The sequence below is a fragment of the Equus przewalskii genome, chromosome 4, assembly GCF_037783145.1.
Source record: "Equus przewalskii isolate Varuska chromosome 4, EquPr2, whole genome shotgun sequence".
Classification (NCBI taxonomy): Eukaryota; Metazoa; Chordata; class Mammalia; order Perissodactyla; family Equidae; genus Equus; species Equus przewalskii.
Genome location: NC_091834.1, coordinates 24,916,921 through 25,038,816, shown reverse-complemented (window position 1 = coordinate 25,038,816; position 121,896 = coordinate 24,916,921). Strand labels below are relative to the sequence as shown.

The 121,896-nt window shown below is 38.6% G+C and overlaps 1 protein-coding gene and 1 pseudogene across 5 annotated transcripts; both read right to left on the bottom strand.

Annotated features, from left to right (window-relative positions):
* Positions 1 to 719: 719 nt before the first annotated feature.
* Positions 720 to 98,773, bottom strand: LANCL2 (LanC like glutathione S-transferase 2). Of its 5 annotated transcripts, XM_070617279.1 has the most exons (11): positions 97,065 to 97,656; positions 96,646 to 96,801; positions 52,889 to 53,328; positions 51,049 to 51,166; positions 23,973 to 24,180; positions 22,979 to 23,126; positions 21,399 to 21,545; positions 18,748 to 18,930; positions 9,407 to 9,583; positions 6,368 to 6,440; positions 720 to 3,331 (listed from the first exon to the last, which is right to left on the bottom strand). In XM_070617279.1, exons 4-11 carry the CDS (start codon positions 51,107 to 51,109, stop codon positions 3,216 to 3,218), a joined length of 1,113 nt encoding a protein of 370 aa, XP_070473380.1. In that variant the 5' UTR covers positions 51,110 to 51,166; positions 52,889 to 53,328; positions 96,646 to 96,801; positions 97,065 to 97,656; the 3' UTR covers positions 720 to 3,215. The 5 variants fall into 5 exon arrangements, with proteins under 5 accessions (XP_070473380.1, XP_070473381.1, XP_070473379.1 ...); XM_070617280.1 differs by lacking the exon at positions 96,646 to 96,801 and having other exon boundaries at positions 97,435 to 97,656; XM_070617278.1 differs by having other exon boundaries at positions 96,646 to 97,634.
* Positions 98,774 to 101,755: 2,982 nt separating this feature from the next.
* LOC103541946 (CDGSH iron-sulfur domain-containing protein 1 pseudogene) lies at positions 101,756 to 102,016 on the bottom strand (annotated as a pseudogene).
* Between the last annotated feature and the right edge of the window lie 19,880 nt (positions 102,017 to 121,896).

Below are 121,896 nucleotides of genomic sequence, written 5' to 3'. Positions count from 1 at the left end.
GGAATGGAGGAAGGAAAGTCTGTAAAAATGTTTAGGGAACATGGACTTTCAATTTGGATCGCTGCTTTTGTGAATTCAGCAAATGAAGTAACAGATGTGAAACTGCCTTACAAAGTTGAAAGCAATTGCACAATTGCAATGAATAAGGTTAGAGGATCCCTCTTAGCCACAAAGGTGGTTGGGTAGCACAGGTGACAAGGACAGAGGAAGAAGCCTTCATGAGTCCCTGCTCCTCCATTTCCCAGTCTCATGCTCCTTATTAAGTCACAGGGCCTCTCCCAGGTTTCACTTTTCTACCTTGTGTATCCAGAATGGAAGGGAAGAGGTACTGCATGAAGGGTAGAAGTATGACCATGGGCTTCTGGACTGTCCCTCATTCTAGCTGTGACCGTAGGCAAGGCCATCAGTTTTTTCATTTGTAAAACAGTGATAATAACAGTGCCCACCTCCAGCAGTGCTGTCATCACTAAGGACGACAGTGAGTGTGAAGGCCTGTCACACAATGCAAGCTCAATTACCCAGGTTTCAGGTTGGAATTAAAAGAGAATGCATGTGTAGGGACCTAAAGCTATCATTCTAATGAATTACTTATTACATCATAACATGAGCAATGGCAATATTTTTAAGTGAAGAATGAAATCTTCGGAACAGTGACTAATACTCCTAACCAACGTCACTCTCAAAGGCAGAGAAGTGAGAACAAATGAACATCCTACAAGTTATCACCACAAAATTGTCTTTACTAACAAAACCAAAGAACCACACACACTTTTTGTGGACATCAATTTTTTTCCTTTCAAATTTTAAAATGGTATTGTGCATATACATATTTTTAAAATTTAGACACATCTTGGAGGACACAAACAAATCCAAGAAATCATGGTGAGATGTTCTGAGGTCAGAATTCAGACACTTAGAACTATTAAACTGACTTCTGTAGGTCTTCTGTTCTTTGAAGTACATGCCACTTCTCCTCTGCCACAGGGACTGAGAGCTGGAACATTATGTAGTGGACCATGTAACAGACCCTAGGAAGTGAGTTCATATAGAATAACAAAGCTACACATCTGTTAACATCTAGTGGGTAAGTATGAAGGCATCAATCCAGCTGACCTTAAAAAAAAAAACCCTGTAAATAAAATCTCCTCCATTTATTCCACAAGTATTTTATCTTCCCTTTAGTGTGTTAGTCAGAAACAAGCCTAACAAGTATGAAAATACATGGCGAGACACCCAGATAACTAGGAGTCACCCTCACTGTTTCTGGTCTGGAGATATGTGGCCAGAATCAGGGCTTCCATGAGCTGCCTCCCTCTTGCTGAGACAGGCTGTATGGGGGGGCCTCAGGGTGATTCCTGGGCAGGACTCCCGGCTTCCCCTGAGAAATGAGACAGCTTGGGCACAACTTTGAGCCGAAGCCTTGAGGGCAGCCATGGGTGAAGCAGGCAGGAACTCACTATACGCTCTGTCCTGTGTGGTATGGATGAGGTGCATGGGGAGGAGGAAGCAGTGCTGATATCACATGAGCTCTTCTGCCAAACAGACCCCTCAGCTTACTCATGACAGTATATTCCGCCTTCAGGTTAACAAGGGCTGCCTGAGAAGCATATTACTAGGCCCAGAAGTCGGTTAGAATATAACCAAGGGGATTTACACCCACAGAAGTTGTCAACCTACTTGGAAGAAAATAGTCATGGCTTGGAAACAAGCGTATCTGCAATGAAGAGTTTCATGAGGCATCACTTAGAAACTGAAGGTCATATGTTAGGGTGTCAGCCCCCAAAATCCTAAGAACTGCATGCATGAAGGATATTTGTCTTCCATGTTGATGTTCTTCTTTCTCCCTTATCAAAGAAGTGGAAACAAGGGCTAACAAATGTCTAGACTGTCCCTTGCAAACAAGGACCAGACATCAGAGAGACCTATCCTGTCTTTTATAACCCAGGCCTTAGCTCATAAGATAGACACACGTAAAAGTCCTAGACCACTGGTAATGTGATGACAAAGCTCTTTTAAAAACTTATGCCAATCTACATTAACGCCCATATTTTAAATAAAAAACGTCAGACAGAGAATACCACGATTTTCTTGGTTAGAAGATTATGTTTCCCATATGGACAAATGCAAACTAGTACTTTTATGCTTAATACATTTCACCAAATGTGAGACTTTATCACCCAAATAGTGGACAAAAAAATAACCCCAAATTTATACTTTTGATAACTTACTAAATTTTGAAATAAGTTTAATTGCAGAGACATGGGAACAGTTGAATCTTTCTGCTTATCAGGTATCTGGAATTGCAGCCACTGAACTTATAATAATAAGCTGGGATGTTGATAAAACTGAGGCTCAGCCTGTTTTAATAATGTAGATAGACTCTAGAATTGCCAACGCATGGTCACTGCTACTTGATTTACAATGTGGTCATGAAAAGCCTTCCCTGGGGTGTTGTCCTGCTGTCATGAAGTCCACTCCCTGGGCACTGCTGCTGTGGACTGCAAAGAGCCTTCGGAACTTCACACCAAGTGCCTGATTCCTCTGCTGAGAGTGGCTGCAATGCACCCTCTGTGGCTTTGTAAAAGCACTAAGGTGAACGCAAGACACAGAGGGAGCATTCAACTTCCTTGTGGAAAGGCTTACCCCCTCAACCATTCCAGTAAAACCCCCTCTTATCTGTTGTGTTTCTTTTCAATTTTTGGAGTGGTCTTTCCCTCTTGCTCATCTGAAAGGTTCCCACAGAAAATGCTGAAAAAGCATTATCAGTAGGATATCACCCTAGAGCACCTTTCTGATACAGAAGAGACACCACCCAACTATTCACTGTGTGTCAATATCAAAGCCATCCCACTTTAGATACTATATACAGAGAAGAGGCTGTGCCATGCTCTCAGGCATGGTCAGCTCCAGGCTCACAGAAAGAGGAGAGTTTTCCGTTTAGAACAACTTACCCCTACAGACAACAAGTACCAAGAAACATGCAACACTACACTGAACTGGATGTGAAGAATTCATATTTTACACCAGTGAGGGGAACACTGTCACACAACGCTGATGGGATGGTTTCTGTCACTCATGCTCTAACTTGAGGGTCTTGGCAACACAAGTGGGCCTGTGACGGTGTCTACTTCTCCTTTTTTCCCCCTTTCAGGATTCACAGTTGGTTCTGTGTCACGCACTAAGCAATCTGGTGTCTTTTGGTCCAAACAGGTGTCTTAGTAGTCTTTTTGCACCTTTTTGTCTCTCTGTGAAGAGCCAAGTTCAAACGCTGGAAACCGTGATGTCTCCGGAACGAGGACGTCAGAGAGAAAGTGAATCGCGCCAGCCATGCCTGCAATGTAAAATGTGGATCCTGTTAAGACAGACAGGAGGGGCAAGTCTGACACACAGTGATCTGTAATCATTTCCTTTACTGGGGCTGTAAGCATGTGGGAAACAGTGTTCAGGACTTTAAAGACGATTTTATAAAAAAAGGAAAGAAATCCTTACATTAGCACCCAGCAGGTAATGATATCAGTTTTTGTACAATCCTATTTTTAAAAAATTGGTTTCTGGGCTTTAATCTTGTATCTTGAAACTTTAAGATGATCTCACAGAATCATGAGATCAAACTACCAAAATTTATGGGTGCTGCTATTATGATATTTCAACATACAAAACTTCCTCTCTCAGAGCTTTTATATTCTTATTCCAAACAAAAAGTTGCATTTTATAGCTTCTTTAAGTTTTAAGAATATTATTTTAAAACAAACTTTATTTGCTTTGGTCAAAATCCCACCCAAAATCACTGCAGGAACCAAGCAGGTTCTTGCTTGAGGACATCCAGAGGCTCTTGAGGAGGGGGTGAGGGTGGGGCGAGGGAAGCCACCAGCCACTCCAGCCTCCAGGACTCTACCTCCCTCTCCAATCAGCACAATTCCTCCCCTGTTGGGTGTCTGTCATTTGTAGTTTTTCTTTTGATGTAAAATTTACATACAATGACACGCACAGGTCTTCGGTGTACTTAACTGAGTTGTGACAAAGGCACACACCCTGTATAAACCACACCCTGTCAAGCGATGGACTACCTCTATCATCTCCCCGAGGAAGTCCCTGTGGATCCCTCTCCAGTCTGTCTTGCCATCATCCCCACCACAGATTAGTGTTGCCTGTTTCAGAAAGTCATAGGAACGGAACCACATAGTACATAACCTGTTGTGTCTGGCTTCTTCCCTCAATGTTTTTGTGATGTTCATGTTTTGTGTGTGTCGGTACCTGTTTTGCTACATTTGGGTTGCTCCCAGCCTTCCCTATAAGTTCATGTTTGAAGAAAGGGTTCCAGCAGCTTATTTAAAAACTCTGAAAACCAGTGACCAATTAGAACCCATTAGAGATAGGCAGTGACCCTGTAGTTTCAGGAAGGGCCCTAGAGAAGGCCATGCCGAAATGACCCCTGAGTTTTTGTTTGGTGGGATGGGACAGCAGGTTCACCTGGTTGGAGCACTTGGGCAGGAGAGAGCTCTTGCAGGAGGTGTCACAGGTGTCAGCAACCCTGCCTACCTAGTGGCCTCCACATGGACATTCAGTATAACTACTCTCCACCAGCCTACAAGAATCCAGTTAGTGCGTACTAACAGCCCTTGCGAGGCACAGGGAAACAAATGAATCTAATGACTTCCCAGTCTTTAGGGAGCTGTACATTCAAAGATTTTTACCTAGTGGGGCTTTGAAGTTGCCATTATAAACTAGAATTTTTGAATGAACTCGATTTAGAGTTCAGGTATTACTCTGGTACATCTGATGCAAACACATTGCATTTTTATGATATAAAAGTCTAAAATTTTTATTCTGAGAAATATTTTTTCATTATGATTTCTTTGAATATTAGAAAGATCTTATTCTGCGAAAGATAATGACAAATGCTCTATTTTCTGCCTATATTTCGATTATGTGATTAAAAAATAAATTAAGAAATAAAACAGGGCATATCACTACAGAAAATTCAGACATCAAAAGGGTAATAAAGCAATACTACCACAGCTTTACACACATAAATTTGACACCACAGGTAAAATGGAGCAATATCTCGAAAATACAAACTACAAAACTCACCGAATATGAAATAGATAACTTGAACAGCCCTATAAACTATTAAACAAATTGAACTTATAATTCTAAAACTCCCAAACAAGAAATCCAGAAGCTTTCACTGGAGAATTCTACCAAACATTTAAATTAGAATTAACACCAATTATTCCACCAATTAATGCACAATCTGTTACAGAAAACAGAAAAGGAGAGGATATTTCTCAGTACAGTTTATTAGTTCAGTATTACCCTGACACCAAAACCAAAGATAGTACAAAAAAGAAAAACTAAAGGCCAGTATTCCTCATGAACACAGATGCAAAAATCCTGAGCAAAATATGGGTCAATACAATTCTGCAACGTTTAAAAAGAATTGTAAACTATGACCAAGTCAGATTTATTCTAGAGATGCAAGGCTGGCTTAATATTTGAAAATCAACCAATGTAACCCACAATATTAATAGCCTAGAGAAGAAAAAAGATCATATGATCTTATCAACTGATACAGAAAAGCATTTGACTAAATTAAACACCCATCTACTATTTGATATTTAAAAAAACATTCAATCATTTATTCTTTCTGAAGTTTATTTTGGAATTAGTATCAGATGTGGCTCTAAAGTAATTAAAAGTTATCATCAATTTATCCTAACATCATTCAACCTTTGCCCTTTGATTTTTGTGGCCTATGTTACAAATTATCCAGTTCATACACACACACACACACACATATAAACACATAATATAAAAAATACATGAGTCTCTTTGCAGGACTTCTATTTTGTTTTCCTGAATTATATTCTATATATTGTGCCTGCAGCAGACTGTAAATGTTGTATTTGCTGTCTTCAATATTCTCTTGTTTTTTAACTATTAACATTTCTAGTTACTAACATTAGTTATACCTCTTTCCCTAACTTAAATAATTAAATATATTTAAATAAATTACTAGGTTTCCTGTGAACAGATCACAGGAAAAACACAAGATTACAGATGAAATGCAGAGGAGTAAACTTGTTATTTCTTCTGTTTACCGGGCTGCAAACATTCTATGCTCTGTCTGCGTATATATTTCACAAAAGATCTAAAAACACTTGGAAGACATTCACAGGAGCACAAAATAGGTAAGGTAAAGAAACGATACAATTTTCAGCAGCAAATGACTTTGCTCACAGCTTTTTGAGAATTGTGGAGTTACAACTCTAGGAAGAGTGAATGTAACACTGCTAGTCCCAAGAGACAGGAGCACCAGATCCACTCACTCAGATATTTACACTTGGACTCGTTTCCTCAGTCTTACCTTCAAAAAGAGAATAGGGTCTGTCAGGAATGCGGCACCCATGTGCTCCATATTCTAGACACCACTCTGCAAACTAAGAAAAAAGGTATTTATTTTTAAGAGTGGAGATTTGACTCGGTGAAAAGGCAACAAATAAGACACTGCAATGATGTCGCTAAGAATCAGAGAAAGAAGATTCTGGGCAGTAGAGAAATTAGGAGAGCGGGCTCTGGGAGGGACTCCAGCCACCCCTTCTCAGCTGGGAGAAGCCTGGCAAGTTATGTCACTTCTCTATGCCTGCTTCCTCACCTGTAAGGCGATACCTACCTCAGAAGGTTGTAGGGAAGACTGAAGTAGAAAACAAACAACCACCACCTTCTGTCTTTTCTAGGCACCTGCCTCCTCCTGCCTTTACAGGTGATCATTCCTGAAGTAACTTGAAACACTTGCTCTATCCAGATTAAAAACCCTGGCTCTGAAACTGCATTCAGAATCAGCTACTGGCTTCCCTGGCTGCTTCTCTGGCCTTACCTGGAAACCACTCAGCTTCATCTGGTCCCAGCCATTCTTAGTCCCACTCCTGGGAAACTCAACCTGCACTTTGTTGCTCTCTCGCCACAGCTCCCTGTCTACTCCACTGCCTGGAGCACTGCTGCCTGACCACCTTCTTCATCTTTAAAACTCCTCCCTCAGCTCTCAGCAGTTTCCCTTGAGCTCCCTGACCCTTCCTTCTTAAGCCTCATCAATGGGATTTTTATATCATTATAACTTTCTCTTTTTTGCTTAAGCTAACTTAATTTCCTTGTCATTTGTATACAAAGAATCATAAGTAATAAACAAAGAATATCAAATTCAGCACATATAAAATAAAACTTATTTTGCTTTCTACCCTCCAAATCTGCTCCCTCTCTTAGCGTGTCTGATGTATCATCTATCTAGTTTCCCTAGTCAGATGATAGGAAGACATTCAGATATTTCCATCTTTTCCACATTGAAAAAAACCCCAATAAATTCTGTGGGCTCAACATCCTAAGTGTTTCTAAATCTCTCCTCTTTACTATCACAGCCAATGCTTTGGTTCACAACTCAACATTTCTTGTGTTAATTATTAAATAACAATTTGAGGAAACCTAACCTCACTCTCATTCTTTCCCGTGACCCGGCACTGTTTCTAATGGGGAGTCTGGCCACGGCTTACATACCCCTCCAGATCAGCACTCACATGGGCTGGTTATGAGAACCACCTGTGGAGCCCGGCCCCTCACTGACGTGGTCTGGGGTGGCTCCAAGCTCTCTTTGAAAGTTTTCCCGTGGTTCTAAGGTGTAACCAGGTTGAAAACTCCTGACTACAGAAAAGGACTAACCTCCTTTGGCCTCTGCCCACCTGTCTGACTTCACCTTTTGACCTCTGCTCTATCCCAACACTGAGGTATACAGTTTCAGGATCATGGAGCTGTTCCATGCCTCTGTGGCTGTGCAGGAACTATCCTCCTATCAGGAATGTGCTCCCCCTCCCCAGGCCACCTCTTCCTGTCCACCTGAAAAACTCTTCATCTTTAAAAAATTAGCTGTGTCTCACCCTCCAAAAGTCTTTCCCAATTCCTCAGATTTACTGAACCATCTACTCTGATGATTATTAACAAATTGGGCTGCTCCTCACCTCTCTATCTTCTGCTCTGCTCCGGCCACATGAACTTCATACGGTCTGCCTGGGTGCCTCACACCTCCAGGCCTTGGGACAAGTAGTTTCTTCTCCTTTTAACAGTTTTACTCATCCCTCTCTGCTAAATTTCTAGCTATCCTTTAGGTCTTGGCCTAAATGTCATCTGAACCCCCTAAAACGTCCAGGTTAGGCATCTGCTCTCTTCTGCATGTGCCTCTTTGTGAGTTTGGGTACTACAGCAGGCATGTGTCTCAGGGGTCTATTCCCTTAGACAGGGAAGGGGTCTCTTATATTCGGGTTGAGAAAAGGTTTCATAATAGTAACAGATGTTCACTGTCCAGAAAATATAAAGAATAAGTCACCAATAATGCCTCCATTATCAAGAGTCATTGTAAACATTTTGGAGTATTTTCTTTCAACCTTTTTTCCATATCTATAAAACTATATTTTGTGAAATGTGTATAGTAAAAAATTCACTAGAAAACATTTACTGAGTCTTGCTTTGTGCCATTCATTTTCACACATTCAATACACATTTATTATTATTCCACTTGGTGCCAGCACTGGTGTAGGGTAGTGACCTAGACAAATAAGATCATGGAGCTTATATTCTACTGGTGCAACATACTCAAGAAACAAGCAGAAATACAAGTTGAATGACTGATTCTTTTACTTGGGAGATCTCAGAGGCCCTAAGAACATCATATAAGCTGAGACTGGAATGGTGAGGATTGCCATACAAATTTCAGGGGAAGGGCATTCTTGACGGATGAAACAGCTAATAAAAGGTTCAAAGAGGACAGTGTGGCATGCTCCACCCTGTGGAGAGGTGGGGGCAGCATGGCTGTAGCATGGAATGTGGTGGGCTCAAAAGAGGGATATGACGAAGTGATGCAGGGGGAGAAACAGGGGAAGGCCAAAGCATACAGGGCTCTGTAAACTCGGGGGAGGACTGTGGGTTTTGTTCACAGTGCAATGGGAAACCATTGAATTTTAAGTAGGGGCAATTATAGATCATCTGCACATTATCTCAGATCATTCTTCTTGGAACAAGAAGAGATGGGTAGTATTTCCCCCCTATTTTTACAGATGAAGAAACTGAGGCTTGAAGGAAAAACATACCCAGAGTCATAAAGCTAATAAATGGCACAGAGGAATTCTAATGAGGTAGTGTGACTCCAGAACTTGTGTCCTCAGAACTCATTTCCATTTCAAAGCCCCATTTTATAGGCAGGATCACTGTGGCACAGAGAAACTAGGGACAAGGCTGCGCCAAAAGAAACAGAAGAAACTGCACAGTTGGGAGAAACAGGTTAGGAGAAGGAAAGAAGCTGTACTTTTGGACTTTGTGAATGTTCTGGAGTGTTCAGCAGTTGTCTGGATAGAAGTGTCCTTACCTTACAAGCTCGGTAGAGGTACTTTCTATCCTGCGTGAGATGGTAAAGGGACAAGAAAGAGTAGCCATTTCCGGAAGTCCCATGGCAGATCCCATAGCCCTTCCGTAGCAAACCTCGCTGCCAAATCACATCACTGCACTCCATGGCATCTTTCAAGTACTTCTCCTCCTTAAAAACCTAGATGATGAACAACAAGGCAGAGTTAAAAAGATGTTTTCAATAAAGAGTTAGCAAAGTATTTTTCCTTGCTGGTTAGAAAATTGCATGGCATTAGGAAACCTGAAATGCACTGGGGATAAAAAACAAACAGACACACAAGCAACCCCACACTGGAGTACCTTACAATCTCAATCTGTCCATCTATTCCCCTGTCCTTCTAGTTCACAGTTTTACAAAAGTAACTCTAAAACTTAGTTCAAAAAATTAAAATGAAAGCTACCAGATCTCTTTGGTAAGATGTCTTGTCACAAAGAAACCACTCTGTGCTTCCTGGAGCACACACCCTGTAGCTCTAAAACTTCTGCTCATGTAGGAGGCAGCTGAGGGAATGATGATTCCACGATGTCCTGTCATCTAGGTCAAGAATACTCCATGTCCCAGGTCAGCCACATGTCAACAAGACCTCAAGATCTGGCACCCATCACAAGGAGGCCTGCGCAGAGCTTTCCACAATCCCAGGAGTAGGCAGGCTGGGTTGCAGAATTTAATGGCACCGTCTCCATCAAGTGGTTGGTATGCAGGTGCAGGGAAGGCAAATGCCTGGCAAGAGGAAGCTGTCTGTTTTGCCTCCCTACATTCCCTTTTAAATATTCTTCTCACGTTTCATTTATTTTGTTTCTCTGGTCCTTTCCTCAGAATCTGTTATTAGTAATCTTCACCTGTTTAACTCATTCCAACCTAGTGCAAATGAGTTTTAGACAATAAATTAGAGTCAAAAAGGTCATGAGAGATGATGTCCTTGGGGATGACAAATAGGACTCATCTTCTTGTGTCCAATATGTAGTGATCTTCTGGGCACCCAGTTGAGAAGGCTCTGAAGCTGAAGGAACAAAAAAAAAAGGCTGAACTATGATCAGTGTCTGTAGTGGGCGAAAAAGAGGCATATTTGCATTTCAGCCACTCTCCCGATGTACAATCTACTCAGTGTCAGAAGCAAGACTGAGTTATGAAAGCAACTGAAATGTGGGCTCTGGGTCAGACTGCCTCAGTTTGAATCTCATTCTGTCACCTTTTAACAGTGTGGTTTTAGATAAGTGACTTAATATCTTCCATCTTAGCTTTCTCAACTATAAAAGGATACTAGTTCTTCATCTCAGTGGCTAGTGGGGGTTAAAATAAGATAATACACAAGAAGATCTTAGCACAGTGCCTGGCACACAGTAAGTGCTAAGTACTCTTCAGCATCATTAACTCTTATTCTTTCCATGTTATCATGCCAGCAAAAATACTTTACCCTGTCATTTGCATCTTAAGCCTCTTAAAATGAGCTATAAAGGGAAACACCTTTTCTTATCCTGAAGAAATACTTGGTCAAAGCTAATAGGTGAAAAGCGATTGTTTTAGTGGCTGTGTCCTGAAATCATACTGAGAGGAAGGTCAGGCCTAAAGACACCTGATTTGCTGTTTTCTAGTGGTAGCCCAGGCATATGTGAGTGTTGAAAGGGAAACCAATGAGATTCCCTTCCTGCTGTCCCTGTTCGCCCTGTAAGACTGAGGCTGTTAGAGGTGTGCCCATAAGGCCACCTTGTTTTACCTGCACCAGTAGCACTTCCACCCCACCCCCACTACCATCATATATATGCATGCTCTGAGTGTGGGGCTACTTTTAATAGTGAGACATTTGAGAATTTAAAGATTATGGGAAAAAGCTCCAAGATTTAATCACAGGTTTGTCTTCTCCACATTGTAGCAATTATAACTTGGCCAGAAAATCTGTTTGTTTATCCATAATACTTCTCTCAAATGGTAAATTTCCCAGGGAAGTGTCATGACAAACAGTTTGGAGAGAGAGTGCAGATGAAAACATAAAGGATCTGGAATCAGAAGACTGGGTTGGATTCCCTCTTCCACAACTACTAACCGTGTGACTTTGAGTACGTCACTGTGACTTCTCTGAACCTATCTGCTCATGTTACAAAATGGACTAATGCTGAGATGACTCAAAGGTTGAAAACAGACAAGGATTTTAGACAGTTATTAAACATCTTTAAGAATGAAAAGGAAACTATACTGATAATCTGATAATCAATGCACAGTTTGGAACTCTCAGAGGAAATGGCAGTATGAAAAAGAAACAGGTATTCTGGAAATGGAAAAACATCAATAGGTGAAATAAAAAATTTATTGGGTAGGTTTAATAGCAGACCAGACATAAGAGAAGAAATCATTAGTGAATATGAAGCTGGATAAATAGAAATTATCCAATCTGAATTACAGAAAAGAAAAATAAAAGTTTCAGAGGCTTGTTAGAAAATAAAGGTCAAATATTTACCAAATGTAGTGAAAGGTACAATTATAAGTTTAAGAGGCTTAAGGGATTTCAAGCAGGATAAATATAAATGGATACACATAGGTACTGACAAATAAAAATGGTAAGCAATAGGATATATTGGAGTATATGAGGAAGCCATTTGGTATAAACCTAATTCGGCCTGACTTTCTTTTTTCCAAAAGGGCCTGACTGTGGCTATTGAGCACGCATTGCATATCTGCTTAGACATTTCCTATGGCCAGAACAAAGGCCCTTGAGATAAAGGTGCAACTTCCCCCCACATTAGCATTTCCTTAGGGATAAGCATTTTTCCTTAGGCTAGGAACTGATTGCTGCACTCCCCTCTGACCACCCAGCTCACCTGTGACCACTCAGCTGGAGACAACACACTGCCACCCTGCTGTGTTCACTGAGACAGAAGACCTACCTGCTGTTTCCATCAATTGCTGTGCCGACAGAGCAGTCTCGCAACTATTGTAAAAGGGACATTTCAATCCTATGTGAAACATCCTCTCTGGGGGTATATAACCACTCTGTGCACCCCACTTCTTTGGTGCCCTTTCTTCCTTCAGGAAGAAAGGCCCCAGGTTATAATCCTCAAATTTAAGCTCAGAATAAACTCACCCAAATTTTCATTTATAGATTGGTTATGGATTATTTTCATTGACAGTACATAAAAAAGAACTGAAAACCAAAAATTAAGAGGAAATCTTGAAAGCTTCCAGAAAAAAACACACTACATATAAGAGAACAGGATAAAGAATAACTAACTGCTCATCAGAAACAAGGGAGGCCAGAAAGAAATGGAACAGTATCTTTAAAGGACTGAAAGGGAAACAAGACTGTCAATCTAGAATTCTATATCCAGCAAAAATATCTTTAAAGAATGAGGTGCAATAAAGACAAGTTTAAGATAAATGAAAGTTAATTTGTTGTCACCCAACCTGGACCAGAAAAAATGCTAAAGGAAGTTTTTCAGACTGATAGGAATAATACCAACCAGAAATCTGATCTTCAGGAAGAAATAAAGAACACTGAATGGGAAATACATAAATAAATATCAAAAACCAATGTTCTGTTTGTCTTAATTTCTTTAAAATACACAGGACTATTTAAAAAGCAAAAATGATAACATTATATTGGGGTTTTATAAGATTTGTTGACATGTATGAGATATAGTGTAAAGAACTGGGCTAAAAGGAACTATACACTTACTACTTTCTTATATTTTATGTAAAGTGGTATAATGTTAACTCTACATAGATTGTGAAAAGTTAAGAATGTATATTGCAATCCCTATAGCAACCACTGGAAAAAAAATGTACAAATAGATACAGTTAAAGAGTCAATGGAGAAATTAAAATGGAATTCTAGAAAAATATTCAATTAATCTCTCCTACCTCCCTAAAATGACAAGAAAGGAAAACAGAGGAGGAAAAAAATCCCAAAACGAAGCCATAAGAAGCCAAATGGAAAAATGGCAGAGCTAAAGCCACTCATACAAATAATTACATTAACTATATATGAGCTAAACATTCCAAATTAAAGGCTGAGAGTGTCAGACTGGATTGTTAAGACAAGTCCCAACCATAAAGAGACACACTGTAAATATAAAGACATCTATATAAAACTATAAAATTCTGCTGACAGAAATGAAAGAAAATGTAAATAAATGGAGAGGTATACCATATTTGTGGATAAAAGGCTTAATATTAAGACGTCAATTCTACTAAAGTTGACATATAGATTCAATACAATCTCACTCACAATCCCAACAGGACTCTCTTGTAGAAGTTGACAAACTGATTCTAAAATTTACATGGAAATGCAAAGAACCTAGAATATTCAAAGCAATTCTGAAAAAGAACAAAGTTGGAAGTCCTAAACTACTTGACTTCAAAACTTACAAAAGCTAGAGTAATCAAAATAAAATAGTGCCATGATGATAGAAAAACATGCTAAAGTAAGAGAACATTTTTTCTTTTTTTTAAAAGATTGGTCCTGAGCTAACATCTGTTGCTAATCTTTTTTTTCCTTCTTCTTCTCCCCAAAGCCCCCCAGCACAGACTTGTATACTCTAGTTGTAGGTTCTTCTAGTTGTGGCATGTGGGATGCCACCTCAACATGGTTTGACGAGCAGTGCCAGATCCACGCCCAGGATCTGAAGTGGTGAAACCCTGGGCCGCCTAAGTGGAGATGAACTTAACCACTCGGCCACAGGGCCAGCCCCAGGTCATCTGATTTTTGACAAAGGCATCAAATCAATCAAATGGGGTAAATAAAAGTCCTTCTAACAAATGATGTGGGAACAATGAGATATCTCTATGGTTGAAAAAAAGAACCTCACTCCTTACCTCATGTAGCAACAAACCTCAGTTTGAGACAGATCATAGTTCTACTAAGTGTAAAATCTAAATCCATGAAGCTTGTAGGAGAATATTATCTGTATAACCTGAGGGTAAGTAAAATTTCTTAGATAAGATACAGAAAGTAATTAACCCTTTTAAAAACTGATAAAATAGGGGCCGGACCCGAGGCCGAGTGGTTAAGTTTACGTGCTCCACTTTGGAGGCCCAAGGTTTTGCTGGTTTGGATCCTGGGCGTGGACATGGCACCACTCATCAGGCCATGTTGAGGCGGCATCCCACAGCTAGAAGGACCCACAACTAAAGGATACAACTACATACTGGGGGGGATTTGGGGAGAAAAAAAGAAAAAAAAAAGAAGATTGGCAACAGTTGTTAGCTCAGGTGCCAAGCTTTAAAAAAAAAAAAAAACTGATAAAATAGACTTTATGAGAATTAAAAACTCTATTCATCAAAAGATACCATAAAGAATGAGATTAGGCCAGCCACAGACTGGGAGAAATTATTTGCAAAACATACAACTGCTAATACCAGAACACATGAAGAATTCTTACAACTCAGTAATAAAAACAAACAAAAAAGCATAAAACAATGTGAGTAAAAGATATGAACAGTTGACAAAGGAAAACAGAAAAATGACGCATAAACACAAGCAAAACTACTACCAGCATTAATCACCAGGCAGATGCAAATTAAAACCATGATGAAATACCCACCAGAATAAAATTAAAAAGACTTTTAACACCAAGTGTTGGCAAAGATGCAGAGCAACCAGAACTCTCGTAACTTGTTGATGAAACGTAAAATGGTACAACCACTCTGAGAAAAGGTCTGTCAGTTTCTTACAAAACTAAATATACACCTACCCTCTGATGCAGCAATTCCATTCCTAGGTATTGGCCCAAAAGAAATAAAAACATATGTCTACAAAAACACCTGTGTAAGAATGTTCATAGCAGCTTAGTCATAATAGTAAAAAACCAGAAACAACTGAGAAACAAGTGGATAAACTGTGGTTTAGTTATATAAATGATGCTTAGTCTTAGAAAGGAATAAGAATACTTAGGAAGAAGGAATGAAAATACAGTTTGAAATATTCTCTCCAGGCGATTCTGACACATACCCCTAGAAAGACATGCCATGTTTCAAATAACCAACTCACAAATGAGCTTTTGGAACATAATTTATATGAAAATATTTTCTGACGTGCAGTCAAAAGTTGACCACCAGGACGCATTTCTAACAGCTCTGTTCTGAGATCTTCAGAGTAGGCTTGTGGGTGCACTAGGGGGATGGGATGGCTGTTTCAGACATTGAAAATGCACAGAATCAAAGGACTACATTGATAGCATGTTGGGAGGACTTATATGGTTTTCTTGGGCAGCATATTTACCTTTCTAAATACAATTTCATTTGATCACTGTTAGCATTTGTTTATAGTGGCTGAATCTATGCAAACTGCTAATGCCCTAGGGCCCAAATGTGTGGTTAGAGGAAGGCAGAATGTGTGTGTCACCACTACCTATAATTTATTGTCAGATAATCAAGAGCTGATTGTAACTACCCATCAAAATACCTTCCAGCTATGGGGTCCACAAGTGTAATTTGTTAGAAAATCATTTGCATTTAACAAAATTCTTAATATAGTACAGAATATTGTTAAAATCTTGACATTTTTGGGGGGCTTGCCCCGTGACGCAGCGGTTAAGTTCCCACGTTCTGCTTCAGAGGCCTAGGGTTTGCTAGTTCAGATCCTGGGTGCAGACCTATGCACCACTTGTCAAGCCACACCGTGGCAGCATTCCACATAAAATAGAGGAAGATGGACATGGATGTTAGCTCAGGGCCAGTCTTCCTCAGCAAAAAGAGGAGGATTGGCAGCAGATGTTAGCACAGGGCTAATCTTCCTCAAAAAAACCTTAACATATTCCCCAAGACCATCTGAAACACTATATAATTTTAAGTTAACAAATAATACATGTTCATACAAAGAAGAGTATTCTGAACACTGATACATGATTAGCATCTACAGGAAAGGAAAACAAATTTAGTGAATCTGGACTCAATTTATAGTTTTATTTGTGAAAGATATCACTATTTTTTTCAAATACTTGAAAACCTTATGCCTTCATAAGCATTCCTGAAGAACTTATGACTTGGTATGCCAGCATGAGAAACGAAAGCTTGTTATTACATAAAATTTAAATACTTCCTAACTTTAAAACATAGCTTCGATGAATGCAGACCCTCTTAAGTTGAGTGAACAATAACAAGAGAATATAGTCTAGAGCTGTGTTTCTCTAGCTTTGCACCTCCACCCCCAGCCCTGCCCCCTGCCCTGGCCAAACACAAATTCCACACTCCACTCACTGACTTAGATACTTTGACGACATACTTTTACTTCCAATTGTAAAACTATATATGCTTTTTAAAATTACCATTGATGCCTTCTGCCCCAAAGGATTCTGATATTCCTTCCCTTCTTCATGTTTGAGAATCTTGACGTAAACAGAATTAAATTTTAGTGATTAAGTATGGGATGTTAATGTCTTTGGCTCCATGCTTTCTAGAAGAGAGAAATTTCTGTTTTGGAATCAGCTGGGCAGGGAAAGGCATTATATGGTATTGTGAGCAGAAGCCCTGGAGGCAGTAGCGGTCTGACACATCTGTGACCCTGTCAGCAGCAGAGCTTTGACAGCAGTAGTGGAAACAGATGGAGGCGACTGTCGACAGGGCTAATGGAAATAGACCTGCCCAGGATGAAGGGCTCCTGATCACCTGCTTACTGACCACAAGGCTCAGCTGCTAGAGTGGGGGTGTGGGCTGGGGAGAAGACCCCCAAAAGCCAACTACCCCCATTATCAGCCACCAGGAATGCTCAGCTCTATAGCTGATCCTCTTTAAAGTGAGAGGGGAAAAGGAGTCTGACAAGCAGAAGCTTTGACTTTTCAGCAAAGTCACACCTGTTTTGAACATCAAAGGGTCCTTAGTTTGTACTGCCAATAGTATGTTCAGATATTATGGTTGGATATTTATAATATTACAGACTTATGTCTATGTCACTGAAGCTACAACAATCGTTCTAAAGCTCAAAAAAGGGTAAGCAGTGATTCAAACAGAATTCTGTTTTAAGTTAAAAGCTGAGGTAGTGTTAAGAAGGTGAATCACTAAGTTCTTCTGATTTTCCAAAGAGTGCTTTGCTCTCACCAAATATCATAACTTTCTGAGCGATTTTCTTGATGCTCATACCTGACTTTTATATTATTCGAATATTTTTGGTTCTATTGTTGTAGAAGAACTAAAAAAATTTTGAGAAATTAGCCTAAATCATGAGATAATTCCCCACAATTTAAAAAATAATTTACTATAGTCAGTCACAAAGAGAAAATAAAAGTGATTCATGGATGTTCTTTTGTTATTTTCAGGTAGAATCTGAATTCTGCTCCATTAAGTCCATCTATTTCTGCAAAACTAAGAGACTTTGCCAAAACACCTCTCCTTGTGGTTACAGTTGTATACTTTGATATATGAGCAACAATCTCTAACATCAAATATTACAAATAAAGATGCATTAGGGGCCGGCCAGGTGGCACAGTGGTTAAGTTCGCACATTCTGCTTTGGTGGCCCGGGGTTTGCTGGTTCGGATCCTGGGTGTGGACCTACACACCACTTGTCAAGCCGTACTGTGGCAGGCATCTGATATATAAAGTAGAAGATGATGGGCACAGATGTTAGCTCAGGGCCAGTCTTCCTTAGGAAAAAAGAGGAGGACTGGCAGCAGATGTTAGCTCAGAGCTAACCTTCCTCAAAAAAACCAAAAACTAAAAACCAAAAAAAAAGATGCATTAAAAGAAAAATAGAATTACAAAAGAAGCATTGTTTGCTTTCAACTTACATAACAAATCTTAGTCCAGGAGAGAAATCAACAGTATTCTTAATATTGAGCCCAAATCTATCTAGAGTCTACTAGAATCAGTTAGTGAAGGCAGTGCCTATTTTCCTGTAATACCCTGTATGTGTAAAAATTTGAATGCCACACCTATCTCTTGGGAATAATTTTATAACAATTTTAAACACAAATTCAAAAGCTTTTGAATAATAATAATGATAATCCAGCAATAAAGGCTTATTTAAGCAAGAAAATAAAATGATATCAAGTCAAACAAAAAAGCATTTTGGTTCTAATACTGCCAACTGCCTTAATGAAGACTCATTAGAATAAAAATCATTACTCTGCTGTCAGCTAGGTTTTCTTTTACATAGAACATAACCCTTTTAAACACACACACATACACTTATAGCACTAACTACAGTGGTGATGAATAGTGAAATAATGAGAATTTCTATTTATTTTGTAAAACCATTAATTCTAAAAGGTTTTTAGTTTGCAATCAAGTATGTTTGCCAAAATCAAACCAAAACTTGGTGGTGAAAACGACATCTCTGAACATGGGATGCCTGTGATCCACACTGAAGTACTGACCTTGTAAGCTTGCATAAGCATGTGGATGACACCCGGGGCACCATGGCACCAATGGACCAATCGATCTGTTTCATTGCTTAATGATGAAGGATAATTCCCAGATCGGAATCTTTTGTGGCGCATATAATCAATACTAGGTTTCACCATTTCTGTTAAGATTTCTTGGTCCACTTTTGCTGCTGGCTTTAAACAAACAAATAAAAATAAAACATTTCATTAATTTTTCCAAAACCTCTGTATTGTGGCTAATATAATAAAGCATCAATTACTAGAATATTGAGCACATGAAACTAGAATTAATTCAATTATCTAGTTATTAAAGACCCAGAAGACCTTTTTTTGGTTTCAACTCTTTCAATGTTGCAGACGAAGTCCAAAGGCCATGATGTGCTGGAGAAGTCCCTCTTGCTCAGGAGAGGCCTTCAACTGATTGGACAAGTGGACAAAGCCCACCCATATTATGGACGGCAAATTGTGTTACTAAAAGTCTACCCATTTAAATGTAAATCTCACCCAAACTACCTTCACAGAAACATCTATAATAATGTTTGACTAAATATCTGGGCACTGTGGCCCTGCATGTTAACACATAACATTAACTATCACAGATAGCTAGCTAACTTTTTTAAATGGGGAGTTTCAAATGCCTACATACCTTTAAATCTTTTATCTGAGCTGTTTCTCCAAAACAAGAGACTTCAATCCCCTATCTGAAGTGGAGGTGGCAACGCTGCTTGGGTTGAGAGAAAACTGGTGGTGCATGAGGCTGGTTGTGGTAGCAGGGAGGTCTCACCATTTACCATGTGGACATTCATGCAAACCCTAGTTCTATGCTTCAGTTCCACTGTCCTCTACACCTGGCTTTCTTGAGTTAAAACCGCTGGTTTAATTCCTCCAGACCATTTCCTTTTGTCTCCAGCAGGAGTTAGGGGAGGAATAGTCAGTCACTTCACTGTGCAGGGTGGACTTACTAACAGCAGTACAACTGATCTGGTAAAGATTTTCTAGCAAGCCCTCCTGCTGCCCAGACCTCACCCCTATATGAACACATGTCTGGCAGCACCTTCAATAGTACATGGCACTTTAAATTCCTGCCTTCCAGTGTTTTGCAGGACAAACTGGCTTGCTGCTTATTGGCAACCTCCTCTTCAGGCATCGATGTGTGATCTTCCTCTGCCATTCTTTCATCTATTCTCAGTCTAAATATTTGTAGAATGGGGCTCCAGATGTCTCCTAGTTTCATCAAAAAAGTTGGGTTTCTGTTTTTTTTCTTTGTTGTTGTTTTTTCTCCCCAAAGCCCCAATACATGGTTGCATATTTTAGTTCTAAGTCCTTCTAGTTCTTCTATGTGAGCCACTGCCACAACATGGCTACTGACAGACGAGTGGTGCGGTTCCACACCCAGGAACTGAACCCAGGCTGCCGAAGTGCAGCATACTGAACTTAAACCACAACGCCATCAGGGCTAGTTCTCTTTTCTTTGCTGTTTTGAGGTGATTTTCAAGAGAAGAATTGTCTTTATTCTGCCATCAGGAAAGTAGAGTTGTTTTTAAGTGATATTTTACGTTTCTGTGTATATTGTTCTGACAGCCTTTCAAATGAAACCATACCATGGGACTTGGAGGAGCTGCACTGCTGCACCGTCACACTGCTGCTCTATTGCTCTGCCAGACTGGCAGCAGACACAGGACAGGGAAGAACTGTGCACAACTGCTCTTGTGAGCCAGCTCTAGCATACCACTGCTTAGTGATCATCAAAAGAAAACTGACATCAACTTCCAAATAGAAGCCTTACTAAATAGGTTTCCATGTTTTTCACTTTAAAAGCAGATAAGGGGAAAACTTCATGATTTGTGTTTCTCTCAAGGAAACCCCTCATATTTAACAAAATTAACCTAAACCTCTAAATCTAAATTAGGTTATTTTTATTGGCGTGGTTCTCATATGATTATGTTTCCCTTAAGGGTATTATCACTTAAAAAAAAAAGGGTCAAAAGTCACTGTTAAAACATTTTTCTTGGAAAAATACACACAATCTACCAACTGTACAGAACAACAGGGCCATTTTTAAATGAGACATGGAACTCTGGTTATTTTAGAAACGTGTGTCTCCACTACAGTTATACACTGCATAATGACGTTTCAGTCAACAATGGACCACATGTACGATGATAGTCCCATAAGATCAGCACCATATAGCCTAGGTGTGTAGTAGGCTATACCATCTAGGTTTGTGTAAGTATACTCTATGATGTTCAAACAACAACAAAATCGCTTAATGACACATTTCTCAGAATATACTCCCATCGTTAAGCAACACATGACTGTATAAAGAAAATTCACAAAGTAGAATATATACATGTTTCCCCCTATTAAAACAGTAACTACTTCAATCAGCAGGAGGACATGGACAGAAGAAAAGTGGGGGCACCAGACAGCTAATGTGGTATAAAACTGCATACAGAATGTGCTATCAGCAGTTCACTGCTTGGGTTCATAACGCAGCACTGAAGTATCCATGATTCAAAGTAGGATCCTTATTTTATTTCAGCCTGCTTGGTTTGTGCTAAAATTTCAGTTCCCCTTTCCTATTTGATCTAATATTTTATAATGTGGTCACCATGTTAGTATTTCACAGTATTCTTACCTACCTGCATTAACATGTAGTAGATTCCAGCCATGCCATGGGCTGCTCCAACATACTGCTTCCTGTGCCACTGATATAAGAGGGGACAGCGCTCAGTCTTCTTTTCTTCCCTTGACAAGATCTTGCCCGATTCAATAATAGCACTGACTACCTACAGAGATAATGAGACAGCAGAAGTCTGAAAAACTTACCTTTATTGTTTTAGTCTAATCAACACTAACAAATGTCTTCATGTGTGTGTGTGTGTGTGTGTGTGTGTAGACAGATGACAGATAATCTAAAAATCTTTAAGCAGTTAGTGGCTAACACTGTTATCTTTATTTTATAAATTAATACAGGCAGAGAGAAATCAGAAGATAATCTCAGAGTAGAAAAGGACATTATGAAGCTGAACCAAGAAGTGAAAAATTCTTTGTATGAACAGTTTACAAGAATCTAGAAAAAAATTCCTATAAAAACCATCCTACTTAGTTGCTTTGTAGCTGCAATGTTTTCCCCAAAAGACTGGCAGGTACATCTTCCAGGAAAGGCTGGAGGAATAGGCTTTATTTACAAAATGCTAATGAAATGAGGTCTGTTGTGGTGTGCAGGACTTTAGTTAGACTGAAAGAAGAATTTCATATCTGGAATGGCTAAGTGGCAAAGACACCAATTGTTCCTCATATCTACTCTCCCCTCATACTTTTGGTAACAGTGTTCCAAATTTTAGCAGGGTATCCAGCTACAGACAGCTGCACACAGTCATTTAATTAAGTTTTGGAAGTGAGATGTGAACAGAAGTGAGGTGGGCAACTTCTAGTTCTTGGCCTTAAAAAGGAAGCTGCTTATCTTCCACTTCCTCACCAGACTCCAGGGTTGGACATGTTCAACTAGCTTTGGTCACGCAGATAAGGGCAAGCCCCTAGGATATGGCAGAACAAGACAGAAGAACCTGGGTCCCTACCTGCCTGGATTGCCTACTAGTTCAGACATTTCATGAAAGAGAAATGAACATTCTTTTTTTTTAAGGTGATTCTTTTTTTTTGTTCTTTTTTTAAAGACTTTATTTTCCTTTTTCTCCCCAAAGCTCCCCAGTACATAGTTGCGTATTTTTAGTTGTGGGTCCTTCTAGTTGTGGCATGTGGGATGCTGCCTCAGCATGGCTTGATGAGTGGTGCCATGTCTGTGCCCAGGATCTGAACCAGCTAAACCCTGGGTCACCAAAACGGAGTGCGCAAACTTAACCACTTGGCCATGGGGCCAGCCACATACCATCCTGAACACACCCGATCTTATCTGATCTGGAAAGCTAAGCAGGGTTGAGCCTGGTGAGTACTTGGATGGGAAACATTCTGTCTTTTTGAATTTGCTTTTGTTTGGTTCCAGTAAAAATAAATGAATTAATATAGAACTAAGAGAAGTACAGCTTTTTAAAAAACATTCCTAGAAAGGAAAACAGGAGCCATTTATTAAATTAATGAGATGCTTTAAGAAATTACTACTATCTAGAAGCAGAGTCTAGCCACCACTATGACTCAATGCTACAGATAGGATCTAACAGTAGAGATGAGAGGAGACCCATAGTCATCAGTAATCCCACAATACCTCTTTAATAGCCGACTCACACACAGTTCCTGGACCGATCTCCGTGTTCAGGTAGAGCAAGGCATACAGATAACCTGCCCGTCCGTAAAGCAGCTCATCGGGAAGGTCTGAATCTCGGCAGACAATGGTTCTCTGGAGCTGCAAAAGTCTACCCAACAAGAAAACTTCTGTTTTCCCAGAGAACGTCTAAAATCTCTCTTCCTGAAACAGTAACTCCATCACTTTATGAATTACTTGTTATTTATTTTTAATTTAAAACTGATTTTATAAAATACAAAAAAAAACCGAGAAAACAACAAAAACTTCATTAATTTTTCTCACAGATGTCAAAATTAATAACAAAACATCTTTCTGTTAAAAATTTCTATCTTTATTTTTATTCTAAATCATGTAAGAGAAGATATTCAATTTTGAAATCCAAAATTAGAAGAAAGTGATTTACAATCTAAATGAAAATGGTACTAAAATGTAGACAATGCTTGGGAATTAGCTTGATCATTCCACCCTTCAACAAACATTAAGGGACTAGCAAGTACCAGGCCCTGGGAGTGAGCCCTGATTCCTGTTTCTTCAAGAAAGAATCTAAACCAGTAAGTGCAATAAAAGTTTGCACTCTTAACTGTTCCATAATTAGCACATTTAATCAGTTACTTAAAGGTTGAACCTAAGAATAACTTAGTTACAGTAAATCTAAGGCAGATACGCTAATTTTCATGCATTGAAGGCAATCAAAAATTACTTAGGAAAAATGATTAACACAAAGAAACACATTTTTCACTCCCCACAAAATTAAGGCAAACACATGCCTGGATAGAAAGGGAGCAGATGATACCACCATTATGCTCAAAATTCATATACAAACCTCTTCACTTCTTGGAGAGATCTGTTTGCAACAGTAGATGAATTAAAAAATTATTTCCTTTTTGAATATCTTTCTACAGCAAGACCTTCAACTGAGAATTTGGAGAAAATATTTCCAGTTTTAAAAACTCACTTTGTGATGCATTCCTGGGACTCAGAATCACTTTTGAGTTTATGATAGACCACAGCTCCTACGGCAAGGGGCCCAGCATCTCCACAGAGGAAGGTGACCCTGCGGCCATTCAGATTCCGAAGTGTCCTCTTTATGTAATCCAGGGATCGGAGCAGGTAGGTCTGGTCACATGTGACCCGATACAACTGCAGGTACAGAAGGGCTATGCCTGGAATAATTCCCCCACCCCAAAAGAAAAACATCATTACCTTTCCTTTTTACCTTTAAGACATTATTTTATGATTATACGAAAACCTTCTTCTACATAAACCCTATGTTTCTGAAGGGGAAACATCAAACTACCTATGACACATTTCTTAAAAATGGGGGCAAAAGAGAATTCAGGGTAGAATAAACTTAAAATGAGTTTAAATATATTGTCTTGCTAATTGTTCTGACACAATGATTCAATATCTCCTAGACAAGGGAAGATATACGACTTCTCACTCATTCCCATTTAATTTGAATTCATTTCAAGGTTTTATTCATTCTTCTTTGTATCTTAAGCAAACTTGGATCCTTCTCTTTTTACTTCTCATATAATCATTTCCTCTTATCTTATTGCAAATTAAATGATGACTTTTCTGAATTTTATGCCTTCTTCATTCCAATTTTTCCATTTCTCATAATTTTTCAATTTTCTTTAGTAATCAATCCATCCAAATGACCAACCAACCAGTGAGTCAACTCACCATCTGTGGAACAGCCACGTGACACAGAGTAAGTTAATGAACATAGAAGATATAGTTTATCACCTATCCAACTTTCCTATTTTAGATTAAAGAACAGATCCAGATATTCAAGTGAACCAGAAAAGGGTCTTTTCCTGAAAATCTGTGGAGGCTTCTGAAATCTACAGGCTTCTGAAAGAAGCATGCTATAATTCCTGGGTTCAAGAGGTCAATATGACAGCTAAGTAAAAAATGAATCTGCATAAATACATACTTAATAAAGTATAGTATAGGGAAAGGTATTGAAAGAAATGATAGAATGGTGAAAAGACCAAAAAAAAGCACATTTATTAATGTTTGAATTGAGGTTTTCTAATATTCTGGTCTTTGTCTAATATCCTATTCTCACTTTTACTATTTTTCATTTTGCTTCTTAAATTTCCCAAACTATGCAGCGTCTTCTCTCTTTAATTCTCCTATTTAGAGTATTCCATCTCCCTTTCAAGTTAATTCTTAACACCTATATATATATATATATTTTTTAAGATTTTATTTTTTCCTTTTTCTCCCCAAAGCCCCCCGGTACATAGTTGTGTATTCTTCATTGTGGGTTCCTCTAGTTGTGGCATGTGGGACGCTGCCTCAGCGTGGTCTGACGAGCAGTGCCATGTCCGCGCCCAGGATTCGAACCGACGAAACACTGGGCAGCCTGCAGCAGAGCGCGCGAACTTAACCACTCGGCCACGGGGCCAGCCCCAACACCTATATTTTTTTTGAGAAGTCCTTCTTTTGTTATTGTCCATTTCTTCAAAGACGTTGAGTCAAACAGATGTAAAAGTAGCATATTTGTAAGCCCTGAAAAAAAATCCTTCCATATGATTCATTTATGATCTCAAGTGTTTTCTATATTCAAAAACTTTAAATTGTAAACATATAGAAAACAAGTTAAAGTTAAATATCTACAAATTTCAAACATAATAATCACTGTAAAAAGTTTATAAATAAGTACTTCATGATTGACTTCGAAACCCCTAAAAATAGGATGATGATCTGGTCAACCTGTGAACCTAAAAACTTACAGTTATATATATTCAATGTCTAAGTATTTTAACGTAAATGATGACAGGTAAAGTATATTTTTGAAAGAAAGGTCATCATGACGTTCTGCCCCTGAATACTTCAGTATGAAAATCTAAAATATATGAACACTTTCCTATAAGCCAAAATAGCATTATAACTATCAAAATTAATAATTATAAGTGAGACTGAGCTGAGGTACGTTTTGGGTAAATCTTGATCAGTTTTTGTACCAGTATTATCTTTGCTTCATAAAATAATGGGAAGTATCCTCATTTTCCTATCCTCTGAAATAGTTTAAAAGTAGCACTGGGATTTCCTGTTTTGTTTTTTTAATGGTCTCTTTATATTAGTTTATTGTTTGTTTTTTCCCAGTATTATTGAGGTATAACTGACAAAACTGTATATATTTAAAGTGTATAACAGGATGATCTGGTATATTTAAACACTGAAAAGAATACCACAATGAGAGCAGCTCACATAGAAGACCTAGAACAACTATGTACTGGGGCTTTGGGGAGGAAAAATAAAAAAGAAGAAGATTGGTAACAGATGTTAGCTCAGGGGGACTCTTTCCCAGCACAAGAAAAAAACCCAAAAAAATTGATTTAAGAATAGCACAATGGGGTTAATTAATACATCTATCACTTTACATCTACTCTCTTAGCAAATTTCAAGTATACAATACAATATTAGGAATTATGGTCAGCATTCTGTACGTTAAATCTACAGAACCTGTATGTCCTATAATTGAAGGCGTGTACCCTTTGATGAGCACCTCCCCATTTCCCCCACTCCACAATCCCTGGTAATCACCATTCTACTCTTTACGAGTTCGATTTTTTTTTTTTTAGATTCCATATCTATGTGAGATCATACAGTATTTGTCTTTCTCTGTCTGGTTTATGTCACTTAGCATAACGTCCTCTGGGACCATCCGTGTTGTGGCAAAAGAGAGGACTTTGTTCTTTCTCATGGCTGAAATACGCAGCTGTATACACACATATAAATGTATCTATATGTGTGTATCTATATGTATATACATATATACACATCTATGTGTGTGTGTGTATATACACCCCATATCATCTTTATCCATTCAACCATCTATGGACACAGGTTATTTCCTTACCTTGGCTATTGTGAATAATGCCACAATGAACATGGGAGTGCAAATACCTCTTCAAGATATTGATTTCGTTTCCTTTGGCTACATACAGAAGAGAGATTGCTGGATCATAAATGGTAGCTCTACTTTTAATTTTTGAGGACCCTCTAAACTGTTTTCCATAATGGCTATACCAATTTACCTTCCCATTAACAGTGCACAAGGGTTCCCTTTTCTCCACATCCTCTCCAACACCTATCTTCTCTTTTTGATAAAAGCCACCCTAACAGGTGTGATATGTCAGTGTGGTTTTAACTTGCATTTCCCTGATAATTAGTGACATTGAGCACTTTTTCACGCACCTGTAAGCTAGTTGTATGCCTTCTTTGGAAAAATGTCCACCCAGATGCTTTGCCCATTTTTAAATTGTATTATTTATTTTTTGCTATTGAGTTGTATAAGTTCTTCATACATTTTGCATACCGACCCCTTAGCAGATACATGGTTTGCAAATATTTTCTCCCATTCTCTAAGTTGCCTTTCCATTTTGTTGATTGTTTTCCTCGCAGTACAGAAACGTCAGTTTGATGTAGTCCCACCTGTTTATTTTTGCTTTTGTTGCCTGAGCTTTATGTGTCACAGCCAAAAAATCATTGCCAAGACCCATGTCAAGTAGCTCTTTCTCTATGTTTTCTTCTGGGAGTTTTATGGTTTCAAGTCTCACATTTAAGTCTTTTATCCACTTTGAGCTAATTTTTTAGAGTAGTCGAAGATAGGGATCCAGTTTCATTCTTTTGCATGTAGATATTTAGTTTCCCCAACACTATTTATTGGAGAGATGATCTTTTCCCATTGTAGGTTCTTGGTGCCTTTGTCAAGGGTTAATTAACCATTCGTGCATGGGTTTATTTCTAGGCTCTCTATTCTGTTCCATTGGTCTATGTGCCTGTTTTTATGCCAGCACCATACTGCTTTGATTACTACATCTTTGTAATATACTTTGAAATTAGTAAGCATGATGGCTCCAGCTTTGTTCTTCTCAAAACTTCTTTGGCTATTCTGGGTCTTTTGTAGTTCCATATGAACTTTAGAATTTTCTTCTGTTTCTGTGAAAAATACTATTAGAATTTTTATAGAGTTTGCATTGAATTTGTAGATCAGTTAGGATAATAGGGACATTTTAACAATATTAACTTTCAGTCCATGAACATGAGAGGTTTTTCCATTTATCTGCATCTTCTTCAATTCCTTTCATCAATGTCTTCTAATTTTCAGTGTACAGGTCTTCTGCGTACTTTTTAAAATTTATCCCTGAGGATTTTTTTATGCTCTTGCAAATGGAATTCTTTCCTTAATTTCTTTCTCCAATAGAAATGCAATGGATTTTTTGTATACTGAGTTTGAATCCTGCAACTTTACTGAATTTATTTATCAGTTCAAACAATTTTTTGGTAGAATCTTTAGAGTTTTCTATATATAAGATCACGTCATCTGCAAACAGATACAATTTCACTTCCTTTCTGACTTGGATACCATTTATTCCTTTTTCTTGCCTAATTGCTCTGACTAGGATTTTCAGTACAACGTTGAATAGAAGTGGCAAAACTGGGCACCCCTTCCTTGTTTCTGATCTTAGAGGAAAGGCTGAATATAACGTTAGCTGAGTAGAGTATCATTAAGCATGATGTTAGCTGTGGGCTATCAGATATTACCCTTTATTATGTTGAGGTACATTCCTTCTATACTGAATTTGTTGAGTCTTTATTATGAAAACACGTTGAAGGGGCTGGCCTGGTGGCGTAGTGGTTAAGTTCACGTGTTCCGCTTTGGTGGTCAGGGGTTCGCAAGTTTGGATCATGGACGAGGACCTAGCACTGCTTGTCAAGCCACGCTGTGGTGGCATCCCACATAAAATAGAGAAAGAATGGCACAGATGTTAGCTCAGCAACAATCTTCCTCAAGCAAAAAGAAGAAGATTGGCAACAGATGTTAGCTCAGGCCAATCTTCTTTACCAAAAAAAAAAAAAAAAAAACAGATGTTGAATATGCTTTCTCTGCATCTATTGCGATAGTCATATAGTTTTTATCCTTCATTATGTTAATGTTGTAAATCACATTTATTGCTTTGCATATGTTAGACCACTCGTGTATCCCAGGAACAAATCCCACTTGATTGTGGCATATGATCCTTTTAGGGTGCTGTTGAATTTGTTTTGCTAGTATTTGGTTGAGGATTTTTGCATCAATGTTCATTGGGTATATCAGCCTGTCATTTTCTTTTCTGTTAGTATCATTGTCTGACTTTGGCGTGAGGGTATGTTGGTCTCATAAATCAGTTTAGAAGTGTTCTCTTCAAATAAATCTTTTTGAAGAGTTTGAGAAGGATTGGTATTTAACTTTTCTTTAAGTGTCTGACAGAATTCTCCAGTAAGTTCATCAGGTCCTGGGCTTTTCTTCATTGCTGGGAGGTTTTTGATTACTGATTCCATCTCCATACTCATATTGTTCTGTTCAGATTTTCTATTTCTTCATGACTCAGTCTTGGTAGGTTGTCTGTTTCTAGGAATTTATCCATTTCTCCTAGGATATCCAATTTATCGGCTTATAATTGTTCATAGTAGCGTCATGATCCTTTGTATTCCTGTGTATCAGCTGTAATGTCTCCTCTTTTATTTCAGATTTTATTTATTTGAATCTTCTATTTTCTCAGCTAGTCTTGGTAAAGATTTGTCAATTTTGTCTGTCTATTCAAAAAAACAACTCAGTTTTGTTGATCTTTTCCATTGATCTTCTGGTTTCTATTTCATTTATTTCTGTTGTAATCTTTGTTATCTCCTTCCTTCTGCTATCTTTGGGCTTAATTTGTTCTTGCTTTTCTAGTTCCTTGAGGTGTAAAGCTACGTTGTTTATTTGAGATCTTTCTTCTCTCTTAATGTAGTTGTTTATCGTGATATACTTCCCTATTAGAACTGCTTTTGCTGCATCCTGTAAGTTTTGGTATGTTGTGTTTCCATTTTCATGTGTTTCAAGATACTTTTTTTTTTTTTATTAATGTTATAATAGATTACAACCTTGTGAGATTTCAGTTGTACATTTTTGTTAGTCATGTTGTGGGTACACCACTTCCCCCTCTGTGCCCTCCCCCCACCCCCTCTTTTCCCTGGTAACCACCGATCAGATCTCCTTATCAATATACTAAATTCCACCTATGAGTGGAGTCATATAGAGTTCGTCTTTCTCTGACTGGCTTATTTCGCTTAACATAATACCCTCGAGGTCCATCCACGTTGCTGTGAATGGGCCAATTTTGTCTCTTTTTATGGCTGAGTAGTATTCCATTGTGTATATATACCACATCTTCTTTATCCAATCATCAGTTTCTGGGCATGTAGGCTGGTTCCATGTCTTGGCTATTGTAAATAATGCTGCGATGAACATAGGGGTGCATGGGACTCTTGAGATTTCTGATATCAGGTTCTTAGGGTAGATACCCAGTAATGGGATGGCTGGGTCATAGGGTATTTCTATTTTTAACTTTTTGAGAAATCTCCATACTGTTTTCCATAGTGGCTGTACCAGTTTGCATTCCCACCAACAGTGTATGAGGGTTCCTTTTTCTCCACAACCTCTCCAACATTTGTCACTCTTGGTTTTGGATGTTTTTGCCAATCTAACGGGTGTAAGGTGATATCTTAGTGTAGTTTTGATTTGCATTTCCCTGATGATTAGCGATGATGAACATCTTTTCATGTGTCTATTGGCCATATTCATATCTTCTTTTGAGAAATGTCTGTTCATGTCCTCTGCCCATTTTTTGATCGGGTTGTTTGTTTTTTTGTTGTTAAGCAGTGTGAGTTCTTTGTATATTATGGAGATTAACCCTTTGTTGGATAAGTGGCTTGTGAATATTTTTTCCCAATTAGTGAGCTGTTTTTTTGTTTCAATCCTGTTTTCCCTTGCCTTGAAAAAGCTCTTTAGTCTGATGAAGTCCCATTTGTTTATTCTTTCTATTGTTTCCCTCAACTGAGGAGTTACAGTGTCCGAAAAGATTCTTTTGAAACTGATGTCAAAGAGTGTACTGCCTATATTCTCTTCCAAAAGACTTATTGTCTCAGGCCTAATCTTTAGGTCTTTGATCCATTTTGAGTTTATTTTGGTGTTTGGTGAAAAAGACTGGTCAATTTTCAATCTTTTGCATGTGGCTGTCCAGTTTTCCCAGCACCATTTGTTGAAGAGACCCTCTTTTCTCCATTGTAGGCCCTCTGCTCCTTTGTCGAAGATTAGCTGTCCATAGATGTGTGGTTTTATCTCTGGGCTTTCAATTCTGTTCCATTGATCTGTGGACCTGTTTTTGTACCAGTACCATGCTGTTTTGATCACTGTAGCTTTGTAGTATGTTTTGAAATCGGGGATTGTGATTCCGCTGGCTTTGTTTTTCTTGCTCAGGATTGCTTTAGCAATTCCGGTCTTTTGTTGCCCCATATGAATTTTAGGATTGTTTGTTCAATATCTGTGAAGAATGTTCTTGGGATTCTGATTGGGATAGCATTGAATCTGTATATTGCTTTAGGTAGTATGGACATTTTAACTATGTTTATTCTTCCAATCCATGTGCAAGGAATGTCTTTCCATCTCTTTATGTCATCGTCAATTTCTTTCAAGAAAGTCTTGTAGTTTTCATTGTATAGATCCTTCACTTCCTTGGTTAAGTTTATCCCAAGGTATTTTATTCTTTTCGTTGTGATTGTGAATGGGATTGAGTTCTTGAGTTCTTTTTCTGTTAGTTCATTGTTAGTGTATAGAAATGCTACTGATTTATGCACGTTAATTTTATACCCTGCTACTTTGCTGTAGTTGTTGATTATTTCTAATAGTTTTTCTGTGGATTCTTTGGGGTTTTCTATATATAAGATCATGTCGTCTGCAAACAACGAGAGTTTTACTTCTTCGTTACCTATTTGGATTCCTTTTATTTCTTTTTCCTGCCGAATTGCTCTGGCCAGCACCTCCAGTACTATGTTGAATAGGAGTGGTGAAAGTGGGCACCCTTGTCTTGTTCCTGTCCTCAGAGGGATGGCTTTCAGTTTTTGTCCATTGAGTATGATGTTGGCTGTGGGTCTATCATATATGGCCTTTATTATGTTGAGGTACTTTCCTTCTATACCCATTTTACTGAGGGTTTTTATCATAAATGGGTGTTGGATCTTGTTGAATGCTTTCTCTGCATCTATTGAGATGATCATGTGGTTTTTGGTTTTCATTTTGTTGATGTAGTGTATCACGTTGATTGACTTGCGGATGTTGAACCATCCCTGTGTCCCTGGTATAAATCCCACTTGATCATGGTGTATAATCTTTTTGATGTATTGCTGTAATCAGTTTGCCAAAATTTTGTTGAGGATTTTTGCATCTGTGTTCATCAGTGATATCGGCCTGTAGTTCTCCTTCTTTGTGTTGTCCTTGTCAGGTTTGGGGATCAGGGTGATGTTGGCTTCATAGAATGTGTTAGGGAGTTCTCCATCTTTCTCAATTTTCTGGAACAGTTTGAGGAGAATAGGTATTAAGTCTTCTTTGAATGTTTGGTAGAATTCTCCAGAGAAGCCGTCTGGTCCTGGACTCTTATTTTTGGGGAGGTTTTTGATTACCGTTTCTATTTCCTTACTTGTGATTGGCCTATTCAGATTCTCCATTTCTTCCTGATTCAGTTTGGGGAGAGTGTAGGAGTCTAGGAATTTGTCCATTTCTTCCAGGTTGTTCAATTTGTTGGCATATAGTTTTTCATAGTATTCTCTTATGATCTCTTGTATTTCATTGGTATCTGTTGTGATTTCTCCTCTGTCATTCCTAATTTTATTAATTTGCGATTTCTCTCTTCTTTTCTTGGTGAGTCTGGCTAGGGGTTTGTCAATTTTGTTAATTCTTTCGAAGAACCAACTCTTTGTTTCATTGATCCTTTCTATTGTCTTTTTTGTTTCAATATCGCTTATTTCTGCTCTTATTTTTATTATTTCCCTCCTTCTACTGACTCTGGGCTTTGTTTGTTCTTCTTTTTCTAGTTCTGTTAGGTGTCGTTTGAGGTTGCTTATGTGAGCTTTTTCTTGTTTAGTGAGGTGGGCCTGTATTGCGATGAATTTCCCTCTTAGGACTGCTTTTGCTGCATCCCAAATGTTTTGGTATGTCGTGTTCTCATTTTCATTAGTCTCCAGATAAAATTTGATTTCTTCTTTAATTTCTTCAATGATCCATTGTTTGTTGAGAAGCGTGTTGTTTAGTCTCCACATTTTTGCACCTTTCTCTGCTTTTTTCTTGTAGTTGATTTCTAGTTTCATAGCATTATGATCAGAAAAGATGCTTGATATTATTTCAACTCTTTGTATTTATTGATGTTTGCTTTGGTTCCCAAAATACGGTCAATCCTTGAGAATGTTCCACGTGCACTTGAGAAGAATGTGTAACCTGCTGTTTTTGGATGAAGTGTTCTATATATATCTATTAAGTCCATCTGGTCTAATTTTTCATTTAATTCTATTATTTCCTTGTTGATTTTCTGTCTGGATGTTCTGTCCATTGGTGTTAATGGTGTGTTGAGGTCCCCTACTATTATTGTATTGTTGTTGATGTCTTCTTTTAGTTCTATTAAGAGTTGCTTTACAAATTTTGGTGCTCCTGTGTTGGGTGCATATATATTTATAAGTGTTATGTCTTCTTGGTGGAGAGTCCCTTTTATCATTATATACTGTCCCTCTTTATCTTTCTTTATCTGTTTTGCTTTGAAATCTACCTTGTCTGATATTAGTATAGCGACACCTGCTTTCTTTTGTTCATTATTAGCTTGGAGTATTGTTCTCCATCCCTTCACTCTGAGTCTGTGTTTGTCTTTGGGGCTGAGGTGTGTTTCCTGGAGGCAGCATATTGTTGGATCTTGTTCTTTGATCCATCCTGCCACTCTGTGTCTTTTGATTGGGGAGTTCAATCCGTTTACATTTAGAGTGATTATTGAGATGTGGGAGCCTACCACTACCATTTTGTGTCTTGTTTTCCGCTTTTCTTCAGTTTCCTTTGTTTCTCGTCCCATGGTTTAATCTGTTCTGATGTAGAGCTGCTACTCTCTGTTGTTGTCCTTCTACTTATCTCCTCTGCTCTTGGTTTTGTAGGCCCTTTCCTTTTTTGGATTTTTCAGGAGTGAGGGTTTTCCTGAGGATTTCCTGAAGAGGAGGTTTTGTGGCAATGAACCCCCTTAATTTTTGTCTATCTGCGAAAGTTTTTATTTCTCCATCGTATTTGAAGGATATTTTCGCTGGGTAGAGAATTCTCGGCTGTAGATTTTTGTCCTTCAGATTTTTGAATATATCATTCCACTCTCTTCTAGCCTGTAAAGTTTCTGCTGAGAAATCTGCTGATAGCCTGATGGGGGTTCCTTTGTAGGTTAGTTTCTTTTGCCTGGCTGTCCTTAGTATTTTCTCCTTGTCGTTGACTTTTGCTAGCTTCACTACTATATGGCGTGGAGTTGGTCTTCTTGCATTGATAAAGTTTGGAGATCTATTGGCTTCTGTCACCTGAAGATCCATCTCCCTCACCAGATTTGGGAAGTTCTCAGCCATTATTTCTTTGAATAGGCTTTCTGCCCCTTTCTCCTTCTCTTCTCCCTCTGGTATACCTATAATCCTTACGTTGCATCTCCTAATTGTATCTGATAATTCTCGGAGAGTTTCTTCATTTCTTTTTAGTCTTGCTTCTCTCTCCTCCTCTGCCTGCAGCAATTCTATATTGCCATCTTCCAAATTGCTAATTCTTTCCTCCATATTATCGGCCCTACTGTTCAGAGCATCTAGATTTTTCTTAATCTCCTCTATTGTGTTCTTCATTTCCAATATTTCTGTTTGGTTCTTCTTTATCGTATCAAACTCTTTTGTGACATAGCTCCTGAACTCGTTGAGTTGACGGTCAGAACTCTCTCTTAACTCATTGAGAATTTTAATGATGGCTGTTTTGAAGTCATCATCATTTAGGTTATATATCTCATTTTCTTTGGGATTGTTTTCTGTGTATTTGTTACTTTCTTTCTGTTCTGGAGATTTAATGTATTTTTTCATATTGCTTGATGTTGTTGATTTGTGCCTCCGCATGGAGATAGAGTTTAGTTGCTCCTTTCACTTGTTTCAGCTGCTGCGGTGGGGGAGCAGCTGTTTATACTGCACCAACCAGGAACCCTGTCCGCAGTTGCTAACTGGGCCTGGGCCCCTCCTCGTAGCCACAGTGGCCCTTTGGATTCCCTCCTCTGCTGTGGGGGCCATCACAGGGGGGCTTCAGGCTGCTGGTGCCTACTGTTGCAGCCCACCTAGATGTGCTCTCTCCTTGGGGTCTGCAACGGTGTTATGGGCTTTTCCAGCGGCCAGGGGTGGGATCACTTATATTTGTCGCTCCGTTGCTGTCGGCACCCACAAAATCTCACTTGTCCTCTATGGGTCACAGGAGAGCTATTGGCATCTTCTACAGTCTGTGGTTAGTTCACCTAGCTATGCTGCTTTTGCCCTGGTGTCTTCCAGCCTTGTGGCTGGTGGCTGGGTGCCTTCTACTGGTGCTGTGCAGAGGCTTTCCCTAAGGCTGCTGTGAGCCTGTAGGGTTTCCCCCTAGGCTATGAAGCTGGGTCTCTGGAACTCCCCCCAGCCCCAATCCTCTCCAAGATCTCCGGCTATCCCTAGTCCCACGGGGCGGGCAACGGCAGCTGGGGGTCACCCCGCCCTCTGGGATTCTCTCCAGGCCTCTCCTGGAGCCGTGATTGCTCGGCGTGGCCCCTCTGCTAATGGCAGACAGAGAGTTTTGTCTGCTGCCCGGGCGGAACTCCGGCGCTTCCCGTCCGGGTCGCAGAGCCGGCCTTTGAAACTTCCCCCAGCCCCGGTCCTCTCCGAGATCTCCGGCAATCCCTAGTCCCACGGGGCGGGCAATGGCAGCTGGGGGTCGCCCCGCCCTCTGGGATTCTCTCCGGGCCTCTCCCGGAGCCGTGAATGCTCGGCGTGGCCCCTCCGCTAATGGCAGACAGAGAGTTTTGTCTGCTGCCCGGGCGGAACTCCCGCGCTTCCCCTCCGGGTCGCAGAACCGGCCTTTGAAAGTTCCCCCAGCCCCGGTCCTCTCCGAGATCTCCGGCAATCCCTAGTCCCACGGGGCGGGCAACGGCAGCTGGGAGACCTCCGTACCCTCAGCGACTCTCTCTGGGACCCTCCAGGTGCCGCGAACACCAGGCGGGGTCTCCCCGCCAATGGCAGGGAGAGACTCTCCCCGCGGGCTCAGGTGTGCAACTCCAAAGTTTCCCTCTGCGTTTAGGAGTAATTGCGGGGGGTTTAGGTAGGGTTCTGGTCACCTGTTTCCACCGTCGCTCCTCTGTTGTGTGCTCGCTCCTGCCCTAGATGTGTGTAGATCCTCTGGGGGCGTCCGTTGGAAGAAAGCCGCTTGCGGGTACTAGGCTGCTCGTCGGGGTTGGAGAGTTTTCACCTATTTCCACATTCTCCCGGAGGAAAGTCCGTCCGCCTTCCGATGTATAGTCGCGTGGGTCTCTCAGACGTCCTGAGATGCTGTCTGGATATCCTTTGTCAAGCGATAAGTGTCCAAATAATTGTAGACTTGAAGGGGGAGAGACAAAGAGGACTACTCACGGCGCCATCTTGGATCTCCTCCTCTCAAGATACTTTTTGATTTCCCTTTTGATTTCTTCTTTGATCCACTGGTTGTTCTAAACCTTTCTGTCTACTCCACATATTTGTGAGTTTTCCAGTTTTTCTACTATTACTGATTTCTAGTTTCATACTATTGTGGTAGGAAAAGACACTTGATATAACGTCTATCTTCTTGAATTTGTTGAGACTTTTCTTGAGCCCTAACATATCATCTATCCTGGAGAATGTTCTGTGTGCATCTGAGAAGAACGTGTATTCTGCTACTGTTGGATGGAATGTTCTGTTAGGTCCATTTGGTCTAAAAGTATAGTTCAAGTCCAATGATCTATCCATTGCTGAGAGAGAAATATTGAAATCCCCTATTATTATTGTAGTATTGTCTATTTTTTCCCTATAGATCTGTTAGTATTTGCTCAATATATTTAGGTGATCTGATATTTGGTGCATATATAATTGTTACATCCTCTTGATGAATTGACTCCTTTACCATTATATAATGACCTTCTTTGTCTCTTGTTAAAGTTTTCAAAGTTAAAGTCTATTTATTCTGGCATAAGTATACCTACCCTTGTTCTAGTGTGTTTTTTATTTGTATGGAATATCTTTTTCTACCACTTCAACTTTCAGCCTATGTCTATAAAGCTGACATGAGTCTCTTGTAGGCAGCATATAGTTAGGTCTTAGTTCTTTTTTATCCATCCATTAAATTTTTTATCTATGTCTTCTTGATCTGAGAATTTAATCTATTTACATTTAAAGTAATTACAGATAAGGAAGGACTTGCTGATGTCATGTGATTAATTTTATGGTTGTTTTCTAGTTCCTTTCTTCCTCTCTTGCTGTCCTTGTGATTTGATGATTTTTCCATGTTGGTATGCTTTGATTCTTTTTTTTTAATGTTTGTGTATCTACTATAGGTTTTTGCTTTGTGGATACCATGAGGCTTACATAAAATATCTGATAGTTATAACACTCTATTTTAAGTTGATACCAAGTTAACTTAAATCTCACACAAAAACTCTAGCCTTTAACTCCCAACATTTTATGTTTCTGATGTCACAATTTACATATTTTACATTGTGTATCCATTAAAAGATTATTGTAGGCAAAGTTATTTTTAATGCTTCTGTCCTTTAACCTTTGTAGTAGAGTTAAATGATTTACACATAACAATATTACATTATTTTACTTAAAATAAAATCTTAATTTTACTACACACTTGCCTATAATAGTGCTTTATGTTTCCACATTACTAACTAGCATCCTTGCATTTCAGCTTGAAGAACTCATTTCAGCATTTCTTGTAAGGCAGGTCTACTGGTGGTGAACTCCCTTGGATTTGTTTGCATGTGGAAGTCTTTCTCTCTCCTTTATTTCTGGAGGACAGCTTTGCCAGGTATAGTATTTGGGGTTGGCTCTTTTCTCTTTAAGTACTCTCAACATATCAACCCACTCTCTCCTGACCTGTAAGTTTCTGCTGAGAAATCCACTGATAGCTTTATGAGGGCTCCCTTGTATGTTAGGAGTTTTTTGTCTCTTGCTACCTTCAAAATTCTGTCTTTGATTTTACAGTTTTATTATAATGTGTGTTGATGAAGTCCTCTTTGGGTTGAATCTTTATGAGGAATTACGGGCTTCATGAACTTTGATGTTTATATCTCTCTCCAGATTTGTAAAACAAGTGTTCTACCTCTTCTTCCTTCTGGGACTCCTGTAATCGTCAACTGTTTTGCTTGATGATATCCTATAATTTATATAGGCTTTCTTGACTCTTTTTTTCATTCTTTTTTTCTTTTTTCCTCCTCTGACTGGATAATTTCAAATGACCTGTCTTCAAGTTCACAGGTTCTTTTTTCTGCTTGATTTACTCTGATATTGATGCTCTCTATTGTATTTTTCACTTCATTCATTGTATTTTTAGCTCCAGAATTCTTGTTTTTCTTTTTATTATTAGTATCTCCCCATTAAACTTCTCATTTTGTTTATGTATCATTTTTCTGATTTCACTGAAATGTCTTTCTGTGTTTTCCTGTAGCTCACTGAGCTTCTTCAAAACAACTAATTTGAATTCTTGATCAGGCAAATCATAGACGTCCATTTCTTTGGAGGTGGTTACTGGAAAATTATTTTGTTCCTTTGGTAGTGTTATGTTTGCTTTATTTTCCATGTTCCTTGAAGACTTGTGTTTTGAAGAAGCACTCACCTCCTCCAGTCTTTACCAATTGCCTTGGGAAAGAAACACCTTCTGTCAGCCCTACTACGGATTCTGAAGCTTTCTCAAACATTCTCTAGGAATACATCTGCTCCACATTTCCTGTTCCCTCTTAGGGGGTAATTCTTAAGATGGTATGCCTTCACCTGATTCCATGAAGCCAGGATGAGTGCTAACAGCCTCTTGTTTGCTTTCCCTAGGGCAGTGCTGAATGCTCAAGTTTGTGTGCTTTCTCCAAATTTTGCAAGGTTGAGCTGAAATTCTGCCCATGCTCACTGTCTGCAAAGGCTTGCACTCACTGCCCTCAGAGGTACACAGATGGAGCCAATCATGGGGTGGGGTGGCGTGAGAGTGAGGAGCACGGAATGTCAGAGGTGTCCATGGACCAGCTGGGGGAATTCACAGGTGAGGTGTCCCCAGCACTCTCATAGGCAGCTTCCTGATGGAGTCTGTGAAGTGGTTAATAGGATCTGTATCCCTTTGATGAGTTCTGAGCCCTGGCTATCTTCCCAGCCTCTCCTTGCCCCTCAGTTATACAGATCACCGCAGCATTCCGGAAAGGGCAAAAAAGAAGTGGGTATCTTTGGCAGTGCCCTGCATAAGTAGGGAATCAGGCACTCACTCATATGCTCTCACTTTCACCCATGGGAGAAACTTCAGGCTGAGGAAGTTTGGCACTGAGCTGTGCCACCTTGGGAGTGGGGTGACAGAGGCAAGGTGACACTGATCTTACTCTCTTCAGGGTAAGTCCAGTCTCAAATTTTTTTGCTCCAATGGTGTGCTGGAACTTCTCTGCTGGACTCCTGGTTCCCACAAAGGTATTTTCATCTGTGTGTGATTGTCAAAATCAGTGGTCTTTGGGGTAAGACAGAAAACTCCTTTTCCACCTTTGGCTGCTGTCACTCTCCTTGGGATTTCCTGTTCTTTAAAAGTTTGGTAGGGCCAGCCCAGTGGCATAGTGGTTAAGTTCATACTCTCCATTTTGATGGCCTGGGGTTCATGGTCTCAGATCCCAGGCACAGACACATGCACCACTCATCAAGCCATGCTGCAGCAGTGTCCCACATACAAAATGGGGGAAGACTGGCACAAAAGTTAGCTCAGGGACATTCTTCCTCAAGCAAAAGAAAGTTTGGTAGAATTTTCCAGTGAAATTTTTTGGGTAGACCTTTGACAACATTCTCAAGTTTTTATTTATAAACTTGTCTATTTATAAGGAACTCACATGACTGAACAAAAAAACAGAAAGCCTGATCAAAAACAGGCAGGAGATATGAATAGACATTTTTCCAAAGAAGATATACAGATGGCCAATAAACACATGAAAAGATGTTCAACATCACTAATATCAGGAAATTGCAAATCAAAAGTACACTAAGATACCACCTTCTGCCTGTTAAAATGGCTATAATCACTAAGACTAAAAATAACAAATGTTGGAGAGGGTGTGGAGAGACGGGAACCCTTATACACTGCTGGTAGGAATGCAAACTCGTTCAGCCACTACGGAAAATAGTATGAAGATTCCTCAAAAAACTAAAAATAGAATATCATATGACCCAGCTATCCCACTACTGGGTATCTACGCAAACTACTTGAAATCAACAATCAAAGTAACACAGGTACCCCTATGTTCATGGCAGCACTATTCACCATAGCCAAGACATGGAAACTATCTGAGTGCCCATCAACTGATGATTGGATAAAGAAGATGTGGTATATATATATATATATATATATATATATGCAATGGAATACTACTCAGCCAGAGAAAAGACAAATTTGTCCCATTTGCAACAACATGGAAAGCCCTGGAGGGAATTATGCTTAGCAAAATATGTCAGACTGAGAAAGACAAACATCAGATGATTTCACTCATATGTGGAACATAAACAAGTACATGGACAAAGAAAACACTTCAGTGGTTACCAGGGGAAGGGGGGTGGGGGGGGGGTGGGCATAGGGGGTGAACAGGAGCACCTATGTGGTGACAGACAAGAAATAATGGACAACTGAAATTTCAGAATGATGTAAACGATTATGAACTCAAATAAAAACAAAACTTCTCTATTTCAACATTCTCTCTCTTCTAGGGTCAGACTTGGTAGATTATATACTTGAGGAGAATTATCCATTTCATTTATATTGTGAAATAAATTTATATAGAGTGAAAAGCAGTCATGTGATTTCTAGAATTTCCTGTTTCAATGGTTTCCCCATTTCATTTATTATGTTTTTGTCCTTTCTTCTCCTATTTGCACACTTTTCTTTAAATCTTAATTCCATAATTAAATATAATCAATGTCACTATAAGCTTATGGCCACATTTTCTCAATCATATCTTGGCTAGTCCTCTAGTACTGGAGGTGGCAAAGTTTTTTCTGTAAATGGCCAGACAGTAAATTTTATATTAGGCTTTGAGGGCCACATTCAGTCTCTGTTACATATTCTTCTGTTTGTTTATTTCAAAATTCTAAAAAATATAAAAACCATTCTTATCTCATGGCCTGTTGAAAAACAGGCTGTGTCCCAGCTATGGCTCATGGGCCATCATCTGTCAACTCCTGCACTAGTAGAGTCCCCAGGAATGCCCTTGAGAACAATATTTCCTAGGTTCTTGTTTTATCTTTTGTTATATCTTGTATGCCTGAAGGACAAAAACTTAGGTGGATTTAAAATCTTTTCTTCATAAATTCTTTCCTTCAATATTTTGTAGTGTACTGGTCAACTTTTAAATGCAGCTACTGAGAGGTTTGACACCAATGTGATTTTTCTCCCTGTTATAAATGACTTGATCTTTTGCTAGAGTGATCACCAACCAGACAATCTTGGTTTGTCTAGGATGTGAGATTTTCAGTACTAAACCAGGACACTTCTGGAAAACTATGATGGTTGGTCACTGTAGTTTTTACCTGGTTGTACAAAAGATTCCTCTTCTTTAATTAGGATCCTTAAAACCATCTTCAGAATATCTGTCTAGCTATTACTCTTACTAGATTAATTTTCCCAGGTACACAGTAGGTTCTTTCAAAATGTATATCCAGGTACATTTATTGAATTATAGTAGTAAACATCTGTTCTGTTCAATTGTTCTGTTTTCCTTTTTTGGACACTCTATTCACATATTGGATTTGCCTTTCCCTCTCTCCTATATCTATCATCTTCCCTTCAATTATGTTATCTTTTTAAATTAATGAACTCTATATTCTAAAGCCATTTTGGGTTCATAGAAAAACAGCAGAAAGTACAGAGTTCCCATATACCTCCTATCCCTACATATGCAAAACCTCCCCCACTATTGACATCCCACACCACCGTGATACACTTATTACAATTGGTGAACCTACCTTGACACATCATTTTCATCCAAAGCCCATAGTTTATATTATAGTTCACTCTTAGTGTTATACATTCTATGGATTTTGACAAATATGATGACATGTATCCACTGGTGAAGTATCATATAGAATAGTTTCCATTGGCTTAAAAATTCTCTCTGCTACACCTATTCATCTGTCCTTCACTCCTAACTGTTTGAAACCACTAATATTTCTACTATCTCCATAGTTTTTCCTTTTCCAGACTGTCATATAATTGAAATCATACAGTATATAGCCAGATTGTCTTCTTTCACTTAGAAATATACATTTAAGTTTCCTCTATGTCTTTTAATGGCACATTTCCTTTTATTGCTGAATAATATTCCTTGTTTGGATGTATAATTTATTTATCCTTTCTCCTACTGAAGGACATCTTGGTTACTTCAACTTTTGGCAACTATAAATAAAGGCTGCTATAAACAATTGTGTGCAGGTTTTTGTGTGGGCATAAGTTTTCAATTCATTTGGGTAAATACCAATGACCATGACTGCTGGAACATATGATAAGAGTATGTTTAGTTTTGTAAAAAGCTGCCAACTGTCTTCCAAAGTGGCTGTATCATTTTGCATTTTCATCAACAATGAATGAGCGTTCTGGTTACTCCACATCCTCACCAGCATTTGCTGTTGTCAGTGTTTTGGATTTTGGCAGTTTCTTAATGACATATGATGTTGAATATCTTTTCATAGGTTTACTTGCCATCTGTATATCTTCTTTAGTGAAGTATCTGTACATGCATTTAGCTCACTTTGTAATAGGGTTGTTCATTTTCCCATTTTTGAATTTTAAGAGTTCTTTCTATATGTTGTATAAAAGCCCTTTATCAGATATGTCTTTTGCAATGATTTTCTCCTAGTCTGTGGCTTGTCTTCTTATTCTCTTGATATTGTCTTTCACAGAGTTTTTAATTTTAACAAAACCTGGATTATCATTTATTTCTTTTATGGATCATGCCTTTGGTGTTGTGTGTAAATGTCATTGCAATACTCAAGGCCACATAGGTTTTCTCCTATGTTATTTTCTATGAATTTTATTTTGTGTTTTACATTTAGGTCTATGATCCATTTTGAGTTAAGTCTTTTGAAAGGTGTCTAGATTTATTTATATTTTTTGCATGCAGATGCCCAGTTGTTCCAGCAACATTTGTTAAAATGATTATTATAAGCTTTATAGTAAGTCTTTGTCAGGTAGTGTCAGTCCTCCAACTTTGCTCTTTTCCTTCAATATTGAGTTGGCTAGTCTGGCTCTTTTTCCTCTCCACATAAACTTTAGAATTAGGTTGTCCGTATCCATAAAATGACTTCTTAGAATTTTAACTGGCATTGCACTGAATCTATAGATCAAGTTGGGAAGAACTGACACCTTGACAATATTGAGTCTTCCTATCCATGAACATGGAATATCTATTTATTTAGTTCTCTCCTGATATGTCCCATTCAAAGTTTTATAGATTAACTCACATAGATTCTCTTCACAATTTGTTAGATTTACATGTAAGTATTTCATTTCTGAGGGGTGCTAATGTAAATGATAAGGTTTTTAACTTTAAATTCCACTTAGTCATTGCTGATATATAGGAAAGTGATTGACTTTTGTACATTAACGTTATATTCTGTAATCTTGCTATAACAGCTTATTAGTTTCAGGAGGGTTTCTTTTGTTGATTCTTTCTGATTTTCTACATAGATGATCATGTCATCTGCGAAGAGAGTTTTAGTTCTTCCTTTTCAATCTGTATTCCTTTTATTTCCTTTTCTCGTCTTACTGCATTAGCTAGGATTTCCAGTACAATGTTGAAAACAGTAGTAAGAAGGAATATCCTTGCCTTGTTGCTGATCTTAGCAAGAAAGCTTCAAGTGTCTTACCATTAAATATGATATTAGCTGTAGGCTTTTTGTGGATATTCTTTATCAAGTTGCGGAAGTTCCCCTCTATTGCTATTTGCTGAGAGTTTTTATTACAAACAATTGGATTTTCTCAAACGCTTTTGCTGTATCTACTGATATGATGATGTGGTTTTTCCTATTTAATCCAAGTCCACTTTCAAATAACACTGTACCAATTCATGGGTAGATCAAGTATCTTATAATAACAAAATATTCCTAATTCCTCTCTCTCATCCCTTATACCTTGCTGTCATTTATTATACTTACATAATGTACACATATAAGCATACATATAAACCATATGTATATAAGTATACATAACCAAATACACTGCTATTATTTGGAACATATATTCTGATCTGTTAGGTCAATTAAGAATAAGAAAAATAAGTTCTTATTTTACCTTCACTTATTTATTCTCCAATGTTCTTCCTTTCTTTATGTAGATCTAAATGTCTAACTTGTATCATTTTCCTTCTCAAAAGAACTTCTTTTAACATTTCTTGCAAGTACAGGCAACAGATTCCCTTGATTTTTGTTGTCTGAGAAAGTTTTTATTTCTCTTTCTCTTTTTTTTTTTGCTGAGTGTCCAATCTTAAAAACTAGGCCACTGGGGCTGGCCCTCTCCTTTTTAAGGATAATTTTGCAGGGTACAGAATTCTAGGTTGGTAGTTTTTTTCTCTCTCAATATTTTACTTCATTCCACTTTCGTCTTACTTGCACAGTTGCTAAAGAGAAGTCTGATGTAATTCTGATCTTTGTTCCTCTCTAAGTAGGGGTTTTTGTTTATTTATTTATTTATTTCTGGTGAGAAAGATTTGCCCTGAGCTAACATCTGTGCCAATTTTCCTCTATTTTTTGTGTGTGGGATGCCCCCACAGAATGGCTGACAAGTGGATTATGTTTGCACCCAGGATCTGAACCTGCAAAACCAAAGTGGAGCACATGGAACTTTAACCATTCAGCCACAGGGCTGGCTCCAGTAGAGTGGTTTTTTCCCTCTGTCTCTTTCAAGATTTTCTCTTTATGTTTGGTTTTATGAAGTTTGAATATGATATGCCTAGGTGCAGCTTTCTGGGGTTTTTTAGCATTTATCCTCTTTGATATTTTTAATTTCCTGGATCTGTAGTTTGGTGTATGATATTAGTTTGGGGAAATTCTCAGTCATTACTGCTACAAATATTGTTCCTGCCCCTTCCTCTGTTTTTTCTCCTCTGGTATTCCCATTTTATGTATGTTACACCTTTTGTCATTGCTCCACACTTCTTGAATATTCTGTTCTTCTTTTTCAGGGTTCTTTTTTCAATTTGCTTTTCAGTTTTAGAAGTTTCTATTGTCATATTCTCAAGCTCAGTGATTCTTTCCTTAGCTCTGTCTAGTCAAGTAATAAGCCCATCAAAGGAATTCTTCATTTCTGTGACAGTATATTTGATTCCTAGCATTTCTGTTCGATTCTTTCTTAGAATTTCCACCTCTTTATGTATATTATCCATGTGTTCTTGCATGTTGCCTACTACTTTCATTAAAGTTCTTATCATATTATCATAGTATTTTCAAATTCCTAGTTAGGTAACTCCAACATTCCTGCCATACCTGATTCTGGTTCTAAGTTTGTTTAGTATCTTCAAATTGCCTTTTAGTTTTTTTGCCTTTTAGTTATGCCTTGTAATTTTTTATTGAAAGCTGGACATGATATACTAAGAAAAGAATCTTCAGTAAAAAGTCCTTTAAGAACATAGTGGTAAGGAGTCAGGGAGTGGAAGCATACTATGGTTCTATGATTAGGTCTCAGTCTTTTCTTGAGCCTGTGCCCTTGGACCATGAACTTCACCAATGTTTCTCAAGTATTTTTCCCCTCTTAGGTTGCATAGGATGGCTAGAGAGGAATTTCCTTTCTCCCATGTGGAAATGAGTATTCCTTTCTCCCATGTGGAAAGGCTAAAGGGAGCTAGAGTTGAGCTTTTCCCTTTTCCCACATAGAAGGCTAGAGGAGGTTGGAGTTAGGTATTTCCCTACCCTCAGGTAGGTTAGGCTCTGATAAAACTCCAGTAAGTTAGGCTCTGGTAAAATAGTTCCTCCTGAGGCCCAACAATGTTAAAAAGAACAGAATGCTCTGGAAAATTTCAAAATAATTGCTTTTCCCCTCACTTGCCAGAAGCATGAGGGGATTTTACTCCAGTACTCACAGTAAAGACATGCGAGAACTCTTGGAGTTAAACCTCTTAATACTGTGCAAGCCTCCCTGTGACTGGGTCCCCCTGGAGGTTTTTTTTTTTTTACCATGAACAATTTATTTCAGTAACTATCTTAAATGAGAAATAACTATAGTTAAATTTTAACAAAAAAGTTTAATATCTATTTTTTTTTCCAGTTACTGTGCTAGACATTGTAGATTCTAACATGGGTAAAACAACCGTCCTACTTTTCAAAATAGTAGTAATTGTAAGAATAACAGTTATTTTTATTTTATTTTAATTGAAGTATAATTGACATGTAACAGTATACTAGTTTCAGGTGTACAACATAATGATTCAATATCTGTATATAATGCAAAATGAGCACCAAAATAATGATTACCATCACCTTACATAATTACTAAAAATTTTTTTCTTGTGATGAGAACTTTTAAAATTTACTCTCTCAGAAACTTTCAAACATGCAACGTAGTATTATTAACCATAGTCATCATGTTGTACATTACATCCCCATGACTTATTTATTTTATAACTGAAAGATTGGACCTTTTGACCCCCTTCACCTATTTCTCTCATCCCCCTACCTCCTTGCTTCCAGAAACCACCAGTCTGTTTTCTGTATGTATGAGGTGTTTTTGGTTTTTTTTCTTTTAGATTCCCCATGGAAGTGAGATCTTAAGATATGTGTCTTTCTCTGTCTGACTTATTTCACTTAGCATAATGCTCTTGAGGTACTTCCATGTTGTCACAAATGGCAAGATTTCAGTCTTTTTTATGGCTGAGTAATATTCCATTGTATATGTATAACTATCACATTTTCTTTATCCATCTATCCAGCAGTGGACACTTACGTTGTTTCCATATCTGAGCTATTGTAAATAATGCTGCAATGAACATGGGGGTGCATACATCTTTTTGTTAGTGTTTTCATTTTCTTTGGATAAATATCCAGAAATGGAGTTGCTAGATCATATGGTAGTTCCATTTTTAATTTTTTTGAGGAACTTCTATACCGTTTTCCAAGTGGCTATACCAATTTACATTTGCACCAACAGTGCACAAGTCTTCCCTTTTCTCCACATCCTCACCAACACTTATTATTTCTTGTCTTTTTGATGATAGCCATTCTGACAGGTTTGAGGTGACATCTCATTGTGGGATTTTTTTTCTGCTTTTTCTCCCCAAATCCCCCCCAGTATATAATTGTATATTTTAGTTGTGGGTCCTTCTAGTTGTGGTATGCAGGATGCCTCCTCAACGTGGCTTGATGAGTGATGCCATGTCCACACCCAGGATCTGAACCAGCGAAACCCTGGGCTGCCGCAGCGGAGGACGTGAACTTAACCACTTGGCCACGGGGCCGGCCCCTCATTGTGTTTTTGATTTGCATTTCCCTGATGATTAATAATGTTGAGCACTTTTTCATGTGTCTGTTGCCCATCTGTATATCTTCTCTGGAAAAATGTATATTCAGTTCCTCTGCCCATTATTTAATCCAGATTTTTTTTTTTGCTATTGAGTTATATGAGTTCTTTGTACATTCTGGATATTAACTTCTTATCAGATATATGATTTGCAAATATTTTCTCCCATTCACTAGGTTAGCTTTTCATTTTGTTGATGGTTTCCTTTGCTGTGCAGAAGCTTTTTAGTTTGATGTAGTCCCACTTGCTTATTTTTGCCTTTGCTTTTGATGTCAGAGTCAAAAATTCATCAAGGAACTTACTGTCAAGGAGCTCACTACCCATGTTCCAGGAGTTTTATGGTTTCAGGTCTTATGTTTGAGTCTTCTATCTCTTTTCAGTTAATTTTTGTGTATGGTGTAAGATAGTGGTCTAGTTTCATTCTTTTGCATGTGGCTCTCCAGTTTACCCAGCAACATTTATTGAAGAGATTGTCCCCTCCCCATTATATAGTCTTGGCTCCTTGGTCATAAATTAATTGACCATATATGCATGGGTTTATTTCTGTGCTCTCTATTCTGTTCCACTGACCTATGTGTCTGTTTTTATGTCAATACCATAGTGTTTTCATTACTAAAGCTGTGTAACATAGTTTGAAATCTGAGAGCATGATGCTTCCAGCTTTATTCTTTCTCAAAATTGCTTCAACTATTTAGGGTCCCCTAGAGTTTTTTTTAACTCTCAGATTTGTCCACACTGAGCCTCTTGCAACTCATCAATTACGGTTTAGGTTTCTTATCCCCACACTGGTTCCCACGGAGGTTTCTCTTGTGGGTCTCTGCTCTGGTAAATTGTGATTTCTCTGAATCTGCCAGTCTTATCTCCCAATATTGGGTGTAGCTGTTTGCCCTGTGACCTCACTTCTCTGATGAATCTAAGAAGAGCTGTTGATTTCTCAGTTTGTTCAGTTTTTTGCTTTATAGGATGGAGTGGTGACTTCTAAATTTTTTACATGCCAGACAGGAAACTGGAGTTCTCTTTTCAATTTATCTTTGTTACTTTTTTCCCTTTTTATGGTTTGCTGTGCTTTCTGTGCTGCCAGTTCTTTCTTCAATTCCTTGTAATTTAGTCTTCTTTTCTGAAATGATTTTGTCTTTTCCTTCACTTTCTTTTCTTATGTCTGTCAATTCTTATTTCACATCATCTTATTGTCTTGCCACCTCTTCTCTGAGTTCTTTTATTTCTGCTTCATGAACTTATTGGTTAATTAAGTTACCAAATTAATGTTGAAAATACTGCAACTTCTCTCCACATTGTAGTGGCATTTTCCTGGTGTGTTTTTCTTCTAACAAAAAATTTTGATTTTTCATTTTTTCCCCTAACATTATGTATACAATTGCTAAATTTTTTTTTAAATTTTAATTGGATGAATTTTTCTAGATCAACTATTAATAGGAAGATTCTCCGGAAGAAGAAAATGGTTAGGGTAGCTCTCTCAGTTTTCCTCTTCTTATTAAGCAATCAATAGTTTATTCAATATATGGTGACTTTTGGTAACCAGATTTCTTTTGATTCTCATATTCTTTCTTGTTTTAGAAGGGCTCCTTTCATTGCTATTTCCCTCCTTCCTTATCTACACCATCAGCCAGTGCTACCAGGGATGCAGCTTCTGCCTTGTAAATTAATCCCCTCTCTTTTTGACTAGTGCTTTTTTTTTAAGTCTATAACCTCTGTTGCCTGTATATTCTCCATATCTTTTTGTTTTGTCTCTCCTAGTTTTACCTGCCCACTTTGCACTCAGACATGCCCTCAAAAGTTTCCCCTCAGGGTGTGGCTCACTCCTCGGAATAATTATTTGTTCATTTGGGAGGGCAGAAATGGCAGGATAGAGTTTGCTACCCCTGGACCCTTTGGATTCCCTCACCTGCTACACCACCATGGCTTTCCACACTCGTGGATGCTGTTTGTCTTTCACCTACCATTATTTGTGTTTTCTCTATCTCACAATTTGCCTAAAGGGATAAGTTGTGTGTACTTCATTCATTCTTCTTCATATATTATACAGTTTTAGGAGAAAAGATAGGGACATATGGGTCTAAGCAGATTCCATAACACAATCTGAACCCCAAAACCCTGAATGATATTTTAAACCATTCAAAGCAAGTACCTCCATGATGGCTCTATCACTGATTCCAAAAGATGACAAAAAATGGGGGTTTTTAAGAAATACCGATTCTTGGAATCCTCCCCAGAGTTCTTGATATAATTGTTCTGGGGTGGAGACTGATAATCTTTGTTTATTATAAAGCTCTCTGGATGATTCTGATGCACAGCCAACTTGGGACCTAACAATCATGAAGTGAAAAACCTTTTTTCAACAACAAGAAAAAATGCTGTAAATAAAGACTTTTTAGGGGAAACCTGTGCCACTAATAACTACGTTATTTTTCCTTTCAAAATATCCTTATTCTTTGTATTTTACATCAAGTTAGCCAAAATTACCTAATTTTACATTTAGCATAAATTTCTTTGACTCTGTACGTGAACTAGCTCCATGTCTGTCTGGGTTTAAAAGTTTGAAAAATATTATATTCATAATAGGCAAATAAAATAAAGCACCATAGAAATTAATATAAAGAAAAACACAAAATGATCAGGGCCATCATGTTTGGTTGTGCACTGCAAAACCAGGTATCGGTTTATGGTGACTCTAACATGTATACTTGTGTCTATGCTGTGCATTGATTGAACTATAAAAATTTAGCAAGAAAAGGCTATAAATTTATATGCAAACTGTCATTAGCAATAATCATACTGCACTCTAATCCCTCGGAACAAGGTCTGTCTTTTATTTCCTTTATATTATTCAAATAACTAGTACAATGTTCTGAATACATGGTATTATAATAAGAATGTAAACATTAGTTAAGGTAAGCTAATTTTGAAATTAAGTCTTTTGATGGGAAGGGTATTACTGGTTGCTTGTTTGTTATCAAAATCAAAATAGACATCTTTATGCATACAAATGAGTTAAATGAGTACAAGCAATAGGTTAAACAGTTTCTGTGTAACAGACCAGAGAAAGCACACAACTACAACTTGTCACAAAGATCAAAGCAACAAAAGTAAACAAAGAATCTGACCCTAGGGCAAGTCTGTTCTTATTACCCATCTTCATTGACAGCCATATATTAAGTCAAATAAACAATGTTATAAAAATATGACATACTACATATTAAAGTTCAAACTTCAGGCAGGAAGAATTTCTTTAGAAATAAAATTCCAAAGCATCTCATCAATGAAGACAGTTGAAGGCTTCATTTAAAAGGCACAAAACTTTACCATCATAAACGAAAAAAAACTTTCAAAGCCAAGTCTTATATATCATAATCCAAAAATAAAACATACCAGTTAGTTATGCCCATATTCTCACCTGTCCAACCAGTATAAGCAGAGCAATCATGCGGATCAGCTGTCTTCAGCCCTTCTTCCATTTGCTGTAGAAGATCTTTGATTTTGCTCTGGATTCGCCTTGTGAAATTATGAATGATCTGAGAACCAAAAGGAGACATAAATTTAAATTGCACAAGACTAGGACAATATTGTAATAAATATTTTAGCTAACAGCTTAAGTTATAAGAGCATAACAGACAGAAATTATATTACCTGGCCGATTTCAAGGTTTCATTGGTTGGAGTCTACCTTGGCTTTTATAAAGTATGTTTTAAATGAGATAATGCCCTATATGAACTATAAGTCATAAGTGGGATCACAAAAAATAAGTTGCAGAAACCAAGGAAAAAAACTAGAAAAGAAAAAAAAGATACATTTGACTATACAAACATTTTAACTTCTATAAGTTAAAGAACATAAGAAAGATGGTTTACAAGTTAATGACCTGGGGGAAATATTTGCAATGTAAGACATTATAAATTTTTTAAAAGACTCTAACACTACAGAAATAGACCTAAAATGATCAATGTACTTCATAAAAAGAAATAAATCAAATGACAAGCATATGGAAAAATGTTCAATCACTTAGCAATTAGTGAAATGCAGATAAGTACAAGTACCATGATTTGTCTATCAGATTAACAAGTAAAAAAAATTTTTAAAAAATATTAAGTCCCAAAGCTGCTAAGAGCTAAGGAAACAGTTGTTCTTATTCACTGCTGGTGGTCTTTCTCATGGGAAATTTTGCAATGTTTTTAAACATGTAGTTGATAGCATTGTTCAGATTTTTCTGCCTTGGCTGATTTTTGAAAACTCTAGTTGCTATATCAATTGCTGAGCAGTATTAAAATCCTGACTATGATTGTAAAATTATGTATCTCTTTAATTGGGTTTTTTTTTTTTGCTTTTGTGTATTTTGAAATTGTTATTAGACACAGACAAATTTACGACTGATATGTCTTTGTGGTGAACTGATTCATTATCATAATGAAATTCTCTCTGTAGAATTATAGAGAAAATGTTCTCATGTTACTGTACAGGTAGGGCTTTCAGGGCAAATTTTACTGAAATTTGGGATTCTAGACTAAAAGCAAAACCTAGGAATTAAGTTACAATTGTATACATTGGGAGAACTCCAGAGAGGTTTACTTAATTCTAGAGGTACGTGTTTACCTCTAGAAAAGGGGGATGAGGCCCTAGAACAAGGAGACATTTCACAATTGTAACACGAATGGGCTTATCTTTTTCATAGAGAGATTTATTTATATTTCAAAGACTTACAATCAGATATTTCCAATGAAACTCTCTCAGAAGGGGAAAGGGAGATAGCTGCCTCTTTCCTGTTTATAAAAAGCACAGAAATCATATTTTTATTCATTCCTTGCCTACAATATGGACCTTGTATATGTAGAACAGTTGACCTGCTTTCATTGCATTGCCCCAAAGGTAACACCTAAGACACAGGGAATCACTCACTGGTTATCTTCTGTCTGGTAAATAATAAGAAATCTCTCATCCAGAAATCTCTTGTGAACATTCAGGAAAAAGTTAATAAGGATAAATATTAATAACCTAAACCAGACTGATGTCAACATCATGGCAGCATAAGAAGTTCCTCGTTTCTGTGCAGCCCTTAAAACAACAAAATTAGGCATCCATCCACAAACAGAAGTGCCTTTGGGTGAGTTGTAGAATGCAGCAACTTACACCAAGGGACCCATGTTGAGTCTAGCCCACCAGCGCAGCAAATAATAGGCAAATGGATTTCAGTACCACCTATGGAACCTAAAGAAGACAGTGAACTGTTTTTGGCCTCTCACCTGTGGTCCAGGGGTGCCTGCAGAACAGTGACTTGGGCAGTCACCTTTAGATGAGAGAGCTTTTGTGGAAGTTCAGATGTCCAGAGAAGAAATTTCAACACTCCACAGAATTTAAAAACAAAACAAAACAAACACGAGTTCGGCTGCACTGAAGTACTTAAATGGAACAGGTTTTCTTTGTCGACGTTACTCCTTCCCCAGGGTAGCACAGCTTAGGGCTAAATAGATGGCCCAGGACTTCTCCCACAGGGGAAAGGGAGAGAAGGTGAGTGAATTCCCAGTCTCCAAATCTGTGCTGAAGAGACTCACTTCTCTCAAATGGCATCCAGAGCATTAAAGAGGGCACTTTGTGACTGAAGAGCAATTTGGGAAAGTGGCATAAAGGACCCCCAGAGGTCACTCATTAAAAAGATGCAGTTCCAGCTGATGCATTCTGGACTCTATCAGATACATGAAAAATCAAGGAAACATGACATCAGCAAAAGATCACAATAATCTTCCAGAAACTGAACCCAAAGACATGAAAATCTATGACTCACCCAATAAAGAATTCAAAATAGCTGTTTTAAGGAAAATCAATGAGCTACCAAAAAACACAGCAAGACAACTGATGAAATCAGGAAAACAATAAATTATCAAAATGAGAAATTCAACAAAGAGATAGAAATAACAAAAAAGAATGGAAGAGCAATTCCGGAGGTAAAGAATTCAATGATTGAAGTGAAAACTGCAATAGAGAGCATCAAAAACAGAGTAGACCAAATGGAAGATAGAATCAGTGATATAAAGGATAGGAACTTTGAAATAACTGACTCTGAGGAGAAAAAAGAGAAAAGAGTGAAAAAAGCCTACAGTATCTATAAGACATTTTCAACAAAACCCCAACAATATCCAAATCATCAGAATTCCAGAAGGAGAAGAGAGGGAGAAGAGAGCAGAAAGTTTATTTAAAGAAATAACAGCTGAGAACTTCCCAAACCTGAAAACAGATTTGGACATCCAAGTTCACAAAGCTAATAGATTATCCCATTATTTCAATCTAAAATGACTTCCCCAACACATATTATAATAAAACTATCAAAAATTGTACGCAAAGAGAGAAACCAAAAGGCAGCAAGAGAAAAGAACATTGTAACCTACAAAGGAACACTCAAAGGGATATCAGCAAATCTGTCAGCAGAAATCTTACATTTCAGGAAAGTTTGATGATATTTTTAAAGTGCTGAAAGAAAAAAAATGCCAACCAAGAATACACTGTCTGGTAAAGTTATCCTTCAGGAATGAAGGAGAAATAAAGACTTTCTCAGACAAACAAGAGCTAACGAAATTATCACCACTACAACTACCTAACAAGAAATGCTGAAAGGAGTTCTTTAAGCTGAAATGAAGGAAGCTAACTAGTAACACGAAAACATGTGAAAATATAAAACACACTGATAAAGACAAATATGTAGTCAAAATCAGAAAACTCTAACACTGTAACACCATGGTGTGTTAACCACTTAAGTCTAGCATAAAGGTTAGAACAAAAGCATCAAAAATAACTATAGCCACTATAATTTGTTAATGAATACACAATACAAAAAGAGGCAAATGGTGACAAAACAACATAAAAAGGTAGAGGTTTTGTAAGTGACGGAAGTTAACCTTTAGCATAAAATAGACTCCTTTACCTATAAGATATTTTATGTAAGTCTCATGGTAACCACAAAGCAAAAAATTAAAGTAGACTCACAAAAAATAAAGATTAGGGAATCAGAACATCCATTGATGGGAAACCACTAATTCACAAAAGAATGCAGCAAGAGAGTCAAAAAGGAACAAGGAAACTACAAAACAGGTGAAAAGCAATGCAAAACATGGCACTAGGAAGTGCTTACCTATCCATAATTATAGTCACGTATTGCTTAATGACAAGGACACAGTCTGAGAAATGCATTGTTAGGTGATTTCATCATTGTGTGAAAGTCATAGTGTGCTTAAATCAAGCACAAAAGAAAATGATGCAATCAAGAGATGCAGGAAACATGAGATGTATAAGGCTGCTGCTGGCGTAACACGGCATACTGCTTTCCAGTAAACTTTTTTATAAGTAGAAAGAGTATACTCTAAAATAATGGTAAAAAGTATAGTATAGTAAATATATGAACCAGTACTACAGTCATTTATTATCAAGCATTATGTACTATATATGATTTATCTGCTATACTTTTATATCACTGGCAGCTCAGTAGGTTTATTTACACCAGCATCACCACAAACATGTGAGTAATGCATTGTGCTACGTTATGATGCCCATGACATCACTAGGTGATAGAAATTTTTCAGCTCCATTATAATCTTATGGGACCATCATCATATATGCATTCTCTCAGTGATTGAAATGTCATTATGCAGTGCACAACTCTAAATGTAAGTGGATGGAGCTCTCCAATCAAAATGCACAGAGTGGCTAGATGGATCAAAAAACAAGGCCCAACTATATACTGCCTACAAGAGACTCACTTCATCTTTAAGGACAGACATAGGCTCAATGTGAAGGGATGAAAAAAGATAGTCCATGAAGTGGAAACCAAAAGAAAGCAGAAGCAGCTATACTTATATCAGAAAAAAAGAGACTTTAAGTAAAAAACAGTAACATGAGACAAGATGATTATAGAAAGATAAGAGGTCAACTCTGCAAGAAGACATAACAATTACATAGGCACTCAACATAAGACCACTTAAATATATTAAGCAAATGATAATTGAGCTGAAGGAAGAAACAGACAATACAGCAATAGTAAGAGACTTTAATACCCAACTTTCAACAATGGATAGATGATCCTGAGAGAAAATCAACAAGGAGACATTGGACTTTAGCCAGACATTAGACCAAATGGATGTAACAGACATATATGAGACATTCCATAGAACAAAAACAGAATGTACATTCTTCCCAAGTACACAGGGAACATTCTCAGGGATAGATCATATGATAGACCACAAAACAAATCTTACCAAATTTAAGAAGATTGAAGTCACTTTTGTTGATAATGTTGTCAAATTGATTTCAACCCCTAGCAACCCTGTATACAGCAGAGTGAAACCCTGCCCAGTCCATTTGAATCATTCTCTTATCTTTCAGCAATATATCAGACAATGCTCTACTGCTATTCATAGGATTTTCATGGCTAAATTTTGGTGGCCAGGTCCTTCTTCCTAGTGTGTTTTATTCTGGAAGCTCTGCTGAAATCTGTCACCAAAGGCGACCTTGCTGATATTTGAAATATGGGTGGCATAGCTTTCAGCATCACAGCATCATACCAAGTAACTTTTCTGACAATGGTATGAAACTGGAAATAAACAATAAGAAGAAAACAGGAAAATCTACATATGTGTGGAAATTAAACAACACACTCCTGAACAACCAAGGGTAAAAGAAGAAATCAAAACAGAAATAAAAAAACACCTTGGAACAAATAAAAACTGAAACACAACATATCAAAATTTATGGGATATTGTAAAAGCAGTTCTAAGAGAAATGTTTACAGCAATAAACGCCTATACTGAGGAAAAAGAAAGATCTTAAATGAACAACCTAAATTTATATCTCAAGGAATAAGAAGAAATAAGCCCAAAGTTAGCAGAAGAAAAGAAATAACAATAATCAAAGCAGAAATAAATGAAACAGAAACCAGAGAAATAATAGAAATGATCAACAAAACTAAGAGCTGATTTTTTAAAAGCATAAAAAATATGACACACCTCTAGCTAGACTAAGAAAAAAAGAAAGGAGATTCAAATAAAAATAGAAATGAAAGAGGACATATTACAAGTGATACTAAAGACATACAAAGAATCACGTGAGGCTACTATGAACAATATTATGTCAACAAAATGCGTAACCTAGAAGAAATGTATAAATGCCTTGAAACATACAACTAACCAGGGCTGAATAAGGAAGAAAGAGAAAATATGAACAGATCAATAAGGGATAAGGAGATTGAATGAGTAATCAAAAACCTCCCAAAAAATAAAACCCCAGATGACATGGTTTCACTGGTAAATTCTACTAAACATTTAAATAAAAATTAACACCAAGACTTTTAAATTCTTCCAGAGAAGTGAAGAGGGAACATTCCCAAAAGTGTTATGCAAGACCAGCATTATCTTGATATCAAAGCCAGATAAGGATACTACAATAAAAGAAAACTACATACCAATATTCCTGATGAATATAGATGCAAAAATTCTCAATAAAATATTTAAAAATGAATTCAAAAACACACTAAAAGGCTCTTACACCATGATCCACTGGGATTTACCCTGGGATGCAACCATGGTTCAACATACACAAATCAACACATGTGATACACCACATTAATAAAATGAAAGATAAAAATCATAGGATCCCCTCAATAGATACAGAAAAAAACCTTTGACAAAATACATCTTTTCATGATAAAACTCAAAAAACTGGGTAAGAAGGAACATACTTTAACATAATAAAGACCACATACAACATGGCTACAGCCAACATCACACTCAATGGTAAAAGGTTGAAAGCTTTTTCTTGAAGATCAGGACCAAGACAAGAGGATGCACTCTAATTACTCTTATTCAACATAGTATTCAAGGTCCTAGCTAGAGCAATCAGGCAAGATAAATAAAAGGCATTCAAATGAGAATGGAAGAAGTAAAACTGTCTATATCTGCAGATGATATGATCTTATATAGAGAAGACCCAGCAAAAATCTGTCAGAACTAATCAACAAATTCAGTAAAGTTGCAGTATATAAAATTAACATATGGAAATCAGTTGCATTTCTACATACTAGAAACAAAATATCTGAAAAAGAAATGGAGAAAAAAAATCCCATTCACGATAGCATTAAAAGCAACAAAATATTTAGAAATAAATTCTACCAAGGAGGTGAAAGACCTGTACAGTGAAAACTATAAGACTCTGATGAAATAAAGTGAAGAAGGCACAAACAAATGGAAAGATATCCCAAGTTCATGGATAAGAAGAATTAATATTATTAAACGTCCATACTACCCAAAGCCATCTATAGACTCAATGCAATCCCTATCAAAATTCCAATGGCATTTTTCATAGAAATTAAGAAAAAAAATCCTAAAGTTTGTATGGCACCTCTGAAGACCCCAAATAGTGAAAGCAATCCTCAGAAAGAAAGCATCACATTTCCTGATTTTAAAATAAACTACAAAGCTACAGTAATCAAAACAGTATGGTACTGGTGTAAAAACACATGCAGACCAGTGAAACAAAATCAAGAGCCCAGAAATAAAGCCCTACAGGCCTGGCCAAGTAATATTTTATGAAGGTGTCAAAAATACCCAATGTGGAAAAGATAGTCTCTTCAATAAATGCTGTGGAGAAAACTGGATAACCAAAGGTAGAAAAATTAAACTGGACCCATAACTTACACCACTCTCAAAAATTAAATGGATTGAAGATTTAAAGAAAAGACCTGAGGAGCTGGCCCTATGGCCAAGTGGTTAAGTTCGCCTTGCTGGATCAGATCCTGGGCACAGAACTAGCACTGCTCATCAAGCCATGATGAGGCAGCGTCCCACAAGCAGAGCCAGAAGGACCTCCAACTAGAATACACAACTATGTCCAGGGGGGCTTTGGGGAGGAGAAAAAGAAGAAAAGAAAAAAGAAGATTGGCAAGAGATGTTAACTCAGGTGCCAATCTTAAAAAAAAAAAAAATAAGACCTAAAAGCATAATACTCCCAAAAGAAAATATAGGGAAGAGAGTCTTTGACAATGGTGTTAAGGAAGAATTTTTTAGATATGACACCAAAGGCACAAGCAACAAAGACAAAAGTACAAAGTGGGACTACATCCAACTAAAAAGCTTCTGTAGAGCAAAAGAAACAATCAACAAAATGAAAAGGCAACCAATGGACTGGGAGAATATGTTTGCAAACTATGTATCTGACAAAGAACTAATACCTAAAATATATAAGGAACTCATACAACTCAATGATAGTACAAGAAACACAAATAATCCAATTTAAAAAATGGGCAAAACAACTGAACTTGTTTTGAAGAAGACATAAATGGATAACAGGTAGATAAAAAGGTGCTCAACATCATTAATCATCAGGGACACCCAAATTAAAACCACAATGAGGTATCACCTCATACCTGTTAGAATGGCTATTATCAAAAGGTGAGTGTTGGCGTAGATGTGACCCTCGTACACTGTTGGTGGGTATGTGAATTGGTATAGCCACTATGGAAAACAGTATGGAGATTCTTCAAGAAAGTAAAAATAGAATTACCACATAATCCAGTAATCCCACTTCTGGGTATATATCCAAAGGAAATGAAAACAGGATATTGAAGAGATATTTGCACCCCAATTTTTATCACAGCATTATTCACAATAGCCAAGATATGGAAACAACCGAAGTGCCCATCAACTGATGAATGAATAAAGAAATTGTGAGAGATACAAATATACATATACATATACGGAATATTATACAGCCACGAAAAAGAACAAAATCCTGTCATTTTCTACAACATGGTTAGTCCTACAGGACATTATGCTAAGTGAAATATCAAACAGAGAAAGACAAATACTGTATTATAGCACTTATATGTGGAATCTAAAAAAGCCAACTGTAGAAACAGAGAGCTGAAGGATGCTTACCAGGAAGGGAGGCATGGAGGAAATGGGGAGATGTTGGTCAAAAAAGTACAAACTTTGGAGTGACATCAGCATCATGGTGGAGTGAACTTGCCCAGGACTTTCTCCCCTCCAACATACCAGGAAAAGGGGGATTCATACTCCAACAGAGAACATCCTTACACAACATAAAAACATTGGAGAGAGATACAGCCATACAATGGAGGGTGGAGAGGCTGGAGCCCCCTTTGGAGGAGCTGGAATAGGGTAAGAGAGAACTTCACTCCCTCTGCTAAAGACTGCAATCCATGACTGAGGGAGGCTTGTGAGGGAAGGAATGGGGGAGGAGAAGTTTATTTGTGGGAACATCAAGGACCCCCAAGGGCCACTGCAGCCTAGAGGGAAGACCTCTATGTGGGGAGAGCTTTTGCAGAGTGTGACCGCATCAAGCCAACACCCCAGGAGACCAGATAGCCAGAGCAGAGCAAGAAAGCCTGGAGCGCATGCAGTAGAAATCACCCCTCCCCCCACCTGCCCCATGCCTGCTGCCTGGGATCTCAGCTGAAGGCAGAGGGCTCAGAACACCAGGCTCTTGACCCCAACCCAGTAGTGACAGGTGTTAACTGCAACCAAATAATATCAGGATGTGTAAGACCCAAACCACCTCCTCTAGCAATATCAAAAATTACATCAAATCTCCAGACCAAAGAAAAAACGACAAGTACCCAGAATTCAGTCCTGAGGACAGAGAAATATGTAATCTAAATGATAATGAATTCAAAATAGCTATCATCAAAAAACTCAATGAGATAAAAGAGAATATAGAGAAACAATTCAGTGAGTTCAGGAGCTACTTCACAAAAGACATTGAAACTATAAAGAAGAATCAATCAGAAATATTAGAGATAAAAGACACAATGGAAGAGATAAAACAAAATACAGAGTCCCTGAACACTGAAGTGGACTTCATTGAGGACCATATCAGCATAATCAAAGATAGACATGTTGAAATGCTCCAAACAGAGGAGGAGAGAAAATTAAGACTAAAAAGAAATGAGGAAACTCTCTGAGAAATATTCCACTCAATTAGGAAATGCAACATAAGAATTATAAGTATTCCAGGAAAAGAAGAGAAGAATGGAGCAGAAAGCTTGTACAAAGAAATAATAGCAGAGAACTTCCCAAACCTAGGGAAAGAGAGAGAAATCTGTGTGGAAGAGGCTTCCAGATCTCCTAGATAAAAAGATCTACTGCAAGGCATATAGTAGTAAAACAGGCAAAAATGAATGGCAAAGAACGGCAACAAGGCAGAAGAAGATAACCTACAAGGCAAAAGGCTTTCAGTGGATTTCTCTGCAGAAAACTTACAGGCTAAGAGAGAATGGAATGACATATTCAAATCTTTAAAAGACAAAAAATTTCAGCCAAAAATACTCCATCCAGCAAAAATAGCCTTCAGATATGAGGGAGAAATAAAAACTTTCCCAGACAAGCAAAAGCTAAAGAAGTTTGTAGCCACAAGACACCCCCCCACAAGACTTCCTCAAGAAGGCCTTCATACCTAAAAAAAAAAAAGGTGGGGGGGGGGGAGAAAAGGGTCACAAAACACAGAGAAAGGAGATAGACAAGTACACAGAATCAGAATAGGATAGCAAATATTCAAGTGTAGCATTAAGCTAAAGGGAAGGAAAACACCAAAAGCAAAGATAATCCTGTCATTTTAACCACAAACACACAACACAAGATGGAATAAGATGGAGAAAAACAACTTAGGACAGGAGAAGGAAAGGGACTGAATCAGTTTAAAGAAATAAGAGACCATCAGAAAATGGACTATCTTATACACGAGATTGTGAATACAAACCTCAGGGTAACCATTAAACAAAAAAGCACAACAGAGACACAAATAATAAATAAGGAGAAAACAAAGAAACACATCATAAAAAACTACATAATTCAATGGGTAGACCAAAACACACAGGATGAGCAGCAAAGGAAATGCAGGAAAACTGGAAAACGAGTAATAAAATGACAGCATTAAGGCCTCACACATCAGTAATCACCCTAAATGTAAATGGAGTGAATGCTCCAATAAAAAGACACAGAAGGATAAAAAGATGGATTAAAGAACAAGACCCAACAATACGCTGCCTCCAGGAAACACATCTCAGCTCCAATGACAAAGACAGGCTCAGAGGGAAGGGATGGAAGATGATACTCCAAGCTAATGGCAAACAAAAGAAAGCAGGTGTAGGGGCTGGCCCCGTGGCCGAGTGGTTAAGTTCGCGCGCTCCGCTGCAGGTGGCCCAGTGTTTTGTTGGTTCGAATCCTGGGCGCGGACATGGCACTGCTCATCAAACCACGCTGAGGCAGCGTCCCACATACCACAACTAGAAGGACCCACAACAAAGAATATACAACTATGTACCGGGGGGCTTTGGGGAGAAAAAGGGAAAAAATAAAATCTTTAAAAAAAAAAAAAAAAAAAAAAAAAGAAAGCAGGTGTTGGAATACTTATATCAGAAAAAGTAGGCTTCAAGATAAGACACATAAAGAGAGACAAAGATGGGTAGTATATAACGATCAAAGGGACACTCCATCTAGAAGAAATAACTCTTATAAATATCTATGCACCCAACCCAGGAGCACCAAAGTTCATAAAGCAACTATTAACAAACCTAAAAGGAGATATTAATAATAACACAATAAAAGTAGGGGACCTCAACTCTCTGCTCACATCAATGGATAGATCATCCAGACAGAAAATCAACAAGGAAACGGTGGAATTAAATGAAAAGCTAAAACAGTTGGATTTAATAGACATATATAGAACACTCCATCCAAAAACAGCGGAATACACACTCTTCTGAAGTGGGCAGAGAACACTCTCAAGGATAGACCATATGTTGGGAAACAAGGTAAGCCTCAATGAATTTAAGAAAATTGAGATAATAACAACCATCTTTTCCCATCACAATGCTATAATGCTAGAAATTAATTATAAGAAAAAAACTTAGGGACAAAGATGTGGAGACTAAACAACATGCTATTGAACAAGCAATGGATCATTGAAAAAATTAAGGAGAAATCAAAAAATATCTGGAGACAAATGAAAATGAAAACATACCATACCAACTGATATGAGAGTCAGCTAAAGCTATATTAAGAAGGAAATTGATCGCAATACATGCACCCCTTAACACACAAGAAAAATCCCAAATAAGCAATCTCAAATTACATCTAACTGAATTACAAAAAGAAGAACAAACAAAGCCCACAGTCAGCAGAAGAAGAGAAATACTAAAAATAAGAGCAGAAATAAATGCTATTGACCAAAAAGGCAGTAGAAAGATCAATGAAACAAAGAGCTGGTTCTTTGAGAAGATAAATAAAATTGACTAACCCCTAGACAGACTTACAAAGAAAAAAAGAGAGAGAGCTCAGATAAACAAAATCAGAATTGAAAGAGAAGTAACAACAGACACTACAGACATACAACGGATTATAAGAAAATAGTACGAAAAATTATGCACAAAGAAAATAGATAATCTAGAGGAAATGGATAAATTCTTAGACTCTTTCAACCTCCCAAAGCTAAATCAGGAAGAAACAGACAATCTGAAGAGACCAATCACAAGGAAAGAGATTGAAACAGTAATCAAAAGCATCCCAAAGAATGAAACCCCAGGACCAGATGGCTTCCCTGGGGAATTCTACCAAATTTTCAGACAGGATTTACTACCTATCCTTTTCAAGCTATTCCAAAAAATTTAGGGAAGATGGAACACTGCCTAACACATTTTACGAGGTCAACCTCATTCTGATACCAAAGCCTGACAAGGACAACACAAAAAAGGAAAACTACATGGCAATATCGCTGATGAGCATAGATGCAAAAGTCCTCAACAAAATTTTGGCAACTCAAATTCAGCAATACATCAAAAGGATCATATATCATGATCAAGTGGGATTCATACCAGGGGCACAGGGATGCTTCAACATCCGCAAATCAATCAACATGATCCTCCTTGCATATAAATCTTTATGCAAATTTTGAATACTCCTTAGTTCTTAAAAGGAGTCTCACTTTAACAAAGGAAGGTTAAAAGTGAATATTCACAAGGTACTTCATACATATTGCTTGAAAGGCTACACTAATTTCACATCTTGACCAGAATTTACAATCCTTGAATGCTTACCAATAATGAATACTCTATTACTTTTTTCTGATCTCGTCTTATATTTACTTTTCAGTTAGGGGATTTGCCTTTTCCTGTTGAGTAAACTCTTTGTGTTTCACAGTTATAGTGTAGAGAGTAGTTTTCCTACTTTATTTACTTAAAAGTTTACCTTATGGAATTTTTGGATGTACAAAAGTTGATGACTGCTTTTTGAGAACAATTTGTAATTCTACTATGTACCTACAAAACAGAGTCAATCTTGGAAAGATCTTCAATATGGCAAGAATGAGCCACTCTCATCCTATACTGGACCACTCCAAGCTCCAAACCTAGTGATGTGTCTCACCTAACAACATCTAGTTTACCAAAAGGTCATTTACAACTTGGTATGAATTTAAGCCAATGTTCTACATCTCAAGAGGCACTCAGATTTTAACCTTTGTGTCTAGTTAAGCACTGTGTCTTGTTAAAGAAATTTTAGGCATTGAGGAATAAGGCAGAAGAGATAAAATCAATTCTGCAACTCTTTATTAAACACCCATAAGATGAAAGTCACTAAATTAACCAAGCATCAATCGCCTGTGTGTAAGGACAGCTGTGTGAATATGCTACACTGCAAATCTTACTATTTTAAAAATTTATTGATGAAAATGTACGCCTTATTTAATTTAAAAGAGTATGAAAAGGACTTTGTGCTTATGTACAGCTGAGACTTGGAGATCAAATGACTGGCTCAGATTCTTGAGTGGGTGTTTAGTGTGACTAAAATTAAAACACAGAATGACCCCCTACAAATTCAATGCTTAGTGAAGGAACTGGTACTTTCAAAAAGCTTTGGAACATTAAGAAAAGACATAAGAGCCAAAATAAAGTAAAAAGAAAGCAGCCAGAGAATTTTCCAAAATTTAACTGAAGCAGGGGTGTGGTTGAGTATGAATGTAACTGCAGATTTAATGGAATTCTTGATTTTCCTTTATTTTCTGTATTTCAGAGTCTGCATATTTGTTTGTAATATCTTATTAATGCATGAGGATTTTATTTCATGCGGTTGATAGGCTATTTTGTTTTCACAATCTTTATGTTGAAACTTCTTTCCACGTAATCAAAGGTATACACAGACACACGTATATATAATTTATTTTTGAGTTAGGCTCTTTAGTCAAGATGGCTTGGTTTATACTTGGATTCTATAGTTAATGTTCCCTGCATGCTAAGCAGTTTACTAAACACAGAAATCTGAGGTTGCAGATTTGCTTCCCTCCATCATAGGCCATCATGGAATGTATAACATCACACTGCTTGTCTCTTTCTCCAAACTATTGGCTTTTATTTGAAGTCACTTGTATTTCACAGAGGACTCAAAGATCTTATCGAGAAGTTGGAAACTGGAATTGAGAGAAACTGAAATGGGGATTTGGAGAGAAGGCAAAAAATAAACAAGATAAAATCAGGTTTTATGGAAACCCACTTTGTTTTAGGAGAACAATGGAGGAAGGCCCCTGTAATGCTGAGGAGAAATCAAGACATGAAGGGGTCAAACACAATGTTCATCTAGCCACTAGGTGTTCAGAGTATGGCTACTGAAGAGAGTGACTTTCACATTTTAGCATTGAGACTGAGACGGCTTCTTAGAGGGGCCAATAGGCTTGGATAGGACTCATGTCTGACATACAGCAATTAAAGAGTACACGCTCTTTAAAAAAAAAAAAAAACAGATCTGATAGCAGCATTGGGCAAGACACTCTTTGTGAGTGGAAAGTATTACAGTTATAGAAATCCTACCTGAGAGTGGAACAAGGTAAAGAATGAAAGATGAGAGAAAAACAGAAGGATTATTGTTGGAAACGCTATTACATTCAGCCTGGATTAATGAGTGATATGAATGATTTTTTTTTTTCCAACAAAGACCAAAAAAAAAAAAAATGCATAGGGGCAAGATTTAGTAGACAAAGGAAAGCCAAATATTTGCTGTGGACTATTTGCTAATCATACTCATCATTCTATTTTTTTGTTCGTTTGTTTTTACCCCAACTACCTTTAACACTCCCTTACAAATACCTTCACTTCCTTACCCTGCTTGCCTGGATTTGTTTGGGTAAACACACAGCTGCATTGGCTGGAATCCATGACCACAAGTGTAAAAGGGGCATTCCATCCTCCTTGTCAATACTCTTCCCTCATCCTAAAATCAGGAGGTGTAAATTTGTTCTGCAGTTTTGTTATTAATTTTCAAGATTGTTTCGACTATCCTGGGACCTTTTCATTTCAATGTCAATTATAGGAGCAGACATCAGGATTTTGATAGGGATTACATTAAATCTGCAGATCAGTTTGGGGAGTATTGCCATCTTATTATTAAGTCCATGACCATGGGTTGTCTTTCCATTTATTTAGGGGTTCTTTCATTCCTTTCACCAATATTTTGGAATTTTCAGACTGTAAGTGTTATACTTCTTTTGTTCAATTTATTCCTAAGTATTTTATTCTTTGTGATATTATTGTAAATGGAATTATTTCCTTAATTTTATTTTTAGATTGTTCATTTCAAGTAAATAAAAATACGTTTGTGTATATTGACCTTGTATTGTGCAACATTGCTGAACTTGTTTATTACTTCTAATAGTTTTTTTTAATGGTTTCCTTAGGATTTTCTATATATAAGATCATGCCATCTGGAAATAGAGATAGTTTAACTTCTTGATTTCTAATCTGTATACTCTTTATTCCATTTTCTTGCCTAACTGCCCTGGCTAGAATCTCTACTACAATGTTGACTAGAAGTGATGAGGGCAGACATTCTTGTCTTGTTCTGGATCTAAGCTGTTTTTTAAGTTTGGTGAAATCCTAGCTCTTTGTCTTTTTAGGTGATCCAACCACACCTTCATGAAATGCTCACCTGAGTCAGATGCAACAATATTCTAGAAGAAGGATTCTTACCATTATAGTTGGTATTGACAACCAGAATCCTCAGAACTAGTGGATGAACATGGTACCATTAAGGGATCAAGACTCAGGCCCTAGTCACAACAGGCTACAATAGATACTAAATTATTATATCCTGTTCATGAATGTTTAGATAGTGTCTCTAGAACATTTGAATCGAAGCACATATCTTTATTTTCACTGATTTCATCAATTTCCACTCATTTCACCAGTGAAAACCTATTTATAACATTCATTATGCTAATCAGCCAAAGATTTGGGGTTGGTTAGAAATAATGATAGCTGAAGCATTTGTAGTAGTAACGTTTGGACGATTTGTTGTTAGTGCCATCAAGTCAATTCCGAATCTTAGCGGCCCTCTGTACAGCAGAGCAGAAGCCAGCCTGGTCTTTTTATGTCATCCTCTCATCATATGGTGCTATATCACACAATGCTCTGCTGCTATTCATAGGGTTTTCATGGCCAATGTTTTTGGAAGTGGGTGCCCAGGTCCTTTTTCCTAGTCTGCTTAGTCTAGAATCTCCACTGAAACCTGTCCACTTGGGATTACCCCGCTGATATTTGAAATATCGGTGGCATAGCTTTCAGCATCATAGCAACAAGCAGCCATCACAAGATGACAACCAACAGATGGGTGGTGTGGTTTCCTGATTGGGAAACAAACCTGGGATGCAGAGGTGAAAGCATTGAATCTTAATCACTAGACCACCAGGGCTATCTGGAAGGTAGATTTTCTGATATAATGTTATTCAAACACCCTGTAAAGTTAAATTCTGAATAAGAACAACCAACTGTCCCAAGAGTGTAGCTTACATTAACGCATGTGTGGGTGCACAACCATATACACACATTCACACACATTATAGCACAGTCAATGCTGAAATATTTTAAAACAGGTTACAGACATCATATCAATGTCAAAAATGCATTCCTTTATTAATGTGGCTGATACAGAACTCATGATTCCTTATTAAAGATGCTTCTCCATGGAATTTCCCATCTCGTTAAATTATACCATAAACAATACAATCCATACACATGCTTAAGCCAAAATCTAGGTGTTAGCCTTCATTTCTCCCTTATTACAATCTATCCATTAGCAAGTCATTTTGATTCTACCTCTAACTTATATCTTAAAGCCATCTTATTTTCTTCTCCATTATCACCACCTTAGTCTAAACCACTAGATTTATGTGTATTAAAGAAAAAATGATGTGGCAAGGAATCTAACGCCGGTTCCTAGTAGTCATTGTTCTTTTCTAGATTTGAGAGCCAGCCTCCTAACGGGTGTTCTGGCTTTTTCTCCACCATCCCTTTCTCCTACCCAACTTGACTCCACTCTTAGAAAAGCAGCCAGAGAAATCCTTTAAAAATGTAAATTAGATTATGTCACTTTCCTTATTGAAACCACCCAAAGTCTTTCAATCATATTCAGAATGATTTCCAGACTTCTTACTCTGGACATGAAGACTCCATGGTCTGGCTCCTAATTAATTCTTTGATCTCATTTCAAATAACCTCTACCCTGCCTATTGTGCTTCAGCCGCATGTGCCAATTTTTCGGTCCTTGAAAATGACAAACTTATTCTGTCCTTGGGGCTTCTGTGGTGGCTGTCTGGCTGGCTGTTCTGTCCAGACGCCTCTTTCCCTGATCATAACAGACAGCCGTCTGTTTCTTATCATTCAGATCTCAGCCTAAATGTCAGCTTCTCAGAGAAGCCTCCCTGACTATGCATTCTGACTTGGATCCACCTTGTCATGTTCTACCACATCTGCCTATTTAACTGTCTGTATTGCACATGTTTAGGTGCAGGTGTCATCTCCTCCTAGATAGGATATACACCCATTGACAGCAGAAATCTTGTTTATGTTATGTACCTTTATATCTCTACCATGGAGAACAGTGCCTGGTACCTAGAGGTGCTCAATAAATGTTTGTTGAATGAATGTAAAGGTGGAAATTTCAGAACAGAGCCTGATCTTTTGATAAGAGGATGATCAAAATTATTCTGCTTCAATGGAATGTTTGGTATCAAATACCGTCTAAATAAATGAGTTATAATCTGGTGGCTCAACAGTTCCTTAGGGACAAGAGTTAATTGTATGATACTTGTTGTAACAGGGTATAATCAGGATCCACTTTAAAAGCACTGTGTGCATTATTTGTTTAATTTGTGCATCAATGAATGGTTTACATCCTAATTGACTTGAGTAGTCCTGGAACTCAATTGTTTAACTTTCCTACAGTGTCTGATCCATCAATTAACCACCCTCTGCACATGAGGCTCTTGGCCATGTTTTTTTTTTTAACTTTTTATTAAAATTATGATAGTTTACAACCTTGTGAAATTTCAGTTGTACATTACTGTTACTCATGTTGTAGGTGCACCACTTCACCCTTTGTGCCCTCCCCCCACCCCCCTTTCCCCTAGTAACCACCAATCAGTTCTCTTTGTCTCTATGTTTAACTTCCACCTATGAGTGGAGTCATACAGAGTTCACCTTTCTCTATCTGGCTTATTTCACTTAACATGATACCTTCAAGGTCCATCCATGTTGTTGTGAATGGGACAATTTTATCTTTTTTATGGCTGAGTAGTATTCCCTTGTGTATATATACCACATCTTCTTTATCCAATCATCTGTTGATGGGCACTTAGGTTGCTTCCACGTCTTGGCTATTGTAAATAATGCGGCAAAGAACACAGGGGTGCATGGGACTTTTGGAATTGTTGATTTAAAGTTCTTTGGATAGATACCCAGTAGTGGGATGTCTGGGTCATAAGGTATTTCTATTTTTAATTGTTTAAGAAATCTCCATACTGTTTTTCACAGTGGCTGTACTAGTTTGCATTCCCACCAACAGTGTATGAGGGTTCCTTTTTCTCCACAACCTCTCCAACATTTGTCACTTTTTGTTTTGGTTATTTTTGCCATTCTAACAGGTGTAAGGTTGATATCTTAGTGTAGTTTTGATTTGCATTTCCCTGATGATTAGTGATGGTGAGCATCTTTTCATGTGTCTATTGTCTTCGCCATGTTTTTAACAGAATCAGAATCCCTTGTGATACCCCAGTAAAGAAACTCATCAATATCCCTGATTCAATAAAACAAAAAAATTCATATTGTCTAAGACAAGAAGTCTCAGGTGCTAGACTCTTTAATGGCTAATCTTTTTGTATTAATTTTTCCCATAAAAAGGAAAATTGCCTCAAGTTGCAATTAGTGAGAGGTGGGGAACTGTAGTGACAGAGACAGGGAACAGAGGACGACTGCACCTGTGGAGAGTGCCCACTGAGTAATAGCTTGAGGTATTAACTGGTTCTATGTTACTTTCTTCTTCTTTACTCCTTCTATGAGTACATCATTTAAGGCCCAGAAATATGAGTCTGGATTAACCCCAGGAGAGACTGATCAGTTCAAAGCTAGAATCAAAGCAACGCAGTGTTGGTAAATGTTCAAGAAACAGCTCTCTAGAAAAAGCCCAGATTTGTGGTGTTTGCTGTTTTCTGTAATCTAAAGAACCCCAGGATGACTGATTTCAAGCTACCGATGAGGCTTCACTGAATGTGGAGTTAGGAAGAAATGCTAGTAACTGGTTTTCATAAGCTAGTATGAGCTGGCTCCAGCATGCCACTGAATCACATGTACAAATTCTCAGGTTCAAGTTCATACAGTTTGATCCAGGTAAAAGACAGAAAATATTTGATAATAGATACAATGAGGCTAATCAGTTTTCCGTCCCATCCCAAGGCATTAAAAAAAAACTTTAAAATCTCATCAAGATGGCAGTGTGGGCAGACTCTGAACTCACCTCCTCCCACGAATACAACTATGTTACAGCTATTCTTGGAAAAAATTACTCTGGAGGAAGAACTAAAATCTAGATAAAAAGAACCCCTACAACAAGGGACAATCCTGACTGAGGCAGAAGCAGCAGAAAGTTCTTCTGGAGAGGAAAAAGCCACCTTTGTGAGCAGCAGAGCTTCATAGCCAGCCGGAGAGTAGGCACCATAAGGTGTGCAGCCTTCCCTGGAGAAGTGGGGACCTGAGCAGGGGCACATTACCACTATAAGCATCCTTCAGACTCAGCACAACTGAGACAAGTGTCATACAATCTGGCTTTGCTGGCTGCTAACTACAACGGGGAATACCCTCAGAAAAGCTATCAACATAAGTGGAATAAAGCCAGCTCTTAAAGGGTCAACACACAAATTCACAAGTCTCATAAAGCAACCTAAAATCACCAGAAAGAAAGGTATGTGGTCCTTTGGTGAAAAGAGACTCACCTGGTAGGCTCTGGGTGCATCTCAGTGAGAGGTGAGACCTCTCTGGAGACTGAGACATTGGTGGTGGACATTTTTGTGACCTAATACAGGTGTGCTGACACAGACCATGGCAAACATGATTTGAGTTCTTCCCCTGGCTTGCTAGTCCATGGGTCTGCCACACCCATTAAAGCACAGATTTAATCCAGTTCAGCCAGAACAGGGAGCCCACCTTCGGGACTGGCCACACTCAACAGCAAGCACTCAGGCTTCTTGTCGGCCTGCACAAACTGGGTGCCTGAACCCTCTACAGGCAGACGAGTGTGTCTCCCTCTGTGGGGCAGAGCCTGTGTAAGGACTAGGTGAAGTGTGGGAGGTGTTGGTGGATAGGTGGGAGCCTCTGCAGTGGGGAGACTGGGTCCACTCCAGGGGGTCAGGTAGTGTGCAAAGGCCAGGACTGTGTTGATGGTGTGTGGGGAACTGCTCGAGGTAGGGTTCATCAGTGGCAGAAGACCTGTATTTCACAAACAGCCACCAAAGGGTTTGTCCCACCTTGCAAAGCCTGAAATAATTGGGTGCTTTCATGCCTGGGGCCAGCCCCACTCAGCTGAAATCGTAAGGGAGCTGAAAACAGTCCTGCAGGCCTGAGGCCTACGCCAACTGTAAGCCCCTGAGCCTAGTAACTAGCTGCACGTGGTGCCTACTCATTTAACAGGAAAACTGAAACAGGAGTGTGCTGAGACCTTGCAGCCAACAGTGCTGGGGCTGCCCAAACCCAATTTACAAAGAGCCAGCCACAGAAGGAAAGACTAGACTCCCTGCATACTTGCAGTAAGAGCAACCCTGCTGAAGCAGAAAGACACAAGTAGCCCAAAAAGAGATCATTCCTTGATCATTTGGACTGGGGACGAGAGGGAATCACACTGCTGAGCCTCAAAAGGCATCTCTTACATAAGGCTACCTCTCCAAGAAGAGGAGACATAGCTGACTCACCTAAGACATAGATATAAGCAGAGAGAAGCAGGTATAATGAGGAAGAGGAATACATTCCAAGCAAGGAAACAAGACAAGACCCCAGAAAAAGAACTAAATGAAACAGAAGTTAGCAATCTACCTGACAAAGAGTTCAAACAATAACTCATAAGAATGCTCCCTGATGTTGGGAGAAGACTGGATGAACAGTGAGAACGTCAACAAAGAATAGGAAAATGTAAAAAAAGGACCAATCAGAAATGAAGAATATGATACTGGAAATGAAAAATTCACCAGAGGGACTCAACAGAAGAGTACATGACACAGAAGAACAGACCAGCGAGCTGGAAGAAAGACTAGAGAAAATAACCCAAGCTGAAAAAACAAAAGAAAAATGAATTAGACAGAATGAGAAAAGTCTAAGGGAACTCTGGAACAATATCAAGCACACTAAAATTTGTATTATAGGTGTTCCAGAAGGAGAAGAGAAAGACAAAGGGGCAGAGAATCTATTTGAAGAAGTAATAGCTGAAAACTTTCCTAACCTAAGGAAGGAAACAGACATCCAAGTACAGAAAGCACAGAGAATACCAAACAAGATGAACACCAAGAGGCCCACACCAAGACACATTACAATTAAAACATCTAAAATTAAAGATAAAGAAAGAATCCTAAAAGCAACAAGAGAAAGGCAACAAGTGACATACAAAGGAAAGCCCATAAGGCTATTGGCAGACTTCCCAGCCTAACCCCTACAGGCTAGAAGAGAGTGGCATGACATATTTAAATGCTGAAAGGTAAAAATCTACAGTCAAGAATACTCTATTGAGCAAGGTTATCACTCAGAATTGAAGGATAGATAAAGAGCTTCCACGATGAGCAAACTTAAAGGAGTTTAACACCAAGAAACCAGTTCTACAAGAAATGCTGAAGTAACTTATCTTGGGAGGAGAAGACCACAAATAGGAATAAGAAAACTATCAAAAAATAAATAAATAAACCAGGGAATAAAATCACTGGTAAATGCAAAAATACAGTAAATGTGGCAGGTCCACCACCTATGAAGATGATATACAGGTTAAAAGAAAAAAGTACTAAAATTACCTATTACAGTGATAAGTGGGTAACGGATAGACACACACAAAACAAGAGATTAGATATGATTTCAAAAACATAAAATGTGGGAGGAGGGGAGTAAAACAGCAGAGCTTTTAGAAAAAGGTCAAGCTAAAGAGAATAACTCAATATAGATCACTATATACATAGAATATTATATAGAAACCTCATGGTAATCACAAACTAGAAACCTGTAATAAGTAAAGAAATAAGAGGAAATAAATCAAGCATATTACTAAAGAAAGCCATCAAACCACAAGGGAAGAGAGCAAGAGAAGAAGAAAGGAACAGAAAAGAACTACTAAAACACCCAGGAAAAAAAAGAAACAAAATGGCAATAACTACATTTTTATCAAGACCTACTTTAAATGTCAATGGACTAAATGCTCGAATCAAAAGACTTAGGGTGGCCAACTGCATAAAAAAACAAGACCCATATGTATGCTGCATACAAGAGACACACTTCAGATCTAAAGACACTCACAAAATGAAAGGATGGAAAAAGATACTCCATGCAAATGGCAAAGAAAAGAAAGCAGGGGTAGCAACACTTATATCACAGAAAAATAGACTTTAAAACAAAAAGTGTAACAAGACACAAAGAAGGGCACTACATAGTGATAAAGGGAACAATCCAACAAGAAGACATAACGCTTATAAATATCTATGCACCAAACATAGGAGCACCTAAATATACAAAGCAACTATTAACAGACATAAAAAGAGAAATAAACAGTATCACAATAATACTAGGGTACTTTAACACTCCACTTACATCAATGGATAGATCATCCAAACAGAAGATCAACAAAGAAACACTGGCCTAAACATCACATTACATCAGATGGACTTAGTAGATTTATATTGAACATTCCATTCAAAAACCCCAGAATACACATTCTTTTCAAATGCACATGGAAAATTCTCCAGGAACAATGACATATTAGGCCACAGAACAACTCTTAATAGATTTAAGAAGATCGAAACAATACCAAGCATCTTTTCTGAGCACAAAAGTATAAAACTAGAAAACAACTACAGGAAGAAAATCAGAAAAGCCAAAAAAATGTGGAGATTAAACAAAATGCCACTGAACAACGATTAGGTCAATGAAGAAATCAAAGGAGAAATCAAAAACTATCTAGAGCCAAATGAAAATGAAAATACAACATGCCAAAATCTATGGGATACAGCAAAAGTGGCTCTAAGAGGAAAGTTTATAGCAATTCAGACCTACCTCAACAAACAAGAAAAATTCCAAATAAACAATCTAATAACAGATCTAAAGGACCTGGAAAAAGAACAACCAACCAAGCCCAAAATCAGCAGAAGGAGGAAATAATAAAAATCAGAGCAGAATTAAACGACATACAGACTTAAAAAACCAATAGATAAAATTAATGAAACCAAGAGCTTGTTCTTTGAAAAATAAACAAAATTGACAAACCCTTAGCTACACTCACCAAGAAAAAAAGAGAAGGCTCAAATAAAATCAGAAATGAAAGAGAGATTACAACAGACACCTCAGAAATACAAAAGGTTTTAAGAGAATACTATCAAAAGCTATACACCAACAAATTGGATAAACTAGAAGAAATGGAAAAATTCTTAGAAACATACAACCTTTCAAAACTGGACCAAGAAGTAGAAAATTTGAATAAGCCAATCACCAGTAAGCAGATTGAAACAGCAATCCAAAACCTCCCAAAAACTAAAAGTCCAGGACCAGATGGCTTCCCTCATGAAATCGACCAAACATTCAAAGAAGACTTAATACCTATCCTTCTCAAACTTTTCCAAAAAACTGAAGAGGAGGGAAGGCTTCCTAACTCGTTCTACGAAGGCAACATTATCCTGATACCAAACCCAGACAAGGACAACACAAAAATAGAAAATTACAGGCCAAAATCACTGATGCACATCAATGCCAAAATCCTCAACACAACACTAGCAAGTCAAACACAACAATACATTAAAAAGATCATACATCATGATCAAGTGTGTTTTATTCCAAGGATGCAGCAATGGTTCAACGTCCGCAAATGAATCAACATGATACACCACATTAAAAAAAATGAAGAATAAAAATCACATGATCATCTCAATAGATGCAGAGAAAGCATTTGACAAGATACAGCATCCACTTATGATAAAAACTCTAAATAAAATGGGTATAGAAGGAAAATACCTCAACATAATAAATGCCATATATGACAAACCCACAGCTAATATCATTCTCAACAGAGAAAAACTGAAAGCTATCCCTCTAAGAACAGGAAGCAGACAACGATGCCCACTGTCACCAGTCTTATTTAACACAGTATTGGAAGTCCTAGCCAGAGTAATCAGGCAAGAAAAAGAAATGAAAGGGATCCAAATTGGAAAAGAAGAAGTGAAACTGTCACTATATGCAGATGACATGACTTTATATATAGAAAACCCTAAAGAATCCACTAAAAAACTTTTACAAATAATAAATGAATATAGTCAAGTCACAGGATACAAAATCAACATGCAAAAATCAGTTGCATTTTTATACACTAACAACAAAGCAGCAGGAAGAGAAATTAAGAATACAATCCCACATATTTTTATTCTTTTTGCAACAGAAAGAATAAAATACCAAGGAACAAAATTAACCAAAGAGGTGAAAGATCTGTACACAGAAAATTATAAAACATTGTTGAAAGAAATTGAATAAGACACAAAGAAATGGAAAGATATTCCACGCTCTTGGATTGGAAGAATTAACATAGTTAAAATGTCGATACTTCATAAAGCAGTCTTAGATTCAATGCAATCCTTATCAAATTTCCAACAACATTTTTCACAGAAATAGAAAAAGAATCCTAAAATGTATATGGAACAAAAGACCCCAAATAGCCAAAGGAATCCTGAAGAAAAAGAACAAAGCTGGAGGTATCACGCTCCCTGATTTCAAAATATACTACAAAGCTATAGTAACCAAAACAGCACGGTACTGGCACAAAAATAGGCACACAGATCAATGGAACAGGATCAAGAGCCCAGAAATAAACCCACACATATACGGACAGCTAATTTTTGACAAAGGAGACAAGAGCATACAACGGAGAAAGGAAAGTCTCTTCTATAAACAGTGTTGGGGAAACTGGACAGCCACATGTAAAAGAATGAAAATAAACCATCATCTTCCACCATGCACAAAAATCAACTCAAAATGGATTAAAGACTTGAATGTAAGACCTGAAACCATGATACTTCTAGAAGAAAACATAGGCAGCACACTCTTTGACACTGGTCTTAGTAGCATACTTTCAAGTACCCTGTCTGACCAGGCAAGGGAAACCAAAAAAAAAAAAAAACAAAACAAATGGGACTACATCAAACTAAAAAGCTTCTGCACAGTAAATGAAACCATCAACGAAACGAAAAGACAACCTAACAACTGGGAGAAGATATTTGCAAACCATATATCGGATAAGAGGTGAATATCCAAAATATACAAAGAACTCATACATCTCAACAACAAAAAACCCAACAACCCAATTAAAAAGTGGGCAAAAGATATGAAGAGATTTCTCCAAAGAAGATATACAGACAGCCAACAGGTACATGAAAACGTGTTCAACATCATTAACTATCAGAGAAATGCAAATCAAAACTACAATGAGATATTACCTCACTCCGGTCAGATTGGTTATAATTAACAAGACAGGAAAGAACAAGTGTTGTAGAGGATGTGGGGAGAAGGGAACCCTCGTAGACTGCTGGTGGGAGTGTAAACTGGTGCAGCCACTATGGAAAATAATATGCAGTTTCCTCAGAAAATTAAGAATAGATCTACCAGCTATTCCACTGCTGCGTATTTATCCAAAGAACCTGAAAATACAAATGCATAAAGATACATGCACCCCTATGTTCATCACAGCCTTGTTCACAATAGCCAAGACTTGGAAGCAACCTAGGTGCCCATCAAGGGACAAATGGATAAAGATGTGGTATATATACACAACGGAATACTACTCAGCCATAAGAAATGATGAAATTCAGACATTTGTGACAACATGGATGTACCTTTAGGGGATTATGCTCAGTGAGATAAGTCAGAGGGAAAAAGTCAAATAGCATACAATCTCCCTCATAAGTAGAAGATAAAAACAATGACAAACACACACATAGCAACAGAGATTGGATTGGTGGTTACCAGTGGGGAAGGAGGGAGGGAGAAGGGTGAAAGTGGTGATTAGGCACAAGTGTGGTGATGGATTATAATTAGTCTTTGGGTGGTGAATATGATGTCATCTACACAGAACTTGAAATATATTATGATGCACATCTGAAAGCTACATAACGTTATAATCCAATGTTACTGCTATAAAAACAAAAATTAATTTAAAAAAATTTTAAAATAAATAAATTTATTAAACAATGTTGATCCTTTCTTTGGGAATACATCTTGTGTAATAATCTACTTTACTTCAGAGAAGTAATCATATTTAATGAGTTAATAAAATTTAAATATAGAAAAAAAAAGACAAATTCATCCCATTTGCAACAACATGGTAAGACCTGGAGGGAATTACGTTAAGCAAAACAAGCCAGACTGAGAAAGACAAACACCAGATGATTTCACTCATATGTGGAATATGAACAAACACATGGACAAAGAACAGAGTTCAGTGGTTACCAGGGGAAAGGGGGTGGGTGGTGGGCACAGGGGGTGAAGGGGAGCACTTATCAAGAAATAATGTACAAATGAAATCTCACACTGATGTAAACTATTATGAACTCAATAAAAACAAAAAAGTACAAACTTCCAAGTAGAAGATGAAGAAGTTCTGGATATCTAATGCACAGCACTGTAATTATAGATAACGATACCATACTATATATTTGAAGGTGGCTAAGAGAGTAAATCTTAAATGTTCTCACCACAAAAAAGAAATGGTAATTACGTGATGTGAGGGAGGTGTTAACTAACATTATAGTGGTAATCATACTGCAATATATAAAAGTATCAAATCAACAGATTGCACACCTTAAAGTTACACACTGTTATACGTCAATTATATCTCAATAAAACTGGGGGAAAAAATCTGGTGGCCTCTTTATCTTCTTGTCATAGAAATCCATTTTATATATTAATATAGTCAGTTCAGCTTTCTTATGCTTACTGTTTGCTTACCCTTACTTTTGTCATCCATTTACTATCAACCTCTCTGCCTTTATATGTAAAGTGCATGGCTTGTACAGCATAGTCAGGTCTTTTTTGTTGTTGTTGATCCATTCTGATAGTATTTTACTTGGAGCATTTACTTCACTGATTGTGTGCGTGTGTGTGGGAGGAAGATCGGCTCCAAGCTAACATCTGTTGCCAGTCTTCCTCTTTTTGCTTGAGGAAGACTGCAGCTGAACTAACATCTGTGCCCAACTTCCTCCAGTATATGTGGGATGCCCGCCACAGCATGGTTTGTTGAGCAGTGCTAGGCCTGCGCCTGGGAATTGAACCTGCAAACCCAGGGCCACCAAAGCAGAGCACAGGAATTTAACCACTATAGCACTGGGCCAGTCCCAAATTCACTGATTTTTTTTAATGTAATTATTTACACAGTTGAGACTGGAGCTATCATTTTATTATATGTTTTCTACTTGCCTGCTCTACCTGCACTTCTGTCACCCCTTTCCTGACCTTTCCCTCACCTTTCTGGGTTATTTAAATATATTTTAGAACTGCATTTTAATTTTCCTGCTGAGCTTTTAGCTCTATTTCTTTGCTTTTTAGTGGTTGCTCTAGAGAATACAATATATCCATAACTTTTCACAATTCACTTGCAATAAATAATGTACCATTTCATGTAAAATGTAGAAACTTTGAAACCATATAGGTTTATATCCCACTACATCTTTTCTGTTACAGTTGGTATATGTACTATATCTACATAAGAAATAAATCCTACAAGATAATGCTGTAACTTCTGCTTAGAACAATCACGTTTTGTAAACAAATTGAAAGGTAAAAAGCATTCTTAGCATTCATTCTTAGTGTCTGAGTTTCCATTAGGTATCACCTTCCTTAACATTTCTTGTACTGCTGGGCTGCTATGACAAAGTCTCAGGGGTTTTTTTGTACTTTCATACATTGTTCCACTCTCCTCTGGTTTCCTAGATTTCTAGTGAGCAATCAGCCATTAACCAGATTCCCTATATAAAACGTGGGTTTTTCCCCCCACTCCATTTAAGATTTCCTCTTTATCTTTTCCTTGATATGGGCTTTTTTGTGTTTATTTATTAGTGTTGGGTATCTTGTATCTGTAAATTTCTTTTTTTTTTTTAAAGATTTTATTTTTCCTTTTTCTCCCCAAAGCCCCCCAAGTACATAGTTGCGTATTTTTAGTTGTGGGTCCTTCCAGTTGTGGCACATGGGATGCCGCCTCAGCATGGCCTGATGAGCAGTGTCATGTCTATGCCCAGGATCCGAACCGGCAAAACCCTGGGCCGCTGAAGCAGAGCGGGCAAACTTAACCACTCAGCCACGGGGCCAGCCCCTGTAAATTTCTATCTTTCATCAAATTTGTAAAATTTTCAACTGCTACTTCAGTTGAAATACTTTTTTCTGATCCATTCTTTCTACTGTCCTTCTATGATTCCAATTACATATATGCTGAATGGTTCAATATAATCTAACAGGTCCCTGAAGTCCTGTTCCTTCTTTTCCCTTCAATCTTTTTCTTCTATTTTCTACACTGGACAATTTCTATTGATTTATTTTCAAGTTCACTCACTCTCTTTCCTTTGTCATCTCCATTTACCTGCTCATTCCATCCAGTAACTTTTTAATTTCAGATATTGTATTCATCAGTTCAAGAATTTCCTTATAGTTCTTTTCTTATGGTTTCTATTTTCCTGTTGAGATTTCCTAGTTTTTCATTCATTTAAAGCATATTTTGTTCTATTTCATTGAAGACAGTCAAAACAGTTACTCTAAAAACTTTGTCTGTTAGTTTAACTACGTGGTTGACCAGATAATGGTTTAGAGTTGGACTCAGTTAATCTTCTTTTCTCTTGAGAATGTTTCTATTTTCTTGGTTCTTTGCATGAGAGGTAATTTACTATTGCATCTGAAATGTTAATCTGTACACTGTTCTCTTGCCTATATTGAACTGAAAATTCAGTTTCTTGGGCACCAGCTCTGGTTTCAGTTCAGATCTTTTGTCTTTAGCTGAGCTTCTCTGAGGATGTTTCAGGCCTGGATAGTTCAAATTTTGGTTACACATACATTTAGACTAAATTTGGGTATCCTTTCTATTGGTCATCCCTCTCCCCTGGTCTTTAGCAGTCATGGTTACCCAGTCTCATTTTCTGGTTCTCCTGAAAATGTCTTTTTCCCACAGGCACTCCCTGCTGCCAGTGTGTGCACTGTGTAAATGACACTTAGCTCCAGGATATAAGACATGGAGATGGGAACCAACTTCACATAGCTCCCCTCTCCAAATCAGATACTCTAATCACAAAATACAAAATACAAAAGTATATACAAGCATATACTAGAGAATCTGGACATAATACAAAAAGCAACTACACTCTAGCCTGCTTACTCTCCAGTGCCTTTGAGTAGTTGCTTTTTACATCTAAGTTCTATACCTGTTTTGTACAGACAGTCCTCCATAAAGATCTTATCTCATCATTACTATAAGTTACTTAAAATTGCTTAACTTAAAGTTAAAAAAAATACAGTTTTTCCACCTCCTTGTGCACCTCAGCTTCATATAACACCTTTACCCTCCTCACACACATTTTTAAACTACTGTAAGTAATATTTGAGCATTCAGAGATGGGCATATCCATTTTAAGACCAACCAATTACTCCCAAGAGGATTTAAATGTAGGTATTTACAAATATATATTTCTACTATAATATGGGTATTGAATATGATTTTCCCCCTAAACATTATATTTATCACTTGCCCAAGCTTAAAATGGCCAGGCTGGACAATGGACTCTATTGTGACTAAAACATAGCATCAGCTTTCCAAACTGTATTTTTTTATTAAATGTTATTCAAAGCAATAAGTAAATTATAATAATTCCAATTCAACCATGCCAGTAGAATACATTCCCTCATGGAAAAGTAGAGATGTATGCAAGAGCAACTTTATGAAAATCTTTATAAATATGCTTACTTAATAAGATGATAAACATAGCATACCAATGAATGCAATGTCAATATTTCACCCATCTCAGACGTGATATAATGAGTACTATACAAATAGATTTTTACTACCAATCTTTGCTTTCGAGCAATGCTTTCTAGATTTGTCATTCCCAATTTTGATCTTGTGCTTGTAAATGTATTTCACTTTACTGCTGTTAATGAATGTGCCAAAAAGAATAATTGTCTGATTCTCCATCCAACTGTTTAATGACTTTTTGACTCCAAGTTAGTAACTTAAGCCTCCTGAGTCATGCCTTTTGGTTTCTACCACTAATCAAAGAGATGCACAAGAATTTGATTGAGAAGAAAAAAATTAGAGTATTACCTCTTGAATACCTGGTGTGGCACAGCCCATAAGGTGGTACCTAGCCTACATCTATTCCTGCCACCCTTCTTATTATCAGAATTCTGATTATATTCAGAGGAACAATGCACCCAGCCCAAGAAGAGCTACTTGCTTTCCCAGAGTCCCTATGAGCACAGGTGGCCACATGATACAGTTCTGACCAATGAGACATAAGTGCAAATCTTCTAGGAGCTCTTAGAAGGTTCTTATCTTCTTGATAAAAGAGAACGAGAAAGCTGGCACTCCCCTCTTCTTTCTCCCTTCTCCCTGCTATAAAATTTGACATGAAGTTTGAAGCTGTAGCAGCCACCTTGTACGATAACACAAAAAACATGAGAGAAAGACCAAAATAACTACAGAAATCCTGGCCTTGATCTTGTTGAAATGAATCAACATCAACAGCTGCCTATTTCTTTTCTTTTTCTTTTTTTCTTAAAGATTGGCACTTGAGCTAACATCTGTTGCCAATCCTTTTTCTTCTTCTTCTTCCTCTCCCCAAAGCCCCACAGCCCCACCCCCCGCCCAGTACATAGTTGTATATTCTAGTTGTGAGTGCCTCTGGTTGTGCTATGTGGGATGCCGCCTCAGCATGGCCTGATGAGCGGTGCCATGTCCACATCCAGGATCCGAACCCGTGAAACTCCAGGCTGCCAAAGCGGAGTGTGCGAACTTAACCACTCAGTCACAGAGCCAGCCCCAACAGCTGCCTATTTCTATACTTCTTCTTCTATGGGGGAAATAATCTGATTAAAATACTTCCAAGCTGAGTTTTCCACTTATTATAGTTGAATGCAGGTGTAACTCACATTTATATACAGTCTTAGCCCTGTCATGATAACCTTATCCCAAAGCACATGGTTTATTCCTTATAAACGCCACTGGAATATAGGTCTAAGGCTTATGATTACTTACCCTAATTCCTGTTAATATTTGCCAAAATTCCATGTAAAAGTAATTTCTCTGCCCTTTGCTTTAAGGTATCTTTCCTAGTTCCTCATTTTCACTCTCTCATAAAAGACATTTCTAGTTTGTTTCTATTGGAACCAAAGCCTAATGAACAAAGAAGAAAATTTACTATGCTGTTATTCTGTTAGTATTTAATGGAGATTGCTGTACCAGGAGAATCTCTAACTGGCTTATCTCATTTAATGATGGTGTAGGGGAGGAAGACATATTCTCTCCCCTCTGGGTCCTTATGGCTGGGCTACGAATTAAACTGACATGAGACAGAATAACAGGAGAAAATCAAACATAGCTTTATAACACGTATACATGGGAGACACTCAGGAAAACTGAGCAACTCACCAAGATGGCAGAAGCTCTCATCTTAAATACCATCTTCATCTAAAGACAAAGGAGGGTGTTGTGGGTAGTGATTTGGGACTTCAAGGGGGTGGAAGGCAATTTACATGGAGATGAAATATAAATGGGCCAGCTACAGACAATGTGACCTGAGAGACGTTTTACATTACACTACAGTTATCTTACAGCATTAGGTCCTTCATGGAACAGGCCCTTCTATTTGAAATTCTTTTAGGCAGTTGCAGGGGAGGTCAAAGTTTCTTTCAGAGTTCTTAAAAATAATCAAGCCAAAGAGACACATTTAGGGGTAGCCAACTCTGATCCCCTACAATGGTATGATTATTAAGATAATTAAGAATTGACACTGGCCCTGATATCGGTTCTCCTAACCCCAGAACATATCAGGTTAAAACCAAGGCATTCATCCCCTTTCCTTGCTTGCTTCTTGGCTTCCTGGCACCAAATTCCACTATCCACCATGGAGGCAGACAATGAAGGACACCCACCTGAGGATTCCCTTATCTCACCATCCTCCTCCATACAAACAGCCTCACAAGGCCAGACATAGGCTGGTGGGAAAGTGCCAACCAACAAGGCCACAGGCTCCCCCTCCCTACAAGCAGCTGTATTCCTTGCAACCTTTAAAACCCCTTGCCTCCCACCTTTCTGGGAGATAAGATGAATTTCAGGGCTCACTCTAGTCTCCCAGCTGGCGTCACTGGAAATAAAAACCCTTTCCTTGCCATAAGCTTGGTGTTCCAGTTTTGATTGGGCCCCTCTTGTGTGGTGGATAAAGAACCTATGATTGTATGTGGTAACACAATTACTGAAGCCTACTACATGCCTGGCACTAAGTGCTTTACATGATATTTCAATTAATCTTGACATCACCAAACAAGTCTTCATTTTTTAGGTGAGAAAACTGAGGCTTACCCAAGGTCACCTGACAACCAGACTGTTGGAACTCTGACTAGACTGTCTAATCCCAAAGTTACTGGGCTTCCCCAAGCTATATGCTTACTGTGAAAATCTTTGCTTGATTCTGTATTTACAGCTTACTTTTAGATTTTCAGAAGATTTACAAGCTTCACTCAATCACACCATATGAATACAATACATATCTGCCACATGGCACAGAAACAGCAGCAGTTAATTTTAGAGGTTTTAACTCTGACTCAAAGATTGATTTTTATTTTATTTTACTTTTTTGCTGAGGAAGATGTGCCCCAAGCTAACATCTGTGCCAGTCTTCTTCCATTTTGTATGTGGGTTGCTGCCATAGCATGGCCGCCACCAAGTGGTCTACATCCACGACCAGGAACTGAACCTGGGCCCCTGAAGCGGAACACACTGAACTTAACCACTAGGCCACAGGGCCAGCCCCAGAGATTGATTTTTAGCAATTACACTGCATTTAGAAAGAAAATGTTCTTTTCCTACATACTAGGTAATTTTTCAAAAGAAGGATGCCCAAAAGTGTTATAAAGCAAAATTATATTGGAGTAGGTACTAATCACTATAAACCTCCTTATAAGGCATCACTGCACCCATTATTCCAAATGATGTACAATGCATGCTTATGGGAAAACTTATTTTTCTTTTTCACAATGTTTTTCATGGTAATAAACCTTGGAATCAGGATGAGAGAGCTTTTTTCAAAGAGAGGAGAGAATGAGACAGGTAGACATAAATACATTGGGTGTTATTTAAGTATACAGATTACCCCAATTATGTGCTTGAAAAAGACTTCAGGAAATTAAATTCCTCTTTAGTCAGGATATTTTTTCCATGTACTTCACGAGAATAATTAAGGGGAATAATTTCTTTCCTAATTTGTGACTTCCTAAAACATGAACATATGCACATATTCTGCACCTCTGCCTCCACTCATGATTTTATACCAGGTGTGGATTCAGGTCAGCATGTTCATAGGCTATTTTCTGTGTTGCATTTGGAAAAAATAAAAAGTAGATATAAATTTTATAAATATTACAAGTTATTAGAATAGATCAACATTTTTTTAAAAAACTGTTACTGAAGATAAATGTCCAAATTTTCCTTACCTTGGTATAAAGCTTAGCAATCATTAATAGGTATATTAACAACTAAACATACAAGGAAATAGCCAGCATTATATATATTTCTGTAACTTTCAGGTAATTATGAAACAGTTAAGGAAAAAAATGTGTATCATAAGCAAATTTTGAGTCTAGTATTAGATTATTTTATTCAGTTAATTCTTTTCAAAAACAAATAATTGTTGCTCTCCATGTGCCAGGAACTGTTATTGGGACAAAAAGTTGAATAAGATCAAGTCCCACCCTCAAAAGTTCTTGGTCTAATGAGAAAAACATAAACATAATTATGCCACCACATAATAAATGCCTAAGTAACAATGTACAATATGGCATATGCGGGTAAAGGTGTATGTATACAGAGACTGACATATGAAGATTTCAGACATGTCTACAGCCTGGAATTGCTAGGAAAAAGGTACATCTTGGAAAACGAACTTGCAGAAGGCATTCAGGAATTTACTGGGGTTGTTCTCAAATCCTTGCTTCTGGAGGCACACAAGTATGTAGCCAGAGCATTCAGAAGGGTGAAGAGGAAATGGGAAGGCATTAATAACCACTGTGAGGCTGGAACAAGGCTTCTTGTAGGACTGAAGAGACCTTTCTTTGCTTAGGGAGTATCATCACTTAGTGGAGTAGAAGGCCATGAAAGCTTGTTCCTCCAAGGGGAAAAGTGCTGCTGAATATGCTTTGCATAGCTGTCTGTGTGTAGGAAGTCGTATCCTAAACTCCATTAAAAGAATGTGCATCCTCTGTCTAAGTCTGTTGGTGCCCCCTTCCATCAGTCATTGTCACTGTCATCATGACAACCCCATGGCAAAGGTGCAATTATTATCCCCATTTTACAGATGACAAATACAAGGCACAGGGAGAGAGGTAAAGTAACTTGCCGAAAGTGATACAAACAGTAAGTGGGAGAACTGGAGTCTGTACCCGGGCAGCCAGTTTCGGACTCCAAGCTTTTAACCAACATGCTAAGGACTCTTATAGTAGGCACAACAGCCCCTAAAGACGTCCACGTCCTAATTCCTGGAACCTGAAATTGGTACAGATCTTAAAATCAGAGATTATACTGGATTATTTAAGTGGGGCCAATCTCATTACAGGAGCCTTTAAAAGCAGAGATAAGAGGGTGGCAGAAGTTGAAGTCAGAGAGATTTGAAGTGTGAGAGAGACCTGACTTGCTGTTGCTGGAGGGGCCACATAGAAAGCATGAAAAAGAATCAGGCAGCATCTAGGAGCAAAGAGCAGCCCCTAGCTGACAGCAGTAAGGAAATAGGGAGCACAGCGCTACAACCACAAGGAAATGAATTCAGCTGAAAGCTAAATGAGACTGGAAACAGTTTCATCCCCAGAGCCCTGCTGACACATTAATTTTGGCCTTGTAAAACTCTAAGCAGCTGAACCAGAGGAGCCACACTGTACCCAGACTTCTGACTTACACAACTGTGAGAAAATAAACAGGTGCAGTTTTAAGACACTAAATTTGTGGTAATTTTTTATGGTAGCAATAGAAAACTAATACAACTTTCTTATTTAGCCCTTCAAATGGCTTGGGACTGGACAAGTAGTGAAGTCTTCCTGGACAACTCTGAGAAAGCTTCACGAAGAAAGCAGCATCTAACATGAGTCTCCTAGAAGGACTAGGAGTTGGCCACGTGAAAAATAGAGGGGAAGGTATTCTATGCTGAGGTACAGAGGATATAAAAAAGGCATTATGTGAAACACATGGTATTTCCTAAAGGAACAAGGAGTCCTATCTGAAAAGTAAGAAATATGCATCATTCTTTCTGAAATACTTATTGTGTTTCTGTATTTTTTGATGAAAATTGTGTTTGAGGAAATACACCTGCAAAATATAAAAATACAGAAATCTTAAAGACTGACAAGTTCAAAAATATCATAATCTTAACTTCAAATAGGAGAGAGTAGAAAGTCTCAAAATAGGTGTTTAACATGCACATATCAATAACTCCAAAAAAACTAAAGGTAAGTTTTGAACAGTTATGCATGAATCAAAGTTCTGAGTATGAATAAGACCTTAAATGCACCAGGAGAGCTTACGAATAAAATCATTCACTACATTCCTCATATATGTAGGCACCTGAAACTTCATCTAATTTAACTAATAATTAAACTTCAACTAATTTAATCTTGATAATCTTATAGTATTATCACCCCCACGTTATAAATGAAGAAATGAAGCTAACAATGACTTGCCTTAATTTTAAAGATTTCATTTTTTTACTTTTTCTCCCAAAGCCCCCAGGTACATAGTTGTGCATTTTTTAGTTGTGGGTCCTTCTAGTTGTGGCATGTGGGATGCCACCTCAGCATGGTTTAATAAGCGGTGCCATGTCCACGCCCAGGATTCAAACCGATGAAACCCTGGGCCGCCAAAGCAGAGCACGTGAACTTAACCACTCGGCCATGGAGCTGGCCCCCCCTAAATTTTAAACATAATAAAAATAGCTTTTTGACCCACATTTTGTATGCGCAATGATATACAGAAAGCATACACACCAGTATATACGCAAATGTATATACACCAGTAACTCTTTCTTAGGAAAGGTGTTAACAAACCTTTTTCTTTGGGGGTAAGGTTTGATCTAAGTGCATTTCATAATCTCAAAACTCCTAGGCTAACAATCTCTTGTGAGATGCTCTGTGATGGTTTACACATATGAAGGAGGTGGGCTTGGTTTTCTGACACTCCACTTGCAAACAAAAATGAATACGCAAAAGTACCCCAATCATTACCTCAAAGTAAATTACTAAAGGAGAAAAGGAAATAAAAGCTGTATCTTTTGACAGTAAAGAATTAGATGGTGGTGGAACATCTACCTTCACTAGCAGTATTTTCAAGAAACAGAGGAAGCATCCTTACCTGAACTGAATGTGTCAACGATATGCTGTTTGTTTAGATGTTTGAAATAGTTCATTCTTTGAAAAATAGGCATGTATTTACGTAATCATGTCTGTTTCTGTTTTATTTCAAACTCAGTAATATAACAGACAATAGTCTAGATTACGTATCCTAAACATACAATCTATCTAATTTTGATGTATCTATTTTGTGTCATAAAAATTAATTGATAATCTGCTATGCATACACTCTACCAGATATAAATCATAATCACAAGGAAGTTCATAAGTTCAATAAAGAACCAAGGACAACTGCTAAGTGAGGGCATATTAATTCACTGGTCACAAGGGCTCAAAACATACATAATTATACCTAAAGGAATGATAAGAAGCCCACAGGAAGAGTGGGACTTTGTGGTCAAATTATATTTATTTACAGAAGGCTCTCAGTGAAAAGTGAGGTTTCATTTTGATTAAACAATTGCTGCATGGTGTTAACTAAACTCTATAGACTAGAGAAACATTTTCTGAAAAGGAAAATCAGTTTGTTCTGTCCAATTCCATTTAAGCAAAAGTTGCTCAAAACTTACTCTGGCCCTAGCAGGCTTCTAGCTGCCCTACAGAGTACACTCCTCACCCAGGATCCCCACAAAGTACACAGTCCCTGTCTTACATTAGCTTTGAATATTGTCTAGGAACCAACATAACATTCTAGATACAGAATAGAAATTTTTCTTTTTTTGCTAAGGAAGACTCATCCTGAGGTAACATCTGTGCCAATCTTCTTCTATTTTGTATGTAGGACACCACCACAGCATGGCTGACAAGGGATGTAGGTCCAAACCCATGAACCTGGGCTGCCAAAGCCATGGGGCTGGCCCCCAGAAGAAAATTTTTAAAAATAAAATTATGTTATTAAATAATAGATAAAAATGATTCTAGTAAAACAATAAAAGATTTTTACTTCAATATATTTATTCATTCATTCAACATTCACTGAGTATTGATAAATAAACGACAAGCAATAGGATATACTGGAGTATATGAGGAAGCCATTTAGGTTAAAACTAATTCAGCCTCGCCTTATTTTTCCAAAAGAGCCTGATGTGGCCTGCTGGGCATATACTGTATATCTGCTTTAAGTATTTATTATGTCCCAAAGACAAGAACAATGCCCTTAAAGATAAGGATGTAACTTCCCCCACATTGGCATTTCTTTAAGGATGAGCATCTCTCCCTAAACTAAGGGATTAATTGCTGTGCCAGCAAAGCAATCTACTGACTATTGTAAAAGGGACATTCCAATCATATGTGACGCACGCTCTTTGATGGTATATAAGCAGTCTGTACACTCCACTTCTTGGGAGTGTTCCCTTCCTTTGTGAAAGGACTCTCCCAGGCTACACAGTCCTCAGGGTTGGCTCATAATAAACTCAATCCAATTTTGACTTATACATTGTTTATGGATTATTTGTGCTGACATTTCCTACTGTGTTTCCAGCTCAGTATCAAGTGCGGGCATATTTAAATAATAACAATAATTCAAGCATATACAGGAAAAGATTCCTGTTCTCAAAGAGCAAAGTTAAGTGGAGAAGAGAAACACTAATGAGCTACAGCAGGCCCTAGGTAATCATGAATTAAACCTTCAGAGCTCCTGTTTAAGGTTTCAAGCATAAGCATGTGATTCTGAAGATCTACATCACGATATACAACAATTTTCAATTTTGTTCAGGCCCAAATGTGAAGAGCATGAGCTGACCGAATTGTGAGCTGAGTTTAGCTGACTTGCCAACATCCACATCTCCAAGTGGTTGTTATTCCTTTTTCATCTTCATCACCATCAGCAGGCATGTTAGTATCTCCATTTCAGAGATGATGAGAGTGAGGAAAATATGTGGTATAGGATTTAGAAATCCGGGAACTGTTGGCAATCTGAGAACATACACATATGACTATTGTATTTCCAACTATATTTTACTCAGAAAGAAAAGGGATAAGAATAAGCATTTCTTTGAGAAGGAGAAAGTCAAGAGTATGCAATGTTTTTTCTATTCCAATGAAGAAATAAACTTTTAAGAAATTCTTCATTATCACATTTTATATTATAATATAAGGAAGGTACTATTATTATCCATTTGAGAAGGGAGAAAACCAAGGTTCTGTTGATGAAAATAATCCATAACCAATCTATAAATGAAAATTTAGGAGAGTTTCTTCTGAGGTAAAATGTGAGGACCATGGCCCAGGGCCTTTCTTCCTAAAGGAAGAAAGGGCACCAAAGAAGTGGGGTGTACAGAGTGGGTATATACCCCCAAAGAGGACGTTTCATATATGATTGAAATGTCCCTTTCACAATAGTCACGAGACTGCTCTGTCAGCACAGAGATTGATGGACACAGCAGGTAGGTCTGCTGTCTCAGTGGACTCAGCAACATGGCAGGTCTGTTGTCTCAAGCTGGGTGGTCACAGGCAAGTGAAGCAATCAGTTCTTAGCCTAAGGAAAGATGCTTATCCTTAAGGAAATGCCAATGTGGGGGGCAGTTGCACCTTTATCTTAAGGCCATTTGTTCTTACCATAGTAAATGTCTAAAGCAGATATACAACGTGTGCTCAACGGCCATGTCAGGCCCTTTTGGAAAAACAAAGTCAGGCCAAATTAGGTTTACACCAAATGGCTTCCTCATATACTCCAATATATCCTATTGCTTGCCATTTCTATTTGTCAGTTCAATGGGGTTAAATAACTTGCCCAAAGTCTATAGCTAATAGGTGACAGAAAAGTAGGAGTCAAACACAGTTTATCCAAGTTCTTAAGTGCTCTATACTCCACAGTTTATTTCCAATAAATGGGAAATGTTAACTTATAATATTTTGTAGTCTCCCCTGCATAATCTTCCCATTACAATTCTATGTCAATCTTTCCACATCAGGAATTGAAAATTGTCTAGAGGTTAAATTCACATTAAAAGAAAATTCAACAAAGCTACAAGCACTGCTCCTCCAATATAATGGGCAAATGAATCCTCTGGCCTGGGGATCTGGTTAAATGTAGATTCTGGTTCATTAGCTCTAGGGTGGAATTTCTAGGGTGCATTTCTAACAAGCTTTCAGGAAACGCTGATGTTTTTGGTTCGCAAATCTCACTTTGAGGAGAAAGGTTGTAAAGTATATTCCCTCCCTCACTCACATTTTAGTTCATTTTGATGAGGAAAAAAGAATAATATTTCTCTGGGCAACTGAGAAGTTCTGTTTTCATGATAGATTAAGATAACCAAATTTTGGAGTGAAAAAGAATACATTTCTAAATAAAAATATGGAAAATTAAAGAATTATAAAATAAAGCATTTCCACAGTTTAAGATTATGCAAAATTATAGAGACCAAGTGAAAGTTTTCTTTATCTTCATTTTTCTGTGGAAAAAGTTTTCAAATCCTTAGGACTCATTGAGTCCTTCAGAATTGGCTCCAATCTACCTTTTCAGCCTCATTACTATCCAATGTCATTCAGGCTCCCTCTTCTCCAGTCAAATTTTACTTCTTGCCATTCTCTTAACATAGTATCTCTTAAGTCCTTGCTCATCAGTTCTCTCTCTTAGCCTGGCAAATCCCACTGTTAATTAAACTAGGAGGCTATCAGACTGAGTGGCTCTAATGTCATGGCAGCCTATATAAGCAAACCAAAATCTAAGCCTGTAATGCCTCAAAGTTATGAAATCAAAACACTGAGGACAGGCAATCACAAACAGCCAACTAGGCTTTAAGCTATAGCCAATCAAATAACTTCCTTTCTTTGCTTCCGCACTTTCTCTATGTAAGTCATTCCCCTGGCTCCTGTCTCCAGAGAGCTCCTAACCACTTCCAGTTTGGTGCTGCCTGAATTGAATTGATTTGTGCTTAAACAAACTCTTAAATTTTTAATATGCCTCAGTTTATCTTTTAACACCACTTAATCCTTAAAGGGCCACAAAAATGTCATGTTATCTGAAAAGCCTTCCCTGATGACTGTAAGGAAAGAAAAATAATTTTCCTTTTACCTTATAATTTCTTGGCTGAGACCCCTCCTAACCACCTCCACCCCTCCCCCCCAATAATAAAACACAGATTAACAAGAGAAAGATAAACAAGAAGTTTATTAACACGTATACCTCCTGTGTATACATAGGAGATACCGAGGAAAACTGAGTAACTTCCCAATACTGCCCAAGCCACCACCTTAAATACCATCTTCAGCTAAAGACAAAAGAAAGATGTTGAGAGGCAGGTGAGAGAGGCCAGTTATGGGAGCTTACTAGGAAAAGCAGAGTAAAAAAGGGTACGGTTTTTAAGCAGATTTAAGTCCACGCCTTCTGCATCGGTAAGAGTTTCTGGACATTCAGTCATCTTTCTTTTCCTGGTACAGACAGGGAGACATTTACAAATGGAGACTTCCTTTATAAACGTAAATGTCTCTTACAAAAGAGTAACTTCTATTCTGTTTTCTGAGATTCTCTTGTGTCTGCAGTTTCTCAAAAATAATCAGTTCAAAATAATTCTTATATCAAAGTGGCATATTTGGGGGCAGCACATTCTGCTACTCTTCATGCCAGTAGACAAAATTAATCTCTCTTCTTTCTTCTCTTGTGCCCCCATTACAAACTTTATATATTCTCACTTACTATAACACTCATTGCATATTCTAGATGGTGCATCTCCAGCAAGTTCCACTGCTGCAGCATCACCGCAACTTCTCTGTCACCCAGTGAACTATGGCCATGCCCTCCCCAACAAATTGGAAATCTCAGCCCTAGCTACAGGGCTGTAAACTTCCTGCTTTTTATGTTCTTGTGTAATCCCTCCCTTTGAGTGTGGGTTAGAATGATTGTCTTGCTTCTAATGAATAGAATATGGCAGAGGTGATGGTATGTCACCTCTGAGAATACATAATAAATGAAGACAGCTTCCATTTTCAGTGCTCTAGCACACTCTCCCTTTGATCACTCATTCTAGAGGATGCTGGCTGCCATGTCATAGGCAGCCTATGGCAAGGCCCACGTGGTAAGAAAGTGAAGCCTCTAACCAACAGCTAGTAAGGCCTGCCAATGGCTGTGTGAGTGAGCTTGGAAGCAGCCTCTCTAGCTCCAGCTGAGTCTTCAGATGACTGCAGCCTTGTGAGGGACCCTGAGCCAGAACCATTTAGCTAACCTGCAACTGGATTCTTGACCCTTAGAAACTATGTGAGATAATACACATTTATTAAGCTACTAAGTTTTGGAATAATTTACTACACGGCAACAGACAGCTAATAACAGAGGCCTCTTCCTTGAATGCCCTCTCAGCCCTAGGAGTAGCCGGCTTCTTACACCTGCTAGTCCCATATTCTTTGGAGTTTGCTTTATTTTTTATGAGACAATCTCTCATTACTCCAGTCTTGTTACGGTTAGTAATAGCTCTTTATATTAAGCTTTCTCTATCAAATTACTGTGTGTCTGACTGGATCCTGATGATACACCAGATAAAGCTGATGCTGGTGGTCAGAGAAGCACACTTTTAAGAACCACTGGCTTAGATTAATTATGATTCAGTCCCCAGAGCTGGGTTCACTTTGCCTGAAGTCCATGGCCACCACAAAATCAAGTAAAAAGAAGGGAAGAAACGGCTGTTAGATAAGTAGCCAACAGTATCTACTTCAGATACCTTCCATAACTAAAAAAACTGCTACTACGTTGGTTCACTGCTTTTCATAATATTTGGACCAATGTTGTTAAAAAGTTTACAAAAGCCTACTTATGAAAACATGATCCAGAGGAGACTTGAGCTGATTTTAGAATTGGAAGAGAATTTATTGATTCACTGATTACACCACACATATACACAGCTAACCTAAAATGAGATTCAGTAAATGACTTAAAGGATACTTTGTAATAAAGTTTTATTGTGTTGGTAAATTTTCTGTAATCTCTTCTCACCGACAGCACACCTCACCAAGAAAAACTTATCCCTCTATGCCTAAATTAGAGATTTACAAATTGCCCTCCCTATTAGTTTCCTAGGGGTGCCAAAAGAAACTGAGTGGCTTAAACAAACAGGAATTTATAGTCTCACAGTTCTGGAGGCCATAAATCCAAAATCAAGTCGTTGGCAGGGCCATGCACCCTCTGAAACCAGTAGGGGAGAATCCTTCCTTACCTCTTCTAGCTTCTAGTGTTTGCTGGCAATCCTTGGCATTCCTTGGCCTGTAGAACCATCACTCTACTCTCTGCCTCCATCATCACATGCCATCTTCTTTCTCCCTGTGCATTTCTTTCTCTCTTCTCTTCTTATAAGGATACCAATTATAAGGGATGAAGGGCCTACCCTACTCCAGGATGATCTTAACTAATTACATCTACCATAACCTTATTTCCAAATAAGGTCACATTCTGAAGTTCCAGTGATTACGACTTCAACATATCTTTTTGGGAGACACAATTCAACCCATAACATCCTCATTTTCATGAAACTTCATGTCTATCAAAACAAATGGTTAATTGGATATCTTCTATCTTAAATACAATTTAACATAATATTTTAAGAATTAAAAAATGTAATAATCTGCCAATTGTAAAGTATCTATACAGAAGACAGCGGAACTTAATATTTATTTTCTCTTATGACTTTCCTATAACTAAGAAGCATTCTTTCCATCTTTTTTTTTTTGTTTTGGTAAGGAAGATTAGCCCTGAGCTAACATCTGCACCAATCTTCCTCTATTTTTTGTCTGCGGGATGCCTCTACAGCATGGCTGGTGGGTGGAGTAGGTCTGCACCGGATCCAAAGCTGCCAACCCTGACGGCGGAAGTGAAAAACGTGGAACTTTAACCACTTAGCCACCAGGCTGGCCCCTTTTTCCACCTTTTAAAATCACAATCCCTCTCCCTTTAATGTGCTCTCATTTTCATGTTCAAGAACACCACAATTTCCATTTCCCCTTTCTTTAGCATATCCACTAATCACAACCACTGGCATGGGTCCCCACTCCCACTATTTTGTTTAACTGCATACAGATATCACAAGCCCCACTAGTTATTTGTGGTTTAATTTTCTGTTACATAAGTCAGTTTGGTATATAATTGAGGTCAAAAATCACATTTACCAGATAAAAAGGGTAAAAAGAAAAACATGTAATTTCAGAACCAGTGTTTATTCTCCATGAGGTAGAAAATGAAACAACTATTTCCATCTCTTTGTTGTTCTCACGGAGACTCAAATAGTGGTCAGGAGTTTGATTATATGAGATGGCCACTGATAATAAGCATGAAGGATGGATTTTTTCTTAACGCTTGCCAAAGATTTATTATAAAAATAATATAAAAAACGTGAACAAGGAGCCAGCCCGGCGGCACAGTGGTTAAGTTCGCACATTCTGCTTCGGCAGCCCCGGTTCAAATCCCAAGTGTGTACCTACGCACTGCCTGCCAAGCCACGCTGTGGCAGGCATCCCACATATAAAGTAGAGGAAAATGGGCATGGATATTAGCTCAGGGCCAGTCTTCCTCAAAGAAAAAAAAAAACGTGAATGAACACTAAGTCACAAATATAACAGATATGTATGTGAAAACAGGAGAAATCTAGAGAAAAATCAATATTGAAATATGAATTCTAAACCATAAGACTTGAATTTCCAGGGGGAAAAAAAGAGGCTGACATTTATCGGGGGTCTACTAGGTACCATATTAGGCAGTTTGCCAGGCAATTTATACACTTTAATTCAATCAATCAGTGACATCCCTGTGAGTTAGGAATTATTCCGTTTTTAACCACATTTAAGGAAAGGGAGATTTAGAGGAGACACTTGCCTCAGATTCCATATTCAGACCAATGGCTCTTTCAAAACTGTCTTCTTAGTTCTGACGAACTTACACCTTTTGGAACACAAAATACACGGGGAGCCAGGGAGGGAAGTGGGACTTGGAACGCCGAGATCGGTGGAAAAACAACCACCTATGATGTGGATTAAGGCTGCCCCAGCCAGAGAAGCCCAAGGTGACCTGGCCTACATGCCAAACTATATGACCCAGTGGACTTTTTTTATGGTGTGAATTAGGGCTGCCCCAGGGAGAGAAGCCCAGGGCATCCTCACCTAGATACCGATCTATATGGCCAGATTCGTATCTAAAGTTATATGACCGCACAATAACCAGACCCCATCTGCACTGAAATCATTTAATGACTTTTTACATCATCTTTTCTTTTCTCCAGTAAAAATAAGTCACGTACCCATGCCTTATAAAATTAGCCCTAACCCTCAACTCGGGGCAGCAGCAGGAGCTCTGACTGCCTGTGGGTCTTGTCCCCACACACTAGCTCTGCCTGCCCATGGGACCTGTCCCCATGCCAGCGGGGGCAGCAGCAGGAGCTCTGACTGCCCGTGGGTCTTGTCCCCACACACCAGCTCTGCCTGCCCATGGGTCCTGTCCCCATGCCAGCGGGGGCAGCAGCAGGAGCTCTGACTGCCCGTGGGTCCTGTCCCCACGCACCAGCTCTGCCTGCCCATGGGTCCTGTCCCCATGCCAGTGGGGGCAGCAGCAGCGGCAGCAGCAGGAGCTCTGCCTGCCCATGGGTCCTGTCCCCATGCTATTCCACACTATTCTCTAAATAAAAGAGCACTACTGCCAAATCTTGAGAGTCTAAGAAATCTTTCTTTCGACTCCTCGGCTCACCGACCCCGCATCACCTAGGCGGTAGATGTATGGTTTTACCAAACATGAAAACAGTTATGTTGATGTTCACGTCCTCCTTTATTTCCACTTTTCCCTACCAAGTTAACGTTTGTTCAGATTTCGCCCTTCCGACTCCTGGGCACACAGACAGATGACCAACGGCTTACCAACAATGCTTTGTTGTTCCCGTGCAGCTTTGTTGTTCCCGTGCCTGCCCTAAATTCCTAGGGCAGGGGCCCAGGGGATAAGATCGGCCCCAGGAAAACTATGAAAAGGTCGTCCATGGGTACGTATGCAGCTCCAGATGTGGGGCGTGCTCAGGGCTGACAAAAATGGCAAGTAATAGGATATGTTGGAATATATGAGGAAGCCATTTGGTGTAAACCTAATTCGGCCTGACCTTGTCTTTCCATAAGGGCCTGACCGAGGCCATTGAGCATGCATTGTATATCTGCTTTAGAGATTCCCTATGGCAAGAGCAAAGGCCCTTGAGATAAAGGTGCAACTTCCCTCCCCCTCCCACTGTTGGCGTCTCCTTAAGGATTAAGTATCTTTCCTTAGGCTAGAAGCTGATTGCTGCGCTCACCTGTGACCGCCCAGCTGGAGACAACAGACTTGCCTCCTGCTCCGCCCACCAAGATAGCAGACCCACGACCTGCTGTGTCCATCAAGTGCTATGCCGACAGGGCAATCTTGTGACTATTGTGGGAGGGACATTTCAATCACTTGTGAAACACCTTCTTTGAGGGTATATAACCACCCTTATACCCCCACTTCTTTGGAGTGCTCTGTTCCTTTGTGGAAAGACTCTCCCGGGTTATAATCCTCAGATTTAAGCTCAGAATAAACTCACTCAAATTTTCATTTATAGATTGGTTATGGATTATTTTCGTCGACAGGGCTCTCATAAATACACCTCCCCACCGACCGCCAGCGGAGCCGGACAGTCACCCTACCTGGCAAAAATAGAGCGCTGCGTCACTATGTTTCAGAGGGAGGAGGGGCTAGGGGGCGCCCACCCAGAGAGGAGAGGCTAACTGAAAAGAAGGGGACAGCCCTCGGATGGCCTGCCTGGGACGAATACACCTCGCGCAACCCGAAGACGCGCAGAGGTCTCCCCAAGTAATCAGCGACCGCCACGAGGCCTGGACCCAGCGCGGCGCGCGCACGGTAACGTCATCGCGCCGCGGGGCGGGCCGGCGGACGCAACCGCGGACGGGTGGACGCTACCACCGCCGGCGCTCCCCCCGTGGCGCGGCCTGAGGCCTGGCCTACTCACCTTCCCGTCGTTGTGAAAAGGGAGGCCGGGCTCGTCAGCGGCGGGCAGGGGGCGAGCACACCCTGCCTCCTCGGTCGCTCCAGCGCCGAATACCGCTGAGGCGGCGGCTTCGTAGTCCGGGAAGGGATTGGCAAACGCCCGCTCTTCCATTTCTGCGTCCCCGCCCAGATGCAGCTTCAGTCTCTTCGACATGGTCTCGCCCATCTCGGCCGCGCGCCGTGCCCTGCTGGGCCGGCGGTACGGCGCGCGGGCGGGGACAAACCTCCTGTGCGGCGTTCACACTCGTTGCTGTGCCGCCGCCTCTCTCGGGACCCGGCGCGGACAGGCTAGGACTTTCTTTACGAAGCGGGGCTTCAGTGCGGGCGGGAGCGTCGCAGCGGGGTTCTGGTACATCTGGCCTTGGCGGGTGCGCTCCACGCGGTGTCCCCGCCCGTCCAGACCCCGCCGAGCCGCCGAGCCCCGGGCAGGAGCGGCGGGCTCCGGGAGCGTTCGGCCGCGCCTTCCGCGCGCTAGGCGGCCCAGAGCGGGCTCTCGGGCCCCGCGCCGCCCCTTGCCGCTGCCGCTCCCCCGCGGGACCTGGAGCGGGACCGGCCCGCAGAGCCCGTCCGCGGCCGCGCGCACCGCAGGGCCGGAGCCGGGTCTCGATGCGCTCCCGCGGCCCCCGCACCCGGCCCCTCCGCTGGCCGAGCCCCTTCCACGATTTTTTAAAGAAAACCGAACGATCGCGTGGGGCACGTTCCCACGGGGAAACCTGTGGAGAGGAATCCGCTGTCAGTCAAGGTGTGCGCGGCTTGCAGACCCTGGAGAGCGCGTCCCCGGCTGCTCCATCGTTAGTCTGCATGGTCACCAGCCGCGCCGCCGTGTCCTCGGCCCCGGTGCGCTAGCCACAGGGACAGCAGCAGCTCTTTGATATTAAGGGAAAAAATCACTTCTAAAGAAAAGAATTTCAAAACAGCCTAAAACACTGCAAGGATAATGTCTCCCGTGCGGAGGGGGGGAAACTGTCCCTCCTATTCATCACCGTTCGGAGGGGGTGTCTGGAGGAGGAGCCACAGGCCTTTTTTTTTTCTTTTGATTTTTTTTTCAGTCCCTTTATTTTGAATAAACTGATATGTTTGGTAACAAGAGATAATGTGAAAGCATACTCAGTTATCTAAATATTTAATTGACTAGAAAGATTCTTCCAATATTAATTTAATTGCCCAGGAACATAACATGTATAATAAAAAGACACAAGCAAGTAAATCTTTGCATTTATATAATCACGATATGCGTACCTTCACACTCTTTGTTCTTACTGTTTCTTAATTATTTGGATCCAAATAGATGTAATGATTTCTCCTTAAGGAAAATTTATTTCAGTTTTTTTCCATTTAAATTTTGATTGAATGCCAGATGGTACTAGGTGATGACAAACTGGAGATTCAAAAGATAATTTCTGGCCTCAGGATTCCAACTTAGTGGGTCAGAAAGGAAAGAGTTTCAGCATAGTGGAATAGGAATAGTTTCCTGGAACCAAGCAAGGTATACATTAGTGTCACATAAGAAGTGACATGATGAAGGAACACAGTACAGCAAAGGAAAGGATCAACCTTCCTGCTTCTTGTCTGGCTTCCCAATCCTGTCTGTCTTATGGTCTCCTCCAGCTGCACAAGGCTGTACACGTTAAACACCCCGACTGAGAGGATGACCTGGGAAATTACAGTGTAGGAGAAAATAACTTTCAAGGGGTTACTTGGCATAACTATCCTCAGAGTTCAAGGAAACACAGCTGATATAAGAGGACGTCTGGTACAGCAGCATCCGTTGAGGACATGCTTCATTTTCTGCTTCATTCCCAGGTGCCCCGGAGTGCCGGCTGGGGAGTCATCTTTCTCCCACTCTCAGTGAGGGACATTTCCTCGCTGCTCCCAAATTTCCATGCCTTCATGGTATAGGAAATTCGGTCCCTTAACTACTGATGCTCACCTGCCTTAAAAGCCATCCCTCTCCTATCTCAGGGACTTCACTAGGCAAAATAACCCACAGCAGATGTTCCGCCAAAGCCCGAGTTGTTTAGACTGACACTACAGGCAAGTGCTGCAGAAACATCCACTGCTGGCTTTGCTATGTTAAGTCGGGTGACCTTTGATCTCTCTCAACCATGGTGTGAAGTGAAGATAGTTTTTCTCATTCTTCTTAAAATCTGGTGGATACCTGTGGACAACTGTTGGCAAGAATACAAACTTGTCCTAAGAACAACCAATATTTTCGAAGACTAAAAAATATAAACACCATTTAAGGAATTGTGTTTTCCTAAATGCTGGCAGATCTGCAGGTCCCCTGCCCTCAGTGAAGATTTCACTTAGACTGTTTTCCACGGCAGTAACAGTTCTTTCTTCACTCTCCTTTCTTCAGGAGGCTTTTTAATGTAGAAGGCATGAGGATCCATTCTACTGCCCTTTCAAATCTTGGGACCATCTTTCTCTGGTGGCCACTCTTTAGTGGTACAAGAACTTAGCCAGTGCCTGGAAATTACAAATTTTTATTTACTTTAGGCCAAACCAGATTCTTAGATAGGGCATCCTTCCCTACTCATATATGCAAGTAAGAGGGGACAGTACAAGGAATAAATATATCTCCACCCAAAACAAATCCCTGGGAGTGGTGAGGACAATTGACCTCTCAATTTGACAGTTGACAATTGACCTCTCCTTTCTTTTTGTTTTTAATTAATTTATTTTGCTGAAGTCATATTGGTTTATAATGTTATATAAATTTCAGGTGTACATTATATTTTAACGTCTGTATAGACTGCATCGTGTTCACCAAAAGTCGAGTTGCCATCTGTCACCCTAAATGTGCCCTTTTTCGCCCTCCTCCCACCCCCATCCCCTCTGGTAACCGCCTCTCCTTTCTGTTAAAGGAATCTAACTGGGAGAGGGCATCATCTGTGTTCAGCTGGCTAAAACCTAGGGCACCACTCAAGGATGGAAACTCTGGAAGGGCCCAGGGAGTGAGACTTCTCCTGTGGGAGGCCAGTTTTCCTGAGAGCGTGAGTAGAGCAGCAGACTGAGAAACTTAATAGGTAGCATGCATGTTGGCAGGGGAGTCAGGTAGAGGAGCATCTATTGAAAATACATGATGCTTTGAGGTTTTGTTCGCTTTTTGATTAAATATTTCTCTTTTTATTATATCTATTCTTCACATGTGTGTCATCTGACAGGCTTTAAATTTGCCTGTGTCCCTCGGCTACTGAGTGAGTCCTCTAGTCCAATCTGTGCTAGCCAGAGCTGCCAGGCCTCCTTTATGATGGACTTTCCTTTGGGTGGTACAAGAGGAAGTTCCAGTAGGCAGACCACCAAACTCCCTTCCTCTTACGCTGCCGTTCCCTTCTGAGATTGCCATATACTTTGTCCATCCATCTGGGGGAGTCCAGGTTGTTGGGAAAGAAACAGGCTAGCCCAGTGGTACAGGGGAGGGGTTTGCTTCAACCTCTTTCTCTGTTGATACATAAGATGGTTTCTTCCAGCTGCAAGCCATATGCAGATAATGTGTATGCTATACAGCCCTGATTTTAAGACAAATTTGATCCCTTAAGCCAGCAGTTCTCAAAGTATGATCAGGGATCCTTTGGGGAAGCTGTGAGGCCAAAGTTGTTTTTCTTTTTTTTTATTTTGAGAATAATTTAATACATTAACTTAAACATACAAAATATATTCTAACGTCATTATTTTAAATGTAAAGAAATGGATCCTTACAAGACCAGAATAACCCCCAGGTCATGAGGGTGGTTTCCCCTTTTTACTTTTTTCCTTCATTTAAGCAAATGTGCACCATGATGATTCAACAGGTAAGGCAAATGCTGTGACTATGAAAGCTGTAGTTTGCAATATACCACATCTAGAACCCAGAGGATGTACATTAGGCAGAAGTGGTAGTCATTCTAATTAAACAATCAGGTAACATCATGACATTGGTGTGCAGGACCAAAAGTGTCCATTTAAATTTCTTTTCTCTTAATGATCAGAGGTCCCATGTTGCCTCATCTCTTTGTTGTATTTTGTGTGAAATCCATCACTGAATGGGAACTTTTTGGACCTCCAACAATGACAGTACACATTGGGGTTGTCTTTCTGCATGTGAAGTTTTACTGTAGATTTCCTGCGATGATCTTTAACATAAAATCTTTTGTAAGCTTGATAAGCAATTGCAGCTGTCCCAGCAGCAATGGTAACTGCTGAGATCCTTTCAACTGGTAATCTGGAGGTCAGACCCATTGCTTGCAAGGCATATGCACAGGACACTGAGTACAAGAGGGCTTGCGTAGACAGCTGGAGTCAAGGTGCACGAGGAGTGATTATTTGCCTTTTTCTCATGAGTGTATAGTGGGATTTCCCAAAGGCAACATGATATATGATGTCATAGCAGATTAAATAAAGGAGGAGATGAGAGAGTTCAGCTGTCTTTTATTAGCCAAGTGTAAAGAGAGTTGCAAAAATATAAAAAAATGCCATTTTTCTGACAGATATTATTTTCGTTTTGAAAATAGTTATCTTTCATAAAAATATGTTGTTTATGTTAACCTGTAGAATGTAACTTATGTTAATATGGTGACAAATTAATAAATATTTAAAATTTTTCATTTTTAATTTCTAATTTGATACATATTGATAGATATTACCCATACAAAAATTATTTGGGGTTGTCAATCATTTTTAAGAGTGTAAAAGGATTTTAAGACCAAAATTTTGAGAACCACTCCCTTCAACAAGCTGTTCCATCAGGAACATTTCATTTCAGAGATATGGAAAATTCAAAGCAGTCCAGTATATAGGTGAATACTGCAAAGTGTACCTACAAAGAGCACCTGCCTCACCTGCTTATGCTTCCTCGTTCCTGTGTCTTTTTTACTAGGTCTCCCTGGACAGCTTATGTACTTTGATGTCATTTGTATAATTTTTTGCTTTGAAGGACTCAATTTATGATGGTAAGTGATGATCAAAGAAAGGCTAGCCATCTATTCAAATATGTAAAAGCAAAATTCAGAAATCCTGACCCAAATTTTGTGTCTAGTCATGGATGCTTCAGTAGATTTAATGCTTATGCCAAAACTTAGAGTGTAAGCTGGATGCTAGTGCTTATATGATAGTTGTAGAAACTAGAAGCATTTTAGATTTTAACCAAGTTGTCTTCTGTAAGCATACCCAGGAAGAAGCGATGGCAGATGAGAGAGCATCTTATTCTGGTCTTGTCCCTGGGGTAGCTCTCAGTCCCCATTCTCTGTGGCAGTGCACCTGGTTGCTGAGGACAGGGCCACTGCTCTCACAGGACTTGTGATAGGGACACTTAAGTGGCTCTTAGCAGAAAGGAGCGTGGTTATCCTCGAAAGTCTCTGAGTCAAAACAGTCAATTTCGTAATCTCCCATACTCTCTTTCTACGCAGGAAAAAAGTCTATCATGACTGCCCACAATATCTAGTTGTAGGAATCAGTGGGGGCATTTGACTTGCTCTAGACTAGCAGACAGATAAGAAGGCAAAAAGAACGCAGAAGTTAGTGTTAGATCACAGGAAAGGTTACAAAGGAGCAGGAGTCATCCCTGAGGTTGGAGCACAGGCTCTGCAGAACTCGTCCTGGGCCCCACACCTCAAGAAGACTGTGTGGACTGTGAGCTCAGGACCTAAGTGGGATGAGGAGCTGAACCTAAAACACTGTGCTGTGATGAAATACTGGTAATTGGACTTCCTATGGGAGACTTAGACCAGAGGCTGTGGCGACATCGCTGTGTCGCATATGGGTGGTATGTCTCTGTACTCAGCACAGTATCCTCTGCTGTCCTTCCTTCTCCCGGCCTTAGGAGAAAGACCAGACTGAGAGCAGTAAGCTCTCAGGCCAAGCTCTTGCATGCCCCAAAATAAAAGACATGAAGATTTACTCAGACAGGAAATTCGAAATACGGTAGAGATCTCACTGCTGGGGTTCAGCCATCTCTGAGAAGCTCTGGGGATTTGCAGGCAGCCCCCAAACAGGTCTATTTGCAAGGAGTTTTCCTTCTCTTTACCCTCTGAGAGCCAGGTACAGCCATCTAGCCAGGAACGAAGCCTCAGTTGTTTGCAGACATGCTGTGATCCTGAGAACAATGTGGGGTTGGGACTCGTCCCTAGCTCAACCCATGAAGGATCACAGAAAAGAGAAAGTTACCATATTGAAGGAAGGTTGGGCTTCACCCATAACTGTACATTTCCCCTTCTTACTGTAGACCAGGCACAGCCAGTCAGGGTGGCACAAACAGTGTGGTGCCCTGCAAAGTAGGGGCAGTGACTGTGGGGAGCAGGCTTAATCATAAATATACCATGTAGACTCCCAGAAATATTTGAGAGGGGGGCAGTTTGCAGGTAATGAGCCAGTGGAATATGAATTATTACTGTTCATTTGACCTTATTCATAAACTAGATGCATCTGCCCTACCTGGTACACAGAGCAATTGCAGAGTTAAGATCATTCTGGGAAAAAATACAGTATTTCTTGGTAACAAATACTCTAAGATACTTTCTCTACTCAGATGACTTCCTTGCCTCCATCCAGGTAATTATTTCCTTAACCATTCTCCGTGAAAAGAAATAGGCCTCTCCTAATGCAAACTGGACTTCATTTGGGACAGTCCCTCCATTCATAAAGAAAGAGTTAGCTAACTTAGTTAACTACCTGACTTCCTAAGCAGATATTGACACAGAAAGATCCCCTTCCTACTCTGTATATGGTCCAATTCCATTTCTATGAACTATCCAGAATAGGCTAACCTATAAAGACAGAAAATAGATTAGTGGTTGCCTGGGGCTGAGGGGGGAGGGGAATGGGAACTGATGGTTAGGAGGTACGGGGTTTCTTTTAGTGGTGGAGAAAATGTTCCAAAATTGTGGTGATAGTTGCACATCTCTGTGATACACTAAAAACTATTGAATTGTACACTTTGAGTGAATTATATGTTATGTGAATTATGTCTCAATAAAGCTGTTTTACACAAAAAACTATTGAGGGACTGACAGCCAATCTAGAAAGCAGAGTGCTGCGATCCAACTCTCCAACAATGTAGGTGGGAGAAAGGACTGTTCCAACCTGCCCTGTGTGAGGTAGAGAGACTTAAGACACCTGGGTTTCATGTTGGGGACACAGATTTGTTATAGATTTTTGGTCAAAAAGAAGGTTTTGGGAGTGGGCATTGCATGGCATCACACAAGTGTGCTCTGATATAGTCCCCATGAGATTTAGTATGGTGACCAGAGGAAGAGAGAGAGAAGGACAAAGACAGAGATGGCATAATACCACCTTGGGCCCTTCCTCAGAATTCCCATGCCAGATGAAGACTGGCAGTGCCATCTGGGTGAGGTGCCCCAAACCCTGCCCGGACACATAAGGCACATTCCCCTATCTTCTCTTCAGAGCACTCACCCCCTGCAGGGTACAAACCAGATGCCCCAGGAGCTCCAGGACTTGAAACTCTGGGGTTTTCCTAGGGTCCCTATGGCTGGACCTGGCCTCTAAGAGAGTAGCCTGGAGAGTGATTAGACCATAAGGGTGGGACGGATACACTGACTTGGGGTGATTCAAATTGTTTATGTAAATAGTGGCCCTGCAGAATGTTATTTGCCCCAGGCCCTACACACCCTAGGGTATGCCTTCCCCAACTTCAGGAAACAATGTTAATGGAGAAGGATGAATATCACGTTTACCCCAGTGACTCTCACATAGTCAATATATATCGTCAATTGATCTTCAACAAGGGTGCAGAGAATATACAGAATACATAATTTCTCTTCAAGAAATGGTGATGGGAAAACTGGATATCCACATGCCAAAGAATGAAATTGGACCTTTATCTTATACCAAACACAAATATAAACTCAAAATAGATTAAAGACTTAAAAGATAACACCCCAAACTGTAAAACGCCTAAGGGAGAACATAGGGAAAAAGCTTCTTGGCATGGATCTTGTCAATGATTTCATGAATATGACACCAAAACCAAAAATAAACAAGTTGGATGATATCAGACTAAAAAGCTTACACACAGCAAAGGAAACCATAACCAGAGTGAAAAGGCAACCTACGGAATGGGAGAAAATCATTGCAAACCGTATATCTGATAAGGGGTTATTCTCCAAAATATACAGGAAAACTCTACAATTCAATAGTTTAAAAATAAATACCCAGATTAAAAAGTGGGCTAAGGACTTAAATAAAATAGTAAAATTCACTGAATCAAAAGTGGAATGGTGGTTGCCAGGGACTGAGGGGAAAGGGAAATGGGGAGTTACTAATCAACAGGCATAAAGTTTCAATAAAGCGAGATGAAGATGCTGTAGAGATCTGATGAACAGTAATATATTGTGCACTTAAAAATTTGTTGTGAGGGTAGATCTTGTGTTAAGCGTTTTTTCCACAATAAAATAAAAACAATAAGAAACAATAAATAAAGGTATACAGTTCAGTTATATCTCCCTATAATTTATATTATTGTTAGCATATATATATCATCTACATATGTTATAAACATCACAATATAATGTTAATCTTTATTTTAAATATATATCTTTTAAAGAAATAAATAGAATAAAAAAAGAACTTCAAACTCTCTCTACCCTGCAGTGGGCAGCAGCTGAAATCTCTGACTATTCTTTTAGTTTTCAGCTGTTAGTTTTTTGCTGGGCCCACTGGAGTCTCCCCATGCATGTGTAGTTTAGCAAACTAGTTGAGAAATTGGGCAGAGTTTACAAGCAGATTTTGAGATTTATCCCATCTGTGTCTCCCTATCTTCCAGGGTTTCTTCCTCAACTTTCCATCTGCTCTGCCAGCACCAAATTATGTCTTCTGTCCTTTCAAGCCAGTAAGGCTGAGGCTTTCAGCTGTCTTGAGCTGCTTGTGGATTGGGGAGAACTTTCAGGCCAAAAGCTGCATAATTGCAAACCTCGCACATTGGGCTTCCTGATTTTCAAGGACTAATTCCACTCCAGTTTGTGCCCGCTTTTGTTCATGCTCCAGTACATACACATTGTTGTCTTTTTAACTGTTTTGTTCAGATTTTGTTGTTGTTATCTGCAGGAGGATTTGACATCCTGCTGATAGTTTGCTGAAATTCTTCCCCCACTGTAGAAGCCAGACTCCTGTATACTGTATATTTTACTTTATTCCTTAGCAATAAATCATGAATGTTTCTCTCTGTAATTAAATGTTCTTCTATAACATGACAGGAAGATTGAAACTACCAGTGTGATTTTGACCTGATTTCTGAGATATTTATCCTTAGAAGCTTCAGCCAGTACACTTATAATATTCTTATCTTTTGGCATCTTGCAATATGTAACACTGAGAAGTATCCAAATGGATCCAGGGGCTCCTGATATATTTTCACGAAGACATCCTACATGTCCTCTTCAGGTTCTGCATCAGTATGTCAATTAAATGCCTACATTATATAAAATCCAATGACTTAAATAGGCGTTGGATGGAATCATTAAGAGTGTGAGCTCTGGAGTCTGGTTTGAATAGCTGCTCTGTTACTTATTAGCAGCATAAGTAACCTTGAGCTAGGTACTTAAACTCTCTGTGCCTCAGTTTCCACAACTGTATAATAATTATTGTAATAGTAAGGGTTAAATGAGATAAGGCATTTAAAACTTTGTAGCGTGCTTAGTATATAGGAAATGCTCAATAAATGGTAGTTATCAGTGTTATTAATATATTATTATGCAGCCTATTTTTTCATAACTTGCTGATCATGTTTAGACATTAAAGCAATTCAGATGTTAATGTATTCCTATAATGGTGCTGTTTGGGGTCTGTTTAAGAAATTGTTGCCAATCTCAAGGCCGTGAAGATATTTTCAAATGTTATCATCTCGAAGCTTTATTCTTTCATATTTATATTATAATCCACCTGCAATTATTTATGTGCATAGTATAAGTAAGGACTAATTTTCATTTTTTCCCATTTGGATATCCAATTGACCCAGCATTACTGTTACTCATTGTTCTACACTGCCAACTTTGTTATTAGGCAGGAATGCATTCATGTATGAGTCTGTTTCTGGTCTCTCTTCTTTCCTTTGGTCTCTTTGTCTATCCTTTCCCCGATACTGTTTTAATTATTGTCATTTTTGTACTAAGTCTTCAGGTCAGGTAGGAAAGTCCTATCACTTGGTTCTTTCTCAAGTTTGTCATGGTATTCTAGGTTATTTGCAATTCCATGTATATATTTCAGAATCTGCTTGTCAATTTCAAAAAAAAAATAATAAACTTCTGGGATTTTGATTGGAATTGTTATGATTCTGTAGATAATTTTAGGGAGAATTGACATTTTTATAATAATAAGTTTCAAATCCATTACATATGTCCATCTGTTTATTTAGAGCTTTTAAATTTTCTCTGAATACAACTTTAAGACTTTCTGTTTAGAGGTCTTACACATCTTTCATTAGATTTATTCCCAGGCATTTGAATTTTTAATGATACTGTTTTTATCTTTTTTTATTGAGGTATAACTGACATAAAACATTATATTAGTTTCAAGTGTACAATAATGATTCCATACTTGTATATATTTTGAAGTGATCACCACAAGAAGTCTAGTTAACATTCATCACTATACATAGTTACAGAATTTTTTTTCTTGTGATGAGAACTTCTAAGATCTACTTTCTTAGAAACTTTCAAATATGCAATACAGCATTAACTATAGTCACCATGCTGTACATTTTATCCCCATGTCTCATTTATTTTATAACTGGAGATTTGTACCTTTCGACTCCCTTTACCCATTTGGCCCATCCCCCCACCCCTAATACCTGAAAAAAGAAATAAAGGGAGAAAGGGGTCACAAAACACAGAGTAAGGAGACAAATAGACAGAATCAGAATAGGATAGCAAATATTCAACTATAGCAAAAATGTGTATGTAGTAAGATTAACATTCTAAAATTTAGTCACTTGTGGGAATATAATAGTAACACTCATTTGAAAATACAGCACAACAAGGATTTTGCTTATGTGACACTAACTGGCTTCACCAGAAGAAGGAGCTTAGTGATTTAAGAAGCCCACATGAGGTACTTCCCTCCCTTTCATTCCCTTCCTCCATCCTTCTTTTGTCTTTTTCCTTCTTCCTCTTTCCCTTCACTCTCTCCTCCCTTCCCTTTCCTCCCTTCCTTCCTTCTTTTTCTTTCTTCCTTCCTTTCTTTCCAATAGATAGTATTTTGTTGTCTTATTTTTATAGCTCTAAATATAAAATTTCTGTCAAGATATTATCCTAGGAAGGAATTTGAAGGGAAGTAAGTGTAATTTTTTAGTCTCATTATATTCATAGGTCTCCCAAGCAAAATAGGGATCTTTAAAATGTACAGGTCAGCAAAGAAACTATAATTATGTCATTTTTTTGTGAAGATGCTTTCTTTTCTAACCCAAGCTCTACCCAGAAGGAGACTTCGTAAACATAAATCAGCAATATAGAATGTTCTCTTCTTCCCTAGGAAAGTCTTTGCAAATGCTCTGTTATCAAGGTGCCACTCTTGGCACCTAGACTTACACAGATCCATGCTGATTCCTGGAGCTGAGTATTGAGAACAGTGGAGAAGGAAGGTGCTGGAAGGGTCAGACAAGATGAAAGAGATTCAGAGAGATAGAAGAACCTAAGCACAAAGCATAGGTAAAAGAATAAGGAAACTAGTGAATTTGGTCCTGTATGTAATCCACGCTTCTCTCAGCAGCACTGCTGAGGGAAGACAAGTAACAGCATGACTAATAAATTTACGATTGATAACAAAGATATTCTTTAGTTCCAAGCCTTCAACTCATAGTTACACTGGGATCTCCAAGCACATCATATCCCCCTTTCCCCTGACAGGGTCCCTGGGGCTCCTAGACATGACCACAGCACAGCTCTGCAGTGCACTGTACACATTCTAAATTGTGCTCCCAGGGACATCTCACATACAGTACAGTGTGAGTGGCCCCACCCAAATCTGGGCAATGCAGTGGTACTGCCACATGATCACTTTGGTGGCCATCTGGTGGCCATTAATGTCTTCTTACTTGTAAAAACAAACAGCTAAATATCTAATAATAGTGATAGATAAAATAAGTTCTGGTAGGTCATGCAATGGCATGTTATGCAGCCAGTAAAATCACTTTAACCACAAACTCACAATACAAATTGGAATAAGATATGAGAATAATAACTTAGGAGGGGAGGAGGAAAGGGATTGAATCAGTTTAGACTAAGGAAATAAGAGGCCATCAGAAGATGGACTATGTTATACATGAGATTCTTTTTATTTTTTTCTGCATTTTCTCCTCAAATCCCCCTAATACATAGTTGTATATTTTTAGCTGTGGGTCCTTCTAGTTGTGGCATGTGGGACACCGTCTCAGCAAGGCCTAATGAGTGGTGCCATGTCCGCGTCTAGGATCTGAACCAGCGAAACTGTGGGCTGCCGAAGTGGAGTGTGTGAACTTAACCACTCGGCCATGGGGCCAGCCCATACATGAGATTCTGAATACAAACTTCAGAGTAGCCACTAAACTAAAAGGCAGAACAGAGACAAAAAAATAAATAAGGAGAAAACACAGAAACACATCATAAAAAACTGCATAATTCAATGGGTAGACAAAAACACACAGGACGAGAAACAAAGGAAATGCAGGAAAACCAGAAAATGAGTGATATAATGACAGCAAAGCCCTCATACATCAATAATCACCCTCAGTGTAAATGGATTGAACTCTCCCATAAAAAGACACAGAGTGGCAAGACGGATTAAAGAACAAGATCCAACAATGTGTTGCCTCCTGGAAACACATCTCAGCTCCAATGACAAATACAGGCTCAGAGTGAAGACGTGGAAGATGATACTCCAAGCTAATGGTAAACAAAAGAGAACAGGTGTTGCACTACTTATATCAGACAAAGTAGACTTCAAGATAAGACATGTAAAGAGAGACAAAGAGAGGCAATATATAATGATCAAAGGGACACTCCATCAAGAAGAAATAATGCTTATAAATATCTATGCACCCAACACAGGATCACCAAAGTTCATAAAGCAACTATTAGTAAACCTGAAAGAAGGTATTAGAAATAACACAATAATAGTAGGGGAACTCACCAGTCCACTCACATCATTGGACAGATCATCCAGACAGAAAATCAACAAGGAAACAGTGGAATTAAATGAAAAGGTAAAACAGTTGGACTTAATAGAATGCTCCATCCAAAAATAGCAGAATACACATTCTTCTCAAGTGCACATGGAACATTCTCAAGGATAGACCATATGTTGGGAAACAAGGCAAGCATCTATAAATTTTTAAAAATTGAAATAATAACAAGCATCTTCTCCAATCATAATGCTATAAAGCAAGAAATTAGTTACAAGAAAAAAGCTGAGAAAGGGACAAAGATGTGGAAACTAAAGAGTATGCTATTGAACAAGCAATGGATAATTGAAGAAATTAAAGGAGAAATCAAAAAATATCTGGAGACAAATGAAAATGATAACATACCATACCAACTCACATGGGATACAGCAAAAGCTGTATTAAGAGGGAAATTCATCGCAATACAGGCACATCTTAACAAACAAGAAAAACCCCACATAAGCAATCTCAAATTACACATAACTGAATTAGAAAAAGAATAACAAACACAGCCCAAAGTCAGAAGAAGGAGAGAAATAATAAAAATAAGAGCAGAAATAAATGCTGTTGAAACAAAAAAGGCAGTAGAAAGGATCAATGAAACAAAGAGCTGCTTCTTTGAGAAGATAACTAAAATTGACAACTCCCTACCCAGACCTACAAAGAAAACAAGAGAGAAAGCTCAAATAAACAAAATCAGAAATGAAAGAGGAGAAATAACAACAGACTCCACAGAAATAAAACAGATTATAAGAGAATACTGTGAAAAACTATATGCCAACAAAATGGATAGAGGAAATGGATAAATTCTTAGACTCTTACAACCTCCCAAAGCTGAGCCAAGAAGAAACAGACTATCTGAATAGACCAATCACAAGGAAAGAGATTGAAACATTAATCAAAAGCATCCCAAAGAATAAAAGCCCAGAACCAGCGGCTTCCCTGCGGAATTCTACCAAATTTTCAGAGAGGATTTAATACCTATCCTTTTCAAGCTATTCCAAAAAATTAGGGAGGATGGAACACTTCCAAAGACATTCTACAAGACGAACATCACTCTGATACCAAAGCCTGACAAGGACAGCACAAAAAAGGAGAACAACAGGCCAATATCGCTGATGAACATAGATGCAAAAATTCTCAACAAAATTTTGGCAACCTGAATTCAGCAATACATCAGAAGTATCATACATCACGATCAAGTGGAATTCATACCAGGGACACAGGGATGGTTCAACGTCTGCAAATCAATCAATGTGATACACCACATCAAGAAATTGAGGAATAAAAGCCACATGATCATCTCAATAGATGCAGAGAAAGTATTTGATGAGATCCAACAGCAATTATGATAAAAACTCTTAACAAAATGGAGATAGAAGGAAATTACCTCAACATAATAAAAGCCATATATGACAAACCCACAGCCAACATCATATTTAGTGGGCAAAAACTGAGCGCCATACCCCTGAGGACAGGAACGAGACAAGGATGCCCACTATCATCACCCTTATTCAACATAGTACTGGAGGTTTTGGCCAGAGCAATTAGGCAAGAGAAAGGAATAAAAGGAATCCAAATAGGCAGTGAAGAAGTGAAACTCCTACTGTTTGCAGATGACATGATCTTATATATAGAAAACCTCAAAAAATCCATTGGAAAACTAATAGAAATAATTAACAACTACAGTAAAGTTGCAGGGTACAGAATCAACTTACAAAAATCAGTTGCTATTCTATACTCCAATGACGAACTTACAGAAAAAGAACTCAAGAATATGATTCCATTTACAATCACAACTAAAAAAATAAAGTACCTAGGAATAAATTTAGCCAAGGAGGTGAAGGACTTATACAATGAAACCTATAAGACATTACCAAGAGAAATTGATAATGACTTAAAGAGATGGAAAGATTCCTTGCTCATGGATTGGAAAAATAAACATAGTTAAAATGTCCGTACTACCCAAAGCAATCTACAGATTCAATGCAATCCCTATCAGAATTCCAACGACATTCTTCACAGAAATAGAGCAAAGAATACTAAAATTCATATAGGACAATCAAAGACCCTGAATTGCTAAGGCAATCCTGAGAAGAAAGAACAAAGCTGGAGGTATCACAATCCCTGACTTCAAAATGTAATACAAAGCCATAGTGACCAAAACAGCATGATACTGATACAAAAACAGGCACACAGATCAATGGAACAGAACTGAAAACCCAGAAATAAAACCACACATCTACGGACAGCTAATCTTCGACAAAGGTGCTAAGAACACACAATGGAGAAAAGATAGCCTCTTCAATAAATGGTATTCGGAAAACTGGACAGCCACATCCAAAAGAATGAAGGTAGACCACTATCTCACATCATACACAAAAATAAACTCAAAATGGATCAAAGACTTTAAGATACGTCCTGAAACTGTAAAACACATGGAAGATAATATTGGTAGTACACTCTTTGACATGAAACTAAAAAGGATCTTTTCAAATACCATGTCCTCTCAGACAAGGGAAACAAAAGAAAAAATAAACAAGTGGGAGTTCATCAGACTAAAGAGCTTCTGCAATGCAAAGGAAACTAGGATCAAAACAAAGAGATAATCCACCAATTGGAAGAAAATATTTGCAAATCATATATCTGACAAGGGGTTAATCTCCATAATATATAAGGAACTCACACAAATGAACAAAGAAAGCAAACGACCTGATCAAAAAGTGGGCAGAGGAGATGAACAGATATTTTTCCACAGAAGATATACAGATGTCTGATAAATACATGAAAAGATATTCAACATCACTAATCATTGGGAAATGCAAATCAAAGCTGCACTAAGATACCACCTTATGCCTGTTAAAACGGCTATGATCACTAAGACCAAAAATAACAAATGTTGGAGAGGGTGTGGAGAGAAGGGAACCCTCTCACACTGCTGGGAATGCAAACTGGTGCAACACTATGGAAAACAGTATGGAGATTCCTCGAAAAACTAAAAATAGAACTACCATATGACCCAGCTATGCACTACTGGGTATCTACCCAAACAATTTTTTTTTTAGTTCTTGGTGTACAGATCTTTCACCTCTTTGGTTAAGTTTATTCCTACGTATTTTATTCTTTTTACTGTAATTGTAAATGGGATTGTATTCTTAATTTCTCTTTCTGCTACTTTGTTGTTAGTGTATAGAAACGCAACTGATTTTTGTATGTTGATTTTGTATCCTTCAACTTGACTGTATTCATTTATTGTTTCTAAAACCTTTTTTAGTGGATTCTTTAGGGTTTTCTATATATGCAATCGTGTTGTCTGCAAAGAGTGACAGTTTCACTTCTTCTTTTCCGATGTGGATCCCTTTTATTTCCGATGTGGCAAAGAGTGACAGTTTCACTTCTTCTTTTCCGATGTGGATCCCTTTTATTTCTTTTTCTTGCCTGATTGCTCTGGCTAGAACTTCCAATACTATGTTAAATAAGAGTGGTGACAGTGGGCATCCTTGTCTGGTTCCTGTTCTTAGAGGGATAGCTTTCAGTTTTTCTCCATTGAGAATGATATTAGCTGTGAGTTTGTCATAAATGACCTTTATTTTGTTGAGGTATTTTCCTTCTATACCCATTTTATTCAGAGTTTTTATCATAAATGAATGCTGTATCTTGTCAAATGCTTTCTCTGCATCTATCGAGATGATCATGTGATTTTTATTCTTCATTTTGTTAATGTGGTGTATCACATTGATTCATTTGCAGATGTTGAACCATCCCTGCATCCCTGGAATAAAACCCACTTGATCATGATGTATGATCTTTTAAATGTAGTGTTGTATTCAATTTGCTAGTATTGTGCTGAGGATTTTTGCATCGATGTTCATCAGTTATATTGGCCTGTAATTTTCTATTTTCATGTTGTCCTTGTCTGGGTTTGGTATCAGGATAATGTTGGCTTCGTAGAATGAATTAGGCAGCCTCCCCACCTCTTCAATTTTTTGGAAGAGTTTGAGAAGGATGGGTATAAAGTCTTCCTTGAATGTTTGGTAGAATTCACCAGGGAAGCCATCTGGCCCTGGATTTTTATTTTTTAGGAGGTTTTTGATTGCTGTTTCAATCTCCTCACTGGTGATTGGCTTATTCAAATTCTCTACTTCTTCTTGGTCCAGTTTTGGAAGGTTGTAGGTTTCTAAGAATTGATCCATTTCTTCTAGTTTATCCAATTTGTTGGCATATAGTTTTTTAGAGTATTCTCTTATCTTTTGTATTTCTGAGGTGTCTGTTGTAATCTCTCCTCTTTCATTTCTGATTTTATTTATTTGAGCCTCCTCTCTTTTTTTCCCAGTGAGTCTAGCTAAGGGTTTGTCAATTTTGTTTATCTTTTCAAACAACCAGCTCTTGGTTTCATTAATTTTTTCTATTGTTTTTTAGTTTCAATTTTGTTTATTTCTGCTTTGATTTTTATTATTTCCTTCTTTCTGCTGATTTGGGCCTTTGTTTGTTATTCTTTTTCCAGTACCCTTATATATGCTATTAGATTGTTTATTTGGGACTTTTCTTCCTTGTTGAGGTAGGCCCGAATTGCTATAAACTTCCCTCTTAGAACCACTTTTGCTATATCCCACAGATTTTAGCATGTCCTATTTTCATTTTCATTTGTCTCCACGAATTTTTTGATTTTCCTTTGATTTCTCCAATGACCCAATCGTTGTTCAGTAGCATTTTGTTTAATCTCCACATTTTTGGGGGTTTTCTGGTTTTCTTCCTGTAGTTGATTTCTAGTCTCATACCTTTGTGGTCAGAAATGATGGATGGTATTATTTCCATATTCTTAAATTTATTCAGATTTATTTTGTGGCCTAATATATGATCAACCCTGGAGAATGTTCCACGTGCATTTGAAAAGAATGTGTATTCTATGGATTTTGGATGGAATGTTCTATATATATCCACTAAGTCCATCTTGTCTAATGTTTTATTTAAGGCCTGCGTTTCCTTATTGATCTTCTGTTTGGATGATGATCTATCCATTGGTGTAGGTAGAGTGGTAAAGTCCCCTACTATTATTGTGGTACTGTCTATTTCTCCTCTTATGTCTGTTAATAATTGCTTTATATATTTAGGTACTCCTATGTTTGGTGCATAGATATTTACAAGGGTTATATCCTCTTGTTGGATTGTTCCCTTTATCATTATGTAGTGCCCTTCTTTGTGTCTTGTTACAGTTTTTGTTTTAAAGCCTATTTTGTCTGCTATAAGTATTGCTACCCAACTTTCTTTTCTTTGTCAATTGCATGGAATATCTTTTTCCATCCTTTCACTTTCAGTTTGTGAGTGTGTTTAGGTCTGAAGTATGTCTCTTGTATGCAGCATATACATGAGTTTTGTTTTTATCCAACTGGCCACCCTATGGCATTTGATTGTAGCATTTTGTCCAGTGTCATTTAAAGTAGCTATTGATAAATGCATATTTATTGCCATTTTGTTACTTTTTTTCTGGATGTTTTAGTAGTTCTCTGTTCCTGTCTTTTTCTCTTACTCTCTTCCCTTGTGGTTTGATGGCTTTTTTAGTAATATGTTTGATTTCTTTTGTCTGACTTTTTTGCTTACTTATTATGTTTCTGATTTGTGATTACCATGAGGATCCTATTTAATATTCTATGTATATAATAGTCTATATTGAGTTGATAGGCCCTTTAGCTTGACTTCTTTCTAAAAGCTCTACTTTTTCACTCCCCTCTCCCCACGTTTTATGTTTTTGAAATCATATATAGTCTCTTGTTTAGTGTGTGTCTATCCATCACGTTCTTATTATTGAAATAGGTGATTTTAGTACATTTGTGTTTTAACCTTCACATTATCTTCACAGGTAGGTGATCTGCTACCTTTACTATATTTTTACCTTTACGAGTGGTTTTATTGCCTGGTTTTTTTGGGGTTTTTTTTTTGATAATTTTTTTTATCTCTATTTGTGGTCATTTCTTTCCCACTTAAATAAGTCCCTTCAACATTTCTTGTAAAACTGGTTTCTTGATGATAAACTCCTTTAATGTTTGCTTGTCTGGGAAGCTCTCTATCTCTTCTTCCATTCTGAATGACAATCTTGATGGATAGAGTCTTCTTGACTGTAGGTTTTTTCCTTTTAGTGCTTTAAATATATTGTGCCCTTCTCTTCTCGCCTGTAGGGTCTCGGCTGAGAAGTCCACTGATAGCCTTATGGGTTTTCCTGTGTATGTCACTTGTGGCCTTTCTCTTGCTGCTTTTAGGATCCTCTCTTCATCTTTAATTTTAGACATTTTAATTGTAATATGTCTTGGTGTGGGCCTCTTTGGGCTTATCTTGTTTGGAGCTCTCTGTGCTTCCTGTACTTGGATGTCTGTTTCCTTCCTTAGGATAGGAAAATTTTCATCTATTATTTCCTCAAATAAATTTCCTGCTCCTTTGTGTCTCTCTGCTCCTTCTGGGACACCTATAATCTGAATGTTAGTGTGCTTGACATTGTCCCAGAGTTCCCTTAGACTGTTCTAATTCTGTATAATTCTTTTTCTTTTTGCTGTTCATCTTGGGTGATTTCCTCCAGTATTTTGTCTATGTTGCTGATCCATTCTTCTGCATCCTCTACTCTGCTATTGAGTCCCTCTAGTGAATTTTTCATTTCCGGTATTGTATTCTTTATTTCTGATTGGTTCCTTTTTCTATTTTCCAGTTCTTTGCTGATGAGCTGACTGTGGTCATCCAGTCTTCTCCCAATATCTGTGAACATCCTTATGATATTTTGTTTGAGCTCTTTGTTGAGTAGGTCACTTGTTTCTGTTTCATTTAGTCCTTTTTCTGGGGTTTTGTCCTGTTCCCTTGCTTGGAAAGTATTCCTTTGTCTCCTCATTATGACTCTTTCTCTGTGCTTATTTCTATGTATTAGGTGAGTCAGCTATGTCCCCTGATCTTGGAGAAGTGACCTTATGCATGAGATGCCTTATGAGGCCCAGCCGTGTGCTTCCCTCTCATCACGAGTCCAAATGATCCAGGAATAGCCCCTTTGTGGGCTACTTGTGTCTTTCTGCTACGGCAGGGTTGCTCTTGCTGCAGGTACCCAGGGAGTCTAGTCTTTCCTTCCCCGGCCAGCCGTTTGTAAATCCGGTTTCAGAAACCTCAGCACCATTGGCTACAAAGTCTATCAGCACAGTCCTGTTTCAGTTTTCCTCTTAATTGGGTTTGTACCCAGTGTAGCTGGTGGCTAGGCTCAGGGGCTTACAGTTGTGATAGGCCTCAGGCCTACAAGGCTGTTGTCAGTTCTCTTAGGAGTGCAGCTGAGTGGGGCTGGTCCTAGGCATGAGAGCACTCAATTGTTTCAAGTACCCAAACAATTTCAAATCAACAATCCAAGGTAACATATGCACCCCTATGGTCATTGGTTCTTGGGAAGCAAGAAAAACAAAAAACAAAAAAACCCCTCACTCTTTTTATGTATACAGCACAGATAAAAATATAATACATATGGGGCTGGCCCCGTGGCTGAGTGGTTAAATTTGCGTGCTCCACTTCGGTGGCCCAGGGTCTCGCTGGTTTGGATCCTGGGCGTGGACATGGCACTGCTCATCAAGCCACACTGAGGTGGCATCCCACATGCCACAACTAGAAGGACCCACAACTGAAAATATACAACTATGTACCAGGGGGCTTTGGGGAGAAAAAGGAAAAATGAAACGTTTTTTTAAAAATTTATCTTTAAAAATATACTAAATGACATCTGGTTCAGTTGTATCACATGTGTCTTCCCCACCATGACCTCTGTATATAGACTGCAGTGCAGGGCTGGAGTAGGAGTGTGGCTGCATCTGCTCTTCAATCCCCCTCCTTCCTTTCTCGACCTACCTTGATTTAGATTATTTCAATTTGATGCTGGTGGCTTCTCTGATATGCTGTTTTCTATTTAGATGGTATGTGTGTCTGATTTGGGAGGGGGCAGCATTCAGCTTTACCCTGACCTACCCTCTATCATAGAGTATTCCCTCAAAAGAAGGCCACTGTGTCTCCCATTAGCCACACCAACAATCTGGGTCTATAACATCTGTTCAGGGTGGGGCTTGCCCTATCTGACACTGTGCCTGGATGACCCTAGAGCTCCTTCCCTCTCCACCATCTGTGCTCCACATTGGACTGCCTTAGCTCCCCTTCATGTCCCCAAGAGCTTCAGAGATCTGGAGATGATGGAAAAGTAACTCCCTCTTGTTCTGTGGCACAGCCCACAGTGGATCCTTCTCACCTTGCTGACATGGATCACTTTGGCAAACTTCCTACCAGCAGAATGTATCAACCAGGAAGAGAGAGGCCAATATTTTTTTCAGACACTTATAATTCCCGTAAATGATGCCTCTAGCACCTCCCTCCTCTCTTGGCTTTGGATGAGGATAGGTGGGGGAGTGAAGCACCTCCATCTTCTCTGTAGAAGGAGAAGAGAGAAGCCTCTCACCATTAATGCTGGGCAAGATCACAAGATAGCTCAGTGACCCACCCACTCCCACTCCTCCTCAGTCTACTTCTTCTGGTGAGGCAGGTGGAGGTATGCAGCTGAAAGACAATCTCCTTTTTTAGTCCTGGGGGTGGAAGGCAATATCTGACCCTGACTGTAGTAAGCAAACTCAGCATCTTCCTGTCCTTGGCATTGGACCTTAGATACTAATTCTGGGGCAAATGGAAACGTCCCACTTGATCTGTTATCCTAAGGTCCACTTCCTCAATCTGCAGATAAAAGAATGCTCAAAAGATGGGTTCGAGTGAAGCATACAAGCAATATTCTTTCCCTTGAAGTATCAAAGAATATGTAGAAGATTGGCTGCAATCCTTGGTAGCTTCTGTATTTTTATAAGGTTGTATATTTTTGTCTAGTGGACTCTCACCATAGTTGTAACTAGAGGAACAAACTATCTCTGTATTTCCTGATCCCTGGAAGATTACTTGTAATTGAGAATAAGAAACTCTCATTCGACTTGCCTTCATCTATATTCTTACATGTGGAAGGTGAAACTTTTTATTTTGTCACTTGCAATTCTTCTTTCATGCCAAGACTATTCTTTCTCTCTAATCAAGTGGGTGATGTTTCATCACCATCCAATAGTTCCATGGTTTGCTGGAAGGACTCACTTGAGTCAACACTCTGCTTAACAATGATCTGGTGCAAGGTAAGGAAAATCATTGCAGAAGATATTTGAATTAATTCTCTCAACCTCTGTTTCATCCTGCAACTATTGGAAATATTTGCAAAGCTAAAACTACATTTTTCAGACTCTCTTGCTGGATAAGAATTGGGTTATACCAATGTAAAACAGCAGCATGAGATTTGGATGAAGGGAATTAGGTGGAGGCCGTTCTCTTTCCAGGTCTTGGCCATCGCAACTGACAAACACAATTGGAAATGTGAGGCTTCTGGGCAGCTACATCCCTGTGTCATCTTCCAGCTTTTGAGAAGACAAGACAATGGGTGAATTGGCACTTTTCTTTTTTTCCCATTATTTTCATGGTCATAAAATACAGATAAAATTTACTATTTTAACCATTTTTAAGTCTACAGTTCAGTGGTATTAAGTACATTCATAAGGATGTGTAACCATCACCACTATCCATCACCAGAACTCTCTTAATCTTGCAAAACTGAAACTCATTGGACAATAGCCTTCAATGTCCCCCATCCCCCTATTCCCTGGCAACCACATTCTACTTTCTGTCTATGCTTTTGACTACTCTAGGCACTTCCTGGTGCTTCTTACTCTGCCATCTAACTAGAATTCTCCCCAAAGGCCCTATTTTTGAGGACATCATTTCTATTATTGCTAAGCTGAGAAGAAAGTGTCATGACATGGGGGAGTTCCATTGCTTCTATGTGAAAAAGGAAGATGGTGTGTGTACTGATTTCTACAGAGAATGGACAAAGGAGCAGTAACTTAGAGGAAGTTTTCTGTCGTTTATAGCTCCCACAGATAACCAGAACTCCCTTCAGTTTTTTAAAAAATTATATTTTATTTTACTTTTTAATTTAAGTTAATTTTAAAAAATTTATTTATTTATTTATGGTGGGGAAGATTGGCTCTGAGCTAACGTCTGTTGCCAATCTTCCTCTTTTTGCTTGAGGAAGATTATCCCTGAGCTAACATCTGTGCCCATCTTCCTTATTTTGTCTGTGGGATGCCACCACAGTTTGTCTTGATGAGCAGTGTGGTAGGTCCGCACCCCGGATCCAAACCCACAAATCGTGGGCAGTTGAAGCAGTGCACATGAACTTAACCACTATGCCACTGGGCCGGGGCCCCTCCTTCAGTTTTTAAGCAGGCAAAGGCAGGTACACAACAGCCAAACATACAAAGAATTATTGTGATTTGAGGAATTTGTTCCCTTGCATAGGCAAGTGATCTCAACTTTCTTTCTAACATAGCAGTGGCACTAAGAGTGCAAATTTGTCTACTTGTGTTTGGTTTTCTCCTATGCTTCAGAAGTTTCCTGAGATGAAACCCATTGATTTCACGTGAGTTTATCACAGTGGTTCACAGCTGGCTGTGATTTTTGAAGAGACTTTTGAATGAAGGAGACATTTACAGAGATTGGGCAGGGTTAAGGGACAAACAGGGTATGCCGAGGCACCCAGAGACCAACACCAATGGGAACCTTTATCATGCCAATGCCCAAAGTGGCAATGGTGTTACCAGAGCCTGGCTGAGAGCTCAAGTTCTGAAATAAACTCATAGAGCAATATATCCCCTGCCAGAACTACACTAAGGCAAGGACAAAGGCAGAGGGATACATACTCTGACCTCTTTCCTCCCTCTTTCCAACCTTTAATCCATGCCTCCCATTGGCCAAACCCTTTAGGAAGCCATAGGGTAAGAGAGCATGAGGAATGCTGTCCATAAAGGTCAGCCACTTGAAGCACAGAACAGGATAGAAGAGGACAGAGAATGTATCGAGGTGTTAGGGCTGGGGAGGAGCAGAATGC

Bases quoted from the DNA above. Each gene is read 5' to 3' on its own strand.
- LANCL2 (XM_070617277.1), bottom strand. From the start codon at position 97,961: ATGGGCGAGACCATGTCGAAGAGACTGAAGCTGCATCTGGGCGGGGAC. The intron at 51,167-97,757 runs GTGAGTAGGCCA...TTTGGTTCTCAG, and splicing joins CTTTTCACAACGACGGGAAG to ATCATTCATAATTTCACAAG. The intron at 23,127-23,972 runs GTGAGTTTTTAA...CTTGTTGGGTAG, and splicing joins TCCCAGGAATGCATCACAAA to ACTTTTGCAGCTCCAGAGAA.